The 139,363-nt window shown below is 37.7% G+C and overlaps 9 protein-coding genes across 41 annotated transcripts; 3 read left to right on the top strand and 6 right to left on the bottom strand.

Annotated features, from left to right (window-relative positions):
- Positions 1-1,075: 1,075 nt before the first annotated feature.
- LOC148381777 (uncharacterized) lies at positions 1,076-8,792 on the bottom strand. Of its 24 annotated transcripts, XM_088361751.1 has the most exons (34): positions 8,628-8,792; positions 7,417-7,469; positions 6,845-6,901; positions 6,688-6,759; positions 6,543-6,602; positions 6,386-6,445; positions 6,217-6,288; positions 6,072-6,131; positions 5,915-5,974; positions 5,783-5,839; positions 5,609-5,698; positions 5,431-5,520; positions 5,253-5,342; positions 5,075-5,164; positions 4,904-4,993; positions 4,662-4,709; positions 4,474-4,512; positions 4,198-4,287; positions 4,052-4,111; positions 3,867-3,953; positions 3,705-3,794; positions 3,557-3,613; positions 3,400-3,459; positions 3,231-3,302; positions 3,074-3,145; positions 2,929-2,988; positions 2,772-2,831; positions 2,587-2,676; positions 2,439-2,498; positions 2,305-2,346; positions 2,166-2,231; positions 2,001-2,080; positions 1,764-1,929; positions 1,076-1,702 (listed from the first exon to the last, which is right to left on the bottom strand). In XM_088361751.1, exons 1-34 carry the CDS (start codon positions 8,689-8,691, stop codon positions 1,550-1,552), a joined length of 2,517 nt encoding a protein of 838 aa, XP_088217877.1. In that variant the 5' UTR covers positions 8,692-8,792; the 3' UTR covers positions 1,076-1,549. The 24 variants fall into 24 exon arrangements, with proteins under 24 accessions (XP_088217877.1, XP_088217878.1, XP_088217879.1 ...); XM_088361752.1 differs by lacking the exon at positions 5,783-5,839 and having other exon boundaries at positions 2,917-2,988; XM_088361753.1 differs by lacking the exon at positions 5,783-5,839 and having other exon boundaries at positions 2,917-2,988; positions 6,229-6,288.
- Positions 8,793-10,629: 1,837 nt separating this feature from the next.
- opn5 (opsin 5) lies at positions 10,630-30,831 on the bottom strand. 6 transcript variants are annotated; one of them, XM_088361566.1, is made up of 9 exons: positions 30,527-30,831; positions 27,214-29,564; positions 26,995-27,098; positions 21,838-21,978; positions 20,452-20,571; positions 15,014-15,184; positions 14,608-14,942; positions 14,283-14,524; positions 10,630-13,400 (listed from the first exon to the last, which is right to left on the bottom strand). In XM_088361566.1, the coding sequence occupies exons 4-9, from the start codon at positions 21,962-21,964 to the stop codon at positions 13,334-13,336; spliced, it is 1,062 nt and encodes a 353-aa protein (XP_088217692.1). In that variant the 5' UTR covers positions 21,965-21,978; positions 26,995-27,098; positions 27,214-29,564; positions 30,527-30,831; the 3' UTR covers positions 10,630-13,333. The 6 variants fall into 6 exon arrangements, with proteins under 6 accessions (XP_088217692.1, XP_088217693.1, XP_088217695.1 ...); XM_088361567.1 differs by having other exon boundaries at positions 26,995-27,063; XM_088361569.1 differs by having other exon boundaries at positions 27,006-27,063.
- An 8,804-nt stretch (positions 30,832-39,635) lies between these two features.
- Positions 39,636-57,366, bottom strand: cd2ap (CD2-associated protein). Its single transcript, XM_088361562.1, has 19 exons — positions 57,069-57,366; positions 54,348-54,505; positions 52,265-52,433; positions 51,417-51,517; positions 50,879-51,005; positions 50,364-50,536; positions 49,471-49,558; positions 49,287-49,381; positions 48,123-48,221; positions 47,702-47,755; positions 47,117-47,153; positions 46,241-46,303; positions 45,601-45,748; positions 45,401-45,510; positions 43,951-44,066; positions 43,696-43,779; positions 42,900-43,093; positions 42,552-42,615; positions 39,636-42,266 (listed from the first exon to the last, which is right to left on the bottom strand). The coding sequence occupies exons 1-19, from the start codon at positions 57,070-57,072 to the stop codon at positions 42,225-42,227; spliced, it is 1,926 nt and encodes a 641-aa protein (XP_088217688.1). The 5' UTR covers positions 57,073-57,366; the 3' UTR covers positions 39,636-42,224.
- Positions 57,367-60,078: 2,712 nt separating this feature from the next.
- tnfrsf21 (tumor necrosis factor receptor superfamily, member 21) lies at positions 60,079-76,252 on the top strand. The gene is made up of 6 exons (XM_088362058.1): positions 60,079-60,443; positions 65,148-65,802; positions 66,672-67,217; positions 71,896-72,161; positions 73,959-74,199; positions 75,033-76,252. The coding sequence occupies exons 1-6, from the start codon at positions 60,417-60,419 to the stop codon at positions 75,260-75,262; spliced, it is 1,965 nt and encodes a 654-aa protein (XP_088218184.1). The 5' UTR covers positions 60,079-60,416; the 3' UTR covers positions 75,263-76,252.
- A 2,982-nt stretch (positions 76,253-79,234) lies between these two features.
- On the top strand, positions 79,235-94,196 carry LOC148381773 (uncharacterized). Of its 3 annotated transcripts, XM_088360983.1 has the most exons (28): positions 79,235-79,393; positions 80,863-80,966; positions 81,742-81,787; positions 81,883-81,921; positions 83,066-84,385; positions 84,584-84,619; positions 84,696-84,848; positions 85,151-85,321; positions 85,398-85,439; positions 85,521-85,673; positions 85,966-86,136; positions 86,225-86,266; positions 86,433-87,182; positions 87,313-87,342; positions 87,455-87,595; positions 88,025-88,131; positions 88,197-88,255; positions 88,320-88,456; positions 88,523-88,738; positions 89,430-89,633; positions 89,708-89,863; positions 89,948-90,126; positions 90,679-90,843; positions 90,908-92,308; positions 92,394-92,435; positions 93,266-93,331; positions 93,411-93,477; positions 93,544-94,196. In XM_088360983.1, the coding sequence occupies exons 2-28, from the start codon at positions 80,865-80,867 to the stop codon at positions 93,612-93,614; spliced, it is 6,066 nt and encodes a 2,021-aa protein (XP_088217109.1). In that variant the 5' UTR covers positions 79,235-79,393; positions 80,863-80,864; the 3' UTR covers positions 93,615-94,196. The 3 variants fall into 3 exon arrangements, with proteins under 3 accessions (XP_088217109.1, XP_088217108.1, XP_088217110.1); XM_088360982.1 differs by having other exon boundaries at positions 83,066-84,619; XM_088360984.1 differs by lacking the exons at positions 83,066-84,385; positions 84,584-84,619 and having other exon boundaries at positions 79,236-79,393.
- Positions 94,197-94,353: 157 nt separating this feature from the next.
- On the top strand, positions 94,354-124,914 carry disp1 (dispatched homolog 1 (Drosophila)). 2 transcript variants are annotated; one of them, XM_088360985.1, is made up of 11 exons: positions 94,354-94,603; positions 96,067-96,143; positions 113,593-114,284; positions 117,286-117,315; positions 117,567-117,690; positions 118,442-118,569; positions 119,412-119,506; positions 119,650-119,747; positions 120,232-121,821; positions 122,264-122,527; positions 123,008-124,914. In XM_088360985.1, exons 3-11 carry the CDS (start codon positions 113,623-113,625, stop codon positions 124,586-124,588), a joined length of 4,572 nt encoding a protein of 1,523 aa, XP_088217111.1. In that variant the 5' UTR covers positions 94,354-94,603; positions 96,067-96,143; positions 113,593-113,622; the 3' UTR covers positions 124,589-124,914. The 2 variants fall into 2 exon arrangements, with proteins under 2 accessions (XP_088217111.1, XP_088217112.1); XM_088360986.1 differs by lacking the exons at positions 94,354-94,603; positions 96,067-96,143 and adding an exon at positions 109,557-109,762.
- A 1,209-nt stretch (positions 124,915-126,123) lies between these two features.
- On the bottom strand, positions 126,124-130,754 carry tlr5b (toll-like receptor 5b). 2 transcript variants are annotated; one of them, XM_088360987.1, is made up of 4 exons: positions 130,599-130,754; positions 127,484-129,770; positions 127,046-127,134; positions 126,124-126,973 (listed from the first exon to the last, which is right to left on the bottom strand). In XM_088360987.1, exons 1-4 carry the CDS (start codon positions 130,665-130,667, stop codon positions 126,746-126,748), a joined length of 2,673 nt encoding a protein of 890 aa, XP_088217113.1. In that variant the 5' UTR covers positions 130,668-130,754; the 3' UTR covers positions 126,124-126,745. The 2 variants fall into 2 exon arrangements, with proteins under 2 accessions (XP_088217113.1, XP_088217114.1); XM_088360988.1 differs by lacking the exon at positions 130,599-130,754 and having other exon boundaries at positions 127,484-128,061; positions 129,644-129,764.
- A 2,088-nt stretch (positions 130,755-132,842) lies between these two features.
- On the bottom strand, positions 132,843-135,004 carry LOC148381770 (thrombomodulin-like). Its single transcript, XM_088360989.1, has one exon. The coding sequence runs from the start codon at positions 134,857-134,859 to the stop codon at positions 133,129-133,131; it is 1,731 nt and encodes a 576-aa protein (XP_088217115.1). The 5' UTR covers positions 134,860-135,004; the 3' UTR covers positions 132,843-133,128.
- Positions 135,005-135,342: 338 nt separating this feature from the next.
- Positions 135,343-139,122, bottom strand: LOC148381769 (thrombomodulin-like). The gene has a single exon (XM_088360992.1). The coding sequence runs from the start codon at positions 138,903-138,905 to the stop codon at positions 137,364-137,366; it is 1,542 nt and encodes a 513-aa protein (XP_088217118.1). The 5' UTR covers positions 138,906-139,122; the 3' UTR covers positions 135,343-137,363.
- Positions 139,123-139,363: the final 241 nt, after the last annotated feature.

Below are 139,363 nucleotides of genomic sequence, written 5' to 3'. Positions count from 1 at the left end.
AACAACCAATATCAACCAAAACCGTCAGTTTTATGAAATAAAATAAAGACGTAATATTTTGCCCACAACACTTAATGTAATTTTTTTTTTAATTCATGTACAGTGTTTAATTTTGCTAGTTTTACATTCATGACCAGTGCTCAGTTTTGCTATGCCAGGGTGCAATGATGACCGTTAAGACGGAAATTTCATTTTTGTTCCATTTATTGTAAATGAAGCAAAATACACATTATCGCCATTCTGAATTCAACTAGACAAAAGCAGCAGGAGTTGCTGTCATGTTGTGCTCTGTTGCAACGGTATTGCGCCAAGATGCCTTGGCCTGGGATATTTTTGTCTCCTGCCGCTTCTTAATCATGTCGCGTCACTGTAATGGATTATTCGTGCTTCCTCTGCTCAACCACTTCTGCCAGCTCACCTCTTCCTCCCCTTTCTCAGTGTTCCATCCTTTTTAACATGGTTTCCTTTGAATGCCGTCTATGCACAGTGGCAATGTGATTCCGGCAGTGTATGTATACGCCTAATCAGAGCTCTTTCTTTTTAATTAGCCAGCTATATAGAACATCTGCCCTGTTCCGACTTAATCACACAAGGATGTTTCCTCTCTTGACTTTCACCGTTGAGGCATTCATTTTTTCACTTTTTGACTCCCTGCTGAGGGCTGCTTCGATAATTACTTCAATTTTTGCTAGTCCAACATTGACGTGTTGTGTTTACCACTAGGTGTCCTACTTGCCAAATACACTTCGAAGTTACTTCACGTCAACCACATTCAATATTGCCGAGTTCTTGTTTATATTTTACTCTTTCCTTGTCTCAGCATTTCACATTGAGGTCAATGGTCATAAGAAAATTACTGTTAAATAGTCTGCCATTCAGTACGTTTCATTAAGATTAAACGTTCCGTCTCCAATGAGCAATAAAGGTCTATTGATCGGATATGCCCGGATCAATTACTCAGCCAGGCCATGCATTAGGAAGATTAGCATTAGCTGAGAGGCTTTTCAACCTTTACTATGGGGTCTCCCTTTTGTGCTGCGGCCTCACAAGAGAGACTGACGCCAAACCTCATAACTGATTTTTATGCATGCAAGTTTTTATTGGAGTTTCAGATAAAACATGCAAAAAAAAAATTATGATTTAAAGCAGGGGTGTCAAACTCGGGCCATTGTGTCAACCCGAATAAATGTATGAAGGCCTCATTTTAATCATTTGGTTTCAAATCAGACCAGTAACTACATTTTAAAAAGATTATTTCTTAAAGATAAAATATTAGTAATGACATGAATTTTGATGCCAGGCCAAATAAAATGATGTGACGGGCCGTATCTGGCCCCCCGGGCCTCGAGTTTGACACCTATGATTTAAAGGAACTGACCGTCAGCAATCTTAGTAAATAGTAAATCTGAACAGTCTAATAATAATAATCATGGTAGAACTAAAATAATCATGATTTAAATGAACTGATCATTAGCAATCTGTTAATAAGGAAAATAATCGGAAGTGACCATTAATTTATCTGGTCACTGACTTAAAGTAAAGCACTTTGTCAAACATCCCTGAAAACCTCCACTTTCTTGATGGTAACGATCCGGCCGGAAACCTCCACCTGGCTGATGACTTGTTTCTTCAGCGTGAAAACCAGCACGTGCCTGTTGTGGAAGTTCACAGTCCAGCAGTCGCCCTGTTTCTGGATAACAATCTGAAAAAAACCCGTTCATTTGAAAATTGACAATACATCCAAAATAAATTACAATTGTCACCTTGTAGTTGACTCCAAGACGATAAGGCCAGGTCATTTCGTTCTGGATCAGCGGGAGTGGCGAAACATGGGTGTCTGTGACAAGCTTGGCGGTTTGGTTTGTCATTGAAAACCGAAGAGTCAACAACTTTTTGCCACGCTGCTCCGACACCAGATTGACACTAAGACTGGAAAACACAAGGGGGGCTGTTATGATTATGCACACGTAAAAAGAAATCACGATTGAGTGGTGTATTACACTTCGAGATTCAGGTCTTGTGGGTTGATGATGATGGAAACGTTGGTGTTGGAGTAAATCCAAACGTAGTATTTAGCCAACTACATATAAGTGCACACACACAAGAGAGCATGAGATACTTCTGGGTACATCTTGAAATCAGACAAGAGTGTTTGGCCTTCGGACCTGCAGCTCTACAAACAATTTGGGCTTCACCACGCTCATCCTTAGTTTCTTAATGGTCGATGTTTGCTGCAACACAGGTGGAAATGTTTTTGGAATTATCCAATTGATCACATTTTTTTGCACGTGCCGCTGAGCTCACGTTCATTGGTTTCTTGGTGGGTTTTGTGGTGTTGAGAAGCTTCTGCAAAAGAACATGTCAACCACAGAGGCAATTTACATTTATTGGTACATCTTGAATCAGTCAAGAGGATTGTTTTGCGCCGTGGTCTTTACCGAGACTGAGGTCACGTTCAGCGCTGGTTTCTTAGTGGTCAGTGTGGTGTTGGGCAGCTTCTGCAAAACAAAAGAACGTGTCAACCACAGAGGCCATTTACATTTCTTGAGACATCTTGGATCAGTCAAGAGGGTTGGCCTTTCGCACCTGCTGCTGTCCGTTCACCGTGGGCTTCACCGAGACTGAGGTCACGTTCACCGCTGGTTTCTTAGTGGTCAGTGTGGTGTTGGGCAGCTTCTGCAATACAAAAGAACGTGTCAACCACAGAGGCCATTTACATTTCTTGATAAATCTTGGATCAGTCAAGAGGATTGGCCTTTCGTGGGCTTCACCGAGACTGAGGTCACGTTCATCGCTGGTTGCTTAGTGGTCAGTGTAGTGTTGGGCAGCTTCTGCAAAACAAAGAACATGTCAACCACAAACGCAATTTACATTTCTTGGTACATTTTGAATCAGTCAAGAGGATTGTCCTTGCACCGGGGTCTTTACCGAGACTAAGGTCACGTTCAGCGCTGGTTTCTTAGTGGTCAGTGTGGTGTTGGGCAGCTTCTGCAAAACAAAGAACATGTCAACCACAGATGCAACTTACATTTCTTGTTATATTTTGAATCAGTCAAGACGATTGTCCTTGCACCGTGATCTTTACCGAGACTGAGGTCACATTCAGCACTGGATCCTTAGTGGTCAGTGTGGTGTTGGGCAGCTTCTGCAAAACAAAGAACATGTCAACCACAGATGCAACTTACATTTCTTGGTATATTTTGAATCAGTCAAGAGGATTGTCCTTGCACCGTGATCTTTACCGAGACTGAGGTCACATTCAGCACTGGATCCTTAGTGGTCAGTGTGGTGTTGGGCAGCTTCTGCAAAACAAAGAACATGTCAACCACAGATGCAACTTACATTTCTTGTTATATTTTGAATCAGTCAAGAGGATTGTCCTTGCACCGTGATCTTTACCGAGACTGAGGTCACATTCAGCACTGGATCCTTAGTTGTCAGTGTGGTGTTGGGCAGCTTCTGCAAAACAAAGAACATGTCAACCACAGATGCAACTTACATTTCTTGTTATATTTTGAATCAGTAAAGAGGATTGTCCTTGCACCGTGGTCTTTACCGAGACTGAGGTCACGTTCATCGCTGGTTTCTTGGTGGTCATTGTAGTGTTGGACAGCTTATGGAAAACAAAAGAACATGTCAACCACAGAGGCAAATTACAATTCTTGATACATCTTGAATCAGTCAAGATAATTGGCATTTCGCACCTGCTGCTGTCCGTTCACTGTGGGCTTCACTGAGACTGAGGTCACGTTCATCTCTGGTTTCTTGGTGGTCAGTGTGGTGTTGGGCAGCTTCTGCAAAACAAAAGAACATGTCAACCACAGAGGCACTTATCTTGAATCGTCAATAGGAATAGACTTTCGCACCTGCTGCTCCCCTTGCACCGTGGGCTTCACCGAGACTGAGGTCACGTTCATCTCTGGTTTCTTGGTGGTCAGTGTGGTGTTGGGCAGCTCAAACAAAACAAAAGAACATGTCAACCACAGAGGCAATTTACATTTCCTGGTACAGTTTTGATCAGTCAAGATTGTCCTTGCACCGTGGTCTTTACCGAGACGGAGGTCACGTTCATTGCTGGTTTCTTGGTGGTCAGTGTGGTGTTGGGCAACTTCTACAAAACAAGAACATGTCAATCACAGAGACAATTTTCATTTCTTGGTACATCTTGAATCAGTCAATAGGATTAGACTTTCGCACCTGCTGCTGTCCTTGCGCCGTGATCTTCACCGAGACTGAGGTCACGTTCATCGCTGGTTTCTTAGTGGTCAGTGTAGCGTTGCGCAGCTTCTGCAAAACAAAAGAACATGTCAACCAGAGGCAATTTACATTGGCCGGTTACCCAGACCCATTCAACTAATTAGAAATATTTTGACTACATAATCAATCTACCAACCAGTTGATTCAACCCATGGAAAATGACAATTTAGCCGTTCAGACCTTCTGCTGTCCTTAATTCACAGAGACTGCACTCACCTTCTCCTTTGGTTCCTCATCGTTCAGGTTAAACAGGTCCTGCAAAACAAAACACACTTTGCATCTTGGTTTGGCATTGATGTTGGGACTCTTCCAATTGACCAATGACTTAACCTAGAAAACCCAACAAGCCAATCAATCCTACAAATGACATATTTTTACTTTTGAATAAATAAATAACTTCACACCTCCAGTATGTCCAAAAGGTTCTTTTTCTTCGTGGTCAATGAAGTGTTCTGAAAACAAGAACAATTTGCACTATTATTCAACTCACATTTTTCTTGGGACCCACTGACCAACCTAGCAAAAGTAATACCATATTTACCTCAAGTTTCAAATAATATTTAACTTTGAATAACCTAATAACCACTCTACCAACTTAACCACAAATTTCAATTTGCACTTCTTGGTACATCTTTAACTTTTGCACCTTCTCCTTTCCTTTGACCGTGGGCTTCGCCGAGACTGAGGTCACGTTCATCGCTGGTTTCTTAGTGGTCAGTGTGGTGTTGGGCAGCTTCTGCAAAAGAAAAAAACATGTCAACCACAGAGGCAATTTACATTTCTTGGTACATCTTGGATCAGTCAATAGGATTCGTACCTGCTGCTCTCCTTGCACCGTGGGCTTCGCCGAGACTGAGGTCACATTCATCGCTGGTTTCTTAGTGGTCAGTGTGGTGTTGAGCAGCTTCTGCAGAACAAAAGAACATGTCAACCACAGAGGCAATATACATTTCTTGGTACATCGTGAAGTCTATCATGAAAATTTGGCCTTGCACCTGCTGCTGTCCTTGCACCGTGGAATTCACTGAGACGGAGGTCAAATTCATCGCTGGTTTCTTAGTGGTCAGTGTGGTGTTGAGCAGCTTCTGCAGAACAAAAGAACATGTCAACCACAGAGGCAATATACATTTCTTGGTACATCGTGAAGTCTATCATGAAAATTTGGCCTTGCACCTGCTGCTGTCCTTGCACCGTGGAATTCACTGAGACGGAGGTCACGTTCATCTCTGGTTTCTTAGTGGTCAGTGTGGTGTTGAGCAGCTTCTGCAGAACAAAAGAACATGTCAACCACATAGGCAATATACATTTCTTAGTACATCGTGAAGTCCATCATGAAAATTTGGCCTTGCACCTGCTGCTGTCCTTGCACCGTGGAATTCACTGAGACGGAGGTCACATTCATCGCTGGTTTCTTAGTGGTCAGTGTGGTGTTGGGCAGCTTCTGCAAAACAAAGAACAAGTCAACCACAGAAGCAATTTACATTTCTTGGTACATTTTGAATCAGTAAGAGGATTGTCCTTGCACCGTGATCTTTACCGAGACTGAGGTCACGTTCAGCGTTGGTGTCTTAGTGGTCAGCTTCTGCAAAACAAAGAACATGTCAACCACAGACGCAACTTACATTTCTTGGTATATTTTGAATACCGTGATCTTTACCGAGACTGAGGTCACATTCAGCGCTGGATCCTTAGTGGTCAGTGTGGTGTTGGGCAGCTTCTGCAAAACAAAGAACATGTCAACCACAGACGCAACTTACATTTCTTGGTACATTTCGAATCAGTCAAGAGGATTGTCATTGCACCGTGATCTTTACCGAGACTGAGGTCACATTCAGCACTGGATCCTTAGTGGTCAGTGTGGTGTTGGGCAGCTTCTGCAAAACAAAGAACATGTCAACCACAGATGCAACTTACATTTCTTGGTATATTTTGAATCAGTCAAGAGGATTGTCCTTGCACCGTGATCTTTACCGAGACTGAGGTCACATTCAGCACTGGATCCTTAGTGGTCAGTGTGGTGTTGGGCAGCTTCTGCAAAACAAAGAACATGTCAACCACAGATGCAACTTACATTTCTTGGTATATTTTGAATCAGTCAAGAGGATTGTCCTTGCACCGTGATCTTTACCGAGACTGAGGTCACATTCAGCACTGGGTCCTTAGTGGTCAGTGTGGTGTTGGGCAGCTTCTGCAAAACAAAGAACATGTCAACCACAGATGCAACTTACATTTCTTGGTATATTTTGAATCAGTCAAGAGGATTGTCCTTGCACCGTGATCTTTACCGAGACTGAGGTCACATTCAGCACTGGATCCTTAGTGGTCAGTGTGGTGTTGGGCAGCTTCTGCAAAACAAAGAACATGTCAACCACAGACGCAACTTACATTTCTTGGTACATTTTGAATCAGTCAAGAGGATTGTCCTTGCACCGTGGTCTTTACCGAAACTGAGGTCTCCTTCAGCGGTGATTCCGTAGTGGTCAGTGTGGTGTTGGGCAGCGCCTACAAAACAAAGAACATGTCAACCACAGACGCAACTTACATTTCTTGGTATATTTTGAATCAGTCAAGAGGATTGTCCTTGCACCGTGGTCTTTACCGAGACTGAGGTCTCCTTCAGCGGTGATATCGTAGTGGTCAGCTCCTACAAAACATAGGAACATATCAACCACAGAGGCAATTTATATTTACTAGTACATCTTGCTTCAGCAAAACAAAAGAACATTTCACTTCTTGGTTTGGCATAGATGTTGGGACTCTTACCACTTAATCACTGACCAACCTAGCCCAAACCAACCATTCAACTAGTTAGAAATATCTTAATTGACAAATCTACCAACCAATTGAGTAATCAACTGCACATAGACACTTATTTTGAATTCTATTAAGACATTTTGGGTTCTGCAAAACAGATTGCATCTCACTTGAAATGTCCAACCTACAAAATGTCAGCCAATCAATCATTTAACTCACATTTTACTTGAATATTTTACTTAATAACGAACAAACCAACAAACAGACTCATCTTGGTAGATCTTAAAATCAAATAGTATTGGCCACATTTAATTACAAATTTGTGTACTTGACTAAATTAACACAACCCACAGTGAACACACACATCATGGTACATTTTGAAATCACACAAGAGGTCTTGCCCACCTGCTTCTGTTCAGATAATGTGAGCTTCGCCGAGACTGGAGTCGTTTTCATCTCTGGTTCCCGATAATAAGAGTGTTGGGAGAAAGGAAGTCAAGACAAAAATTTGATTAAATGTGAATACAAATGAAAGGTTAAATAGAATTGATGAAGAAAGGAGTCTGAGTCTTTAATTTTGTATTGTTTTATTTTTTATTATATTGATTTTATTATTTTTAATCATTTTGAAATATTTATTATTATTTTATTTTATTTTTTAATAAAAGGCCATCAGGCTTGCAAAACTGTAACATTTGCCCTCAAGGAGGCGCTACAGATTAACAAACCAAGCAATCCAAAGCAAAGCTCCTCAGCAAGAAATCCAAAGCAAAAACAAATCAATACCCGAACCTAAAACTAAATACAGAATGCAACAAGTTAATGCAATATATGGTTGACCAGATACCATGATTGCCTGTCAAATTTTAATGTCTTTGAAAGCAACAATAACATAAAATGCCATTTCCAGAACACACTTTGTTGTTAACTGATATCGTAACAAAATCTGAATCCAGATGGTTTATTTAACAATAAAGATAAAAGCATCCAATAAAAAAAAATGTGTGTTCTAAAAATTTCATGTTGCCCATTGCGTAAAATTGGTTTTATATAGCCCCCTATTGTTTCATTTCAGGATTGCATCAAGTAGCAGGGAGTGGATCGATCCATTTTAGACACCGCTTATCCTGTTCAGGTGCTTTTATTGAACAAAAATTGAGTTTGTTAAAGATGCACATGATGAAAATAAAACATGCTGACAATTAGTCGACTCATTAAGTCTTTCTAAACTAGCAATAAAAAATTTCCCAGTTCAAATATTCCCAAACGTTTTTAAAGAAACTGAATTCCGATGACATTGGTATTTCAAGACAACTTTAAAAAGTAAACTTTAGATCAGAGGTGTCAAACTCAAGATTGTGCATAAAATTCGTGTGTCATTACTAGAATTGCAAATTGTCTTCACTTTTAATATATATTTTTTTATGGGAAATATTTGACCAGTTTTTATTTTTATTTTGTCAGTTTTGTAGCTTTTATTGTATATAATATGAAGTGCTCATACATTTACTTGGGTTGACACTCATAATGGCCCTCGGAAAAAAAAAAGTGACACCCCGCTTTAGCAAATAAAAGCAAAGTTCAATTAAACATTTTGAGTAATCAGATTTGCTCACCATAAAGCACCCAGGCTGTAAACGATAGAACGACCGCGGCCGCGGCCAGTCCAATTGTCTTCATCTTCAACCTGAAAATTGAAAACAGTACCGTACTGAGTAAGATCCACACTCATGCAGCTATGCAGACAAGAGTGAGGAGTGGACGGCAGTGGACGCTTAAAAACCTGCACAAATGTGAGAAACTCGTCACATACTGTAAACGTCCATGCAAAGAACACCTGCTGATTCTTTTGCGCACTCATAAAGTCGCCTTTGCCAGCCAAGATGTCTCTTTACTGGCTCTCATCTCTATTTAGAACTTATATAACAAATGACATGGTATAGTATGTACGTGCAAACTTTAAAATCTTTGTTATTAATGTCAAAGTATGATTAATATTTTTAAATATTGGAAGGAAAGACTGTTGCCTTTCAAAGCAAATTCAGACATTATTTTGATTTGACAAACAAAAACCTACACTGATTTTAAGAAAATTATATAACTCATCGCCTAGTGTAGGGCAGCATTCCCGTTTTTATCTCTCTTTTTATTGTTATTATTTAATTTCCTCTTGTCTGTGTTGGTTATTTGAAAACAGTTGTACTGTTGGTTACACGTATATATATATTTGACACATGACTATTATTTTTTAATATTGGTGATGCATCCTGCAGTGAATGAACAGTTGGGTCAAAAATAATAGTCATGTATTATTATTATTATTTATTTATGTATTTTTTTCTGTTTGTTGGTTTATATTTTGTTTGTTTGTTGTATGGACTTATATGTGGCACTTTAGAGTGTGATTTGTTTTGTTTTTTCTTTTTTGTTTTGGATGTTCAAAATAAAGATATCAATCAATCAATCAATCAATCAATCAATCAATCAATCAATCAATCATGTGTCAAAAAAGGACTGAACATGGTGTGGGTTCAGTTTTAGTATATATATAAAAAAAACTCGCATATTAAATAAAAAAGAAATCACATTTCTATCTTTTGTGAAAATAAACAAGTTGGTTGAATTGACCCAAACATAGAGTGCCCTGAATTTGACCTTTTTTTTTTTTTTTTTTAGTGACCAGTCATTCATAATGCATGATGCATCGCAGCAAAGAAAAACAAGAAAGCAACCAAAGAGCACAAACAGTCCTCCACAACAGGTCACAAACACGTTTTGTAACAAGGAAATGTGTTGTTTCAAAGCTTGTAAGGGCATTTTGTCACGTCCTACCTCACATAGACAGGAACCAATAGGCCTGGAAGATTATGTAAAACAATTATTCTTTCACTATTATTTTGTTCAAAACTTAGTATTTAGTCAACCACTAAAACTCAACAACTTCAAAGTGTCATCACAGCCTCATGCCGATTCGAATATTTTATTGTTGAGCCCGCTCTTCTTTTTGTCAAGAACAAAATTGCCTTCTGATTTTAATGTGTAATTCAAACTTCGTCTATGAAATCCTGCAGAAATTAAAAGCATGACCATCATCTTATCTCACTCTCATATTCATTTACTCTTGTGGCATTGTTTATCTTTATTTTAGGACTTATTGCGTTAATAGGACATTATTATCATACTTTGTGACATATCGTGGAAATTTGTGATGGTTTGACATAAATAACTCATTTAATGTTTGTATGATTGCATCTTTGAAATTTGAGGAAATGAAAATTACTTGAATTCTCAAAGTCGACTTTGAATATAACTTGAAAGAATGAGAAAATAGTAGGAAGGTAAAATAAGAATAAACTAGAATAACATTAATTCAAATCAATTGAGGATAAGTAGTACGGATGATGAAAGAATTAATGAATACTAAATAAAAACCAATACCCACTAATGCTGCTGTATGTCTGTTGGCCACTAGGGGGAGTGTGGTGCCATGTTTACGTGTACATTTTTATTGTTTATTCGCACTTGTGATTGACGTCTGTTTGTTTTTATATTTCAATTCTCCCTTGGTGTATAGCACAATAACTGAGACAATTGGGAAAGAAAAAGCTGACGCTCATGTAGTAGTCAGTAAAGAATATCTTTCTTCAGTAAAAACATATAACATTTGTACAATATACTTTGAGATCAAAACTCTTAAAATATTAAACAAGCTGAAGGACACTGATGTCACTAAGTCAAATTAACTTTAGTTAATGCTGCTGTGATGTAAAAATAAAAAGCAGAATTTGCATATTTTCTGGAAAAAAAATCAGATGGCGTTACTGAAACTTGAATACAGGTCAGAGCACAAAAGAGCTAATGAGATTTTGGCTGCAAGTAAAGAATTATTTTGTAATTCATATTCATCCTGTCGAGATGTTACAGAAAAGTTCCTACACAGCTACCACAAAAAAACAACTAACATTTGTGTTCTGTGACATTTAACATGAAAGATGTGTATTAATGACACATCACCAATTATGTTTATGTTTTACAACAAGACAACAAAACATTACAACAAAAGGCTCAGTCAGGTGTTAAAGACAGTGGAAGATGGCCAAACACTTGAGATTGAAGAGTGTGCTTAGTGCTAGGTGTTGTCACGCGCAGGAAAACATTTCACACAGCACAAAAATCTTAGCCAAACGGTGATGTACAACTTTGAGCAGGAAACATCAGCTGTGTATAACTGTGATGTAGAAAAATAACATTGATTTCTACTTTCCTTTAATACACAGCAAAAAAAAAATGAAAATAGACCCCACAAAATAATAAAAACAATAACCAGCATTTAACTTCATATGGAGAACCTTATACAGTAGCTGTTATGTTGACAGTGAAAAGAAGTGGAATGAAAGTATTGTATAATTTCAAAATAGTTTATGAGAAGCATTTTGAATATTGCTGCTTACAAAGTGCATATGTGAAAATTATCAAAGAAATACTGAAAATGGTTGTTCACAACATATACATAAAAAAAAAAAAGAATCCTAAAAGAACTTGTTCATTTTGTTGTATATGCTTATTCACTTTCTTGATGAGTAGAAGCTTCATGTATTGAAGTGAACTGGAAGATAATTAATACCGAAGATAAATGTGAATTGTGTAAACATCACTTTTCAAATCCCGATCTATATTTATCAAATTCTTTTATCAACAAAACCTAATACAGATAATAAGCAGATTTAGTGACATTGATTGTCAGTGCCTTAATTACAACAAAGCAAATAAAAACGGTTCTAGAGGAACGTACAAAAGCCTTCTATTACCTCACTAAATTTTGTTTTGATTCTTTCTAAATGTTCCATACGCGCAGTTTAATTAATCCTCATATCACTTTTAGAAAAGTAGTACCGTATTTTCCGTACCATAAGGCGCATCGGGTTAAAAGGCGCAGACTCAATTGTGGGGGCTTTGATGAACTTAATTTACACATAGGCCGCAAATAAATTCGATTTTATTTATTTATTTGTTTATTTATTAGTATTTATTTGTCAATGACGGCGGAGGTACGTAATCTACGTATTGCGTACAGTCCTCTGATTGGTTTACCGCCCCGATTTATGTAAAGTGTAATCTCCTCTGATTGATTCATCGGGTCTACATATTACGCCTACATATTAAAACGTTTACAGATTTTGTAATACGGTCCACACAAAAGACGCACCTTATTAAAAGGCGCACTTTCGGTTTTTGAGAAAATTAAAGGCTTTTAAATTTGTTGTAAATTGCTGAACCAAATCCCAAATTTTGAGGGATTCCCATTTGTTTTGTACTGAGTCATCATTATCAAATTACAATGTTTGCATTATTATATATATATTTTTTTTTTGCTTAAATGTTAAACACAAGAAAGCAGATAAGCATATGGAATCATTAAAAAAACAACAACCCTCAAATCATGAAAGAGAACAGTTTCATATGAAAATTACCGGGACAATTTACAAAAGTATTTATGAAACTAAACCGTTTCTAATGCATACAAAATAATTTTTGCAAATAAAGTGCACTCATATGTTTTAGTGAGGCTTTTGGTGGGACTTAACTCTGAATTCTCACCAGTTCTGCATTGTGACAGTTTCCAACTCACCTCTCGGACGCAGATTCTCTTCAAATGCAAAAAACACAACCAGATGGAATAAAGTGCTAGTTGAAACATTATTTTGTACACAAGCCACATGTGTAGAAGTGCAGAAGACTGAACAAACCAGTTACACCCAAAATTTTGATCCAGTATAACAAATTGGATGTGGACTCAGACACCATGGACTGTATTTATTGTTTTACTTTTGTTGTTTTGTTATAATTCCAGCAATAATCATTAGTGTAACATTTTCTTAGTCCATACTTCTAACTTTCAACGAACCTTCCCAAAATATCTTCAATCCTGAGTCAATATTTGTTTGCTTAAAATACTGCAAAACTGAGTCAAGACATTTCACGATATCACCTCCTCGGAAAATATTTTTTGTGATGGAAGAGAAGCTGGAGGAAGGACACCAAGGTTGTGTTGCAGGTATAAACGAGCCAGATGTACTGTAATTTTCGGACTATAAGCCGCATCGGACTATAAGCCGCACTAGCTAAAACTTGTGATTCTGTGTTCAAAATTTGCGAAAAAAGTCACATCTTATTGTCCGAAATTTACGGTAATCATAATCTAGGGATAATGATAAGAGCTTGATGATGACATTGTTGACGATAGGCAGCGTGTGAATGGGCAAAGTGAAAAAGGACGGGGAGAAGACAAACTGTTGCAAGCAGCCCAAACGTTCTGTCTGTCTCACATTTCAACCTGAGTTTCTTTGGGTGCTCGTGTGTCCTTCATTGAGCCAGAAATTGTGTATAATCTGCAAGCACAAGATACAGACATTCAGTAACTCATTCACGGCCAACCCAGTTAATATATATGACGTCTATAACCGTCAATGGGACTGAACGAGTTAAAAAAGAAAATTTTATTTATTTTTTTTTTTAAATTGTGGCCCACCACATTGCTTTTCATGATTTATTCATATAGAAGAAAAATGGGGACGTAATCTGTGGATAGAATCTGTATTACGCCATATCTTATAGCTCATAAATCTGTTTGATGTCTATCTAACGTTGATTAAAAACCAGGGACCTCTTTTTCCCAGCCCACTTAAATACTCGTTTTGACTCCTTATCTGTTCTTCAATAGGCATTTAAGTATCAAATCAAACACGTGTTATTGTCATTCTACAAGACACAGCCAGGAAGAAATCTTGTTTCCATGGTGTCGGAAAATCCAAGGCCACACGTTTGTATCCATTATCACAGCAAATACAATTCCGTCATACTTCCAGGGAAAGAATGTGCATTGTAGACTGTAACTACCGTATTTTCCGCACTATAAGGCGCACCTTAAAACCTCCAATTTTCTCAAAAGCTGACAGTGTTCCTTATAATCAGGTGCGCCTTACATATGGACCAATATTGAGCCACGACAGCAGGCGTGTCCAAAGTCCGGCCCGCGGGCCAAATGTATATATCTTATATGTGGATAAAGTTTTAAAATGGGCCATTCATTGAAGGTGCGCCTTATAATCAGGTGCGCCTTATAGTAAGGACAATACGGTACTCAATTTTATAGGGCACAAGCAACTCATGCATTGAGTTCACCATACATTGAGAAAATTTAGAATCGCCAATTAACCGACGATGCCTTAAATGGGAGAAGCGAGATTTTGTGACCAAAGACATTCCCTTACCTGGGCTTTCGAAAAGGCCTGCGTTTCCCCAGGACCTTTAAGCAGAAAGGTGAACAGGAGTTTTTCAGGTCCACTAACTGGTAGATGATTGGATTGTACATTGCTGAGGACTTGGCAAGCAGTGTCGGAATGACAGACACGGGTATGGGCACCGAGTCCGGCTCCCCAAATGCCGACACCACTGACACAATCGCATATGGGATCCAGGCAATCAAAAATCCTGCACAGATCAACATGGCCACCTAGGTTTGAACACATACAAGTCATTTAGACGCACTGGAAATCATCCTTAGAATAATGTTACAAATGTGTGTCTTTCACATACCTTTGTAAGTTTTATCTCAAGGTTTTGATTGTTTTTGATTCGGGCATCAAAGTGTGAGATTTCTTTGGCGGAAGATTTGACTTTATAGATAATCCTCACATAGGAAAAGACCATAATTCCAGTTGGAAGGATAAGACAGAAGAAGAGAATAGACATTACAAAACTTTGGCCGGCCACAGAGGATTGCGCCAACCACCAATTCAAGGTGCAGGAGGTCCCGAATGGTTCTGGGGCATAGCTTCCCCAGCCTACCAGGGGCATGGTGGCCCAAAAGGCGGCATATATCCAGACAAAGATTAAGCAGAGAAAGGCGTGTTGCCTTTTCAACCAAGTCCCTGCACATTAAACGAGGTATAATTAGTTATAGGTTATCTCGGCAAGTGGAAAAAAAAAATCAATAGCCTACCGTATCTGAGATGGCAGATCTTGAGGTATCTATCCAGGCTGACCATCGTCATGGTGGTGAGGCTCCCACATCCGAAGAAAAAGCCTGCCCAGCCGTAGAACTGACAGCCGTCCCAACCGAACAACCAACGGTGGGAGAAACTAGAAACAACAAAAAAGGGCTTTCCTGTCACTAAAGGACAGGGGAAGTGGGATGTAAAGGGTGTAAAAGAAAAATAAAGGGTGAGACACAAACGATAAGGAATAATGAGGAAAAAAAATAATGTGTGATAGTTTTGTCAAGGGTAATGGTGGTATGCAAAAGAGAAAAAGAAGCAGAAGAAGGGTAAAGAGTAAAAGTATGGAAAATAAGATTAGTATTTTTTATGTTATTTCCTCATAGACTCATTCATGTTTAGATTTAGATTAATAATACTAATGAGATTTGACGAGAATGACAAGGTAATGATGGTTTCACATCAAGTAGCAGAATAAATAATATTTTCCTGCCCTCCCATGACTGCAAAATCTAAATTACTTTTACATTAAAAGATAAGGTAAACCATATATTTGACAAGTGATAGAGATAATGTTTACTCGACATTTGAATTTTACAGCTTTCATGTGGAAAAACACCCAAAAGATAAGACCAACCTTTAATTTGCATATCAACATTAAAATCTGCTAATTAATCGCACATTTATTTTCCCATCAAGCACTTAGCAGTCATATCTTTCACACCATGAAGGTTTTGTCTCTCAATTAACAGAATAAAATAAAAGGTATGTGGTTTGTTTTAAAATCATTAACAGGGGTAACACAAAGACTTATTATTCTGATTGAAATCATTCCAAATGAAAAATCTCCGGTCTCCTGTTTGCATGTGACATGATCTATTTCGATCTGCAATCTCCGCTACGGTAATCAGATAGCAGAATGTTGCAACCGTGTGACACGCAGAGACTTATGTTACCATCCCATGATGGAGATTATTCATCTATTTAGCACAATAAATCTACTCAATGTATAGCAGATAAACAAAAGTTGGGGATGTTAAAGAAACTACAAAATTGTGTACACAAGGGCGGGCCAAATGAGTTCCAAATGAGTGACAATAATTCTGCTCACACCCATTTATGATTGTAGCATATAATCATCAGTTTATTTATTTATTTTATTATTTTATTATTGTATTATTTTATTATTGTATTATTTTATTATTTCATTATTTATTTTATTTATTTATTCATTCGTTTTTTTGGTTGAAAAAAATCAAAATTCAGAATCTGAGTAGATTTGTAAATTGTTCAATTATTTATTTATTTATTTAATTATTTAATTATTTATTTATTCATTGGTTTTTTGTTGGATTATATATTTTTTTAATAAAAAAAATTCAAGATTCAGAATCTGAGTAGATTTGTAAATTGTTTGCCTCTGAAATTATTAAAACTGTGGAGGGTGCGATTTCATTTTAAATGATTTGGACAAAAGTGGGGATATTTCATATAGAGATAAAACGCTGACAGCTGTTTTAACAATGTCAAGGACGTGACACCAACTTTGCAAACTTATTAAAATGATCAAGGCTACTAGTAAACTCCTTTTGATATCTGGCCAAGTTTTATTTAACCTTGTGACTGGTTTGCAGTGAAAGGAGCTATTAAGCTACAAAAATGCTCGCAGGCAAGAAAGAGTCTATAAGTTGTTGACGGGATTCATTTTTATGGCTAATGACACTTTGAGTTGCAAGGCATATCTGTAGGCAACGGATGGGAATCATTTACTTCCATAACTAATTGTGAAGCAAGACAAATGTAGTAGCAGAACGACTTTCCTGTCTGAAGAAGGCATCTGCAATGTTGGCAGCACAAAGTTTGACTGGACTGCGGTCAATTCAAACTGTATTTTTTTATTATTATTATTAAATTATATGGAAACCTTTTTCCTTTGCCATCCACATGGAAACCAACGTGGTGTAAAATATATATAGTCAAATAATAATAGACATTAAAAACAATAAAATACAGATGGAGCCATTATATCAAGAATTATTATATTATCAAGAATTATGTTGTAAGATGTCTTTGAGAGCCGCGCTTTCAACAAAGCAATTCTGAGAAGACTCATACGTGCTTAGATAGTATTCATTGTTAAGAAAAAACTTGTTTCATAAAGCACATGTTGCAGGAACATTCTGATGTTTATCAGGATTTACGCTACGGTGAAAAACTAAAGAGAATTAATTCATTTAGATTGTTAATGTGACTGTATCAGTCACAAGGCGAAATATTGAAGACATTTTTTTGAGAGCAGGGACTACTTGGAATGTAGCTGTGAGGCAAACCCATGATCGCATTCTTTTATTTCAATCTGTAGAAGGCTGACCCTTGACCTTGACACTAAGCAGAAAGTAGAAGAAAACCTTTTCTTCCTGAAATTAAATTTTCTTTATTCTCCAAGAGAAACATTGCTACAATTTAAGATGTAAATTTGATTATGTCTTTGCATATCTAGAAAAAAACTCCAACACTTCAGGATTTTGCATACAAAACATCTGGCCTACCAACAGCTGAGGCAAACAAAGACCACGGAAAATTATAAAGCCGTGTACATTGCGAAACGTATTCTACGCATAACTCGTCGACAGAAATGCAAAATCCTTTTTCCTTGCTGAGATATCACGGCATCAATCAGTCACACTATTATTGAGTAGAAACCAAAGCCATGGCATCAAAGACAAGCGAGTGAAACACAACCCAATGAATCAATGTGCAAAATAACAATGACGTGCAAATTAAAGTAATAGCTGCGATTATCAGGTCTTGGTGCCATGCACTGCTTCTCGCTGAAAGTCAATTAGGCTCTTGTTGAGAATGATTTTTATTGTGTCTGCACAGCAGACAATTGCCTCAAGTTGTGTAGTTCACCCCAACAGCAGGAATGATTTCTCGTCATGCCGCGCAATGAACAACCCGTTTTACAAACCTATACACAAACTTTTTTATCCAGAAGTTGTCTTTGTGCATCATGCGATATGCAAACCGTCTGTGCATGGAAGAACGAATGTTGTACTTCTGAAACTATTTAATTTGCTCCATGCGTAACAATACAATAGCTTTACTTTTAATTAAAACTGACAATGCTTTAGAGGTTACTGTTCCTCCAAATTCCCCAACACCACACATAAAACATGACATCTCCTTTACAGCAGCAGAATAGAAAGCGGTTATGTGACAAAAATATAAAATGGAGGTAAGACTGTATCAGGGATCAGCTCTAAGCCCCTTCCCCTGTTGCGATAGCGATGGATAGCCTTACAAATGAGGTCAGACTGGAATCCCCATGGACTGAGATGTTTGTCGATGACATTGTGATCTGCGGTAAAAAGCAAATGGAGGAAGACTTAGAACGGTGGAGGCAAGTGCCGTAAAAAAGACCAACGAAGACTAGTAGACGAAAAACTGTGAATGAATGAAGAAAAACAACAAGATACACAACATATAATTTATTATTAGGTGTGGCCTTTTAAATGAGAAGCTACTCAACTAAGAGGATAGCAGAACAGCAGTAAACAACATTACGTTCACTCAGGAGGGTGTCAGCCTCAATAATCTGGCCTTGTTTTTCTGAAGACACCAGATCCAGTTTACTCCCTCTTAAAATCAATATCTAATATTCTTAAACCGCCAAGCCGGGCACAAGCTGAAGTTGATCAGAACCAACACAGAGAGTGCACATCTCCGTGTGCCACGAACAAAGCCAAGCAAACAACCTACGCTAAAAGACAAACTGTGACGATGTAAACAAACTGTACACAAGAACATCTGTGCTTGTAGATTCTTATCTTGCTGGCCATACTGCATTTATTTAAAACCCTGGAAAACTTGTGAGGGCCTGAAAAGTACAACAAGGCTCAAAATAAGACATTTTGCACCTTATATAAACACAAAGAATAGCTAATCGTATTTTTTTCTGATAATTGGATTAAGCACGATGAATGTATGGGGATTAAAAGAGGTCGAGGGACGCTCAGTGCTACTTATGCCAAACAAGCTAGCTAGCAATGAGCTTCAACTGGTTACTAGGGTTAAACATTTGTGTTAAATAAGATACGTTCCTGACAAGTATCGTTATGAATGGATGACGGGGAAAACCAGAAAAGCCATGCTAATTGCTAAGCTAACCCAAGAATCGACAACACCAGATGATTACGATTTTCTCAAAAGTCTCTTTGGATCCCGGATATACAACTTTGAATAGCAAAATAGCAGGCAATTCAGTAAAAGCTATATTCTATCGTAAATTTTTGAGTATGAGTATTTGCGTAGTGTTTTTTAATTCTATTTTATCAAGCAAACAAGCAGCATCTGAATACACCATCATGCCACATGATTCCCACCAGACCAGAATGACAAAGAACTTAAGCCAAGGCAACAAACGACAAAACATGACCTACATTCGGATGGTATTTTAACAACGGTAACATTTCAGTACCTGGAACAAAACACAAATGGAGCAGTTAGGAAAGCAGCCCAACAAATTCTCTTTGGTTTCTAATACACAATTGAGCTGTAGGAAATGCAGTAGTTCCAAGAACTTAAGAAATTAGAGCATGTGAAAGCCCAAATGTCAATCTCAAAGTTCGCATGCCAAATCAATCACGCTGTGTCATTTTATGTGTCTCGTAGAAGTCAACATGGTGACAGTTGTTGCTATAAAATCCAAAATGTTTACATGCTCATTATGTCATTTGATTGACTGATAGTATTGGTTCCATCTCCATTTGAGATCTCCTCGTCTTTCATCCTTGAAAGCTCCTCATGCTACAATGAAATTGTGTTTTACTTGTTTCCCTTTTATTAAGTTCTATTCCGATTAGCCTTTCATAGTTTATAAATGCAAAGGAGAAAATAATTTTCAAGACTAAATGCATAATGATTATATATATATATATATAAATATATATATATATTTTTTTGCAAAACTGTCTGGCCATCAGGAGACATATGCAGACATTCTATTTCAGAATGAAAAAATCGCCATGATGTTGGTAAGATGGAAAAACAAATAACAATTAGTTAAAAATTCATTCAATTAAATAATTGTCATGAACCTGTGAGCACGTCCAAAGAAAGCTTAAATTACATTTTCCCTTCGGGAGTCGGAATTTCATTAACAAGCAATCTGTGTTTGATGAACCGCATACACAGAAGTCTGCATGTGGTTCATCGGACACAAACACCATGAAAAAAAAAACAAAAAACCACATAACACATCCCAGCACGTTGAAAACATGATTAGATTTTTAATAAAATATATGTTTTTATTTAGCATGTTGTTGTATAATACTTTGAATAGGCTGTAATCCTGATTTACCCTAAATCAAAATCTAGGTTAAAATGATCTAGGAATGTTAATATTTGTGGATTGATTTTTAAAATGATTTAAAAAAAGTACCTGATATTCCAAAGTCGAAGATGGCTAAATTCACAGTCATAAGCTCTGGAGGCTTCAACTTAGTTTTGCGTTTGATCGTCATATACAAGACATATCCATTCCCTGTTGCGGACATAATACCTGAAAGAGAGAGCAAAGTGTTAAATACATAATTAACGATGATATTATGGTTTGAATCTGGGCTTGTGAAATCCTATGTGGTTTTCTTCTTCCCACATTCCAAGAATGTATCTCAGGTCAGCGGAACACTGTGAAATGTCCATTTAACTTGACATTCTTGTATTAGTCCCACATGGGGAAATTCCAGTATACAGTAGCAAAGAGGAGTTGGGAAAACAACGAAGCTGCTATAAGAGGCTGCTGCTCAGAAAAAAAAAAGTATTAAGAACAAATACAGTTCAGTACTAAATTGCTTTTTACTTTAGAAACAACTCACAAAAAGGAGTCCTCCAACTAAGAGGCTGATTTTTTTTTTTTTACTAGTTGTTTTTGTGAACTGATTGGCTGAGAACTGTCGTGCTAATTGGCTAGTCAAATTTCACTTTAGGCGAATCTGAGGCAGAGTTGGTGAAAAAGTTGACAACAAGTCAAAACAAGTATATTGTGAGGAGTGAAGAAAACAAGAGGAATAATGAGCCTAGTTGAATCTACAAATAAAGCAGCTTTCTTTAATTGGAAGTAAATATATTGGGGGGGAAAAAAGAAAGAATGAATATGATAAATTGTGCTATGGTTTGCTTTCCTGTTGGCACGCCACCAAAACCAATGAAGAACAATATGTCTACTATTTGTGGTTTAAATTCCAATACATATTCAATTTGAGTGTGCATCCATGCCTTTCTAACTCGGCGTAACTAGCCCTTGCAAAAATAAAACTAAATTCTTACACAGGTTGTGCAAAAAAAAAAAAAAATCTATAACTAAGAATCTAAAACTAGATTCTTGTTTCAAGTATTTGTACAACACACAGTACACACACGGGCCAGTTCCTCTAAACGTGCAGAATTACCACAGGAATTTGTCTCAGGTTTGATACTTGTGTCAAATTATGGATACATTGTGGGAGGGGTATATGCAAATGACATTTGTCAGAAGGAATCCTGGTTAAGCCTGATTTAGTAGATCAGCTTCCCCATCTGTGTGCATGCATATTAATGTATGCGTCCATTTTTGCACATGCAAACCTTTATAGTAAATCAGGCCAAGAATTCACATTCATTGCAAGCAATATCAAACGATGGTTATCTTTTCTTCCTGGAATTCATCAATAGCAAAGCTATCAAATGATGTTTTTGTGAGGCCACTTTCATACAAGCGCTATTATTTGTGCTTCGTGAGTGCAGATAGTAGTTTTGTTGTGAGTCATGAAGAACCTTTAAAACTGACCTATAATGCAGATATAAAAAGCTGCAACAATGTCTGCTTCTTTTGAGAGTCTGGAGGCAAAAGGATCACCACGGAGGAGGTAATGGGGCACGTATGATGGGTGTGTCTCATTCGTCATCACTGCCATCAGTGGGGGGATTTCTGTGAAGAGAAGGAAAATCCAAAATTGCTTATTTGCAAAAAAAAAAAAACCCTACACACACATATATGAATTCCACGTTTATATGATGTCTGATCACACCCGTTAGTCGTCCTCAAGGCTTTAGACAGGGACTTTTTCCTTACAATTCTCTCCCTCCATATGTGGCATCTGTCTCCCGGCAGAATACTCTTTATAAATAACTTTTATTTTCTCCGGAGCAGGGAAACTTTTTGTAATCAAACAGCTTGCGCCTCACTAACTTCAGAAGTTGGTCTTCACCAGTTGATTGATAGTGCACTTTTTGAACTCTCCCGCTGTGACAAGAATGACTTTTGAGATTGTGCACTCAGCTCTCTCCGTCTGAGATTTTATATCAGGAATCTCATCATCATGTCTTCTCAACAAACAACTGGTGAAATTGCCTAACCTCTGAAACCTATAGAAAGTGGCATGCACAACAATTTATTTGAATATCAGGATTGATTTTTTTTCTAAAACGTCACATGAATTTTTTTTTTTTTTTTGCAGTTCTCATTGCTTTTTTTAAATTACTTTATTTTTATGGCCTGATGTGTTTTTGATGCAATTAATTGTGTAATCGTGACTTTAGAACACCATTTGGAAATTAATATATTACAAAATATGCACAAATTCAGAGGAAAAACAATAAGCCAAGAAGCCCCTGGAGTCTTGATGTCATTGGAATTTATCCAATGACACTCATGACATTTATATGCAAATTCATTCAGTGTCTGAACCTGCAGCAAATGAAATTTGCCATTTTGAGTGGAAGACGTGCACTTTCGCAATTTTTGTTTTTGTAACCTAACCGAATCGAGGAGAAATTGACAAGCAATTTGTTGAACCATTTTCAATGTCACTAAGAAGCAGAAGAAGATAAATGCTTGACATGACTGCAAATCATGTTTGCACAAATTGGAGGGTTCTGGTAGCCTGCTTGAAAATTGATGTTTGGACACAGAGAAGAAAACTTAACTAACGGGAAAAACAAGGCACTGAGTACTGGATTGACCAAGTTTGTAAAAACACAATGAATTTGAACACTTAACGAATGTGTCTATTTATAAAGTTCCAATAAATAATAAATAAATAAAAGCCTGAGAAAGTTCAGGAATGCTCAAAAACAGAATTCCGTAGGTGAACAGGTTAATTAGAAATAGGTAAGTGTCAAGAATGGAAGACTCAGTTGTTGTTGTTTTTTTACTGGCCTAAAATTGAGGTCAAAGTTGAAATGAATTAGTCACTACTTGTTATGCTAACTCGGTCCACATATGTAATGATGCGCCGCTATTATCGTATTGCAAATTATTTTACGGACCTCCGGGAGCGAGGAGACACAACACTAGCATTTAGCCACATAATTGACTCCAAATCATTTACGTCTACATCGTGATGGATCTAAGCACCAATTATTTTCCCATCCTTAATGACCAACAGGCAAGGTTGCTTGTTATAGATTGTTTGTGTGAAAAATCAAATTGAATGAATTACAATGTAACAAAGTCTTGTGTTATTTCAAAACTATAATGCAATGTTGTTTATTACATTTTGATTGCCTTACTTTCATTAATCTCACCAGATAGAGTACAGGGGAAATTTGCATTACACTTTGAAAACTGATTATGACTTTTTTTTTTTTTCCATGAAGCAACGGTGAATAACAATGAAAAGCAAATATGTACTCTGCAACGGTAATTTCAGACAATGACAATTCTATTGACATAATGTTCTAGGAATCTATCGAATGCAAGTGAGGTTTGTCTCTTAATGCATTCGATACGCGCCGGATATTGTCGTATCAGAAACGACATCAACAAATGTGTTTACTTAATATCGTGCGAGGCGTGGGATTGCACGGTGTTGAAATAACAAATCAACTGCAATGACATCTGACTTAAAGTATTTATGGATTGTATATAGCAACTGGAATTTGATTTACTGACGGTGTGATTCGCTTGTACGACTTCTTGTCAAGCACCACGATTCAGTTCACACTCATCATGAATGTGAATGATTATCTTGCCCATAATTGACTGGTGGCCATATGCTTTTCAATTTATCCTCACGTCCTTAAAATAACCTAAAGTTTCATCAAGTGCAGTACTTCACAATCCTGTCAATAGAGTTGGAGAGTTTTATCAAATAGGTTCTGCTAATCTTTGTTAAATGAGGACGCTCGATAAGTGTGGATGCTGGATCGGGGGAAAAAAAAACGTGACAGTAGTTGCAAATACTGATCAGATTATCCAATCGTTTGTGCGTCAGATAGAAACTAAAGAGCTGCCACTATTGAATACTTTTATATTCAATAATATTATTGTATATATTCAATATTGTCATACTGCCCCCCCCCCCCCCCCCCCCACACCCACACACACAGAGTTCTTGTCCTTCAGTTTTGTTTCGATGAATACAATCTCAACTTCGACCAAGCATATTCTTATAATCCTCCGACAGTTTTACAGACTTCTCACTCACACATATTACCATGCAAAATTTATCGACGTTTACGGAATTTGATTCACGGAGAAGTTCTTTTCAGAGAGGTTACATTCTTTGCTGAAGCAAAACTTTCCATAGTTTTGCACAAGGTCAAAATGTGTTACTTGGTTCAGAGGGTTGACAGCAGAATATTTTTTTTCCATAATTTTACAAATACGTATCTTTTAAGTTGTTAAATGAATTCATTCTTTTTAATTCACACCCAGTTATTCTCACTTTAGATGTCAAATGGGTTTTGTGGTTCCTGTTTTTTTTTTCTATGCAATGTCTTTAAGGGTGCCGACCCCAGGCTTGGGAAATCATTTTTTTTTTCACCTACAACTGCAAGAAGCAATTCTACTTCAAACATCCTGCCAGCAGCTGGAATTAGAAGACAAGCCTTTGGAGTTTGTTGAAAGCACAACGCCTCCGCTATTACAGCAACTGCAATCATCCTAAAGGGCCGATTTAATAAGATTCTTTTTAAATTTACTTCTGTCATCATCATCAAATTGTGTCTAAAGTGACTCGCATGTTCCATGGTGCAAGGAAGGATGAGCAGTCTCAGCACAGTGAAGATTATTTGTACTAAACAAGACAGGATAATAATGTCTGTGCACAACATGCTCGCATGCCCCCCAACTGGTTTTCTTGCCGTTCACACACACACACAAACACACATGCACACACACACACCAACACACGCTTTGCCCCTCCTAGCATTGCATCATCATAGGCATGCAGCTCAGAACATACATGTCCTATTATTTATTGCTAATGGTTATCTTCAAAATACTACTTTATATATATAGCTGAAAACTCGGAAGAATTTTTTTTAAGTCTGAGTTGTGGGGAATTTTTTACCGTGACAGACGCACTGGTTGCCCATGTGTCCACGACAAAGGCTGCTTTGTCGGTTTTATTTGCCGTTAAAAGCAAACACGATGTTGTTTATAACCTGATCAATGCCTTTCATTCGTGAGTTCAACATGCGTTCATATTTATTCCCGACAGTAACCCTTCCCTGTGCTACTTCCTCACATAAACACATACTAGAAGTAAATCTAAACAAATGATTATCAACTCTAACTCATCATTGCAAACTTGAATCCTTCCAGACAAATATAAAAATAAAATAAAAAGCCTCTGGCACTGATTTTCATCAGCAGTAAATATCTCAACTAAAACACAACAATAACAAACCCAAAGCGCTTCTTTGATCAGCTCAATAAATTATTTATTACTTCGTCTTTCTACATCGATTCGAGATCTTTCTGAACATGTTTTGTGTGAGGTGGCATATACTTCAAGCACAATATGCGATTTCATCTTCCTCAGGGCACTGGACATACTATAGGCTCTGGAGAAATGAAGAAGCTGTGGTCTACTACCACATCAAGGAAAATTATGCATACAGAGCTGTGTCTCTGATCTCTAATAAAAGCCGTTGTTTACCGTTGAGGACAATTGAGCAGTTTTGGGGCGGTTACCCACCGCAATGCAGTATTTATTGCACATCAAATTAACTCTTTTGGTAATTTACTGAAACAGAATAAATAACAGTATTATAAATAATGTACAAAAGAGCTGACCTCAACGCTAGAACTATCAGGGCCATCGGTTTGACAGTTCTTGTTATTCCTTTTAATATGCTAATGATATTCATCACCTTTTGCCATTTCTTATCATTTCCATACTGTGATTACATTGTATCAAAACATGAAAATATTAATGAGTTATAAATTCTTAAATTATTGTAACCGTCAATTTAATGGGTCATTTAAATGATGCCGCCAGGATTCCATAGCAACCAGTGACAGAATTGATTTTTGAGAAAAACTGCAGATTACCATGGTCTATAAAAAATATTTGCGGTAGAGGCGGCTTCAAAATATTGATGAGGCTGAGGTTAAATGGCCACTGGAAAGTTGGGCTGGCAGTGACAGCGAGTCAATAGTGTTGAATTTTAGGAGTCTTGTTGGCAAGTAATAATAGGTATGCCGTTCTTGACCTTTTCCCATCAAAATAAAATAAACTATCATGAAATCAGGTTCCGTTACAATAGGTGTTGATGCAGGTCTAGAAGTATGTGAATGAGGAAAGTTTGATATAAGTTTTTATGCACTACCAAAAAAAAATTAGTGCAGTCAAGAGTTAAAAAATAATTATATATATAGCATATATATATAATTAATATATATATATATTACAAATATTATTTATTAATCTTCAGTGGCTCAAAAGCATTTGGGCACATCTCAGTGTTCAATAATCAATCCAATTTGAGGCATATTATTTTTGTACATTTATTACTTTTAGTTCATGGATCTAATTATATGCAAACAATTCTTGTGAAACGATATTTACTTGATCATTTTTACATCATAACTTTACCTGTTGGATTATAAAACGGTCCGTGTATACATACGTGACTAGAGGAGCTTCATCAACCAGTAAATACTCCAGATAAAATAAAAAAGACATTGAGTAATGAACATCTGAGTTATTATTACCTTGTTCTCACCTTTTGATGATCGGTCATTAGTCACTCCCGCTGAGATTTATTGGGTAGAAAAAAAAAGCTGGAAAAGAAATTGTTTCACGTTGGAAGCAAGTGCTTGAAGAAAAAAAGTGACAATGGGAAGATAATAAATGAAGAAAAGAAAAGAAAGAAAAGAAAAAGTCAAATAATCCCGTGATGCAGCATTTGCTCTTTGCTGAACTGTACTTACTGTCGTCTCTGACCCTGCCACAGCGTCAACTCTTCACAATCTCTGTGTGCGCTTTGACGTATCAGCTGCCAAGTTCCTGAGTGGAGACTAAGCTACTTCTGGTTGGTTCTTCCAAAGTAAAAGTAGATATCGGTCAATAGCATTTTTTTCATATGACTAATAATACATTGGCTTTAAATCTTATTAGGAAGTGCTTAGTCTTACATGCACTGATGATAAAGTCCCCCCTATGACATCTAATGATGTAAACACCTAATTTAAAAAAAAAAAAACTTGACTTACACAAGCTTCTGTCCGTCATTCGTTCATTCATATGTACACATATTATTAACATTTATCTGTCCATTCTCACACAAAAAAATACCGTAATGCAAATATTTATTTTTATGGAAAGGCAGCGTAATCAATGAATATTAAAAAAAGTAATTAGTTCAGTACAATCTCAAAATGCAATACATGAGATACAAAAGCCTGAGGCAACTTGGGCTGCATTATTATGTAGTTCAACTTTAGCCTCCACATCCTCATTTCACAGGTTAATATCTTATGAACTTGAATGTGTTATTCTTGCACCAAATTGAGTGCATTATAAAATATGTCATCTTTACATGGTGGGACCTGGGGAAAAAAATCAATGCCAGTTCAATCCTTTTAGTTGGATTATAAAAGAAGAGATAAAATCTCTAGTGTGGGGGTTCTTGGGGGCCTAGTTGTGTTACACAACTCCATTTTGACGTCATACGTCAACCTGCACAGCGGCAACTGAACAGTTTAGCTGTCAGTAAACAAGTTGGGTGCCCTCTTTATGATTCAGCCAAAATTAACACACCTCAAATTTGAAAGCAAAGTAAACTTTTGTACATCAGCTTTGTGATCCACAAAAATGATCTTTCGCCCTGTCATACAAAAGTATGAGTAAGACTAATTGTTTTTAAATTAATGTAATGGATGGATTGTCGTGTTTCCAGACTGCTGGCAAAGTATCGACCACAGAAAGGCAAATTCCTACGTAAAATAATGTTGAACTTTTCAAATAAAACTAATGAGTGTGTACGCTTTTGGTCAAGGATGAATACCCAATTCATTTTTGAAAAGATCTTTATCCAGTTTAAAGAGTGCCGTGAACTCTGATTGCTCTCTGCATTTTTTTTTTGCCTTTTGCTATTATTTCTGCTTCTTGAGTCTGGATCACTGAACATGACACCTAGAGCTAAATAAAAAATTAGCTTTGATGGGATATGCTTGGACAGTTTTACAAGCGGAATCGAGGACACATCCAGTGACATCTTACAGATGGACAGAAACTGAATTATTGAATTACAGAGGATGATTTGTCCGCCACAACTCCTCAACATCAATGGAGAACAGAAAAATATACATATAATTCAGTTTGTTGCAGTGTGTTATTATGCATATAATGTACTGGGTACTCAAAAAGCAGCTGTGATAAATGTCATAGGAAGTTTAAAGTTTTATGCGTAATACATGGCAGAAATGAAATGCTAGCTAATGTCAGGTTAACGTTCGCTTAGCTTATATCGTTTTGCTAATGTTATTTTGTTAACACGCAGGGCTGGTGAATGTCTAAAACATGGCGAAAAATGTGACTAAAATTAGACTAAAGGCTTAAATTTTCACTGACTAAAATTATTGCATATAAAAATGGATCAAATGTGACAAAGATTAAAAAGCATTTTCAACCAAAAGATTAAGACTAAATTGTCATCCAAAAACGAACCTATTTTCGAAGGGATTGCGTAATAATCCAAATGTCATGCTGTCATGAAACAAAAGGCACAATACATTGCTGTAATAATTTCTGGCTGAGACCTATGTACAATAAAATTACAAAATATTTTTTCATTCGTTTTCATTCAGTAACTTTTTTTGTCATTTCTTTTGTCACGATCCGTAAGAAACAGATGGTAATTTCCGATATATTTAAGCAATAGCCCAAATATAATTTGCAAAAAGGCCATTTAATTCAGCATTGCTGATCCAGTGAAAATGAATATTCTAATCCTTGTGACAGGATTAAAGGATTTACTTTGGGGGTGTTATGGACTACATCATACTGAAGAAGTGGTGTTAATGTTAAAGAGCAATCAATTGATGGCTCTCGAACTGGTAAGCGTTGGGGGCAGCTCATAGTGGTGCGAGATAAATCTCATGACAGCAAAGTGTTACATCACTGAAGCATTTTCTCAACATGATGTTTGGTATTACTTGCCGTCACTTTACCTCTGACGCATCATGCGTGTAGGTGTTTGACTGTGATGGTCTCAGCTGCCTTTCACATCTTAAATGGAGATCAGGTTCAGTCAAGGGTCACCTACGAACTTCTGTATCATCTGTAAAAGTTTGAAATACAGCCACAGAATTGGTCATTGAAAAAGCTATTATATAGTCGAAGGATGGCAAGACAACTATGAGAGACTATGACTCATTCTGTGGTGATATAAGGTTGTTGATCACAAGTGTTAGTGAGAAGAATGACAACATGGCAGCCGACTCATCCACACCTGGAATGACGAAGCTATTTTCACACGAGCCAAACGATCATCATATTGGTATCTCCAATCAAACGAATACTAATTGCCAATTTAATACCTGATAAGATCTCATCTGATTTATTTAGGAGAACAATTGATGAGACCAACTTTTACAGTTTTTCTTCTATGTGGAGTAATTGAGTGGTTTTTCCGTTTTATCCACAGTATTATAAAAAGCTGTTTCATAAGCATTGTGATTCCAAACACCTCTAATGGAATCACATCTGTTATTAATGCTGATTTCAGCTACTTTGTCTCTCATGTTTCCCTTTAAAACACAAACATATGGTTTGCCACAATAAAACCAAACTGTGCTTTGACATGTATGTAAAATATCACCATATGTTTCTGGAGGAGCTACAGAAATAAAGCTATAAAAATAAAATGAGACTTTCAGCTATTTAGTATAAGCATTCCCAGTTGACCTCACTTAAGATCTCTGACGTTCTATCGTTAAAAAAAAAAAGGATTGTAAAGTGCACTTTAGTTTTTGGGGACAGGCTGTGTCTCATGCAAATGTAACCATAACAACCATTCTAAGAGAAGAACATTGACCTAGGAATTAGCAAGTTATTTTGGTGTTATTGGAAACTTTGGATGTCTCTTGAGACTCCCTCCAGACCAGCAGCTGTTCGACCCTCCACACCAGGAATCCAAATGAAAAGTGCAATTGCTAATTTAACAACGCCTGCAGCCAGATATGTTAAATTCCATTTTGACTCGTGAAAATAGCACTTGGCAATTCTTTATGTTTAATTTACCTGTTTGGAATATTTCTCTGAGATGAGAGTGAGCATGCAACCAGTGCATCCACCGTGACCTTGTCGTTCACGTTTGCCTAAAATGAGGGGATAGCAGCCCATTGAGGCGAGAGATGACTCTTCCACTTCATCAATAAGGAACCTTTGATAAAGCTGGTACTTCACATCAATCCTGTCTGAGTTCTTGGAATTTTGCCCTCATTTTACAGCAATCAACCAGCTGAAGAAAGCAGAGGGAAAATCGTAGCGAGAATTGCACTTGAGTTTAAAGTAGTAAAAACATTGTAAATGATGAAGGGAAAATGGGAGCTCTGTTTTGAGGACTGATGTTTTCATTCACTGCAGTAGGATGCAGTTTGTTAATAGTTTAAAAGCCAATGTTTTATGATAGTGACCATTTAGGATTACAGTGATCCCTCGCTACTTCGCGTTTCGTTTATCGCGGCTTCACTACATCGCAGATGTTAAAAAATCATTTAAAAGTTCAAATAAAACTTCTAAATTGAGGAAACGTGTTTAACCTTTAGGACAATGTAGTATTGCTCCAAATATTCATTTACATTCCTTTAGAAGTCCGTTTTGGCGTGTTAGCACGATCGCGAATTATCATCTTTCCGCTAACTCCTTAGCCTTTCCAGTACTTCTTGTTGGTGACCGTACTTTGCGGATTTAACTTATCATAGGTGGTTTTTGGTTCCAATTATCCGCGCTAAACGAGGGATTACTGTATTTTCTATTTCCAATTTAAGAAGAATTTTCTCCTTGTTGTATTCAAAGTCTACCAAAATCCACAGGTATTGACTTTACAGCATGTTGAGTTACATGGAAGCCATCGGAATTTCTACCATATGGGCCTTACTCAATCGTTCAGCTTTCATTTCCGTTCAACCAATATTTGACATTTTTAGCCTTTGAAAAGTATGATAGAAAATCACCTTATTAGAGCAAGGTAATAAAAAAAAATCAATTTACACTTCTATTACTTCAATAGAATTTTTCTATCAAAGGTTTCTATGTATGGTAAATTTTGTAATGGGTTGTTTGCTGTTCTTTGTTTTGCTTTGACAAGTGTAGTTTTTAATCTTGAGGTGGAATGCATACTGACAGCAAAATGTCTCAAGAAAATAAATTAATCCAAACATGTATGTGGAGGAGGAGATTGATAAATACAATTGTTCACAGCCTTTTTTCATGTGTCTCATCTGGTATGCTATTTATTTTCCATCTTTCCAAGGTCTCGATCATACAATTTTTTTTTTTTCCCAAGTAATGTCAAACAGCATTTCATCACAACATTGAATTTTACTTACAGTGCTCCCATAACCTTTAAACATGAGAACTAAAGACATATTTTTCATTAAAAATGTATTTAAATGGTAATATTTATTATAAAAAAAAGACCCACATGCAATTTTCCTGACATATTTAGCCTCTGACACGCTAATGACAAATGTGAGATCAACATGTGGTTGCACTTCTTAAGTGTTGCTTGCAGCTGACTACCATAACACCTATGATTTTAAAAGTACAGAACTTGAAAACATGTGACGCACTATTTTTTTTTTTTTTTTCCGGAACTAGGTGCCTAGTTATAATACAATAAACTTGCCACAATCAAAGCTTTCTATGATCAAGAACTGCACAGCATGGCTTCATCTACAGAAGCATTATTTTTGTTGTTAACTTCTCAAACAATGTTCCCAATATAGTCTATTCATCTATTCATTTTTTATTCCACTTTGGTTTAAATAAGACTGCATGCAGTTCAAAATTCTATGGTTACATGTTGAAGTACAATGTTATGTTCTTTGTTCATTGAGTTCATACATCCAACAAACTGTGTGTCACTGAATAGGAATTCAAGGCTCTACTGAATTGAAATTTACAATAGCCTTAACATACATAAACGTAAATAGCACAAAGTAGCTCAATATACCGTATTGGCCCGAATATAAGACGGTGTTTTTTTTGCATTGAAATAAGACAGAAAAAGTGGGGGTCATCTTACATTCGGGGTATAGATATTATACCCATTCACAACGCTAGATGGCGCCAGATATCTTTAAAACAAATGCTGAACTTAACTCCCCAGGCCAAAGCGAACCCCTGTCACGAAGAATAAAAATAAAAATAACGGTAGCACGAAGAAGAAAACCAAAAAATAGCTGTAATGATTTGAATGAGGCAAAATAACATGCTTTTTCTCTCGAATATATTGTTATAATCATTTGTTTCAGATGTACTGTAATTATTTTCTGTAGAGAAATGAAATTTGGTGTTCAAAACGTCTTTTTTCAAACTTGAGTCTTGAAAAAGAGGGGGTCGTCTTATAATCAGGGTCGTCTTATATTCGGGCCAATACGGTACTTTGAGAGAAGGGAATCACGATGCAAGAACAAGATCATCCGAAACTAGAAAAGGGGGAAGGCTCACAGCATCAATTTTTTTGTAAAAAAAAATATTTGTCCTTGTTTTTTCCCCAATAGCCCAACCAACAAATCTGAGAAAGCAGTGGAAAAACAATTAATACTGTTGTTATCGTTATTTATTTTTTACTCAACACTTTATTTATTGCTAGTGCTATACGCTTTATTTATTGCTCTCTTCTTTATTTGTAACTCATGTGCAATGTTCTCTTTTGTACTATTTCTGTGTGAACTGCCGGATCCAGAATTTCCTCAGGGAGCAATCCCAAGGGATGAATAAAGTATAAGTCTAAAAGTATTTAAGGGAAAATTTTGTCAAGTAAACCAAGTAAAAGTAAAAACCCCTTATCATAGCATCATGTGGTACATCCTACACAGAAATTGACATTTTAATACAATAATAGCCTTTAAAAAGAAAAGTATATCAAAATCCATTAACCTTAAAAGAACATTGCATTTTTTTAATGAATGAAAACACACAGAGTTTGAACAAAGAAACTACTCAGTTGCTAAACACATTTGACATGCAGTCCACCTTGTATCCTTTACCAAAGCCGTCAGAAGATGCCGTAAATAATTGTTGCAGTAGGTAATGAATGAAAAACAACTAATAACAAAATAGAATCTCCACTGGCACAGACCATGCAAGAATAGCAAAATTCATATGTTGTATATTATGAAATCTAAAGTCAACCTGACCTCTGCCAAACACAGTAAACATATGCTGAAGCACGGAGTTTGCTGTCGCACATGTTGCTTTTGTTACACAACTATAGGGCAGATTGTGAATATAATAGTAGGTGCAAAAAATGCACAGAAAGCTTCAGAAATTATATACATATAAGCATATATATATATATATATTTTATAGAATTTTGCATTTGTACATGTCAATGGAAAATTTGCAAATTAACAGCACCTATATTAAATTACTGTCTATTGGTACAAGATAATCGAGAATGAGTCATGAGATTCTCTATAGACCCAAGTAACTAACGTGACCTAATTGTCTTAGGTATTGGAGATAAACAAGATAAGACATTTTAGATGAAAACAAGCCCCCCCCCCATCCAGTCCCTCACTAGCATAACTATTTATCTATTAATCGGCCATCGATTCTGTTGCCTGAGACAGACCAAATGTTTACATTTTCTTTTATTTAGAAAAAGATTTTTTTTAAAAAACTCTCAACAGTAACTTTGTCGAATAGCCCGCACTGACATACTGGTCTTGCCCATCAACACAACACGTTTGACCAACTTGATTCGAGAAGACAGCAATTGTCTTTGCTGAAAGGCAGGATAGAATCTTGGAAGAATTGATGAAATCATTCTTGTTGAATTTTACATGGTTTGACAGATGTCCTTGCCATGACATTGGCTGGAGGCAAATATCATGTCATTCAACTTAAAGAATCTAAAAGCTATTTACACTTCATCCCTTGAGTTTTGGCTAGTGTGGCCATAATGGATGTCATGATGAAAGTGTGACCAAGTCTGAGGGGTGTGAAAAAAAAAAGTGTCAGACAGTCCCATTTTAAAAATAAGTGAATCTTCTCTTACATCAGTGGAAAAGTTAAGAAAACCACAACTGGGTGAATGTTTCCAAATTTGTATCATTTATCCATGATGTTATTTGAATCATTTTATTTCTTCTTTTCAATGATGAAACTGACAAGCTGGAGTGTGAAATAAAGAAACTGAGATTGACATGAAGGTGGCTATTGAAGCTCAATCTCAGCAGTTGGAAAGATTTGAAAATCATGAAGGGCAAGTCAACCCCATAATTTTCTTTGTTGTGCAGCCCAACTCGTCAAAACACTTGTTTCGTTTGTGGAATATGAATTAAACAGACAAAATCCACCTGTTTTTATCAACCTCAGTCCCAGAAATGGGATGATACCCACAATCGTGGTGTGATGATAACTGGAAAAACAAAAACAACAATCAAATAGCACCCAACATCCTTCGAAATGTCAGTGGGGATGAAAATGAATGTACTGCGACCTGAAACATTCCTGAGGTTACACTAGCAACGGTTGCTAGGATTCTCATCTGTGAGGTCGTGATCTTTTCTCCTGACACCTGAGACTTATTGTCGCAGGTGCAGTCTGGTTTTGTCGCTGATGCGAAACACGAAAGAAGACGAACGAGCGCATCGTGCATTGACGTGGATGACAGGGTAACAACTGATGCCAACGTTTTATTCCTTCAAATCTCTACCAGAGTTCATATTTTCAAACTGACTTTATTTCTACAAAATCACAATGTCCCATTAGTGATGTGCATCATGTAGGTCACACCTGCCCTAAGGCATCATAAACAACAAGCAATAAAGTTGAGTTTCTGGAAAGTCTAGACTCAGCCTTTTGCCTGAAGCTCTTTTCAACAGAGAAAAGAGAAAATGTTAAAAAAAAAAAAATGGCTGTAAATAAAAATGATATTTGACTCATTATATCAGTGAGAAATAACAAAACAAAGTCGTAACATCCATTTCCATCTTCACTTGAAGGTATTATTCTTGTGACTGTGCTGATTAAAAGCAGTTACCGTATTTTCCAGACTATAAGGCGCACCTGAAAACCTAACATTTTCTCAAAAGCCGACAGTGCGCCATAGTTGGACCAAATTCCTAAATTTAAACTGGCCTGTAGCATTGTGTCATGAAATCAATCATAAGTGGCCCGCTGAAGACTATGAATCAAAAAGACTATGGATCTTTATTTTGTGATTATAAAGTAATTTGTTGCGTCTGAAGTTGAAATAAAAAAGATAAAATGGAGAATGATTTGATTTGGATGAAAAATCTGACATGATGATGCATTAATGGTGCGCCTTATAGTCCGGTGCGCCTTATATAAGGACAAAGTTTTCAAATGGGCCATTCATCCGCACCAGACTATAGTCCGGGAAATACGGTAATGTCTTGTGACATGTTGGTATTCATCATTAGTAAAATACTCTGTACTTTTATTTCATGCAAGCCTGTCTGAAGACTTCCCAGTGACGATACGAGCAAGTGAATGTACACACAATGTATACTAAAATATTGCTGCCATCGGTAGGTGTATACAATCTTCAATAATATATATAATTTTTAAAATGAAGATCTCTGAAGATGCAAAGATCGATTTGGTGGTATTGTTGGTTGCAGATTTTCATTCTTAGCTAATATATCATGACCAGATGAGTTTTCAAGTGGCCATTTCTGGAAAATACAAGTGATCCAACATTACTGCCGTTCTGCTGCTACAAAATGACCCTTCATGTCTAAGTGATTATTATTGTTGTTCTTAAGGTAAATTATTTTCCATTTCACTGTACTAAATGGTGAAAAGTCTTATTTTTTCGAAGTGTGAATTGTTTTAGAGTAAATAAAACAACAAAAAGAAACAGCTGTAATGCCCCTGTAGCAATAACAGCAGATGAAACTCGTCATTTGCTCACATGATTCTGATGGGAGCTTCTGGGTATAATGGGACTGAATACAAGATCATGAAAATTGTGATGCAAAACCAAATTGTTTTCCTAGAATCACCACAATGAAGGTCATTCATATCTTGGAATGCGGACGTAACTTGCAATTTTTTGGAGTGGGAATAAAGAACTTCAGAATTCAATATGCCGGCATTCTTCAGTGTACTCTTTCCCTATAAACTTTACAATTTCCCCATTATTTGACTAATAAATGTTTTGTTGTCTTGGCTTAACTTCAATCAACCAAACGTTCTTTTCATAGCATTTTTAATTCCCCTAAATACAAAGACCTATCTATAAATAAATAGATAAATAAATAAATCAAATTATTAGCATCAAATTTGGCCCCGAGGTCAACATCATCCCCTACTTGCTAGTAGCTGCTCCAAGCTAACGTGGATAGATTTAAAGCACTGACTCACAAAAAACAAATTCTACCTTCGGCAATGGTACAGTGATGGGGTCCTGTTGGGGGAAAAAAAAATACTAATTTATAATAAAAAAAATATGGGGTTGAAAACGGCAACAAAAAATCATCAGCGTGCTCTCTGAAGGATCCAAGGCAACTGAGATTTTGGTCATATGTAGGATGGTGCTTTTTCAATAATGCAAGAGCCATAGAAAAAGTGATCATGCTCTGAATTGAGAGCTTGTAAGGTACATATACTTGACATCCAATTAATAATGATCAAAATAATGCATTGGATTCATATCGTGCTTTTCTACAGCATACTCAAAGCGCTTACTGTGGATTAATTCTTCATACGCTTGCACATTTTACACTGGTGGGGGGGGTAAACTTCATGACATAGCCACAGCTGCCCTGAGGCAGGCTGATGGAAGCGTGGCAGCCAGAACGTGCCTAAGGACCTTCCGACCACCACTAATCACCCAGTCGTACACCAGTGTGAGTGACACTGGAGGCAAGGTGGGTGTCTTGCCCAAGGATACGACGACACATGACTAGGTCAGAATGAGAATCGAACGGCGGACCCTCCGGTTAATTGACAACTGCTTTCCCACAGTCTCCACAATTGACTATTGAATTATGCAAGTTAAGAGCAATTGTATTTACTGTGGGATCACTGTATTTACTTGAAGATGCTCTCAAACAATTTCCCTGACACCATATTCCAATAATTAAGCCTATTTATGCATTTTTATAGTGGTAAGTGTCGGAATATAGCCTTGCTTTATTAGTATACAGTAATCCCTCGTTTATCGCGGATAATTGGTTCCAAAAATCCGCGAAGTACAGTCATGGGCAGGCTAACAAATTAGCAGAAGGACGCTAATTCGCGATCGTGCTAACACGCGAAAATGGATTTCTAAAAGAATATAAACAAACATTTGGAGCAATACTACATTGTCCTAAAGGTTAGACACATGTTTCCTAAATTTAGAAGTTTTATTTTGACTTTTAAATGTTTTTTCAATTTGGAAAAAAAATCTCAGATGTAGTGAAGCTGCGATAAACAAAAGGTGAAGTAGCGAGGGATCACTGTACCAGCTTTATACAATTTGACAAGCTTTTATTTTAGATAGTATCTGTACAGAAAGAGGTTTCGCTGTATTCAAATCACAAAATGACCTGAAGTACTGAAGCGCTTTTAATCCCTAGCTGAAAAATAACAAAGGTCCTCAATAATTAATTTTCGATGTTGATGATTTTGTGGTATCAGTCGTCGGTGAGAAGGGAAGTAATGAAATCGGTTTTAATAAGCTTCATCAGGTCAACATATTTGCACGTTGTTGGAATTGTTATTCCAGAACAGGTTTGTGTTAATAATATATCAATCTTACATAAGCAATGTATGGATCAATAAATCTTAAGTCCCATATTGATCTGGTCATGTCTGTATTATGTATTTATATATAAATAAAATATTTCAAGTCTGACATAAACTAAGCTACATGTGGATGCGCAACGGAAGCCTCAGCTCGACCATTTAGATAAGTAGAAATAAAAAATCATTTGACAAAAGTAGTTGCTGTTGGATTTAATCTAAATAAGTCAGAGAGACAATTTCCGTTGTGAAAGACAACAACCTATGACGCACTGAGACTGGAATGCTGGTTATATTTATCACAGAGTAATGGAAGAATGTTGTTGCACTTACGACTTACCAATAAATTAATAAGAACAACTGAGATTTTACAACCTGTGTAATGGGGAGATATTAAAATATAAATTGGATGTGTTGCATTCGTTTATTTTTGATGATGTACTTAAAAGAACCTTTTGCATGAAATTATAATCAGGCTGAAACGAATTCACGGTCCTACAATTTATTTATTTTCATTTTTAAAAGATAGCAAGGCTATACTGGCCCTCTTCATTAGCGGGTGGTATATTATAATGGCTTGATTACGCATAAGTTGCAAATTCAAATATTGTACACAACAATAACAATCAAAATTGATAGATTTTTTTTAAGAGGAGTAGCTGAGCCTGTGTATATGACCAAACTCTGCCAACTGCCAATGGATTGTGCTAACCACCCATCCACAGTGCTGTCACATTGAGGAACCCATTTATTATAATTCAACTGTGACAGTGATTTCAAACACGTACGATACCATACAGATGCGAACATTTTTATCGGGTGTCATGCCAATTGAGATTTAATCATGTTACCACCCCACAAACACATACATACTATATACATATACAGTAATCCCTCGTTTATCACGGATAATTGGTTCCAAAACACACCCGCGATAAGTGAAATCCGCAAAGTACGGTCACCAACAAGAAGTACTGGGCAGGCTAACGAGTTAGCGGAAAGATGCTAATTCGCTTTCGTGCTAACACGCGAAAACGGACATCTGAAAGAATGTAAACGAACATTCAGAGCAATACTGCATAGTCCTAAAGGTTAGACACGTTTCCTCAATTTAGAAGTTTTATTTTGACTTTTAGTTTTTTTTTAATATGGAAAAAAAATCAGCGATGTCGTGAAGCCGCGATAAACGAAACGCGAAGTAGCGAGGGATCACTGTATACCTTTTTCTACCACACAAACACAAGGTTAAACAAAACTTTGGTCGTACTTATCTGTATTTCCTCAGAAACACTCTCTCTGCTCTGAAAATATCTTCCAGGAACAAGACGAGCATGAAACAAGTCTCACAGGGCCTTGCGTCTGCGAATGGAAATTTGGCAGGGAGGTTTTATGATGAGTATAAATACAGAAGCAATGTCACTTAGACAGTAAATAAAGATATTTATTTTTTTTGAAAGAATCTCAGCTCATGCAAGGATACAGCTCATGTATGTAAACAAAATTATTTCGAAATTAAACTTGTAAATGTGCAGATTTCATCATTTCTTGGTGTCAATCTCCGGAATGTACAGTATATAAAAGTAAAGCGCAGATCATATATTACATCAACAGCTATCCCTGATCCCTCTTTTCCCACAATGTGATTATCAAATAGAGCAGCCGCGTCCTCGAAAGGCTATAGGGAGAGATTGTATAACATGTCAGGCACATAGACAAAGGTCAAACACAGTGACAACTTTGTCAAAGCATTCACATGAAAACAGAAAACAAACTTGAATACCATTAAACGCCCTTTTAAGTGTGCAAGTTGATCAGCAACACAAACACAAAAGCTTGATTGGGAAGTAACTCCTTTAAGACACTGGTGGGATTTATAATAATAATAATAAAAAAATAGTAATCACAATAATGACAATAATCAGAACTTGCACGTGTTATACACATCAGCAGAAGGCCAAAGAAAGTTTTTTTGAGAGAGGTGTGGGGTGATTTCCTCTTAACTTGGTTCCCAGCATCATTAGCATGTAGCTTGATGCTAATATTGCTAACAGGCAGCTTGCTAACATGTTCAGCAACTGCTGTAGGCAAGGAAAATGTTCAATACTTATGAGGTCACGTTGACAACCACATCAATAACAACTCAAATGATTTTTGACATGCAGTGGTGGAAGAAGTTTGGGATTAAAACTTGGAGAATTGTACAAAGATTATTTTGTAGCATGGGGGGGGGGGGGGGGGGGGGGTATGCCAGTATGCTATGCATATGAACGAAATAATTCTTAGCCATTTAACCTGGTGGTGCCCAGAGCAAACTACCTGCTTAAAGTCTCGAGTTATGAACGATTGCCTTCAACAAAACAGTACAACAGTCATAAAATGTAGATTCAAGGGGGATTACAATTTCCGATAGCAAATGTAATACCATATTTATGTTTCTTGTTATTGCTAGTTTGCCACTTTTCCTAAACTACTTGGAACGAGACCTGACCCAAAATATGAATTAGTATTACGGCCACCCTGAAAACAATAATATATATATATACACTCAAGAAAAAAAAAAAAAATCTCACCTCATGAAGATAGTCACATTGGTGGGTTGGGAGGTAAGTCATAAATGGAATGCAATATTACGATCATGAAGGTATACCCTGTGTGGCTGTTATGGATATATTCAAATTCAACTTTAGTTCAATTTTAAATTGCTTTGTTACACCACAATTTAGAACTACAGACCAAAAAGCATCTAACCGCGAGGGTTTTGGAAAAATATTTCCTTTTAATACTTATTTCAGGCAAGGTCGAGATTGCCGTTTTCATTTTGGTCTTTTAAAATTCACTTATTGAAATTACTTCAATCTCATGAAAATTGGACTTTTTCTCCCCCTCATGTTTTTTACTGTGGCCCTAAATAGCTCCTGTATAAAAAGACAACAAGGACAATTGATGGGCAATGAAGAGGCTTTGCCATATAATCAAAAAACAAATTATTTTGTTCAGTTTGACACAAAGCTAGGATAGATAGGAGGAAGAGGTAGAATGGACCACCTGGAATATAGCGGCCTGAGTAGAACAAGTAAGCAAGCTGCAGAAATTATCAATTTTCGCATAAACATCCTTAGGCACTAACCAGAAAAACTTTTGGAATCGGAAGGAGACAATAAACTGTTCCTTACTTTCCTATTTAGTTTTTCATGCAGGCTGCTGCTAAATTTTAGACAACATTCCCAGTCTCATGTTAAAGATAACAACTATAGGAGAGGCCCTCAAAAGTATGTCAGTAGAGTTTAAAAAATATAGACACGCAATATCGAGATGCAATTTTTTTTCAGACACCGTTGTGGTAAATGTTAAGCTTCCATAACAACACTTATTACAACTATATTACAGGCACAGTAGTGTTTCCCTGGATAGGAATGCTGGAAAATGCATACAAAAAAAAAAAAGAGAACAAATAAAGAAGAGAGTGAGCTTCCTCTGGAACGCTGCAAGGAATGATTGGATTTCAGCTACAACCCCCTCAAGAGGAAAGGAAAGGGAAATGATTTGTTAGAAAGAGAAATTAAAAGGAAAAGTTTAAAAAATTGCGCTTAAAACATAAGCGTGTGGAAAATTAGGTGTAGAAACAAAGATCCCCTGCTTTGTATATAGTCAGTAGTACTGAGAGCGACCTTCTGTCAAGGGCAGGAAGGAACAGAAGACATGCGAGAAGAAGACATGCACAGTAGTTTGAAGTAAGGCCTCGTTGTTTTTTTTTCCGTGTTGGCAAAAAAATAGTTATATACACATCTGTAATTTAATTACATTTAGCTTGAAAACAAAACAATATATGTGCAAAAAAATTTAAATCTTACAAATATGGGGAGTTGAATTTGTAGATGTAATAGAAATAATTGCACCCTCTTTCTGCCCATTCAGCTGTCTGTTGTCTTCCGCCTCCTGCAGCCGTCCACCCCAAAACCATCTCTCTTTAGTTGGTCATTAGGCTAGCAACTGGACCTTCAGCTCAGCTTCACGTTGAGTGGATGGCCATCTTTAGCTTATTTAGCTCCATCTGACAGGACACAGAATGCAAAACACTCAGAGCCAAGGTTAATTTTCTCCAGCCCCCCCGCTGTGGCTTGGAGGAATCTTGCTGTGAAAAGTCTAAGGGAAGAAACGTGATATGCAAATTATAATGGTGCTGTATAATGTATCGCAAAGGACAGTAGTGATATACATGCTTAATCATGATCATCCAAGTTGATATATCTCATTTTTGCCCATTAGTGAATCCATCAATATTTGGCATTATAAATGCAGACAACCCAGCATGTGTTTTTATGGAGATCAATACTACCTGCAGGGCTACACGCTTTTTCCTTTCCTCATCCAGTTCTCCACGAAGCTCTGTTATTTCTTTCCTAGAAATATGCACAAGTGTTAATTAGCAATTGAGTCAAAACATGTTTGTGAATTTAATATGGACATTTTCAACTGCATTTTTTCACATACATGTAACTCGTGTAACAAATTGTGAATTTAGATTGACCATTCATTGGCAAGCAGGCAGAACTATATAGGCTGATAAATACAAAAAAAGTGTTTGCAGCTATGGTTTAAATAGCTATTTGTTTTTTCAACCGTTGGTAGTCTTTAATTTCCGCAAGATTAGGCGATATGTGTTCTTATTCGATGTAATAATTACATTTGCTGGGCCTTGAACAGCTCCACTGATAGCAGAAGATCCTTCATCTGACTTCTAAGCTCTTCCATCTGGGATTTGGGATCTTCTCTGCCCAGAAAACTGCTGTCTGAGCTTAGGTTTGTGGATGCTGGGTTGAGTTTGGCCTCCATACTGGGTTTATGGAATGGCGGCAACGGGGACGAGTTGTGTGTAGGCTGAATGGGAGGGGAGTTCAGGGAGAGAAGAAAATAGAGAGTGAGAGACAAAAAATATGTACTACTGTATAAAATCAATAATAGGAATATTTAGGAATACTACCAATTAACCAGAGTTTCAGCAAGGAAAATGAATGAAAAACAAATCTGATGAAATTATTACTTAATACAGCCAGACAACAACCCATTGTGAAAATCTTCGGAGTGAACAATAGCTTTCACTTGCTATTATTGGTAGCACAATAAAGCGAAATGCTAATGCAACATGTGATCGACTTCCTCGCATGTCTATGACCGGCAAGCTATTATCTTGTCACACAACCATACACGCTTCAACTACCTTGACATGTTTTTTTTTTTTTTTTTGTGGGTGTGATCCACAAACATGGAGCACAGCAACACTTTATGCTGTTTACCTAAGCATTGCTTGTAAAAAGGCACTGATTTATTTTGTTTTTATTGACAGTTCCAAAACCTGATTATATTTAACTGATTCAAGAGAGCATTGGGTTAGTTAATTCAAAAAACACTTAGTCAGGTCTCTGATGGTTATCAAAAGTTGACCATGATAAAAACTAGTTTCAAAAGTAATCAAAAATTACCTTTCTGGGTTCTAGAGGCTTTATTTTGGCACCATCCTCCTCATCTAACTTGAAAGCTTTGTCCAGGACAATTTCCTTGTTGGGCTGCAAGGAAGTTTTGTTTAATTATTTAATAATATCATTGTTTAATAATAATAATAATAACAGTACCAATATATTGCATGCATTTTAAAATGTGATATTTTTTCAAATATGATCAATTTTGCCAAATACGAATGCAAACTAAAATCAAAACAAGAATTAGTTGGTGCTCACCGAATGTCCTCCACCAAATTGGGCGGGCAACCTCCGGCCGATAATCTTTGGTCTGTTAGCAGTGGGATGAGACAGCTTTTCTGAGTTGGATGAAACCTCGTCAAAACTAATTAGCGCTGTTGAGAAAAGAAAGATTTGTCAATAAGATCAGATTTATTGTTGCATCCTTTTTTTCAAAGTTTTTTTTTAATGGTGCATTTAATCACCCGATCATCTGTATTCCATTTACCTTTAAGGGTAATATCAGACGAGTGTGTTTAATGATCATGAAATATTTCTTAGATTCATCAAAGTTTGTTGAAATTTTACAGTTAAAACTACTAATATGGGAAATCATTATTAAATTATTATATATTATGATAACAATTAGTAATTATAATTAACATGGGCCATTACTCAAGTTCTTTTTTCTAACACATTTAAACTATGCTGTACAGAATTAACACATTAATAAAAGCATGCTATTTTGTCCAGGTTGAGAAGTTATAAGTGCAAACAAAGAAGTGAAATTATGTGCGACTTGGGTGACTGTTGAACTTTGCACCTGCATCACTCCTCTAGTTAGTAAACAAGAAATGTGAAAAGATTGCATTTTCTTGTATCATGACAACTTGTCAGATGAGTTCTTGCTGAGCAGACGGGAGTTTTAGGACATCATTACCACCATCTGTCCCCGCCACTAAAATAACTTGCAAAAGAGGAAACGTAGGCCTGCTCACTGAATCCATCTCAGGCTCAACGCCATATCTCTACTTGCGGGTGCCAAAGCAGTAAAATATTTCAACAAAATTGAAAACTGAAAATGTAAACAAAATCTTATGCACACCACATAACAGACTTTTTTTTTAGCAAGGAATATAAACCCGCCCTATATGAATCTTTACACATTATGCACTTTGGGATTTTTCAAGCCTATCCTACCCCGTCCCTCACCATTTTTTCTTTTCATCGGTACAACAAAGTGAAATAAATTTTAATGACTGTTTCTTACTGGGATGTTTCTCTTCCGTGCTACTTGCTTTGGTCTTTAAACATACTTCGCAGCGAACTGTACAGTATGTCGGTCATTGTCTGACATTGCGCACACGAACCACTTCCAAATGAATCACAAAACCATCTCTGTCGTTAACTAGTTCCTGTCTCTTCCACACCATGCCTTTAGTGAAAAGATTGACAATCAGCAGGCTGCCGAAGCCACGAAGGGCGCAAAAATAAACAGTTTGTTTGTTATAAAGAAAAAATATTAAAAGGCCAAACAAGAAAAAAACACATTAAATTGTGCAAGCCTGCTGACAAGTATATGTAATTTGGTGAACAGACTCAGAAGCAGCAGTACATCTGTAAAGCCTTGAGCGTGGAGGCTGGAGGTTAGTGAGTTTAAGCCTCTCTGCAGGCAAAAATTTCAAAAAAGCAACCAGTTGTCGGCGAGGAAAAATTAAATCATTCATACGTGATTCGAAGTTTTTCTCCCCTGTGTCCGCTGAGGGCGTTTTGGGTTTTGGGGGAAGTAATAGATCCAAGTCAGGCTTTGGACGAGATGTAGGGATTTCCCCATTGTGCCTGGTAGGAAAAGAAATAATTATACAGAAGGGTAGAAGTGGCTCAAGACATCATAATATCACAGATCCTGCGAGAACAGAAGAAACATACTTCAAATTTGGTGATGGAGCCAGAGGCTTGTCTGAGCGCTTTGGTGGGAGGTGTCCTTGTCTGCCTTTGCCTGGAGGCGGGACAGGCTTTTTGGGTGGGAGTGGTGCGGCAGGCTTGGATGGTTTTGGCTCTGGGATCGGCCTGTCAACTGAAATGGATCCAAGAGATTTGCAGATGTACTTAATCATGGAGAAACTCACTGAAAGGATGTGAGCAAGTAAAATACCACAACAGTCTAATGAAATCTGAAACAACCACTAGAGATGGCATCATACGATAAACAGTAAAACCCATTACGGTTGATGAAATTATTTGATTGTAAATATAAACCGCGTCAATCAAGTATTTTGTGGCCCGACATGAATCCATTACCCTTACCGTAATAGCTTGTTGCACAAGTGTTTGAGGTAATCATTATTTTCAGCCACACCTAATTAAAAGAAGACTAACATCCAGCGTTCACCATTCAACAGCTCAAGATAGGCACACATGGGTAAGTCACCATTCATTATTTCAATAGCTACGGTCCATTATAGCAATTGGGTTTCCAGAAATGATTACAGCAAACTATCCCATTGATTGCCGGCCAACTCGCCACCCCTCGAGTTACTGCATAAAATGAGAATGAAGGAATTTGTACTTTTGTCCTCTGGCCTGATGGCATGCGGCTTCTTGTCAGCACTGGGAACCTCTGGTTTGAGAGCTGTTAAAGCATGAAAAAAGATTTTTTTTTAATAAAGTAAACAATAAATCACAAACGGAGACAAATCATGTTTTTGCTATACAGTGAACAAAAGAAAAAAAGAAAAACACTGTGTGAATAAATAGCTGCATGTGGTTGGGTACCCTATGTGGTACCTTCCAGATTAAAGAGAAGAAAACAACTCTGCCATATTTTTAGACTATGAAAATCGTTTGTGACATGTTGTTCTAGAGTGGACCTCCACATACTTGTTTGAAACTATAAGAACAAGAAAATGCATGGAAATACTTATAGAAATAGTGTTTGAGCCAGTTGAGGCTTGGCATACGTGCACATGAAATATCAGAATGGGCACCAATTCTGTCCCAATTTGAGCCAGGAAAAATACTGTAATTTATAAATGTATTTATATATTTTTTTAAATCAACTATTGCTAAGGAAGTGGAGGCAAGTAAATATTGAGGAAAACCTTGCTGGGAAAAAAAAAAAAAAAAGCAAAACGTTTTTAAATTGTCATTTTTTTGTTTCAACAAGTGAACGGAGAAAATGGAATCGAATTAGAAATTGGATTTTTATGGGAGGAAAAATAAATCTGATTGTTCCTCTACGCCTGATCAACAAATCTCTCAGTTTTGTACAGTGGGAGGAGATTGGAGACTGCTGACGTTTGAACAGTGCAACATATGGCTAATTAACACATTAGCCCTAACCCTGAAAACTGGAAACACATGTTGGCAACATGCAACAAATACCAACCTTAAGCTCTGTAAATAAACAAAAACCAATAACATTTAATGAGTCTGAGGTTCTTACCTATGTGTTTTGACGGTGGAGGTGGCTTCTTTGGTTTCTGAAATAATATTTAAAAAAAAACAGTGAAAAGTAGGCCAGAGCAAGTAGTTTACTCAATAAGAGACAGAGATTCTTATCCTAAATAGAGAAATACCATCACACAGTGACGTACAGTAAGCAGGAACATTAGATTCAATTTGGTTTAAATAAGGATATTCTGATAAGATCCTTTAATTGGAATGGGCTCCATGTGGCTTGGGTTTAACTGCTACAAACATTGTAACTATGAACACAAATGCTAGAGTCTTGTTTTCCATAACGGGACTAGCTGGGGATTTTACTGTATTACACACAACTCACAATCACAGTTTCATGATATCATCAAGCAAAACTAATTTAAATCAATAGCTAAACTATTATGATTACCGCTCTTACTGAAGATTTTTTTGTTGCAATATCATAATTATTTTACAAAATTATTAACAAGCAGAACTTTTCCTACAATCTGGACAATTTAATGTCACAATGTTGTTAACGCCACAATGTCTCCATTAACATTCTTTCATCAAGCAATTTTTGTGAAGGACATGGCTGATATCCTCCTACCTCTTCAGAATCTTGCTTGAGTGAGGACTTGCGCGACCCTCGAGATAGAAAAGCCTGGAAAAACAACAGCAGACATGTTTTCGCTGTGGTAGATTAAATCCTTCCATAAGTAATGGCTTGAACAATATACACAATAAAGTCTCGGATTCTATACTGTAAAAAGTTATAACACGCAAAAAATAATACAGATGTATACGTGGATACAGGAACCAATTTATGAATTGTCAAAAGCGATCAATATCATCTGTTTGAATTAGACATTATTAGATTGTGAGGATGTACCTATTTTTTTCAATTATTACATATATCGTAGTCCATTTCGTTTCCAGTTTAATGGAATCATGTCCTCTGTATTGCTAAAACTGTTAAAAAGGACTTTCAGATTTTTAGTGGGAAACTATTTTCATTAAACTAACCTTACCTCTTTTTCTGTGTCAGACAGCATGGCTACAAAGTTGTCAGGAAAGACACCTTCTTTGCCACCAACCTCCCCTCGCCACCACCCAGGCTCTCCTGTGTCCTGTCACAAACCACCAAGGAGGGGATGGAAATGTCAAAAACTCACATAGGACAGAAATCTGCAAGCGCTGGGAAACCAGATGTTTGCCTTTTCTGGTTCGTTTCTTCAATCTATGATTCATGTTTCCGAAATGCTTTTGTTGGCTGAATTGTTTGGTTGACCCCCGACAAGGCCAATTCCAATAACTTAAAAAGTCACCTGAACATTTTGTGACTATTGTCCCTTCAGATTATATAGTAAAATGGTTATTGAAATGATCTCATTCGCTGAAATGAACCCACGTAAAATATTTGGTTAAATTTGAATTTAAAAACATTGCTTGAGACTTTTTTTTATTTAATTTGCAATGCAATTATTACATTTCAAATTGAAGGATTCAAATCAATCAAATCTAATTAAAAATGTAGGTTTGAGTTAAGTCATTCCAATGTGATAATGAAAGCCTCCTAGTGTGCTCTAATTAAATAGATATCCCGATACCTGTCAAAAAAACAACAAAAAACCAAAGCCAATTAAAAATGAAAAATTAAACTTAGAAAAATCATTTCATATACATATGATACTTTATAAACTAATGGTGATAGGCTCCAGCGGGACTTATTTAAATTAATTTAATAACACTTGAAACAAAGCAGAACATAGTGTGCAAATAAACAGTAGTAATTCAGATTGCTGTCTCGATGTAATGACGTTATCATAACTTCTCCAAATTTTAGTCCCTACTCGCACCTCTTATCAAACTGAAAGCTCATTTTGTCATTAAGTCAGTCTTATGATTCATGCCAAAATGTTAATTATATGGTTCTAGTATGTGTGGCAACCGCAGGTATGGATTGTTTGCTTTAATTAATCTTTTTGGTTTTGTGAGCATGCAGAGACATCAGACCAAAGTAATATGAGAGGCAAAAATGCATTTTAGGTCACAAGTTCACCAAAAAAACCCTGCCAGATTGTTTGGAGGGACTGAAAACCACAGGTGACATATAAATGCCACACTCAATTTGAATTCTAACCGTACGAAGCTATTTGTATGCTTATGAAATCTGACATTTCGCTACATCTTACCTTGCTTATGATAGAGATGATGTCATCCTCGTGCAAAGTCAGTTCATCCTCATTTGTAGCCTCAAAAGCAAAGGTGACCTTACAGAACTCTTTTGCTTTGGACACAGAGATTGAAGGATATTCAGAAGAGGGTTTATAGGATACAAAAGAACAGATAACAAAAAAACTCGGGGATGTATTTTACCTTTAGAGTTGCTATCTCCTTCGCCCTTGTGCATTTCGATCACGTTGGGAAAGGCAGGCTTTGCGACTGATGGTAATGAAGGGATTGGCTGAAATGGAGCAAACAAAACATGAAAGATGGAAATGATTTATAGGACATCAATGGACAAGGAAGGAGTTAAAGAAATTTAAATAAAAAAAAAAGTTTTCATCGGAGTACAATACAGTCGTATTTTTTTAAAAGGATCATTTTAATTTCTTTGGGATGTTAAACGTTAAAGAAAATAGATGAATGAATTAATGCAAAAGGCAAAGCTGAGAACTGATTTGAAGTTTCCTTTTGTGCTCCACGAAAGGAAACCGTCAATTGCAACTGCCGATATTACTGACTACAGTGAGTGAAAAGCCAGATGAGAAGTATACAGTAATACTGTATGGGAATTATTAAATTAGTCAAATGGAAATATTAAACGATATGTGCTATTGGGGTTGGGAGCGTGTGTGAGTAGCACAGAACTATAGAAGCTGAGTTAGTGGTTGAAAGATACTGCAATGGCTGTTGAGAAGAGAAAAGAAGGGAGAGAGGAGAGATAGAGAAAGGGAGAATTTTAAAACCTTATTTTATCCCCAATATATATATATATTTTATTTATCATCCCATTAAATCAATAAACAATGTTCTATTTCTGCCTAATAGCAGAATCTGCATGTACCTGAAAAAAATCCATATCAATCACTAGTTACAATAATTATTTACGACTGTGCTTGTTTTCCAAGTTTTAGCAATTCACGGTACCATGGCGTCACTTTACAAAAAATGTGCCCTCATAGGATTGTTCTGCCTTTTTTTAACTTCATTGTGGAAGTCCCATACAAAAAAAAAAAAAAAACATTAAGGAATGTAATCAGACTCACATTTTCCTTTTTTTCTTCTGGCTCCAAATTAGGGATTCGGACCTTTGATTTCACTGACCCTTCTTTGAAAATATCGCCAAAACCGATACGTTGGATTTTTTTGGGCTGGACAATAGCTCCATTGCCTGAAGAAGGTGTTGGCGATGATGGTGTCACTGTGTTTTCTACACCATCTGTGGAGAAGATACAAAAAGTGAGTAGTCCAGATATAAATTTTGCCCTCATTATATTACAGGTTGGAGGCAAATATAGTGATGACTCCAAGTCACCTGACATGAGGCAGCAAAAAATAAATAAAAAAAATACATTTACAGCACCATCTAGTGTAGGTCTTACTCACATGCAGCCTCCATTCTTGCGTCCCAACTGACATCCCACTAAATAAACTCACTTTACATTTGTGTTCCCTGTGGCCACAGCAGTTCCATTTTTTTTTTTTAAAGACGTAGTGCACCATGACCTACATTTGCATTTGTCACCTACATTTGTCTTTTCATTTGCGCTCTGATTCTTACCAGCCTCTTCTGGTGTCGTATCATTTGATTCTCCGTCGTCTTTCGCAACATCCAACTCTTTGACAAAGTTGGAAGGGAAGAGTCCTGACTTGCCCTCGATGACGCCGCTCCACCAACCCTCTTCAACCTGTGCACACGAACAGCCAAATTAAAATTACTGTTAGCAACAGCTGGCTACCTTTCCCCGACTATAGAATTTGTTTCTTGCTTTGCATACATTTAAAGGTTAAAAAATCTTCCATATTAGTGCAATTGCAAAGTGTAACAAACCTGTTTTGCAGTAAGTGAAAACATGCCACACGAATTTTATGCCAACACCCCATTTCCTCTCTGACGTGCACTCTGCATTTTCGCATTTTAAGGTTATATAACCGGATACATGACAAACAGTTAAATCATTCAGCCGTAAATCAAACGAAACAAGAATTCACCTTTCTTTTTCTACCTTTCAGCCTTATCATACAAAGTGGACGAAAAAAAAAGTCAATTTGATATGCCACGCTTGCATCTTAGAAACTAGATAGAATGTTGAAAATACCTCTTCGGTGATGTCTAAAATCTCTCCAATTTTTAACTCCAGTTCATCTTCGTTCTGCGGCTGATAGTCAAACAAGACTTTGCACTGTCTCTTCTTCAGCTCTGTGAAAAGACGATAGGTAGGGAGGTAGTAAACAAACCGGCTGCGTAACTTCACCTGTTTGCTTTTTTACATGTTCATACGTGCAAAGGCCTCTAGGATTAAAAAAAAGCAGAGGCGGTATGAGAATGTAAGCAGTGTAAACATACGTAGGAAGTAAAAGCAAGATTAAGAAAATGGAGACGAGAACTGTTACATGTGGGATGTTTCAGCGGGAGAGCGCAGCAGCAACGACACTATTTATATATACTATTTATATTTATATTAAGTTGGTGCGGAGTTTAATCACTGCTAATCATAATTGGCATCTCTTGCTGTCAATTGCAGTGAATGTGTTAACTGCCACAGTTTTACAAGTGGTACAACATGGGCGTGTAAAACCTGCACCAACCTGATGTATTTTTTTTTTTTATTGTTAATCACAAATGATTTTTGGACTAAATGATTACGATTGTATTTTTGCTAACATATAATATGTTGAGAAACGTATAGTACTGTATTTTTCCCACCATAAAATGAAAGTACTGTTAAATAGTTAATCCCCTGCTTTTTAAATTTCCTTAACTTTTAAACCATAAGTTTTTTATGACTGTACAAATCCTGAACGAACCATCCAGGCTCACAGAAAGTAAAGTCAGTTGTGGATTTTTTTTTTATTATTATTCAACAGTACATCTGCAACAAAAATCTAATGTTTAAAAAAAAAAAAAAAAAAAAAAAAGATGAATCATTTTGCAGCTATTTCTTACTCTTTGTGGTAGATGATGGTCGTGGCTGGAAACCCCCAGTTGGAATCCCGATGGTACTCATCCTCTGAACCAAGTTGGCAACATTTCCTACAGACTTCTCTCTCTTCAGAGGCTGAGCGGCTTGCCCTTTGGATTCGGGTCTCACTTCCTTGGCCTCCTGTTTTATTTCCTTTGAAAACACAATGCACAGAACACGAATACGATAAGTATTGCATTTGGAATATAATGTCCTCTGTTTCGGCGAAAACTATAAATTATATTAATTCACGGATGTATTAACTTAAGTGTATTTCTGTTTCTCAAAGTACATGAGCCTTTTGCTTTAAGGTAAAACAAAACCAGTTTTGAAATCACTCTACCACAAAAACAATTTTCTTGTCTAAGTCTGAGACAATACTATATAACACAACACAACTTTATTAATATAGCACACAAAAAACGGATGAATGGATTTCACAAAAGCTACAACTCTAACAAAGCACTTAACAACAAAGACAATGAAAACTTCCAATTTGCCTTACGTCCAGCTTGTTGAACAGTCAGAACAGATATAAATAATCCTTGCTAAAATGCTTTTGTGATTGCAATCACTCTAAAGAATGTCTGTGACATCAGACATTGATTTCAAAGCTTTTCTCATGCCCAACTGTATTTCAAAATCTGTCAATTTAATAACCAATTCTATTCCTCATCCATTCTCTGAACTACTGAATCAAATGTCCATATATGCAGAATATTTAATATATATTAATATATTTGGGATATGAATGTGTAAAAAAAAAAAAAATCTGTTTGTCCCACATTATACAAGACATGCTTTAGGGAGGAAAAAAAAAAAGTTAAGTTAGCAGCAATGAAAAATGTGTACTGTAGACACACGTTACATTTCCGGACTGTTACTCCTTATGAACCGTACGGGTCGGATCAATTCCTTTTCAAATTAAAGCTGTGTCAACGGCAGTGTCAGTGCAGGAACATTCTATTTAGCCGAACAATGACTGGGCTTACCATCCGCTTCCTGGTTCATGCTGACTTTGCACTTCCATTAAATAGGAAGTTCAGTTTGCTTGTGCATGTGTGTGCTTTCCAACTGTGCAGCTGTACATATACACACAGTCAAAGTGTTGGTTGGACTTTACGTGTGTACGTAAATAATTACCACATCTGACTTAATCAGTTTATGGCCTCTTTAAATGTATTGTACTGTAGTACAACTGTTCTCACGGTGACATGGTAACTGTGTGACCATGAATCATGATCTCGGCCTGAGAACCATGGTCACGTTACCTGAGAATACTTTGAGAAGATGCATGTGAACTCAACCTGGTCATGGCAGAGGAAAATTGAATCTCTTACCATTTCATCTCACGTCCCCTTTGTGGTTCAGCAGTAACCAACCCAAAAAGGGGTAAGTAATGAAGAACAACCTCTCAGATGGTGGTAGCCTCACAAAAGTTCAAGAACCGGGCCGTACTGCTTCTTAGCGGATTATCTATCCAAACGTAGTGACAGATCCAGTCTTCTTAGCAGATTACCTGTTTCACTATCAAGGATTTACAGACTGAAGAAAAGTAGCAGACACACGGCTGGGAATGAACATTCACTGGACGGCGACAGACGTAGTCGTTGGGCACTGACGGGAAAATCTTGACGTCAGATGATCATAAAGTCATAAAACGTCTCTGCCTACATTAGAAATGTGCAGGGAAGGATTGCTGACAACTTGATCTTTGAACTAAATACACCCCGTCCGTCCACCAGATGGCAAAGCAACACTGAGGACAATATAGGGCAAAGCAAAGCAGACTTGGAGCAATTAGCTCAACTGAAATCAGTAAACAACTAAAACAAACCAGATCAATTTAGTGTTCGCAGGAAGCGTATCGAGTGCAGTTCAGTGGTTCATCTTTTTGGGGAGGCAATAGCCTGCAGCCATTTCATTTAGGGATATCGACTGTTCCATTTGAAATGTTTTTCCAGGCCTTTACTGCTTGCTGCTTTGATAGATGTTAAAACGTGATTCTTTGTCGCTCATCTGTATAGATTTTTTTTTGCAATATCCAATCTGGCATTTGTTTTTTACCTTCACAAAGTTGTCAGGAAAGAGTCCTCTTTTCCCATTGAGATCTCCCTCCATCCAGCCATCCTCTTCTATGCGGCATACGTTCTTGATCAAGTCCCCCTTTCGCAAGGTCAGCTCATCCTCATGGAGTGCTTCGTAGTCATACTCCACTACAACCTCTGCTCCGGACACCACGGTCGTAAAGAGGAAAACAAAAGAGGAGAGGTAAGAATGCTGGAAGGGGCGTTACACAATAATAAAACGCAGACAATATGAAATATAAAGTAAATAAATGAAAATAAACACTCGAAGCACTAAATGAGTCAAATCATTTGAATGAATCTATCATTTCATTCATTTATTTATTTCTGTTTGGTCTTTTCTATGTGAAAGCCGGAAGTCTGCACGGCGCCTCGCATTTTGGTTTTCATACATTATACAGTCTGTCAGGAAATGCACATTTCACAAACCCCATGGTGTAAATTTAGCAAGCCTTACAATGACATTTCTTTCCTTGAACCCACTCATTAAATACATCTGACATTGCACAGTCAATTGTTCAGGGAGCACAGCTACGCTTTTAAAACTATTTCATGTTCTGCCATGACCATAATTTCGTCTTAACCTTCTCAATAAAGGTTTACTGAAGAAATACTTCTAATTGATCTAGTTTTATATAACTGTACCACTATTGAAAATAGAATTAAATCCCAAAGTCATATTCAATGATCATATTTTCATTTTCTAACTTTATCTACTGTTTATCACAGGTATGCAGCCAGCACAGCTCAGAGAGAAGGCGAAAGAGAGACATGACTAGAGTTACACACAGACATGTTGAAACACAGCTCGAACGACCCTCAGCCATTTGCCAACTGAAGAAAAGCATACCTCAGTGAGAAGTACATTATCTACAATCTAGCTGGGGAAAAAAACTAGAATGAGCTACCAAATGATGTCCTTTGAAAAAAATCTTAACCTAAAATGCATTTTCAAATATATGTTGTTTGTTCAAAGTCGCAAAAGTTTTTATCTGTTGACAGGAAGTGAAGAATAATTGCAAAACCCTTCGATTACAAAACTGATCCCCCAAAATACAAAATCAGCGGTTACTTCAAACTAGTCTAAATTGGGTATGCAAGCGCCTCTTGCCACTTTTTATATTTGTTTATTTCTGTGATGCTGATGTCACTTTTGTTTCATACATGTGGGTTGTTTCGGTTGTAAATATAAGCTTGGTCATGCTTGAAAAGAAAAACAAATTGCCTACTGAAGACGTGGGTGACTTCAACAAAATGTCTCCCACGGATTTAAGAAGAAAATCTTTTTTTTTTTTAAATATGCGCTAATATTTTACTTTTAAACTAAACATTTCACAAGCATAGCGGTGATGATCTGTGAAACGTCTCCATTTTTTGAATTAATCCTCAACAAATGACTATAAATATTTTTAAAGAATGTCGAAAAAATAATTGTTAAAAATCACCTCATCAGGAAATCTTATTCTTTATTTATTCTGTGCACTTGTGTAGGACTGCACCTATTTTTCAAGTACTGCTATTTATAAACACAAGCCAAGCTACTTTATTTTTTATAGCATTTCATTAAAACACACGTGAATTGCAGTAATCTCTTAAAAATACCCTTTGTTGTCCATGACAGGTTTAAAACCTGTTTTGCAACATAGCAGAGTTACAGAACTGCACACAACCACATGCACATCTTCGTCACACAGCCGCCTCAAGAGATGCGGCAGGAAGGTTGCATAATTTTGTGCAGAAGGTTTTCAATGTTCAGTGGCCATGTTAAGTGTAACAGACAGAACATGAAAATGAATAAAATGTCAGAATAACAGTCTGAACTTAAAGCAAAAGTATTTTATAATTTAAACTATACAGATCAACCTCATTTCTTCAGTTTAATCTCCATTTTAAAAGCAATTAAACTATTGGTATATTTGGACCAATATAACAGTAAAATCAAAAACACCTAGTGAGAATTGATTTTATGAGCTGATGGAGACATTTTTCATTTTATAATGACCAAAAATCACTTCATATTTTTTTACAATAGCTTGGCATTGCCAAAAACGGTGCTTTAAGGCATTTTTTATTTCTTTCATAAGACATGTGAAATATAATTTCTAGTGGAATGCTACGCTAACGACTTAATAGATCACTTTGACAAGCAGAGTTGCTCACTGGTGTGTAAAATAAATAAATAAATAAATAAAAAGTGTGGACACAACAACTCAGCTACGTAAAACAAATATCAATTATATCTGAAACGAAAAAAAGAACATTCTATAACTGTCAATTTAAACCTGGGTCTTAACATCAACTAAATTAAGTTGCCTGATTGTTAAGTTAGTTCGACTCAGACAGCCAACATCACACAATTAAAGTTCATACATAAAAACCCGTTCTGTGAGTGCAGTGCGTGATTTAGACACACTTTTGGGATTGTTTACGTCAACATTGCGAGAAATGCAGACGAGGAGTAGGCGTTTTATTCGGTTGACTTTGCTAGCTTGCTATTCTCCTAGGCTAGGCTAACCTAAGTGGATTGCTTACTTTAACCACCGTTCGTCAAACGCTTACAGTGTGACTTAAGACCCCGGATATTAGACTTGAATGCTTTATGGGGCTTTATTTGTGTACAGTGTGGCCATAAGAAACGTTTAAAAACACACAGACGCGCGGATAGGCAAACAACACAAGCGCCACATCATGGAAAACTCACCCATTCCTGTCCTTCGCACCGCCTTTGCTATTAACAAACGTCTCCTTTTCAGCAGCCTCGCGGCTAACTAGCGAGCTACAAGTCAGGTAGATGGGCGTATAAATGGTTAACAACTACGATGTGGTAGTAATTAAGGGGGAAAAAGAAAGCCGTATATCCATTCGCCCTTGCCCAAGCAGAAGCCTCCCTTCTTCTCTCCTGGCGGTGCTTCAAGAGTATTGTGCAGGAAGTTGAGCAGGAGTCTCCACCTTTCTTGGACTTGGCTCCATCGGGTTGCTAGCACCCGGCTGCCTAAAAAAAAAAAAAAAAAAAAAAAAAAATACAAAACAAATCTTCGCGATGATTCAAAGCCGGAGGGGAAGTCCCGCGAGAGGAATGTTGGAATTTTGATCCTTGCTACGAATTCCTCCTCTCAGCAAATGAAGCGGTTATCACTCTGCGTGAGCTATTCCAGGTATCCCCCAAGATTAATTAATGACAGAACAAAAAAAAAAAAGATATTATAATAAATCAATACAGCCAAATATTCCTGTATACCATTAGGGGTGTAACAAAAACCGATTTGAATCAGAAAGTGCGTTGAATCATTCCAATCATTCAATCAATCATTCACACTTTAAAATATAGGTACATTATCAAGATTTTTATTATCTTTAAGAAATGACACTTTTCCAGTTCTCCAAGATCATTCACATCTATGTAAAATCACAACAACAAACTCAATGCCTCTTGAACTGAGCTGTACCTTTTTGAATCGAATCAGAATCCCACAGAAGTGAACCAAATCGCTCCACGTTAAAATCGATCATGAATCATCCCATCTATTGAGATGTGCATCGACTCACGTTTTATTAATTGGTAGTGATGGATAAATGAAGCTTCAGATTTGCCTCATGAACCACGTGAAAAAGTCATTAGGCAGTCAGGAATCACCATTGGCTAGAAAAAGTTGATGTCCACTAAAGGGCCGCGGACCACTGGTCGACAGTCCATATCTAGAAGAGTCAAAAAATACAGTAACTGGTTCATGAACCAAATTTGAAGCTCCATTTCTTCCCCATATTAATTGTAGAGATGCACTCTTGTGATCAAACAAATTAAACAGTTTTAGCTGAGTCTGGAATTTTGGAAATAAAGTCTGAAAATTGGGTCTTGTGTTCACAGTTGTTGGGGGTCGGGGGGGGGCAGCTTCCGGGAAATGTGTCTTCTCAAAAGCAAAATTTAAAAAAATGAAACCAGGGTCAGGCCAGGTAAGCAAGTCAGGCATTGTCGCCACCTGCTGCCCATTGTCTGCATGTGAAGAGTAAAAAAAGCAAAAAAAAACAGTCATTCCGTTTCACCCACAGTGTAAGTAAAGTGTAGTCATTCATTTACAACAGTAGGTGGCAGTGGCACCTCACTTTAAGAGTGTGCGCAGAATCTGAACATGTGAAGCCAAACAATTTGAATTCAACTTTTCCTCCAGAATGCTCTGCAAACTATATTTTAACATGATTATATTTGCACAATAATTGTTTCATAATGTAGAATGTAAATCGTTTATCGCATATCTACAAACGCATTATTATTATTATTATTATTATTATTATTATTATTATTATTATTATTATTATTATTATTATTATTATTATTATTATTATTATTATTATTATTCACAGCTCTATTGAGTGGAATGATAGATTCACAGGACAAGATCCTAAACTCTAAATAAATCCAATGTGTTTGATTTTTTATTTAACATAGGGAATGTAACAAATACACCATACCAAGATTGCATTCATTTGTGCTCTCTAAAACCACAACCTCCATCACTCACTAACTGCAGTGTGAGAATATGTGGTGCCCTGCAGCTACTGGAGTAGTTTGCCCATCTGAATGTCAATCTGTTCTGCAGGATGAGTAAGCAAAAGTGTTGGGCAGAGGATGTGCAATGACCCAATCCTATCACGCACTGTAATAACATTCAGTATTTCTCTTGGCATCGTAATACTTGGATGATGTTGCTTTAATTCCTTACTTCTGCTGAATTTGACCTACTTCTCATACGGATTTTCCCTCACGAGCAGAGGCAAAGAATTACTCTTCATCCCTTTATCTCCACCCACCCTCACCATCCTGTGCTTCATGTCTACTCCCATTCGTTCCACGTGCCGGGCAGATGGACTCGCTTATCAGCTGCTGCTATTTGCAGCAAGGCCTGCGGCTATCCAAAGGGCTGAAACACTGCACGCGTCATGTCTCGAAATCTGGGTGGAAGGATGCTAACTGGATAGTAGACTGCACGGAACAGATGACGGAACCACCATGTTTGCTCCACTGACACATATCAGATTAGTGAAGGTTAGGAGGTGGTTTCTGATAATATACACTGATGTACACTGCTTGTGCTTCTCTACTTGAATGCAATAATGTCAAACTAATTTTTTTCTCGGGCCGCATTGTAGTCAGTTTCTTTCGGAGGGCCATTATGACTGTCAACTCAAATAAATGTATGAGCACCTCATATTATATACAGTAAAAGCTACAAAAAAAAAGAAATAACTCGTTTTCAAATCAAACAAGTAAAAACTGGTCAAATATTTAAAAAATATATATAATTAAAAGTGAAGACAATTTACAATTCTAGTAATGACACGAATTTGATGCACAATTTGTCTTCCCGGTCCATATAAAATGATGTGGCGGGCCATATCTGGCCCCTGGGCCTTGAGTTTGGCACCTGTGCAGTAATGCAATCTTCACCCATTTATTTCTCTTTTTGTTTTGGTTGTGTGCAATGGTTATAAAAAGTGTACACACCCCGGTTCAAATGGCACATTTTTATGATATAAAAAAAAATGACACCAAGAATTTTTTTTGTTGGTCGGGGGGTTCTAAAGTGTACAACTTATTATTTTAATTGTGAATGTATTTGAATTGAAATGTGGTATTCTCCTAAATGCACAATCAAAGCTCAGAGAACTGGCTGCACGTGCTCTTAGCACCCTTAACCACGCCCCACCATTGACGTCACCGTGTCAGAGTGTCCGCTGTGCTCCGCAGCGAGAGGACGCGGCGCCGCACTGCTCACTCAACAAGCGTGCACGGGGCGAAACGGCGGTGCCCGTGAGGCCCTCATCCATCACCGCGATGGGAATTAGCACAGCATTCTTTGTGAGACAAGCCCTCATGCCTGACTACCTTAAACCGCTCCATCTGAGGACCCAGACTTTAAAACACTGCAGCTGAGCAAGCTCCTCCATAGTGCATTGAGGAGGATAGGATGAAGATGATGTTTGTCTTGTCAACTTGGACAAGGGCGTTTATTTGAACCTCATCTGAGTTCTGTACATCCTCAACAACAACACAATGTCTGCCATGTGTATTTCTGCAGTGGTGAGTGCATTCATTTGATTCATACACTCGGTTTTGTTCCTTATCCTAAGGATTCCTTCAACAGATTCTCAATTTAAAGGGACAGCGCCTATTTTTTGTCTCCCACATCCTTCCCCGACTGTTTCCAGTAGAGCTGAGATGTTGGTATCGACAGTTACCAAGTAAATACTTGAGCCAGTATCCACGATACTGATACCATGTAAAAAAAAATACTATTTTAAATTGCTGTTAACTTTAAGTTATTATCACATAAATGATATTAAACAGCTATCTGCTAGATAGATTTTTTTTTTGAAAATATCTGTTATCATAGGAATAAATGTAAAGGATCGATACTACTTGATTGGTATCGATATGATACCGATACTCACTATCGATACTTGCGTCAATATGCATATTGTTTCCAGACGAAGCTTCATGTTTACAGTTTTCCATTACAATGACCATTCATTCCCCCTATATTAACATCTCATCCGTATCCAGTTATTCAACTGTGGGCGAAGCAACAGAAAAATGGTAACAGTGGTGTGTTTGTTTGCTACACTGCACTTGTGTTGACGTAACTACTGGAAATACCAGTTACTGAGTCTTTATCGTTCAAAGTGATGGTCTGATTATTTTCTGTAGAGCCTAAGGATTGTTTGAACCGAAACATTTATGCAACACTGTTGGGTTTGAATGGAACTGCCTTCAATCTGTTCTTTTTTCATGATTTTAATTTCTAATTTCTGATTATATTTCTGGGTCTGTAGCCTTGAATAAACACTCATTTTAGGTCAGTGAGGTCTCGACAGTCTCACAAAGCTGCAAGGTTTACAGAACAGGAAACCTCATGTTTTTGTTGTTGATTCACTTCCTATCTGATGCAGACTGAGCCATAAAGTCAGGTTTCGGTTGTTTTAATATTTTGATGGATTGACTGAGAAGTAGAGTGTAGCGTTAGAAGTAAACACTGAATCTTCGCACATTGGAAGCGCCAAATTTTAGGACAAGTTTGCATGTAGTCACTTGTTATTGCCATCAGATGGCTGTTTATTCAACAGTCTGTGGTCAACACGTTTGTTTTTTTTTATTAAAAAATATTTTTCTGTACTTATTTCATTGTTTGTGACTTGAATAAATTATACATATTTATTAATAATAAATTATAATTAATTAATTAAATTCTAAAATAATCTAAACTAGATTTAATTGCTGATTTTAATTTGTTTTGTTTTTCTATATTTAGTTCATTGTTTGTGACTTGAATAAATTATACATATTTATTAATAATAAATTATAATTAATTAATTAAATTCTAAAATAATCTAAACTAGATTTAATTGCTGATTTTAATTTGTTTTGTTTGTTTGATTATTTCGAACATTAAAAGAAATACAAGAAAAAAGTAAAAAATACAGAAAATGATAACTCCATAGTACAATAGAACATAAAAAAATGATATTGCATTATAATTTTCCCTTTATAATTTTCAATATATAGTCTTTTTTATTATTCCAGTTTTTCACCTAAATTGTAGTCCACCAAAGCACAACTAAGGGGATGTGTTCAAACAACAAACCTTCCGTGAAGTTATTTGCACAATGGACGATCACTTATCAGCTGCAGTGTGACACATCCACACAAACAATCATCATTAGCTTTTGTCTGTGATAAATTCACACTGAGTGAATCCAAACAGTCTCTTTCCTGTCTGAGCCGAAATGTGCTGCGACTGCAGTGCAAGGATTGCACGGGGGCGACACAACAGGTGCTTCTTCGTGTGAACAAGTGCCTTAGGAGGGGGGACGGGTTCAGTCATTAAACAAACAAGGGAGGGAAGTCGGGGGCACGTGTCTCTACCCTGAACATGTGTGCATGTTACTAAGCGCCGCTTTAATTAGGTAGTTATTGCTGCCCAATGTTTTTCTGCCACCCACATCCAAAAATGTATGCAAACACCTCATTATGTAAACAGAAAACAGATTTTCACGCAACCCGAAACAACCACTTTTAAACATTTAAGAATGCTGTACTGGTTGAATACAAGAATTTTGAGGTAAATATTAGTCACACAGTTGGTATATTAGTGTCATTCAGATTTACAGCCTGACTGGACTGCTGACAGACTTATTGCATTGGTAGACGGTCAGTTCATGAGTTATTTTAGAATCATATTTTTTTTCTCTCTTGGCCTACAATGTGGATGCCATGATTTGTGTGTAGTTAAGAAGTGTGGCCGGCTATCATGAAATCTTTTATTAAATTATATTTAAACCAATTTTGAGTATTATGGTATTAAAATGGCTAGTTAGTTGGTGCCATGTGATTAGTACTGTCTAATTCTATTTTTTCTAACTTATTATATCATGAATATATTTCTTTTTAATAAATCGCAAGAGTATTATTAGTTGATGCAATGTGGCAAGTATTGTGTAATTATTTTTTTCTTACGTATTAAGTCTATGTATTTAAAATAAAATTACAAGATCACATTGTGGTTTTTTTTTCAATTAAAAACATTATAAATGATTTTTTTGTTTGTTTTTGTGGAGGCTGGAACGGATTAATGATTTCTCCATTCATTCCAGTGTGGAAAGATGTTTTGGTTCAAGGTACATGACAAAGCAGTCCTTGTTGAAAGTTTATTGATTCCTCAGTGTGTCTTGAGACTGGTTTAATAGCTTGCGCTCGAGGTAGTAGAATTACAAATTGCTGTCCTCAGTTGCCCTGGGAGTCCAAAATTTAGGAGTCTGAGGAGTATGTTTATTGTGCTGGGATGCTGCAGTGTTGCCCAAAGTGATGTAAACAAGTTGTTGCCTGACCAACAACCACACCCTCAGATGTTCTTCCTGGTAGTGAGTCACAGAATCAGCAGATTAAAAATGCGCTTTTTAATGTGGGTCGTGAAAGACACAAGCAAAACATAGATGGAGAGATAGGAACAAAGGCATGCAGAGACTTGATACCTGATTCTCCGTCTGCAGAGGCTCCAGACTGTTTGTCTACTGTACACAAGCAGGAAAAATACGAGGGGTGCTTTGATTGCATTTGTCGCATCTTCTCCTTTTTGTCTTGCCGCAGATTTTCGTGCATGGTTGTTTCATTTCTCTTTTGGTGTCTTATTTTCCACATACGTCGGCTCCTTTACCATGCTAGCAAAAGTAGCTATATTCTATTAGATTCATGGTATGCTGAACAACATATGTCACCTCACGTGCTTCTAACTGTAGTCGCAGACGGAATTAGATGTCAGTCTGCTACAGTTGAGCTTCATGGGTGACAGGTCAAAGGGATAGAGAGGCTGTCTAGCAATCGGAAGGTAGAAACCTCATGTTACTGACCACGTGGAAATAGTTGCAGTATGGTGTCAGGAAAAATACCGTAATTTTCGGACTATAAGCCGCACCAGACTATAAGCCGCACCAGCTAAAACTCGGGTTCAAAATTTGCGAGAAAAATCGCGACTTATAGTCGGAAATTTACGGTACTCGGGTTTTTAGACTGTGGGGAAAAGTACCTGAGAAAACCCAGACATTGAGAAGAGCATGAAAACACCAAATGGATCAGCTAGTGCTGATTTAAGGCAGGAACTGACAAAGTGTGACAAAGTGTTGATACTGGATCAAGGATGATTTTTTTTTTATAGTTTGGATTTGTCTGCTTGACTTCTATGTGTCTTTCTGGGTGGGCCTGGCTGGCGCGTGTGCCTTCTGGCTTGCGACCATGTTGGACTAGCCTGAGGCAGCATGCCCTGAGTGGATTAAAGCGCTCTACTCCATTCCTGTAAAACAACTGCTGTGTCAGCTCTGTCTGCAGTAGCTATGTGTGGAAAAAGATTTCCTGTTTGATACCAGCACATCTTCAGTTCTTGAAACTCATATGAACACTAATGGCAAGCCAGGATGTGCAATTTCAAAACCACAGTGGGACCATCCATTATGCCCTGACCAAATGATTTTGTGAGATACCACTACATAACTGTTGCTCTGAAGAGCCGACTGCTTCCGTAATTACCCATCTTATTTATATTTCAGTATAAAGATTTAAAGTATTCATATTAAAAGAATAATCTGCCAATCTTGTCCTCTAAGAGTGCATCCTGGAACCCCCACATAAAAGCTTTTACTAAGATGGCAATCTTTCACGTATCATCAGCAAAAAAATTCCAGCTAGCTCATCGTTTCAAACCAGACCGTCCTCTTCTTCATTTTTATACCAGTACACGCCGCTAATCTCCTTTGATATATATCTGAGAATTCACACGCTACTTGGAAGAACACATTTTTTTGCCCCCAACTATTCCTTGTCTGCTCATTCCATCTAGTACATTTGCAATTTAGATTTAATACGTTTGATTACTTTTAGCTCTGAATAACCTGGGGAATTGTAAAACTATGAAACTCCAGACATGACTTCCTTATTTGTCTCTAAACATACCGTATTTTCCGCACTATAAGGTGCACCGGATTATAAGGCGCACCTTCAATTTATGGCCCATTTTGAAACTTTGTCCATATATTAAATATCTACATTTGTCTCGCGGGCCGGACTTTGGACACGCCTGCTGTAGTGGCTCAATATTGGTCCATATATAAGGCGCACCTGATTATAAGACGCACTGTCGGCTTTTGAGTAAATTGGAGGTTTTTAGGTGCGCCTTATAGTGCGGAAAATACGGTAGTCCATTTTTACTAAACGTAAATACTTTCTTGTCTTCCTCAGGTACTGTGGACATTGGTGGTTGAACTCTCAGCTCGGGTTTTGACAACAACTCACCCAGTTGAACTCCACCTCCTATCCCCTCGCCATTATCAATACAAAGACCCAGACTCTGGCTCTCAGTTGGTCTGTGACAAGTGCCCGGCAGGTACCTATGTGTCTGCCCATTGTTCCCAAACTGCTGTTAGGGAGTGCAGTCCCTGCCCCAAAGGTACTTTCACACGAGGTGAAAACGGCATTACGCAATGCCATCATTGTCGAGCTCCGTGTCCTGCAGGCCTGATTGAGAAGGTACCCTGCACTACCTCTCAGGACCGTGTTTGTACCTGTCCTCCAAACACCTTCCAGATAGGAGAAGGTAGCACCGAGTGTAAGCCCCATTCGTTGTGCCCGCCTGGGACAAGGGTGAAAAAGAAAGGTACTGAAACAGAAGATGTTATATGTAAGCCGTGCACCAAAGGAACTTTCTCCGATGCCGAATCAAATTCAATCAAGTGCCGAGCCCATGCGGACTGCCAAGCTCAGGGGTTGACGCTACTCATCGTGGGAACAAGAGAGACTGATAATCTTTGTGGACCGATGTCTACAACCATCCCATCTGCACAAAGACAGGAATTAGTGACTCTGGATTCTTCCTCATCAACATTAGATCACAAAGGTGAGAGCTTGTCTAGTCATCATGAACCCTCATTCAACCAAGACCCCTTTTTTTGAAAGGAAGCACATTCTTTGGCATGGCAACAAAGCAGTGGCTTCTACTTACTTCAGGAATGCTACTATTTGTGGTCATGAGGAGGTCAACTTCTTCCTCATGCTTCCTTACCTCAATGAGGTGTCGGATCAGGGAACATGAGTAATTCACCCTTCTCTTCTGTTAAGTCATTTCTGAGAATCACACAGACATACTGCGTATGACTCCACCTTATACCTATAAACCTTGTGTGTTTCGGGACGGACTCAATGACTCTCAGTTACGTCACTAATGAATGGGAATCAGGAAGGACCAATTGATTGTGAACAGCCCGTCCCTAGCAAACAATAAATTAAACTGAAAGGTTTACTGGGCCATATGTACAGTAATCCCTCGTTTATCGCGGATAATTGGTTCCAAAAACCACCCGCGATAGGTGAAATCCGCAAAGTACGGTCACCAACAAAGAGTACTGGGCAGGCTAACGAGTTAGCGGAAAGATGCTAATTCGCAATCGTGCTAACACGCAAAAACAGACTTCCAAAGGAATGTAAACGAACATTTGGCGCAATACTACATTGTCCTAAAGGTTAGACACATGATTCCTCAATAAAGAAGTTTTATTTTGACTTTTAAATGTTTTTAATTTGGAAAAAACATCCGCAATGTAGTGAAGCCGCGATAAACGAAACGCGAAGTGGCGAGGGATCACTGTACTTATATATGCTGCAGTGCTAATCAGTTTATTGTGCAACATTTGTAACAAAGACACTTTGTACACTCTGTCAGGTCATCTGTACACTATTGTCCATTAATTTTCATCTCCCTCAACTCAGGCATCAACGGCCGTTCAGCTGCTATTCAACTGAGGGAAAACCAAGGTGGGGAAATTCGTACAAGCACCTTTCCAGCAATCCTTGACCCCGCTCAGGTTTCACCTCCCACAGCCCCAAAACAACTGGTGCATCGTAAGCAACCGTGGGACCAAATCAACTCAGACCCTTCGCTTGGTCCTATCAAGAGGACAATTGAAGAATTCGAGGGGTCAGAGGTCAGGGGAGGGACGGGGATCAATAAGATTCCTATACAACCAAACAAAGACAAAGTTTCCAATTATAACCGTCCCACTCGAAGAGGATCCCCACGGCCGAGCACTCACGATCACTTCGATATCAACGAGCACCTCCCCTGGATGATAGTCCTGCTGCTCCTGCTCGTCCTGGTTGTGATCGTGATGTGCAGTGTGAAACGGAGTTCCCATGTGCTTAAGAAAGGCCCCATGCAGGATCCCAGCAGTATCGTGGAAAGGGCAATTCAGAAGAAACCATCTCTGCCCCCCGCACAGGTTAAAGAGAAGTGGATCTATTATTCCAACGGACAAGGTTAGTCTGATGATATCATTTGTAATCAGAAGCGGTATTATCAACCGTTCCTGAAAGCACATATCTGACAAAGTTTCATGTCAGCCAACCTTAAAAACAATTTTTTTGACTGAACCCTACTTCTACTTTTAAAACACAATCTTATTTTTCCCACTGAACACCTAAAAGTCATCATTTTATGCGGCCCGCGAAGACAAATTGTGCATCAAATTCGTGTGTCATTACTAGAATTGCAAATTGTCTTCACTTTTGGTAATATATATATTTTTTGAAATATTTCACCGGTTTATACTCGTCTGATTTGAAAACGAGTTATTTGTCAGTTTGTTTTGTAGCTTTTACTGGATATAAAATGAGGTGCTCATACATTTATTTGGGTCTACAGTAATAATGGCCCTCCGAAAGAAGCTATGACTTCAATGCGGCCCGCAAAAAAAATAAGTTTGACACCCCTGCTCGAGATAATGTTTCCAGTTACATCACTAGCACTATACAACCACCCAGACTGGGTGAACTGATCAATGCTGCCATGGAGGGCACCGGGCTTGCACAACACTCAAATTTCACTGATTGCTTTCTTTCTCCTTTCATTCTCAGTTTAATCTCCTGTGTTGTTTATTTATTTATCAACCTGTTCTCTGGTTCCTTCTTGGCTCTCTATCTATCGTTTTTTTGCACTTGTTGCAATTCCCTCCTGTCTCGATGTCAACTTTTTTCTCCCTCCTGGCTTTCTGGTGCGTATCTGTAAACACAGCAGTGAGAAGTAACAGGTGGGGAGCTCAGTTTCACACTGAGAGAAGGATAGACACAGTGAACTTTACAACGAGACGTGTGTATGTGTGTGTGTGTCCTCTCGCTCTACGAATCACCCTCCTGCTTCTACTCAGTGGCTGACCACAGAGAACTGGAATAATCTGGTTTGAGAAACATTGGGTTTTGTTGTTTTTGTACATGCACAGGTCAAATAGGCACCCAACAAAGAAAGAGATGCATAGAATTGATAGAAGCAAGTGAAAAAGTGTCACAATCAAAATGTTACGCTAAGAAGTTATAAAATACGTTGTCATAGATTCTCTCAAGTTGATCTTGTCTACACATAATAAAAACTCAATTACCTGGATAGGCCATGAGAAATAAGTGTGAATGGTTGTCTGTCTCCATATGTGCCTTGTGATTGGTGGTCAATAGCCAAATTAGCCTTTCACCAAAATGAAGTCAAGGATAAGCAGTATTAAAAAAAAAAAAAATAGCATCCTTTATTGTCACACAACTGTGTACTAAATGAAAGTCTTGATACACCACGAAGAGTTTTGTTAACAACCGTGCCAAATTTGAATAACTTAAACTATTGCCAAATATATAAAAGTAGGTTGAGCTGTCACAAACGAATTTTTTCTGAATCGATTATCCTTGATCGATTAGTCGGGGAATCAAAAATCGAAAAACACATATGCCCCTATGGTCAAGCCACATAAGTTTACCCACTTAAAGCTTTCATTGGCTGGAATATACCCCATTAGGCTGTTGACAAAAGTCATTAGCCACCAACTAGCTCCTGAGCTAACCGCATGTAACAACCGTATTTTCCGCACTATAAGGCGCACCTAAAAACCTCCAATTTTCTCAAAAGCTGAGAGTGCGCCTTATAATCAGGTGCGCCTTATATATGGACCAATATTGAGCCACTACAGCAGGCGTGTCCAAAGTCCGGCCCGAGGGCTAAATGTATATATCTTATATATGGACAAAGTTTTAACATGGGCCATTCATTGAAGGTGCGCCTTATAATCCGGTGCACCTTATATATGGACAAAATTTTAAAATGGGCCATTCATTGAAGGTGCGCCTTATAATCGGCTGCACCTTATAGTGTGGAAAATACGGTATATGACAAACTATGTTTTCCGTTTTGAAATAATCACTATAAAGCACTTCGCTAACCTTCTCTGCAATGTTGTCATTCACTCCCGTCATCACAACCATCTTGATGACTCCTGGAATTTGTTTGACACAGCTAATACATCAAATCAAAGTGATTCCCTGCAGTGATGAATCTATAGAGAACTGTTGGAGCATTGTTCAACTCCTTTCCTAATTAAACCAAAAATATTTAAAGGGTGATTTTCAGTGTTTGGACTTTTGTTTTTCTGATGGAATGACTATTCTGGTGCCAATGTGTGTGTATTTAAATGCCAAAACGTACGCACTTGAATAACAACACAACAAACATTTTACACTGCCATTTACTCTTTGGAACAATAAATAAAACAGCTTTTTAATCCTTTCAAGGTGCATGGTTGGCTTCACTTGAAGTTTTTAATGCCCATTTACTAGAATAGTTAAAACACTTAACACATAAACAAAGAAGAAAAAGGATGAAACATCTCTCATGTACTGAGCTTAGCATTTATTGAGAGACGACAGGTAAGTAATGTTAGCTACCTCTCTAAAGTCACATTTTTAATATGATGACATTTTAAAATCCAATTATCTTTTTGTACACTTAAAAAAAACCAAATAAACACAAAAAGAATGAAGTAGTATACTTTGCAGTCTTTCTGTCATGCCCAGGAGGGTGCCAAAACCCTGACAGTTTTATTTTCACCGTTTTTTGTGTGTGTGTGCTTATCCATCCTATTTGGTGTATGTTATCCATCCTATTAGTAAATTCATGTCTGTGATGTAATGTAAAAGCATTTAGAAAACAAATGCCATGGAAAAACAACATCTACTAAAAAACAACCTCCCGGGTGGTTCGTCGAAGTAATTTATTTTGCAACTTGTATTTCCGAAGCAAGTTGGAAAATGCCCACCCTTCTCCCTTGTTAAATCTCCACACCGTTAATAACGCCAAGTTCCACATTCTAGCCCAGTGGGAAGCTGTGTTAGAATCTACTGTGTGTTGCAGTACCAGGGTGGGCCTGTTCTCAGATCAGCCTTTGTTTGATGGTTTTTAAAAGCATTATTTCAAGTGAAAGTTCACCCACTCACATATTTCATTAATTTAAAGTTAAAAAAAAAAACGATTACCGTATTTTCCGGACTATAAGGCACATCTAAAACCCCAAAATTTTCTCAAAATCCAACAGTGTGCCTTATAGTCCGGTACGCCTTATATATGGACCAAATTTCTAAATTTAAACTGGCCCGAAGCATTGTTTCATGAAATCAATCATAAGTGGCCCGCTGAAGACTATGAATCATGAATCAAAAAGACTATGGATCATTATTTTGTGATTATAAAGTCATTTGTTGCATCTGAAGTTGAAATAAAAAAGATAAATGGAGAATGATTTGATTTGGAGTAAAAATCTGACATGATGCATTAATGGTGCGCCTTATAGTCCGGTGCGCCTTATATAAGGACAAAGTTTTAAAATGGGCCATTCATTGAAGGTGCGCCTTATAGTCCGGTGGGCCTTATAGTCCGGAAAATACGGTATGTGACGTATTCAATATAAAGCAGGGGTGTCAAACAAATTTTTGTCATGGGCCGCATGATTGTCGTAGTTTCCTTCGAAGGCCCATTATGACCGATGAACTAGTTTTGAGACTAATAAAAACTGTTCAGATACCTAAAAAATTACTAGCCATATTTCTAATTTTTAAAAGTGAAGACAATTTGTAACTTTTGTTTTGACACATGAAGTCAATGCACAGTCTTTGCAGGCCACATAAAATGATGTGGCGGGCCGTAACTCATAATTCATTGTAATTCATGTTGCTTGTTATCACAACAAATGTCAAGAAAAACAATGGTCAGTATGTGTTGTTACTCACGCAAACATTTATTTTTGCATTTTTTGTACAAAAGAGGCATTAGCAGCACAGTGATAAAACATGACAGGGGTTGACGAAATATTAGTCGATGCAAATGCATAAACACGCACGCCTGCCACTTCCTCATGCAAAGACATAAACACATCTGCTGGCTGGCACCCTGAATCATCACGAGACTTATATAGGCCATCCGAGTGCGTCCAGCAAACACGGACAGTGAGGCATAAAGAGCGAGGGGATTTCTCCACTGTCACTGTCTGTTATTGCCAACGAGGCGGCAGGCATTTGACCTACAAGGCTGGCACGCGAGGTCCTGCGGGTCCACCATCCACTCATTAGCATGAGTGATGGATTTTAGATTTGTGTTAATGTGCAAAAAATACAAAAGGAGGTCAAAAGATTTGATAAAATGGTGAATTTTCGCATTGTGGGCATATCTCAATCTCTTTGGAATGACCTCTGGATTTTTATCAATTCACACTCGGTGATATTTTTTGTTTGCGTGTATGGGTGACATATCCCCCAGCAGTGGTTTATCCTTTTAATCTGCTCAAATAATCCTGGATTTGTGCATTTAGGATGTTTGCCACTGTGGACATCAATCAGGGATCAACCTGATGCTTATCAAAGTGGATGAATAAATTATTTTTTTGCTGTCAATACAGTATGATGCCACCAGTGAAAAGTACAAACCCAAAAATATAAGACATTATTGATCACAAAAGATTTCAAGAATTAAAACATTTATTCTGGGTATTCATTACTCTGTAGTGGTTCTGTATGTTTTATCCAGAAGCTATTTGTGATTCCTTTAAAATGTTAATTAAATTGTGATCGACATTATTGTTTAGCCAATTCCTTACTGATAGCATATTGTATGTGTTGACTTTTTTCTTAGGAGTGGACATTTTAAAACTGGTTGCAGCTCATGTGGGCTCCCAGTGGATTGACATTTATCAGTCACTGGCCAACGCCACCGAGCGGGAAGTGGCAGCCTTCTCCAGTGGCTACTCGGCAGATCACGAGCGGGCATACGCTGCGCTTCAACATTGGACCATTCGGGACAGTGACGCCAATCTAGCCAAGCTGATCAACGCCTTGCACAGACAACGCCGCATCGACGTGGTGGAGAAGATCAGGCTGGTCATGGAGGACAACCCGCAGGTAGGATTGAAAGATTGGAGAGTGAGTAGGGAGAATTCTTTAATGGGACAAATACATTTGATCTGTATTTCAAATACTTCTGAACAAATTGCAACAATTGGAGTTCTGTTTTCATTAGGGCTCAACTGCTAAGGACGATGCCATTTCCGATATTTAGCTGAGTAAAATTCCGATAACGATTATTTGTCTCACGAGTTAATAAATAAATAAATAAATAAATAAATAAATAAATAAATAAATATTTATCTATAAATAAATAAATTAATTAAACCAACATTTTTAGGGCTCGACTGCTAAGGACGATGCTATTTCCGATATTTAGCTGAGTAAAATTCCGATAACGATTAATTGTCTGATGAGTTAAATAAATAAAGAAATAAATACATATTTATCTATAAATAAATAAATAAAACCAAAAAAGATAAATATATATATATATATATATACATATACATATATAATAAGCACATAACATTTTTGTCTCAGACTGTTGCAATATTTACACGACAATCCAACCATGGCTACAAAAAAAAAACTTTATCCTTTACATAATTCAAGGTGAAAGCCTAACAGTTAACGGTATTGTTCATCGACTTTCTGTCTTTCAGTGCAGATAATTTCATCTTTCATTGCTGCTTGATAATCAGTGGATGATCATGCACCGCTACATTCTTTGAGTTTCTTTTATGATTTATTGTTGAGTTTTTATTACGCAAAGGGGTAATCAAGGAAGGTGTGTTGATGTGTGATATTTCTAATACTGGTTTTAGAAGACCCACAGAAATTCCCAGCTCAGCAAAAACATATTAATTGTGGTAGAACTACAATTTATAGTTCTTTACTATGAAAAAAAATCTAATTTAATTCACATATCAAAAACATCATAGTTCCCCCTTGCTGAAAATACCGTGACATTTTTTTTTTCAAGGTCAGAAAAAAAGCTGCCTTTACTCTCAGTTTACTGTAAATGGGGACCAAACAGAAAAATCTATTGATCTTTCAATGGAATTAATAATAATCCAATATGATCAATGGGGAACATGTTACATAAATCCTATTGACCTCCCAGCTTCAATGACATTCTCACTCGGACAACTGAGCGTCAGAATTAATCACAACCCAACAAGTTTGGGTTTTACTGTCGAAGTAGCAGGATTACAAATTTAAAGCATATAAAGGTTGAATCATTTTCCATTATGACTCTTTTACCTATCCTGCTGGAATTGTTTTACCTCGACCAAATTTTGTGTTTCCACATCTCAGTCATTGCCAATACGCTGATCTCATAATCACCGACAATTACAACTCAAACCCTCATTAGCCTACAATAAAGCCGAATTAGCATTTATGCTGTGGTAAAACAGCAGTGTGCCTGGTATAATGTGAAATAAACATAAAGCAAATAAATATAAAGTTCTTTCAGTTCTTTCCACAGCGATCACGACGAAATTACGAAACAAAATGACAGCCAGGACTTCCTTTAGAAAATGATGAAAATTCCTAGTGCTTTGCCAAGTTAATCATCCGAGTGATTCGTTGTGGTGACCTTTGTTGGAACAACTTGAATGTCACAGCATGAAGCTGATTATGAAATATCACATTAATATCATCATACTGTAAATTTGTTGTAGAAATGTAACAAAATTAATCAAAAATTGCCCATGTTTCATTCATTCATACGATATAACTAGAAACAATGGAATGGTGACATTTTCCAGATTGACAAAAATTCAACTACGATCAATTTACAATGCAAATTTGCACCATCAAAACATTATGTTGTCTGTCTTTGCCCAGTTTGATCTAAACCAGCTGATGACGTCTGTGAATGTAAGCCAAAGCCTCAGTCCTATTCACAAGCCTCCGGAGTCTCCTAGCAGCACCGGCACCGGCGGCGGCAACGCTCCAGGTGTGGAGCAGTCGCCGGTGGACCGTACCAAAGGGTTCTTCCATGACGAGTCAGAACCGCTGCTCCGTTGCGACTCTACTTCCAGCAAAGACTCTGCTCTTAGTCGGAATGGCTCGTTCATCACGAAAGGTTAGTGGGGAACAGTTAGAGTATGATATTATGTTATGTTACGTTACGTTACATTACCGTATTTTCCAGACTATAAGGCGTACCTTCAATGAATGGCCCATTTTAAAACTTTGTCTTTATATAAGGCGCACCGGACTATAAGGCGCACCATTCGTGCATCATTTCAGATTTTTAATCCAAATCAAATCATTCTCCATTTTTATTTCAACTTCAGACGCAACAAATGACTTTATAATCACAAAATAATGATCCATAGTCCTTTTGATTCATGATTCATAGTCTTCAGCGGGCTACTTATGATTGATTTCATGACATAATGCTTCGGGCCATTTTAAATTTAGGAATTTGGTCCATATATACTATAAGGTGCTATATACTATAAGGACTATAAGGTGCACTGTCGGCTTTTGAGAAAATGTTAGGTTATTAGGTGCGCCTTATAGTCCGGAAAATACGGTATATATATTATATTATATTATATTATATTATATTATATTATATTATATTATATTATATTATATTATATTATATTATATTAAGTACTAGAGATAAGACATTCCTCCAATGTATTCTGCAAATGTATGACGCACTTCTGGTGTGACTCACAATACCAGCTGTAGGATGGTGACAGTTTTGAAACAGCAGGGCGGCGACAGTGAGTTTAATTTCAGTGAGTGTGATACTTCACACCCTGGTCTACCAACTTCCACACACACACAGACGGCAGTACGATACTATCACAGAAATGTTGACCCAGTTATTAGTTTATTAATGGTACAATTTGTATCAGTGGGAAGTCAGTGTCATTTTCCACCCTTCCGTCATTCCCACAGAAAAAAAAGACACGGTGCTTCGCCAAGTCCGCCTTGACCCGTGCGACCTCCAACCCATCTTTGACGACATGCTGCACATCCTGAACCCCGAGGAGCTACACGTTATCGAGGAGATCCCCGCTGCCGAGGACAGGCTTGACCAGCTTTTTGAGATCGCGGGAGTCAAAAGTCAGGAGGCCAGCCAGACGCTGTTGGACTCGGTCTACAGCCACCTCCCTGACCTTTTGTAGACAGAGGAGAGGATGATGTCATAAAATATGTGCAATGAAAATCTGGTACCGTTCAAATCGAGCACAACATTAATCCAATGCAATGACCCATCATCTTAAATTTATGTACCAGAAGGTTGTAAATGAGTCCGTTATCTACTTTGAATGATTTTGACCTTTACGCTTCCTTCTCTGTTGTATTGTGCATTCTTTGTTATTCCTTCATCCACCACGGTCAAAGTCAATACTTGGTGACGCTCTTGCAAATGTATTATTTTGAGTTTTACAATGTAGCAAACATCGCATCATGAATCAAGAACTTGTTGAACATGCCTAACTATAAACAAGTCAGTACACTGCTATTGTTCTTGTTTTTAAAAAGGCTCTTAAAGATATATCACAAACATTTATTGACATATTATCTATCCAGCATATGTGCCTGATCTAGCACCGATATGCATTTTTTTCACGTGATGGGAAAATGAATGCTTCAAATTTGCCAGCTGTTGTATCTTTTTTACTCCACTAGATGGCACTCTCTGTTCAATATTGGGCTAAAGTCACACTAACTTGCCATTTCTTAACCATCTGTATTTAAACCAGCAGTGCTATCTAGAGCTGTTCTGCTACAAACTGGAATACAAAATATGCATACTCAATTCTACTTGAAATATGTCTATGTATGACTTTGGATTCAAAAGAAATACTTAAGGAATCGAAAATGAACTGTAAAGTACACCAAATAAAAAAATCTTTGCTGGTCACCATGACAGTAGAAGCAACATTGGAACTGAAAGACTCAAACATATGTTGCTTTGAAATTTGCAGAGAGACAAAGAGGATAACCAGGATGTCCTGATTTGGATAGGGCATGAGATTTTTTTTTTCGTTACTTATATTGACGTATGGAAAGAAGAAGTTGAGTGGATGATTTCACTATTCACAGTCATAGCCACTATGTTTACTTTGTAACTTTAAAATAGCTCAATAAAATCTCAATATTTGTTATAACATTGTGTATGGTGATTGCTTCAAGGAAATATTTATAGAATTGTATGTGATATAATGGTTTAAAGCGGTTTATCAGGACCCAAATTAGGAATGTAGCTCTTCCACACTGCCTGATTTAAAAAAAAAAAACTATTGAATGTATTTCATAACATAAAATAACAATACATAAAAATTTGTTCATTATTATGATTTTAAAAATATATTTAAAACATAACATTTTCAAATATCAAAGAAAAACAATGATAGGTTTCATTTCTTTTGCTTTAACTAGACTTAACTACTAATGCTACCGAGATCGAATCCACTGAGATGGTCCTTTTTAAATTTTCTTTCTCCACCTTGTGGTTTCTCAAGAAATATTCGAATCACAAGAAATATTTAAATCAAGATTTCCCCCCACAAAGTATTCATAGTCTTGTTTGAAATGTATGAAACACTTTTTTGGTTCAACGAACCAATTCATGCTTGACATACAATCTTTCATCTTGTTCTGTCTCCGTCTCGCATGATGTAAACGTCTTTTTGTTCTCATCTAAAAAGCCCCAGTGAGGAAACGGCTCCGGTTACACCAGTTAACAACACAACAATAAGGACAGACACACAATTGCGGCCACAAAACTACCTCTGCTGTCCACTAACACACAAAAGACATTTGTCAATTCTCGGAACAGACGTGTATTTAGAAAAGAGAGTAGAGGGAGTGTCTTTTAATAACTAGTTACCTATACGGCGGCCATGTTGTGAAAATAAAATACGCTTTGTCGTACTGTAATTCAAAAGATTTGTGTTGAACTCGCATCCGCTGGTTTATACTTTAAGTTATACAATAAATAGTTATTCATTTATTTTGGATTTCCAGCTTTCCTGCGTCCATTTTACTTGTTAGACTGCGTGCCTCTCCTGCTTTGATTTGAAAAAGAAGTCGAGCAGACGCTTCGATTGGCCTGTGTTCACTCCCACGACGGCACAAACGCCCCTATCTAACTACGCCCGTGTACGGAAATGCCAAAAGAAAGAAAACTCCAGGGTTTACTGTGTCTTTGTTGGCATTATCAGAGGTGTCAGGGCTGATGTTGTGCAATTTAAACAGAGGGAGGTTTGTTTTCACTTGACACAGGTGGAAATTCTTTTCATTCATGCTCAGTAAAACAAAGATAACTATAGATATATCAGATATATATCAGAGGATGGATATAAGAGTTTCACACGTGAAACAAATTTCATAGATTTTTGTTGCTACAACGATTTATAAACTTTACAACATTGTCCCGATGTAGCCGCTTAATAAATTCTGATAATGAGCCTATTTTAACTGTCATGTCCATTTAATTTCCCGCTCACCCTTTTATTTTGAAGATAGTAAATCTACAGGGAATTTTTTTGTGCCTCAGCTTTGCCACACCTTATTGGTGCCCTCATTGGTTTCACCTGATCCCTGCGGTATTTAACCTGACAGCTCTGGCTTTTGAAATGCAACTCACTTATTTAACCAGGTATTGGAGTTTAGTCAACTTACAACTGTGCTCTTTTGTGATTTCCATTTGTTTCTGTTTTGTCTCTTACCAAATCCGCTCTTAATTCTTACTCCCCACTACGATTGCAAGTATGATGCTGTGATTATCACACTGATTTTATTTTTTTTTAATTTACAAACATATTGTTGGTCTATGTTTAAGGCAAAATTAATGATTGTTACAGTAAAGCTTGCAGGAATGCTAAATAAGTTTTTCAAGTTTATTATTTAAAATGGTGTGGTGATGGGACTAAGTAGGTTATTTTCTTCCAACTCCTTTTCAGATTTTGGTTGTCTAGTTTATGTTGACCGCTGCCTGAAATAAATGAATTTTAAAAATAAAAGAAGAAAATATGTCCAGAAAAAAAAAAGAAAAAGCAAGGCAGCACCAGGAAGAATAGCGGAAAAATCTATAGAACAGCACTGACAACTTGATTGCATTTGCAGATGGCGCTAAACAGAAATTAAATGATCACATTACTGTATTTAATTGATTTACAGTACTTTAATTAATTAATTATGTTAAAATTATGATCCAAATAATTGGAGACAAGCTATTTGTGCTTCTCGTGCATATTATTAATTGAAATTATCATGTTACAATATTGCCAATGCATAAATATATATCGGTTTCATCAGATATTGCCAAAAATTGGTATCGGCCTCCCAAAAATTAATATCAGTTGTGCAATTATACCTATTTTTTAATGTTAAAAAAAACATGCAATTATAAAGATGCAGTCTGTTGTGATATTGAGCACCAAATAAATCTGACATGAAGTTCCACAGTTATTCAATTAGAAATGTTTTTTAATGCCTGCACTAGTTTTTTTGCACATATATTTATTTCATGACCCCGAGAAGACTGTTGCTTTGCAAGTCATTGCTCCAAAAATAATTAAGTTGCTCTCTGGGAGGTCTTTCATTCACAATGGACAGAAATTGTAAAGTGTGCATGAAAGTCAAAGTCTGCTTTATTGTCAATTTCTTCACATGTCAAGACATACAAAGAGATCGAAATTGCGTTTCCTACTATCCCAGGTGACAAGACATATTACACCCAATTGGTCCACAGACAAACAAAACATTCAAGTAAACAATACAAAAAGTAAAAATAAGAAGGCACATACAATGAATAAATAAGAGAAATGAATAAATAAGAGTAAAGTATAGTTTAGTATAAAGTATGTGTGATGCCTTGTTTTCTTTGTGCGTCAATTATTTTGCTGCAGGCTATTCATTCCAAAGATGTAATTATACCCGTTAGAGTATAATTATTTATATTTGATTACATCCTTTCTTTGTCATAATTATCGGCGCAACCTGATAATTGTACGAACATTTCTGTCATTCTTTTTCCAGAGAAAGGAAATCACCACACACATGCAAGAGAATATACACACAAGGAAGCAAAAGTGAAAATTGCTGTCACACACACGTGTGTGTGCGCGTGTGTGTGCAAATGTGGGTGTGTGATAAAACATTTCAGGAAGTATTTGAAGCAGCATGTTTCCCATAGCTCACTATACTGGTTGGGTTTTACAAGCTGTCAGCTTTTAGTATGAAATGTGTTGACCATATAAAAAAAGCACCAACATCAGCACAAGAGGAATGAAATGTGAATCAAGGTAAGAAAAGGGATTACTTATACCTCTAATGTCATTTTTTTTCTTTCTACTTATTTGTTTTGTCCTTTTTTTTTTTTTAAGTAACCGATTGAGTCGATTATACGGATGACCAATTTCATAACACATGGGAAATTATTGAGACCATAACCTTGTAGTTCCATCATGTATATCAAATTTGGGTAATGTGTTAGATTATTTATTTATGTACAGTAATTAGTTACATGATGTCATTTTTAGTATTTGGAATTAAAATAAGTGTTCAAATTACATTTTAGTAGAATTTGTTTGGGGGCTGTTTAAAACATCAACATCACGGCTCATGCATCTTAAAAAACAGATAAATAATAATAATAATAAGTTTTTTGTAGACTAAGCGAAATAAAACAAATCAGACAAATTTATTAAAGAAGCCTGATTCATTTATAGGGGAACAATGCTTCTCTTAAATTTATTTAGAAAGATTACTTACTGTAAGTGTGAGTTGTTGCGTATCTCTATTTCTACCCTGTGATGCATCAGAGACCATTATATGCTGTATACTGCGTTCCCTCCTTGAAATTTTGACCAGGATAAGCGTAATAGACTTTGAAATTCTTTTTTTTTTTTTTAAATGTAATGATTTGGTTTGATCACAGTGTGATTACAATTCAAGCCGATATTGTTTGTCATGTTTAATAATGTGCAATGATTTATCCAAAGTCTAAACTATCCAAGTTATTTAAATTCAAAGAAACAATAAATCAGCAACATCAGTCTGATTTATATCTGGTGTATATCTCTCATAAAAGCCAAACTGCGCCGCTATTTAAATACTTTGACGACACTTTTTTTTTGTATATTTGAACAATGATTTGCACTTGAGTCTCAGTATTCACAGAAAAAAAATTCCCCCAATGGACAGCTCTGCCCAAGTAGTAATCAGTGAGTCCTATTAAATGTATTTTTCTTTGTTCACTTGCAAACATGCCAATTCCATTACACTAATGATAAGTTACTGCATCCATTTAAAACCAATCCGTGTTTTATTCCAAAATCATTGAAGAAGAGAAAAGAAGTAAAAATTGGATCACTCATTCGTACATTCTTATACTGGCCAAAAAAAGTTCGTTCTGGTCCGTTGTGCACAAGCAATGAGGAAAGAGATTAAGGAAAAAAAGCTTGAGGTTAATTAATTATTTAGCGGGAGGGTTAGGGTTAGGGTTTGGGGAGTTTACTGCACAATGAAAAAAATGTTGGGTGGCCTAAAAATTTTAACGCAACAATTTTTGATAACATAGATTATCAAGGAAACTCAACTAAATTACTAAATTGGTGTTTGATATATTTGGTTGTTCTAGTTTACAGGAATTCCAGAGACCCAATGTGAAAATAGAGACTTGATTATATTAATTACATGATGCTTTAATTTTTATGTGTTTCCATTTTTAGTGTTTTGATTTTATTAATTTTTTGGGAATTCTCTCTCATAGGAATGGCAATACATAAGAATGGCTTGATGGTTGTTCTCCTCTTGGCAATGTTCTGCATTTTGGAAACAGGACACATCATCAAATTGTCAAGGGTGGTGTCATTGGTAGGTTGTCCATGTTAAGGCATTTACATTCTGCATTTGGTTTTCTTTATGTTCGCCTTGGATTATAGCTACCCCATATTTGCCTAGCTGTAACCATTAACCAGGAAGCTGTGCTTTCTGTTGTCACGACGACGATGCTCTTGAATTCAACATTTTGGGTAACGTGTTTTCTGGACGATAAGGCGCCTCTAAAAACCTAAAATTTTCTCAAAAGCCGACAGTGCGTCTTATAGTCTGGTGCGCCTTATATATGGACCAAATTCCTAAATTTAAACTGGCCCGAAGCATTGTGTTATGAAGTCAATCATATGCGGCCCGCTGAAGACTATGAATCATGAATCAAAAAGACTATGGATCATTATTTTGTGATTAAAAAGTCATTTGTTGCGTCTGAAGTTGAAATAAAAAAGATAAAATGGAAAATGATTTGATTTGGATTAAAAATCTGACAAGATGCATTAATGGTGCGCCTTATAGTCCGATGCGCCTTATATAAGGACAACGTTTTAAAATGGGCCATTCATTGAAGGTACGCCTTATAATCCGGTGCACTTTATAGTCCGGAAAATACGGTACCTATTTTCCTGTGGATGTAAAAAACTGCATAATGTGGCTGTGGCTTACAATACTATCAAGACACTTTTTAGGTATAAACTACATTATTGTTTTCAAGTAACACTACTGTATTTCAATTTTGGTCATGATGTTTTATAGGTGATGTGAAAATGTCAAACATGGATGAAATACAATTAAAATATTGTTTTTTACTTTTAAGCATCAGGTACACTCTGGAGAACAACACCTTATTAGGGAGAAAAGACGTGAGACATTATTTCTAAATATTTTGGAGAAATAGCATGCTACGGTTCAAATGATTGGATGTATATTTATAGAGCATTTGTCTTTTCCTCTATAGTGCTGCTCGGCGCCTCTACGAATGATGTGTTCACTGAAGGTAATCACACAAATTGAATCATGTCTTGGAATGTTTTTTTTTTTTTTTTTGTGAAAGAAACTAGGCCAGGCTATATTGTACCCATAGCAGGGTCATTCAGTTCATCTTCTGGCCATGGGTAAAAAAAATAAAATAATTCTTCACTAACAGGCTCTTGTGGAAAAGAAACAAAGAAAATAATGACTCAGCTGTTCCCTTTTTTTTTATTTGAAGAATGCCTGAGATAACAATGATAGATAAACAGATTATATCTGTTATACAAGTCACATTCTTGTCTTATTTCAAGTTTGTCTGGTTATATCAATCGTGCAAGGTGGCTGTTATCATTAGTAACTATGAATGTTTTTTTCAATACATATTTGGGTATTTGTCTGAAGCGCTTTCATTTTTATTCATTGGATGGTGATATAATAAACCTTGTCATAATTCATCTGGGATGAAGAGAGTCAAAACAAATACCTGAAAATGGTTGTCATGTTAAACACATTGATTTGAAGTTCTTTTAAATGCTTTATGTGACAAATTTCTGTCATTTCAAAAATGTTGATAATATTTTTATGCGCTCTCCCCATGGCCTCTCACTTTTTCCGAGGAGCTCCATCATGCCTATTTGCCTATCTCAGATGTGCCATGTGCAAACATCTGGTCATAAATTATTCCATACTGTTCTCTATTCTCACGACTTTTTTTTTCTAATTCCTCTTTTTCTTTACGAGGAGAACTATTTTTTAATTGACACCTGTAAGACATATGAAGCCTGTGATGAGTTTGTTAGTGATACCTGCACATGTATCAATGGTATCCCACCTGAAGAGCACTACTTTTAGCCAAAAACAGGTGAAACCTCAGTCTGGCTTGCTTATGTGATAGAAATTCATCAAATCACTCTTTTATAGCAATGTATAAAACTTCTAACATTTGACACACCTTGTCACTATCAACATCCTAAAGCGACCTTTATTTCCATCACAGCTTGTAAGAGTTCGTGTTGTTAAATATGTTCTCTTGTGCTTTTCCCATTTAAGATATTTTTTTCTTTTTTTCTTTATATTTTACTTAATTATTTTGATTATTTAACCTTGCTAATTCGAAAACCTCATAAAAAAATGTGTACATTATTAAAATAATCTTAATCTTTTCACAGGAACAATTAAAACAACTTTCCCATCAGAAACTCGTGTAAAAAAAGTTGCAAAAACAACCCAAGAAACAACAAACAATATTATGAAAAAGCAATCACCAACAGCTGAAACAAATACTCCAACTCCAGAAACGACAACTGTAACACATACTACAGCAGCCCAAGAAACAACACCTACAAAAAATACTATGACAACGCAACCACCAACAACTGTAATAAATACTCCAACTCCAGAAACGACATCTGTAACACATACTACAGCAGCCCAAGAAACAACTCCTACAAAAAATACTATGATAACGCTATCACCAACAACTGTAACAAATACTCCAATTCCAGAAACGACAACTGTAACACATACTACAGCAGCCCAAGAACTAACACCTACAAAAAATACTATGACAACGCAATCACCAACAACTGTAACAAATACTCCAACTCCAGAAATGACATCTGTAACACATACTACAGCAACCCAAGAACCAACAGCTACAAAAAATACTATGGCAACGCAATCACCAACAACTGTAACAAATACTCCAATTCCAGAAACGACAACTGTAACACAGACTACAGCAACCCAAGAACCAACAGCTGAAACAAATACTCCAATTCCAGAAACGACAACTGTAACACATACTACAGTAGCCCAAGAACTAACACCTACAAAAAATACTGTGACAACGCAATCACCAACAACTGTAACAAATACTCCAACTCCAGAAACGACAACTGTAACACATACTACAGCAACCCAAGAACCAACACCTACAAAAAATACTATGACAACGCAATCACCAACAACTGTAACAAATACTCCAACTCCAGAAACGACATCGGTAACACATACTACAGCAGCCCAAGAAACAACGCCTACAAAAAATACTATGATAACGCAATCACCAACAACTGTAACAAATACTCCAACTCCAGAAAGGACATCTGTAACACATACTACAGCAGCCCAAGAAACAACGCCTACAAAAAATACTATGATAACGCAATCACCAACAACTGTAACAAATACTCCAACTCCAGAAACAACAACTGTAACAAAATATACAACAACTGGATCACTGACAACTGTAGCAATTGCTACAACAACCCAAGCACCAACAACTGTAACAAATACTACGACAACTCAATCACTGACAACTGTAACAAATGCTACAACAACCCAAGCACCAACAACTGTAACAAGTACTACGACAATGCAATCACCGACAATTGTAACAAATACTACAACTCCAAAAACAACAACTGTAACAACTACTATGACAACTCAATCATCGACAACTGTAACAAATGCTACAACAACCCAAGAACCAACAACTGTAGCAATTGCTACAACAACACAATCACCAACAACTGTAACAAATACTACGACAACGCAATCACCGACAACTGTAACAAATACTACAACAACTCAATCACCGACAACTGTAACAAATACTACAACTCCAAAAACGACAACTGTAACAACTACTACGACAACTGTAACAAATGCTACAACAACCCAAGCACCAATAACTGTAACAAATACTACGAAAACAACTTGTAAGTGTAACTCGATAATATTTGTTAGGATGACAATTAACAACTGATGACAAAGATTGTTGTGTTCTCCCTACAGCTCCTCCATTTGAATATGAATACCTCATCTCTGTTGAGCTTAACGTTACAGAATTGAGCACGATAACCTCTCTCCGAAACATTCTGAAAAACACCAGTTATCCAATTGACATCAACAGCACCTTAAGAATCTCCGATATCAACATAACCACAGGTAAATCTAAACTTTTCGGGGAGATGAGAGCTGGGTTATTGGTATATAATATATTGGTATGGTATAAAATAAATTAGCTCAATTTTTTTACAGTAATTCACAGTATCACAGTAATTAAAGTGACAATATCACTCAATATAATTAAAGTGACATTATTAAACAACATGTCATAAGTGCCCGAGTAAATTATGCAAGGTCAATGATATTGGGTCCGGCCCCATGAAGATCATCGAAATTTATAAATATATGATTGGAACATAGAATATGATGGTGATCCTTAGCATTTGTGTTCTTATTTTTAGTTTGCAATCCAAGCAACGGCTATTTCCAGTGCAGATGTGAGGATCAGTATCGTTGGTCATGTGACCAGTGTCTCCTGCATGGATCATGTGACATCATCACAAATGACACATGTGGATGTATTAATGCCATTCCTCCTTTTGGACAATATTGCCAATCTATCGATCAATACAGTAAGATGTTTTGAACTATCCACAAACACAAATGGTTGACATTTGATCTGAAAATGTCGGAATACTTCTCTTACAGATTTTACAGCTTGTCCTCCAACAACGTCTCCCACAACAACTTGTAAGAGTGACTCGACAATATTTGCTAAGACGACAGTTTAAGAATTAATGACAAAGATTGTTGATTGTGCTCTCCCTACAGCTCCTCCATTTGATTATGAATATCTCATCTCTGTTGAGCTTAACGTCACTGATATGAGCGTGATAACCTCTCTACGAAACATTCTGAAAAACACCAGTTATCCCATAGACATCAACAGCTACTTAAAAATCTCAGATATCAACATGACAACAGGTAAATATAAACTTTTTGGAGAAGTCAGAGGGGGGTTAAAAGTAGTATGAAATAAATTACCGTATTTTCCAGACTATAAGGCGCACCAGACTATAAGGCGCACCTTCAATGAATGGCCCATTTGAAAACTTTGTCCTTCTGTAAGGTGATTGGTTGTTGAAAGTGCCCTTGCAAATTATGCAACGTCAACAATATTTGGTCTGGCCCCATGAAGATCATAGAAATTTGTAAATATATAATTGGAACAGAAATATGAAGGTGATCTGTAGCTTTATAGTGTTGTTATTTTTAGTTTGCAGTCCAAGCAATGGCGATTTCCAGTGCAGATGTGAGGATCAGTATCGCTGGCCATGTGACCAATGTCTCCTGCATGGATCATGTGACAGCATCACAAATAATACATGTGGATGCATCGAGGCCATTCCACTTGACGGACAATATTGCCAATCTGTTGATGAGCACAGTAAGCAATATGGAACACTTTAATAGATGTCAATATCATTTTGGTTTGGAGGGTTATATTTACTATGTTCTTTTTTTTTTCTTTGAAGACACTGTTTGTCCCAGCACAACAACCTTTCCTACAACATTGTGTAAGTGTGAAGGCTTTCAAATATTTTTTTACATAAAAAAATGCTCCATCAAGACAATAGTATGTTTATTTTACTTAATTATTTTGAATACATAACCTTGCTAATTAGAAAACTTTATCAATTTTTTTTTGTTTAAATTATTACAATAATATTAATCTTTTTACAGTTACAACTGTAACAACTTCCTCATCAACAACTCCTGTAACAAATGCTACAACAACCCAAGCACCAACAACTGTAACAAATACTACGACAACGCAATCACCGACAACTGTAACAAATACCACAACTCCAAAAACGACAACTGTAACAAATACTACAACAACCCAAGAACCAACAACTGTAACAAATGCTACGACAGCACTATCACCAACAACTGTAACAAATACTACGACTACGCAATCACTGACAACTGTAACAAATACTACAACAACCCAAGCACCAACAACTGTAACAAATACTACGACAACGCAATCACCGACAACTGTAACAAATACCACAACTCCAAAAACGACAACTGTAACAAATACTACAACAACCCAAGAACCAACAACTGTAACAAATGCTACGACAGCACTATCACCAACAACTGTAACAAATACTACGACTACGCAATCACTGACAACTGTAACAAATACTACAACAACCCAAGCACCAACAACTGTAACAAATACTACGACAACGCAATCACCGACAACTGTAACAAATGCTACAACAACCCAAGCACCAACAACTGTAACAAATACTACAACAACTCAATCACCGACAACTGTAACAAATACTACAACTCAAAGAACGACAACTGTAACAACTACTACGACAACTCAGTTACCGACAACTGTGACAAATACTACAACTCAAAAAACGACAACTGCAACAAATACTACAACTCAACCACCACCACCAAGAATAACAAGTAAGAACCCATTACACGTAAAGTATATCATGTTGATAATTGTTATTGATCACATGGAAATGAATGTCATAGAGAATCATTATGTACTTAGTTAATCATCTTAATCAACAATTTTCCTTTTCACCATCAGCTGCTTCTACACGAAAGCCATCAACACCGGGTAAATTCAAATTTCACAGTAACAATGTTTTTAACCCTGCAAAAACAAAAAAATTGAACCATTTCATTTGGTTTTATGTTTAAACTGAGACATTTCCATCAAATCACTGCAGTAAACACTACAGTATCAACAACAACTACAACTACCACGAAGACTACGACGACTACTAAGGCTACCACGACTAAACCCTCCAACACCACTTCTACCACCAGTACAACTCCTCCAGATCCATCCCAAACCACTCCTATAACAGGTATATTATTATTATTATTTAACCCTAGTCCTGAATTTATTATTATTATTATTATTATCCTTATCATTATCATTATTATTATTATATTTTGTACATGGAGGACATAAAATATTTACAATGGCGTTGTTTCTAGTTGTGTATTAAATTAATGCACCCTGGTGAGTACTTGACATCCTTAGTAAGAAAAATATTGAAGCCAGTGCTCCATATAAAATAATAGGCTATGTGTGTATGTTGATTTCACATTTGTATGAGAAGGCGATAATTGATTCAAGTATGCGGGGCAGAGGGAAGATAGTCGAAACAAGACAAAAAAAAACATAGCTTGGTTTTTATTTGTATCTTGTATTTATGACATATAAATATGCACCAATCTGTAAGTTCACTCATGTACATTTTTTATGTTTTATCTAACTTCTTTCTCAACAGTGATCCAGTTAGATTTCTCCATCCGGTTTGACAGAGTTTACACTTCAGATCTGAGCGATAAAAACAGTTCTGCTTATAAGGACCTGGCGTCACAAATCAGGGCCGTGGTAGGTCCTTTTTTAAAAACATGTATTTGTAGTTGTCCAATCTTAATTTTGACATTCATTCACAGCTACTTGACCAATATGGAGGACTAACAGGATTTGTGGATGCTTTTGTGACAGGTTTCAGGTAAACATGGCACAAAAGAGTCAAAAATTAAGTTCTCAATGGTTGCTGATGTTTGTTTGTACAGGCCAGGAAGCGTGATTGCAGATTTTATTGTTCAAACATCACAAGTTGTTCCAGAAGATCTTTCTGTGGTGAATCAAGGCCTCTCTGACGCAATGCGACCAATCGCGAAAGTCCTTGGCCTTGATGCATTTTACAGGAGTAAGTTGAACCATTGTTGTTGTAACTTTGTCCAACTTGTAACTGCCTCATGTATGTTTTCCTAAGGTCCAACTCAATTCATTACTCCTTCCGTGACATATACTGGAAGGTCAATAGAATTGACATGTGGCCCCACTCCTGCTAGTATTAATTTAGGAAACATCATTGGAACGAAATGGAAATTAAATGGACAAGAACTCAAACAGAATGGACGAATTGAAATTTCTACATCTGCTACAGTGTCTGTGCTCAAAGTTAGGAACGTGATTCTTGCTGATGCTGGTAAGCCAACAACATTTTTTTGTTGAATTACCGTATTTTCTGGACTACAAGGTGCACCTTCAATGAATGGCCCTTTTTAAAACTTGTCCATATAGAAGGCGCACCGGACTATAAGGCGCACCGTTAATGCAATCACAATATACTATTATACTACTATAATAAATAAAAGAGTCAGATAGATTAGTAAACTTTAAAAGTTAAAGATTAAAATAATAACAATTTAACAATTTTACTAAAGTTGAATGAATTTTATATTAGATGTATTAAGTTTGTTTTATTGTTGTTATTGTTGTATGAATAAGAAGGGTGATATTGGTGTTTGTGACAGGCCAGGTTGCATCATGTCAGATTTTTAATCCAAATCAAATCATTCGCCATTTTATCTTTTTCATTTCAACTTCAGACGCAACAAATTACTTTATAATCACAAAATAATGATCCATAGTCTTTTTGATTCATGATTCATAGTCTTCAGCGGGCCACTTATGATTGATTTTATGACACAATGGTTCGGGGCAGTTTAAATTTAGACGCGGGCTGCATTTGGTCCATATATAAGGCGCACTGGACTATAAGGAGCACTGTCGTCTTTGTTTGATTTGAGGTTTTTAGGTGCGCCTTATAGTCCGGAAAATACGGTACGTAAAATAAAGGCTGATTATTATTCTACATGTATATGTTTTTTTAACAGGTCGTTATGAATGCAATAGAATTGGCAGCGCTGTGACTTTTGTGCAAGACGGACGCGCAATAAATATCAGACAAGCTCCAAATGTGCGTGTACCAAGCAAAGTCAATGTTAGGTGTACAGAGGGGACAACACAGCCACTTAAGTGTTGTGTGCAGTCCAACTTTATTGTCAAATGGTTTCTGGGAAGCAGTGATTTAGAATCAGGTAAGCCAGCAATGAAAAGTTTACCATAATAATCCACTGCCGTTTTTCTAAGCAATATTTTAATATTTTCACAGATTTGACAGATGTAGATGAAGTGGAAAGCTACTGCATTTCACACAGCTATGTTCTGAGAGGCTGCGAAAATTTGCCATCCCAATTGCGCTTTACTTGTCGAGTAAACGATCCAGTCGGCTTTGAACAGTCAACAACAATGGTCATTTTTAATGAAGGTAAGATCGACCTTTCGATCAAGCCTTTTCTTTATCACTTTTTTTTTGTCATATACCTGTACATATTTTTTTTCTTCCTCTTAGTTGTTGTATGTAGTGATGAGTTGTATGGGGCTGGACGAACTGGTGACATATCAACCATAGCATGTGATTCTGGTCAAGAGGGGAGCAGATCTGCAACATGCAGGGATACAGGAGAATGGATTCTTTTAGAAGACACTTGCATTGTGTCTGAAATCAAGGACTTGCTCGTCGTTTCTGAGGTAGATGATCACATATTCCACTTTTCTTATCATTGTGTGGGGCAAGGGGTTAACAGTCTGAGTAGGAATCCAATTTCTCAGTAAACAGTATAGGCTACAAAACAAACTGATGAATAACTAGTTTTGAAATCAGAGACTGGTAAAACCTGTTCAAATATTTTAAAAATATGAATGGTAATTAAATAAAGACAATTTGTAATTTTAGTATTGACACAAGTTGATGCACAATTTGTCTTTGCGGGACACATAAAATGATGTGGCGGGCCGTATCTTGAGTACCTTGAGTTTGACGTCTGTGCTCTAAATGATAAAAACGAATGGTAATAAAAATTTGCAAGCAATATCTTAATATTTTTTTAAAGTTTGTAATTTTAGTAATGACACATCAATGCAAAATTTGTCTTCCTGGGACACATAAAATGATGTGGCGGGCAATGTGTACAAATTTTAGCCCAGTAATTCGCAAATCCTAAATTTGATGACTCAGCTGTGAGGGTTTACTTTTAGGAAATGTACTTCATTCCCAAAATATTTATAATCTTGCATTTCTAGGATTTGGAGGAAGAGGAAGTACCGCAACTTGCTGCAAATCTTAGTCAAATTGTCCAGGTCGAAAGAGAACAGATTGTGAATTCATCTGCAACTATATCAGCTGTTGTTGGCATCCTGAGCGCCATTGCCAATGTTTCTAATGAAGTGAATCGAACTGTCATGCAGGTATGACGACCATCCAATGAAACGTAATCACACAATGAACCTCATCACAAAATATATTTTACAGGATGTGCTGGAAACAGTAGATATCCTCATTGGTGACGACGCAAAAGAAACTTGGGAGTTCCTACGAGAAAATATCACTCGCAACGACAGCTCGCAATTGCTTAATTCAATGGAGATTCTAGCTGATGAATTAATTGGGGAGTTTACGATCAAAACTGGATTAATTCTGCTCAACACGACGACGTTCAATGACTCCTTTACGGCGGAATTCAATAATAGCGTTGTTATTGACATTCCAGGCAATGACAGAAACAATCTCACCATCACCACGATTGTTTTCTCCACCCTCGATAATGTCCTGCCACCTCGGAATTCCAGTTTTAACAACACGTCCACAAACACCACCAACACATCTGCTATTTTTGATACCACCATTAATGCTGCTGTGGCACTTGTCAGAGTAAACACAAATATCCAGAATATTACTCTGAGTTTCAAAAAGCAGAACGACTCGCTGACACAGAATCCACAGTGTGTTTTTTGGAACTTCACCCTTCTTGGCAATTTAGGAGCATGGGACGACGAGGGTTGCACGTTCGTTTCTGATATCAACAACACTGTGACCTGCAATTGCAACCATCTCACCTCTTTCTCAATTCTAATGGCAACGGATATCCCTGAATCAATACGAATCGCTTTGGATGTTATCACGTACGTCGGAGTTGGCATATCTATCGCAAGTCTCATCATATGTCTCACCATCGAAGCCTACGTTTGGAAAGCCTTGACGAAAAGCAGCACTGCATTCATGCGGCATGTGTGTATCGTAAACACGGCGCTGTCTTTGCTGATTGCGGATATTTGTTTCATAATTGCCGCTTTTTATGCCAAGAATCCCCTTGAAAACCCAGATGAGGACCACGAAGTTCCACTGGGACCATGTACGGCAGCAACATTTTTTATGCACTTTTTTTATCTGGCTCTCTTCTTTTGGATGCTTGCGTCTGGTCTCCTTCTTTTCTATCGAACCATTATGGTCTTCTCTCATATGTCCAAATCAGCCATGATGGCCATTGCTTTTCTTTTTGGATATGTGTGCCCTCTCATAATTGCTGTTGTTACTGTTGCTGCCACAGCCCCTGGAAATGGATATATCCGAGAAAACGATGCATGTTGGCTGAACTGGACAAAAACCAAAGCCCTGCTGGCTTTAGTGATACCGGCCTTGACGGTAGTTTTTATAAACTTTTTGATTGTAATCGTGATTACGTTTAAAATGCTGAGAAGAGGTACAGCACAGGTTACTCGGCCTGATGAAAAGCACTCGCTAGTCGTCATTGCCAGATGTGTGATCATTTTAACGCCTTTATTTGGATTAACGTGGGGTTTAGGAGTGGGAACCATGATATCGTCCACAAATGAGGGAATCCACATTGCGTTTGCCTTCTTCAATTCTCTACAGGTATTTTTGCCATTTTATTCCTCATTGTCTTGGGTATATTTTTGTGATGTGACGTTGATCTTGTTTTTAATTCCTATTTTTTTAGGGTTTCTTTATTTTAGTGTTTGGGACACTGCTGGATTCAAAGGTAATTTCAGTCACATCAAAAAGGTTAACTTGTATTACCGTATTTTCTGCACTATAAGGCGCACCGGATTATAAGGCGCACCTTCAATGAATGGCCGATTTTAAAACTTTGTCTATACATAAGGCGCATCGGATTATGAGGCGCATGGAATAAATAACTCAACGTTGCTCAAACATTAATGCAATCATAATATAGTAACACTCAAAATAGTGAAAACAATAACAATATATCAATAACGCAACGTTGGTCAAACGATAATATCATACAACACACAAACTAAACACATAAAGCTTACTTTAATAAATTAGTCCTCATCCACAAATCCATATTGGTCCATATATAAGGCGCACTGGATTATAAGGCGCACTGTCGACTTTTGAGAAAACTGGAAGTTTTAGGTGCGCCTTATAGTGCGGAAAATACGGTAGGTGTAGATGAAGTATTGGAAAGGTTGCAATATCACTATTTTAAGAGCTTTTTGGTATTCTAGTAGATTCAAAGATTGATTAGGACACTGTTAATGGTGAAGTAATGAAGGAAAAAAATGAAGCTTCAAATTTGCTTCATAAACCGATTGACTCCTCGAGATTGCACTTTGTGTTCAACATTGGGATTAAATCACAGTGATTTGCCATTTCGTAAACCTCTTTGAACCAACAGTGCCATCTAGAGGATTTAAAAAATACAAGTGGTTCACGAAGCATATTTGAAGCTTCATTCTCCCATTACTAATTAAAAGTAATGCTACAAATTAATGTTACTGAGTTGGTTAAGTAACTGACATAGTCAATGTGCTAAGTTATTGATTTTGAATTTGATTATAATTATAGATCCGAGCTGTTCTCTCCAAAAAGCTTCCAGCACTAAGCTCAGGCTCTGGCTCCAATCGAACTGCAGTAAGTGATTTGCCAATCATTAACAGATTTCAAAAGTACGTAATGATTTGTAATTTCTTTCCTTTGTTGCCTCTATTAGAGTACAAGTGCTGGTGTGTCGACGTCAAGTGCTCCAAATTGGTTCCAAAAACTTCGTGGGAAAAGATGTAAGTTATTGAATTTTTATTTTATTATTTAATTTACTAATCAACAATTTGTTGTTTGTCCTGCAGATGTATACCGTGTATCAGAGGCTGCAAACACAAGCAGCTCTAGTGGCACAGAGTCATATTCCAATATCTGAATCAGATGAATAATGACTCATAAAATGGTGTTAACTCTAGATTTAAAAAATCTATCTCACAGTATGATTTAGTGCAATGTTCTCTGAACAGATTTCGTTTTTGTGTAGTGCCTCTCTAACTTGCTTAATGTACAATTTGTTTATAGTGTTAAACTTAACCGAAGTTTGAGTGCAGAAATCAAAATCGTGTGTTTATTCTGTTATAAGAAAAATGAACTGAAATGATGAGTTGCCGGCCCATCCTTCGACCTTCGTCCGTCTGTCCTTAGTCATAAAGTGATATCTATGTGAAATCACAAAACATAATGCTGAAGTATCTTGAAGGACAATTTTTGAATTTACTGCATGACTGAAAAGCATGGACGCTGAATGCTTGCACGCAGAGTTGCATGTTTTGGAAAATTTGCCAAATTTTAAAGTTGACAAATAACCTTCAGGAATGTCAAAGGTGAGTTATTATTTCAAATATGTTATAATTTGAATTATACAATACATATATTCCTCTGTGATATTTATACAGATTATACAGATTATTTTCACCAGCTGGTATTTTATGAGTTTTATTAAATAATAATCACCTTATCTGTGCTATGCCTTCTTTATTTGAACTGTTTTTTTGTTTTGATTGACGAATTTGAATTAAAAATGTTAGAATAAAAAAAGTTAAGAAGTTTAAAACGCTAACAAAATACTACAGTATTATAAAAAAAATGGCCAGATATTGATGCATATCGACTGGTTCAATCATAATTTAATTACTATTTATCACAGGAAAATTAATTTCACTACCAGATAGATTGCTAGAAGATTGTCAAGCACTTTGACTTACCCAATATGGCGACTACCTAAACGTATAAATGAGTGATTATAGCGACATCTATGGTGCAACTAAAAATTCCGCAGCTGCCAGCCCACCCAGCGTGGTGTGATGACTGGAAAGTGGAATTCATCAATGGCTCCATCCGGCAACAACTTTCCTGGAGGACAAGGTAGAATTTCCTCTTCACTCTTATGACATCATTGTGATTTTACTTTATATATGTGAATTGGCTCTTAAAAAAAACATGATTGTTCAGACAGCTGTTTGGTCAGATGTCCATTTCACTAAGCTAACGGTGCACATTAAGCTAGCATAAAGAGCAAAACATTTCATGACTATTTCGGAAAATCTTATGAATGAAGTGGATCGCACGGTGGTACAAGTTTGCACGAAGTATTAGCATGCATTGCTGATTGAGTTGGATTTGCATTGTTTAACAGGTTACTAGAACATTATTTAACCTGGCAAAATATAGCAACATAACAAAAGCTTCAGTGCCAAGTAAGATGACTTTCCAGGAGTGCTGCAATTAAAATTGACATATTTCTCATGTGCAATGGAAAAACGTGTATATTGAGAACAGATTTAACTATGTGTTTAATTAGCAATTAATTGCAATTTGCAATTATGATAACCATGCAATTATGAGTGGAGATTTTCTAGTGAATGACAGCACGAGAAAGTTACAAGACTAGAAGGAAAATCAATCGATTAATTGACAACAAATCATTTCACAAATTTATTGCCTTGTTTTAAAAATCGAGTAATTATTTAGAGACATTTTTAATTCATGATTGTCCAAATCTCCTTATTTCAAGTTTTCAAAAGTAATTATCTGATTTCTATATTCATTCATGAAACCACACGGAATTATCTTTTGTGTTTAATCAAAATAAGACATTTGTAAGCACTTGCTTTTACTGTGGGAAAACAACCACCATCAATCTTTATGTGATATTGCTTATCTGTTCTACCAGATAAACAAAAATTATTGGCCAATAAATGAAATTGGTAATAAACAGTAATCGGGGAAAATATTTTTTAATCCACTTATAAAAATAAAATGATAACCAATTATCCGATTAATTAATGGCACAATCGATAGAAAAATCGATTAAAAATAGTGACAGCCCTAATTTACCAACTACAGCACTCAAGTCTGTGACATGTTGTTAAAAGTGTTTTTCCCACACGCATTAACACGCTAATCCTCTTTTTATAGCGTCTCAACATCATATGAACATTACCAATCACCTTCTGAACCTCTAATAATGGTTAAGAACCATTATTAGGAAATGCAAAGCTCAGTGTGACCGTGACGGATAATCTTGGGCTTTGAAAACTCCGTATTAATGTTGGCTTGCTTGTTAGTTTTCATTCAACTTTTCTTAAATTTAATATGACAGTCACTTTATCAATAACTTGCAATTAAGTAATTACAGTGATACTGATGATGTCAATACAATAAGTTGAAGGAGTCATTTTGAAAGTAATGGTAATAAAAATAAAGTGAGATGGCAAACTTTTTCCAAGATAAAATCTAACTTGATGAAAAACATTTGTCACCAAATCCTCAATAGTATGTAAGATAAATCACAAAACCTTAATTCATCTGTTCTTTTCTTTATTTAGCATATTTTAGAAGCTACCAGAGTGTCCATTGTGTTGCAGTCAATAAGATAAGACTGGGACAAAACTCACTGCTCACAGTAAGTATTTTGAAAATATTAATCTCTTAAACAGCCCAGGATGCATTATATATTGTTTTTTGGTGGATACATTGGGTCACATGCTGACATTTGACAAGACGGCCACTTGGGGGCAGTGTTGTAAATGCTATGCCACAATAGCAGTTTTGTTTAGTATATCACCTTCAAATTTGATTTTAAAACTTGGCTAAGTGCAAGCAAGCTTTTTATTTGATGCAGTTGAAAAGGTAAGGAAACATTTTGAGTAAATATAACTTTTTTTCTAGCTATAATAAGCATTTCCTGTCTGGTAATCAAAATGATCAATAATAATGGTTGTTTTGTATTTTATTGTGCCATTAGCAGTACTACTTTTGCCTTTTCCTGCTCATTGTGGTGCTAAGGCTAAACTGATCTATAATTCAAACTGCACTGCACTGCAATTATTTGAAGCAAATTGTCTAGCTGGTGCAATTTAGAAGAAAATATTGAAATTGATCTTTATGCTACCAGTGCTGTTAGACATGTCTGAGATCAACTTTTTACTTTCAGCAGCGATGAAATGATCCAGAATTCACATTTCAACATTTTAGTTTTGCCTAATAGCCTTGACTAATATCTTTGGAGATACAGAAGAACTATCCATTTTCAAATAACTTGTCCTGTGCCATCTTTGCATCAGCCAATCACCAACAGGAAAGAAAAAAAAAGCTATTTTATTCACTCATGTGTTTATAAATGCACCTAAAGTTGATATTAAGAGTTTGATTTGATTATTTGCGATTATTTGTCACTTTTTGAGGGAATGTTTAGTTCTAGTGTCTTGGTCCTTGGTATCGGTATCGGTCTGAAAAAAAGTGGTATCAAACATCTGTCGTACTTAATTTGGTATGGTATTTGGTATTCTCATTTTACAATATAGGGCATTGCTTTACATTTGATAAATATGTTTGTGATTACTTTCTTAATAGTACCATTTAGTTCAATATAATTATATTGAAAGAGAATTTTTTTCTTCAGATTTTGTGATGCAACCTGGCACGCATTTTCCCTGTATCACCGAATCGGCAAACCAGTTCTGATGACTGTTATCGTAAAGAGTCCACAGTTTAATTAAAAAAAAATACATAAACTGTTTTCCATGCATACTACACCAGTTCTTAACATTAGTGAAGATTTTTTTTTTTTTAATTAGTCGTGATCACTGTTAGGCTTTTACACTAAACATATCTTCTGTTGGAAATACAACTTCGCTTCATTTTTTCAACAAATACTTTTTGCCTTAGTGCAGAATGTCCGAGTTCGGTGGCAATTGAGCCAAATGCAGTTTGACAAGGTACAGAAGTCCGGGGTCAATCTGCAGCAAGAAACATGTGTCCCTCGGAGGAAAGACCCTTATTGCACCCTCAGCCAGTCTACATTCCTGTGTTTGTACAACACATCCTAATGAGGCTGCACTCTGTGGGGGGAACACGCCATGTCTTTGGGGATTTATCTGAAGAGCTTAACAAGCAAGGAAAGATCTAGTGAATCGACCCGCTCACTTACAATCTTGTTCTCTCGCACAAACATAAATCACAACTGATGAGCTGAGGCAAGTTAAGGTTTGGGAAGGGGCGGGGCTAATGTGTATCCTTAGCGCATACTGCACGGTGTGGCTGTTAGAGAATAGTGTAACTACTGTTAACATTGTTTTTATTCAACTTATTCTGTATTGTAACTAAACATTGCTGTGTTCAAAAAGAAACACGTTGCGTAACGGAGGCATTATTCAGTTCAAAGGCAAATTTATTGTTTGAAATCATATCTATCCCTGCCAAAAATAATAAAACCTAAATGTCAAAGCCAAATATGCAAGATTTTCCATCTGTGGTTAATATTTGAGCAACACAAAGCCAGAAGAGACAGTGGGGATGTAAAAGGTCAGTTTTCAAAGACATTCCATTGATTCTGATTTGTTTTAGGAGTTGGTCCACCTGAAGCGCATTCATTTGTTTTCTTCCACTGGTCCTCTTCCATTTCCTCAGGAAAGCTCCCTCCCTTCCTTGGGAAATTTAAAAGTCAGATTGCCATATTTTATAATGGTGCACTCTTGACAAGTCTATTGACTGCAGGGCGGTGGCAGTAATACGCAACACCTGTTCCTTTGTGGTATCGGTTCATGTATCGAGTTTACAAATGGTGACAGCTGCGGTGAGACAGCACGGCTTGACATTTTTTTTTGCAGCAACGATGTGTCAACTCTTTAGGTTTAGTTAAATACTTATTTTTTTAAGATTAATATTTGATTGAATATTTTAAATATATTAAATGTTTTCCAAAATTATGAAAGTCAAAAAGCCACAGTGGCCTTGGATGTGATCGATGCTTCTGTATGATACAAACTGAAGGAATAAACAAAACTACTAATACATCGTTAGCATTGTTTATCGCATTTTTGGGACGATAAACAAAATTTGAATCCTTTAATATGTTCTTCCCAATCCAAGGAAATGTATGGGTTTTTATTTTCAATTTAGACCCGATGATGTCTGCTTTGAGTGAGTGCAACAGGAGGTGGGAGCTAATGAGCTCGCTGTGATCTAAAAACTTTACCATCTACAGCAATGGTGTCAAACTCAAGGCCCGGGGGCCCAGATACGGCCCACCACATTGTTCTAAGTGGCCCGCGAAGACAAATTGTGCATCAACTTTGTGTCATTACTAAAATTGCAAATTGTCTTCACTTTTGGTTGATTTAGGTAAGAAACTGTAAATCTGACATGCAACAATGCACGTTCCTGATTAGAGTAAGTGAAAGTGAGAGTTCGAGCAAAAATCACACACCCCACCCCTCATGAGTCCTTCCTTTCTTCAAGTAACCTTTGACAGAAGAGGTCATGATTGTGTACAGCTAGATGACCTTTGGTAATGAGAAGGAAGGACTGCGGGTAACCTGGAAGTGCTTTGTCTCCACTCTCATGGGAACACAAATAGTAACTGAACTCAAGCACACAAGAATAGCCACAAGGTCACCGTTTTACTTGTCTTGTTTTGCTCTGCTGCACATTTTTCATTATAAATGGGCAAAATGACAATCCACTATTTAACGCTTTAAATTGGCTACACTAAAAATCACAGATGGGACAGACTAATATTGATTTGTGTAAAAAAATAAAATAATAATAATTAGACCATATTTGGACAGCAAATCTCACTATTTTATTTATTTTCAATTTTATTTCCCTTTTTCATTAACTTTTGGATTTTGGATAGCGCATAGATGGAAATATTTGACTGTTTTTCTGTAAAAAAAATAAAATAATAATTAGATCATATTTGGACAGCAAATCTCACTATTTTATGATTTATTTTCGATTTATTTTCCCTTTTTCATGAACTGGTTGAGTTTTTGGGTAGCACATAGATGGAAATATTTGACTGTTTTATTATTTTACCATATATCCGTAACCTCTATTTTTACATTGACCAACATGTTTTAATGTTGGTTGCAACCCACTGCAGTGTAATGATCTGTAATTGGAGCTTAAGGAGTCTTCATTGCCATCTTGTCTGTCTGAAGGAAATGAGTCTGCTCTCCACAGACATTTCTCAAATTCCTCTCCTTGTGTCATTACTGCTAAAGCAAATAACGGCTTACGAGACAGAATTCCACCACTGAATCAACAGATTGTTTGTGTCTTCAGAAGTGAATTGTGGAAACTTGTACTAAGTTCATTTTGTTTTTCCTTATTTAATCACTTCACTGGTTTCTTTTATATCAAACAAATTGTTTTAGGTTATTCACCTGACATGTTTCGGCGGTTTCTTCCGCCTTCATCAGAGACTCTGATGAAGGCGGAAGAAACCGCCGAAACATGTCAGGTGAATAACCTAAAACAATTTGTTTGATATAAAAGAAACCAGTGAAGTGAATTGTGGAAAGGTAGGAATTTGTCAAGTAGTTTCTTTTGAGCTTTGTATTGTTAAACGACTGACTGGAGTTGGTGATCATTTCTTTCACTGAAACAAAGTAGCGCTAAAGAATTGTAGCCGGACTTTCTCGAAGGTTTCCTTTGAAGGCTTCATGTTTTTTAGGCTTTTGTGAAGGATTGTGACGAAAATCAGGAAATATGGAATCGGAAAAATCGTACAACCTCAATCGATTAATGAATTAATAGTTATTTGCTAATTGATTACTTGTCGATTAATTTATGTATATTATTTGAATCTCTGATACATAATTGCAAATTAGGAATGTTTGGATTGTCCTTGTTCACGTTCGTATTTTCTGTGACTGATACAAACTGTTTTTGTTTCTCTATTACTATTTTTTCAGTTTCTAAATAGAGTTTGGACTTGTTAACACATGAACAGCCTTGAGATCAAATTTTTCATTTCTACAAATTTTACAAATTGATCAGTCTAAAGTTGTGAGAATAGATTCCTCTCCATGACCTGAGTCTTAATGGTTGAAATTTTTTTGGGGTCTTTTGAAAAGTGAATTTTAGAGGATTCTGCCAGCTGCCAGCTATTCAAATTTATTCTCAGTGAACTTAAAACTACTTCTCTGATTCACTCTGATCTGTTCAGAGTGGCACAGTGTCCTTTCCTTCCCATTAATTTCATTCTAAACCAATCAATAGTTTACTTAAACTGCTTCCATCTGGACTGCTTTGGCACACAGTGTTCCCAATTAGAGTGCCTAGATCGTTCTACGACAATTTTTTGTCGGTACACTTTGACCGAATGGCACATTTGAACAATGTTCAGAGTTTCCGATCGAACACAGTGAAGCAATACATGCTCGGAGCGCATTTCTGGACACGCCCTAAATCAAAACCTAGGCTATGAAGGACTTCACAAAAGATATAGATCTTATCTATCTTTTTGGGATAAAAAAGTCCCAGACAAAGTTACTTACTGATAGATGATTCTAAATTCGAAAAATTTGCGTGGTAGACAAACAAAAGCAGATTTTATTTCCATCTGTATGTCTTTAATCTTGTTGACTCAAGCAGCATGATTCAGTCTGTATTATCCAGTGACTGATCCCGGCAGCTTTCTGTTAAACAGCTGTGTTGACTGTCTCATGCATGGGAACCCTTGATCACACTGTACAACTATGGTGAGCCCATATCATCACACAAAACACTTTTTTTTTTTTAACTTTGATCAGGTGGACCTGTAAATGACTGTAGAACCGCCTCAGGTTCTCCGCGAAGCTTTATTTGCCTAATGAATGGTTTGGGATGTTTATACTAGGTCTGTCTGAAATCGCCTCCGGCTAAATAACAATCACAGTGTTTGCTTTATGAAACCTTTCAGCTTCTTTTAAGTTGATCTGTTGATGATGTGATGTTTCTTGATGAGATAAGGAGGTGGAAACACAAAACGGTGGAGCAGAAATGAATTCTCGGTAGCATAGGAAAGCAATGGAAGTGAAGAAGCTTTTATCGCTGGTGTAGATTCCTCGACAGGCTGTATCTTTTATTTTTTGCAAAAAAGGAAGCCCTGGCTTTTATCATTTTTAAGGAGAAGGAAGAGATGGATAGCTGGAATGGGGTCATCTTTTACTAATGGGAATTTTATCAAGGCGTCCAGCAGAACATTACTAGATTGCTTCGCTATCATTTCCTGTTGGTTGAACGTTTTGAAGTTATGATGTCGCCACTCTTGAATAGAATTTTTCATTCATTCATTCTACTGTATATCCCTGTATTGGTCCAGTTGTGAATTGGACTTTGAAATCCCAGTGGGGAAGGAAAGACCCTCAGCGTCTCTGACCCCTTTTGTCACAATAGGTCCCTTTCCCCTCCCACTCATTTCCCTGCCAAGCTGGGAAGAGTAAATATTTATCAGCCCCCTACAACAATGGCCATCTCAGAAGGAAAAGAGAGTTTGACCACAGCACATGCAAAGCTGGTGTAAAGATGGAGCATCTCCAAAAAAATCCCACCCTCAAAATTTTGGATTTTGGGATAATTGGAATATGAGGAGTTGGACGGATCAAGAGAAATATTTGCACCATCATAAAAGGAAAAAATCTTTCCCGAAGAGTAAGCATGAACTTTGTTTCCGTTTCAATTACAGACGATTTGTGCTATTCTTAATTTTTGGGCGTTTTTAAAATCTGTCAACATTAGCACAATGTGCAACACTTTTGAAATTTTGTTGCCTGCTTTTCGTATCACTCAAGAGTCATTGAACGCCTCAAGCTCCTGGGGTGGAGGGTGACGCATAGACAACAGTCCATTCATGAAAAGAACAGGGCAACATTTTTGGTAAAAAAAAAAAAAAAGAACAAAACAAAGAATTTCTTGTTTTACACTGACGACATTAGATATAATTCAGCACAGACTCAGTTTAATGCGATTTTCAAATGAGGAAATCAATCGTACACATTGCACACATGGTTACTTGTCAAGCTTAGAACAATTAATAGAATATCTTGACAATACGGTAGTTTGGTATAGTTGAGACTTTTTGTGGCAAAATAATCCAAACAATTCAAATATTGATGAGCATCTCTGAATGAGGCTGTTTTCCATCTCAAAACTTTTTATTGGCATGACATGTTTACTTTTTGGCGTAGAGATATACTGAGCACTAATTATTAATTAATCAATATCCGTCATGGCTTTTTTGATTGGCATACTCACCGTTCCTAATGTCACACAAAAATATTCAAATACAATATCCAAAGCTACTCTACTTTACTCGCAATGCTATTATTATTGCTAACGATCTGAAATTTAACATGGGCGTGCACTTAGTTTTTTTCTTCTTACTCCATGAAGCTGTACAATGTTGAAAACAGCTTGTTTGGCAGATGCTTGTGAAAATGCCATCAGATTCCTGGAAGTTATTTAATACAATGGCCATTTTCCCACTACGGAAATAACACAGCACAGGTACCCTTGAAATGTCCAGAAAATCCATGATCTAAAAACCACAAACTGATGTTTTTGTTTTTTTTCAAACCAGCTGAACACAATGCTGCATTGTATAACCACTTTTTTTTTTATTCTACCATCATGCATATTTGCAGTGGTTACAACCCAATGTGAAGATTTTTATATTTGGTCACAAAACGATTTTAATTCCACTTTTGCTATCCTGCCAGTTTTTCAATTCAAACATTGGAACGACACCAACCTCAAAACTACAGATGTCACTCACTGGTGTGCACCACTGCCCCAACTATTATTATTCGTTTCAGGGGAGGCTGTGAGGCCCAAAGCATGAGGTAATTCTTTAAGCTTGTCACTAATAATTTCCCTCTCCTTTTTAATGACTTCATAGATTAATGCCAGAGTATAACTGGGCCCCCCCATCTTTTTTAACCCCCTCCCCAACACCACCATCTTTTAAAGCCATTTTACACTATAGATAAATATTTATGTCCACATAGAGACCACTAACAAAGTCAACTTTGGCAAAACGGAATGAAACTATTTTCCACCATTTTATTTCTTAAGCATTATGGTTTGACTCGACGTTGCCAACAATTTTTCTCCAAGTAAAAATATATGTACCATGCATATGCGCACTTGTGTTTCCATGGCTCAGAGGACGAACTGGAAAACAGATAATATAATATAATATGATATAATATAATATAATATAATATAAGCCTAACTTTACATCAATTAGCACAAAAATAGCACTGGTAAGCATGTGTTTGCCTTTCATTAATTTACCGTATTTTCCGGACGATAAGGCGCACTGGACTGTAAGATGCACCTTCAATGAATTGCCCATTTTTAAATGCCATCCTTATATAAGGCGCACCATTAATGCATCATGTCAGTTTTTTAATCCAAATCAAATCATTCTCCATTTTATCTTTTTTATTTCAACTTCCGACGCAACAAATTACTGTATAATCACAAAATAATGATCCATAGTCTTTTTGGTTCATGATTCATAGTTTTCAGTGGGCCACTTATGATTGATTTCATGACACAATGCTTCGGGCCAGTTTAAATTTAGGAATTTGGTCAATATATAAGGCGCATCGGACTATAAGGCGCACTGTCGGCTTTTGAGAAAATTCTAGGTTTTTAGGTGCGCCTTATAGTCCAGAAAATACGATAAACTAGTGGCAAGTTTTGTTGCCTGGCTCTCCAGTGTGGACTTACATGAATCTTTAGCAGTTCAGAATTATTGATCTAAAAAAGCAGATAATTCAATATATGAATCTATTAATTGCAGATCCATGGAGACGTGTCTTGGTCCAACACATATACATCTGCAGAAACAGCAAATCAAAAAGTGACTGTGCATTTACATTCCTAGCAGCAACTCTGTGGAATTGTTTTCCATAATCTGTGTTTCATCAATATGATCATGATGAAGTCATATTTATTTGAAACACCGATGATGTGCCAAAGGCTATATTTACTCAACGTAAAATTGCGGTCAGTCTTTTGAATTGGACAAACATGCCTGCTTGCATTTTCAGATTTGCATTTCAGATTATTATTTTGTGCCTCTCTTATTAGGTCTGATGGGATCAGAGAAACAGCAATTTACTTTGATGAGTTGTGATTGACCTGCTGGTTTTACTCCACAGATTATCATACCGTTTTGCTAACGTGGACAGCCACTTGTATGTTTCTCAAGTTCCAAGTGGAGCTCTTGTGGCCTGAATTGCCGACATTTTAGCCAGACAGATGACGGGGCATGACATAGCTGTTCTTTTTTTTTTTTTTGTGGTCTATCCATCCAATTTCTATACACCGCTTATCCTTATTTGGGTTGTTTATGAGCTGGAGGCTTTTTTTTCCCTTTTGTATTGCAGCTGCAAATGTGGCAACACCTTGGCCACTATGTTTCTTGTGGAAAAACATTTTTACAGATCCACTACTCCCTTCTTGTCACCCTAATGACCTTTCCATCCTTAATACTCACATCTTGCTCATTCATTTCCCCCCTCCCCGTTTCGCCTTTTCCACCACTGTTTGAGTCTGTCAGACATCCAAAAGGTTTATGACAGCAGGATGTGATCTCATACCTCCTCCAACATTTTCAACCACACAAAAAATTGTCCTTCCCTACTTCATCCAGTCCCCCCCTCCCTCAGAGGCCTGCAGAGAAATTTGACACGCGGATGTGATCTCTCAGATTTTATCACCGTTTTCTTTCAAAGCGATGCTAGTCAAAGTCTAGTTTGAAATTCTTTTTTTTCTTCACTGACAGTTTTTTTGGTAGTTGTCATTTAATCCATCTGCACAGGTGCAGTTTACGCTATTGGTCGATACGAAATTGGTAATTAAGCAGTTGTGTTTACGTTAAACCTAAATTAGCCATCATCCTGGAAAATTAATCATAAAACATCTTAAAAGTAGCAGTAGAGTTAGAAAGTGTTTCTTAAATATTGATATCATCTTTGATCTTGGGCATCCAGACTTTTCCATCAGGTAGCCAAGTTTGGATGTGATGATCCAGTTTAACAGGACATCGGAAAATTTGGTGTGATTTCAGCATCTCTTATCATGTTTGTAGTTTGAGCAAACCCCAAGACTCAAACTCTCTGTTCAAGCAAAATAAGATCTCTTCTTCCCAAGCTTTGCATTTTGATTTGCGAGTACCCCTCATTTGCAATGCTTTCCGTCTGCTGCTTCTTTTCTTCTACTTGATAAGGACCTTCTGTTTGCATACCACCTCTCTTTCTCCATCTTCTTTCGGGTCAGTCCCTCCCACACTAGTCTCCTTGTGAAATACAACAGAAAGAGGATTTCTGATTGAATCATGTTCTTCTCCAGACAAGCAATTGGTTCAGGCTGCCGGTAAAAATGTTGGGGGGGAAAAAAAAAAAAACGGGGAGGTAAAAGACACAATTACACCTAAATCTGGATTTTACACGGACTTTGGGGTCGTGGATTTGGGAATCGCGTTGACCCCGAAAGCACGCTGTATAGAAAGTCTTGTTTTGATGATTATTAGAAAGACATGTTTTTAGGCAGCCAAAGGGGTCCTTTGTTACGTTAATTTAGGCCAGGCATGTTGTTGGGCAGCCGAAGAGGTCCATTTGCCCCACACACATCAAAGTCTGTTGACATTTTATTAAAAAAGAAGCAATACGCAAATGACAATAGATTTAGGTATATTTTGATTTAGGTGTATTTTGGTATATACTGAGCAAAAAAAACTTTCTTGAAGTCACATGTTCCTAATTTCTATGCATGTTGTTTTACTGCCAAATAATAGCAGCGCAACGTTAATTTTGCATGCCGCTCAAACACAAGCTCAGCTAATGAGCGTGGTGAGGTCTGTAACTTTCCCGGTTTTATGCCATGACTCGTAAAATGTTATGAGCCATGGTATAAGTTTTAATTCAGATTGATGTTAATGGAAGAAATTACTCAATCATTTGTTTTTTTTCACCCATTTTTTTCCATGTATTTTCATTTTACGTAATCAAAATATTGGAAAGTAAAGAGAGCAAGATTTTCAGTTTTTTTTAAATCACTCACAGAATATTCGTATTTGCAATTTTAAAACTGCTAATCGTTTGAGCTATCAATCTTTTACTCAATAAATACGAATCAAGTGCATCGATTCCTTGTTCAAGCTGTTTTTCATTGCCGAATGCACTCATCCAGTGGATATAAAAAGTCTACACACCCCTGCTGAAATGCCAATTTTTTGTGATATACAATTGATCCGTACATTTTATAGATCACAAATATTTTTTGCAAATGATAAATCCAGTTTTTAAACAATGTGTACTTTTCATACCATCTCTACAAATCATCCAAATGTTAAATTTTGATTTCAATAAGTTAGCAGTTGCTTTGCTGTACAGTTACTCTTGTAATAATAGCAAATTAGGTCCTTTATGTCTAAATCATAACATGGACCTGCCAACTTATGAGTTAACATATGCACACATGATGTCATTCTCACCTTTGAGGTGCCAGTCAACACATCAGAGAAGAATGTGGACTCAAAGTGCCGCTAAACTTCTCTGCCAGTCTCTTCAAGTCTACGCCAATTGCTTCACCCGTTTTTATTCTTGTCTGTCGCGTGCTTTTATCTGATGATAAGAACCAGACGGATGGGCCATCTGGAGAACGTATGTCTCTTTCCAACACAGTATCAGCACGATAAATGAAATGTCACGGCATTTTGAACCTGTCCAAATTTGAGGAGCACAACTTCTAATTTATGTTTGTTCCCTAAATGAATGAATTTTACAATTATTCTAAGCCCAACTCTAATTATTTTGATTAGGTGTGTATACATTATGTAACATGTTGAAATTCAAAACAAAATTATTTTGGCCTTTCATTTATCTAAAAAAGTCGGATTCTAAAAATATTAAAATTTGAAAATGACTCAGGGAGAACGTTCTTGGGTTATTTAATGATTTAATGATCGTCTGTAAAAACAGACAACCCGCATATATGTTAAGTGCCATATACGCATGCATGTACGTACGTCATAGTGAAAATAACGACCTACTGGCATTTATTTTAAAGTGCACATTTACGGCATCGTGTCCAGATGAGTTTCATTACTTGCATATTCAGAGTTTCATCCCAGGGAGGGAAAAAAACAGCTCGTGCCTTTGCCAAATATTGGTCGGCCAGCATATTACAGGCAGCCTGTTAAATGTATTCTGCTGGTGCAGAAATCTTTGTAACAACATTGTAACTTAAAAAAAACAAAAATGTTGTTTTTTTTGCTAATGTGTAAAACTCTAGGTTTTACTACTTCTACAAACTGTAGTTGTAACACACCCTTTAATTCTCCGACTACTTTCGTCATCCCCCTTGAGTCCTTGTTGGCAGATGTCAGGGGTGTTAGCGCTAATTGGGTGGGAGACGTCCGTTCTCCCTGCGAGGGTGTCAAGGGGATAGAATTTCCTCCGTTTTTCAATCTGAGCTTTCCAAAAACCAGGGAGCAATTTGAGCAGAGCTGCTTGGCGATCAACTGATCTTTTTGTTCTTGTTCCCTAATCCTTGATTTCTACCGTATTTTCCGCACTATAAGGCGCACCGGATTGTAAGGCGCACCTTCAATGAATGGCCCATTTTAAAACTTTGTCCATATATAAGATGTATACATTTGGCCTGCAAGCCGGACTTTGGACACACCTGCTGTAGTGGCTCAGTATTGGTCCATATATAAGGCGCACCTGATTATAAGGCGCACTGTCGGCTTTTGAGAAAATTTGAGGTTTTTAGGTGCGGCTTATAGTGCGGAAAATACGGTACTTAAGTTCATTTTTTAAATCTATGCTGTGATCAATATGATGAAACAAAGAAAACTCCCTGCCTTCTCAGTTTTACTGTTTTCTCTCTTATATTTGTGCTGTTGTCCGCCACACCAGTCACTTTGATTAGTTGTGTGCCGTTGTCTCAAGGGCCTCTGGGTTTTCCTGTTGGGCCTCTGTCCTTCCAGGCAGAGTTTGGTCTTTGATGTGGTTTTTGGTTTTTGGCTCCATGCAGGAAAACCCCTGTGTTGGCTTCACGCTGCCACATGCGATACTCACAGTAAAGGGGGAAAGGTAAAGCCCGTCACCATGCATCAATGCATTTGGTATCAGTGTTATTATTAGAGATGATCACAAAGCAGTAAATGACTTGTTGGGCTTTGACTGGCCTGGAGGCCAGATGCCTCACGACTGCAGATGATTACTGTTTGCGATATGAACTGTTCCTTAATCCTGCCAGACAGCTGGAATTAAAGCCAGGTACTGCCCTCTGCCTTCCGAGCATACTTGGTGATAAAACGTCTCCCCCCGCTGAGAAAATATTGTAGCCCAAAAATTTATTTGAATGGTCCATGAGGTTTCTTTTAGAAAAGTACACGGTTGCTAGAGATGAGATACTTTTTTTCTGGAAGGTGTGCATTAGAGTAGCCAGCATGAGTTAAGGATTTGAAGAATGCAAATTGTCCAAATCAAATTCCACCCTGTAATGCAGTTTGCAAGTGTTGGGAAATTAAAAGATGTTTTTATGCTTTATGATTCTTTTGTTTGGCTAACTAAGTAAACATGATTCGAACATTTATAGGCGCTAATGTGTGAAAAAGTTATTATAATTCCAAAAGTCTTATAACTTTGATCAGGAATGATTCTTTGGTGTTTAATTTGTAGTTGGGTGGTTATTTCATCTATCCTTTTTGGTCCCATTCATCATTTGCCAAGCTTGTGGCATCAAAAGGTCTTGAGGCTGTAATTATTACCAGAGAAGTATTGACAGTGAATACATGTTTGTTTGTTTTTTTTAAATTACAAAAATATCCCAAAAAACATTGTCACTGTGACTTGACTTGACTTGACTTGACTTGACTTGATTATAAAATGGATCATTTCTTGCAGCACCCCTAAATAATCCCTCAGTTTGCAATGCCTTGCGTGGCAGTGATCGGGTTAAAGCCGAGACTCCAGCGGTCCTATCAGTGAGTTGCGGTCCGGGCAGTCCCAGCCCACCGCCTCCTGCCAGCCTGCCTTACTCCTTCCCGAGGAAAAAGGTGGTGTGTGGACACACTGCTGGTCTAACATGCTTCTGTCTTTCCGGGCTGTAGTTGTTTATTCAGCCTGCGGATATTTGCGCTGCATGCAAAGACTTTTTTTTTCTTCTATTTTTTTGTTGTCGCCAATTAGTCGCCGCGTGTTGCGAGGAGCGTCCCGGACACCGCACACGGTAGGTCGGTAGTGAAGCAATAGTGGTAGTGGTGGTTTCATTTGCGTGGGGTTGATTTTTGCGTCTTGTGCCGCTGTCTAGTCGGGCAATCACCCAAACGTTACGTAAATATACACACGGGCTTTTGTAGACATTATGATGATGTGATTTCATTTTGGTGTATATGCCAGATTGTGGTATCTTTTCATAGTGATGTGACACAATCATTAAGTTTTATCAAAAAAAAAAAAAGCACGTACAGTATATTATCTGGCTTTCCAGTTCATTGTTTGGCTTTGTGGATCTGGAAACAGTCAACTTTCTTTACTGTGCACACGCACTTTTTCTATGGAATAGTTTTGTGGCCAAGCTTGTGTTGTTGTCTTGTTATACTAAAAGTTGTTTGTGTTAATGTGGCTGTTAGCAGGACTTCCCTGCACACTATTTTAGTTTGAGTGTAAGAACTATTCCTAAATGTCTGTTCTCCTCAATTAAATTAGTGATGTAGAAATGTAGATTTTTTTGGGGGGGGGCTTCCAATATAATTTTTAAGGCGTACTCTTTCCGGTACTGAACCCCCCCCCCCCCCCCCTTTTTTTTTTTTTTTCTTTGATTTTTATTTCAACTCTAAGGTGCGGAAGGAATCATACGGATTATAAGGATTATGTGTTTTGCTGCACCTTATAACACATTGTGTTTAGCTGTTTTTAACAAACTTAAACTGTCGGGTCATAAGAAAGAACAAAATATCTTTCAATCTTTTGCTTCTTAAGCCTTAGCAAAACTCAATTTAGACTTTACATTGATATGATTTACGCCAGATGAAAAGTGCAAAAACACAGGAACAGGATCGGCCCGATCTTGTGCCTGAATCCGACTCTATCCGATACTCACTTAAAAGTCGGATCGGGAGCCGATACCGACACGGAATATCAGATGAGGACATCCCTAAATTAAATTTAACAAAAATATTGTCAAAAAAAGAACATTTTGTGTGTTTACCTCTGATGGGACAAACCAAAAGTTGCAACAACATCTTAAAAGTGTCAGTGTCGTTGCCCAGATTGGTATGTTAAATAGCCCAGCTGTAAAAGGCGACCCTTTGGGGGTCAACTGCAGGGGTCAAATATGTCCATAGTCTCTCCTGACAACTAGAGACATGTCAGAGTACGTCGAGCTGTATGTACGTATCTAGTGGGGAGTTAACCATGAAGCGTGGTAATTACTGCATATCAGCCTAAATTAAAAGGACATCAGGTACGATATCGATATTATTGTGATAACGTTCCTAAAATAATTTTTATTACTTAATGAAATCATTGAAATTTGTCATGTGGCAAAATAAGCAATATTAATGTATTCTTGGCTAATTAATTTAAAGAAATATTAAACCTGTATGGTGATGTACGTTTAAGTTTGCATCTGACTGGTAAAATTTCGATAAAAGCATAAAATTTCATAAGAATCTTACTGCAGGTTTTCTCGATATGCATATTACAAGGGCCAATATTGCAATATTGATCATTTTTTTGATATATTTTGCAGCCCTAATGCCAGGTACCTTAACTTCTGTTACTGTAGCTCGCCATTAAGGTGTCTCAATCGCTTGGACTACCAACTAATCAAAAACCTGACATGAGATATTGTCGAAAACCAGATTCCTTGTCATCAGCTACGTCATTCTTAACTACTTACTTTTGGGAATCACTCCAAATGTCTTGGCTTGGCTTTCTGTTGCGTCAGAGGAAAAGAAAACACAAATCACTGCCTCATCCTTGTTGGAGCAGGTCAGTTTTTTTGTCAACTAAGGACAGACTTTATAATCAGATAATTGATCATTTAAAATCATGATAATTCTATGAAATTGAATTTTAATCGCACTGCAACCAGAGTTTGTGCTTTAAAGGAGAATAACATGAGACATTGAGATACATCCACAAAGTTATGCACTATGGCAAACTCCTCCAAGCAGCATTCCTCTCTGCTCAAAATGACAAGTCTATATTTCAAAATAATTTATGATCATTCCTTTTCCTCAGTGCTAATAAAAAACATGCTAGTCCTTATTGTCAATGCTGGCAATTGGTACACTTGCAAACTGAATTCTTTCAATCCAGAGCATTTATCGCCTGAACTGTGTCTAAGCCCTTATTTAAAGTCATTACAGGCGCTTGACAGCTGTAGCCAGACAAATGACTTCATCTGGGTTTCCCTCAGCTCTTCTAGCCTCAGGCACAGAAGTTTGAAATTCTCCGCTTCTTTAACCTGACCTGATCAACTGTCACACTCATATTTCACCCCATACTCACTCACTGTCGAGGTGTCATGTAGTGCATTTGTCATATCGACCATAACTAGTCAATTTAGAGACTGGCATGAAAGTCAGGGTAACATGATGTATCGCTCGGCGGTCAGACACCAATATATTTATTTAGCATTAATTTCCAGGGTGGATGTGATAAGGTGATTGGTTGTCAAACTTAATACTGAACAGCCTGATATGTTATGGTGTGTTATCTAATCATAAAAAAAAAAAAATTAAAAAAATCATTTCAGATATCTGTGTTTTCTCAGAAAAGAAAAAGTCAGGTTGTTTTTATACAAAATCTTTCCCTCTCAAACTAATTTCATTATTTATTTATTTATTTATTTATTTTTGTTTGTTTGTTTGTTTATTTTTATTTGATCTGGGCCATATGGGTCTTTGGTCTTTTTTTGCATCTGAAATAATCACAATGAAGCTTTTTTTTTTCTTTTTTTTTATTATAGATGTTTCAAAATGTAGCCTGTAGCAAAAGGGAAAATCACCATGACAAGAACAAGAGATACCAAGATATTTCTCTCAACATGTGTTAGTGGCATGGGAGTGGCCTTGCAAGCCTTTAACCTTCTGAGCAAGTGTAAGCCACAGCTCGTTCCTGTTTTTTTTGGTCATGCCAGGTTAAAAAAAAATAATAATTGTGCCTTTCTTTGACACGCAAAGATTTATTTAAGATGTTACATCCAGCAGTGACATGCCCTGTTTAAAGCACCACAGTTATAATTAGGGTCTGAATCATCTAAGATTTTCCACGCCATCCACCTTCAGTTCCAAACTTTTAATATCACTATGTATTGGAAGGTGGCGGTTTTGTTGCAAATACAAAAAAATACATTTTGTATTATGTACTATTAGTAATTATTATAACATGCAGCTAAAGCTCTTCGTAATGTCGACATACAACGCAAAAATTAGCTCCTCCCCAAAAGATCTTAATCTGAGGCGAGATGTCACTTCACAGCATATCATAGTTCAGCTAATTTTCAATTTACGAACATCCGACTTCCGCATCGTAGTCATATAGTTTCCTTTGGAGGGCCATTATGACTGTCAACGTCTTTTATCCAGTTTAGTCTACACAACAAACTGATCAATAACTAGTTTTGAAATCAAACTAGTAAAAAATGTTCCAATATTTTTAAAAGACGAATGCTAATAAAAATCGCTAGCAATATCTGTAGTTTTGAAAAGTGAAGACAATTTGTAATTGTCGTTTTGACACCTGAAGTCGGTGCACAATTTGTCTTTGCCGGCCAAATAAAATGATGTGGCGGGCCGTATCTGACCCCCGGGCCTTGAGTTTGACACCAATGGAGTAACCAAAGCTCTGGCGGAGCATCACCTGAAATATGCTCCCAGAAAAATGACTGATTTTAACTGACAGTCAATCCACAAATCAGTCATGCTTTTATGTATTCCCACATTTCATTTTATGGTTCAGGGAAAGCATTTTGAAAGAAGGGGCGCAACTGCCCAAATACTTGGGAATCTGAACGGCTTATGTCTTTCCCTTCTGTTTTTTTTCCGACAGTAATCGAGCCAGGCCCATTGGGAGAGGACAATGGCCCTGAGCGACACGATTGATGACCCTCTGGCCCCCAGCTGTGAAGGACATCCTCTCTGTATGGGTGAAAATGTACCTTCAGACACGAGTATACCAGATAGCAATGTGCAAGAGCCTGTCACAGCTGCCTCAAATGGTGATGACCTTTCAGCAGAAGGAGATGAAGAAACCTCAGTTGGGAATGCGGCATGTAGACAGCTGCAAAAGAAGCCAAGATCACACGTCCAGAGAACAAACAGACCAACCCAAAACGGTGGAGTTGTCAAACAGAACGGAACCCTCAGGACGCTCCCCCACCCGACCGCCTCTGCAACTTCCCCCGCTGTCATAGATTCTCAAACCAAATCCGCTCGATCCCCGTCCTCCCCTTGTCTCCAGTCCTCGCCGTTCTGCTGCCAGCAGTGTCGCTTGCACTCCTTTTGCTGCCCCTGTGGTCAGCAGGAGTGCCCACTCTGCAAGATTCCAAGCCCGGGCCATGGGCTTGGCTTGGTTCCTCACGCCAGGAGCCCTCTGACCTGCTCTGGTTGTCCACCTGCTTGCACTTACTCACACCCCCGGCCTCATCTTACGCACCCTACCACTCCACTTTGTCTACACCATCACAGTCACCAGCCATGGCAGGAGCATCTCCAGAATTCAACACATTCTACTGGAATTAGGTAAGTGTTATATCATTTTTTTTTTTTTTTTGTACTCATGATATCTGTAAAGACGTGACCGTTGAATATTTTTAGAATTGATAATTCAATCGATTAATATATTTATATACTGTATATTTAATAAATGTATATACTGTAAATTTCCGACTATAAGCCGTGACTTTTTTCGCAAATTTTGAACCCTAAATCACAAGTTTTAGCTGGTGCGGCTTATAGTCAGGTGCGGCTTATCGTCCGAAAATTACGGTATGTATTTTAAAAAATATATATTTTTAGAATCGATTATTCAAGCAACTAATATATATAAATATATATATATATATTTAATAAATATATATATATATATATATATATATATATATATATATATATATATATATATACACACACACACACCATGTTAATGTATAATTTTTTGTTTGTTTAGGGGATTATATTATGTCCCATTTATGTTCAACAATATTTTGGTTTAATTTGTTCATTAAAAGTGTATCCTGCTAGACCCGCAACCTAAAATACCCTCCTGTGCAATTAAGTTTGGCATCCCTGCTTTTAAGTACAGGCAGTTTCAACACTCATCAGATAGGCCTCAATGAAAAGGCACTGTACATCCACACATGCTCACACGGCAACCATGCATTTCCCTGTCAAAGTTGTATGCTCGTATTAAAGCCATTTGTTGGCAAACCTTTCCGTTTTTTTCCAAGTGTTCCATATTTAGTGAGGAGGGAGTTGACTTTTCCTCAAACCACATCCCATCACCGCATCTGAAACTGGGACTATTTAATGGCGTGCATCATCATTTGCATAATCCTATATTTACCAGTTTTTTTAGCCTTGATTTCACAATTCTCAACAAGGAATATTCTTTATTTGGGTTCAATAGGAGCAGCACCCTAATCTGTAACTCTGGAAGTAGTTTATTTTTTTTGTCGTCAACCCTAAGAGGGCAACTTTCAAGCATCTGTGGTTCATTCCATCATACATTTATTCCATGTTCAGTTTTTCTTTTCCTTTCATGTACTTCTTTAACCCCCTTAAATGCACCCCTACCCTCACCCCTATTTTTCATTCCGCTGGTGAATGGGGAGCAGATGTGGCAGGCTCTTTTAATGTTGAACCGATTTTCTTACTCACCAAAACTTTTTAGCAACTAAATTTTCGAATTACAGAAGCTTGATTGGATCGGGGTAATCTAATACATCCCTGGGTTGAATTTAAAAATGACAACAAATAACATCTCCACTGAAATCTTAAAATCGATGTTGATTTAAAAGCTGCGAGTGCATCGGGCTGAATTTTTTTAAAATAATTTATTTTAAATCATTTTTTTTATTTATGATTTTTTTTAAATAATTTTTTTAATGGTAATTTTTTTAAATCTAATTTTAAGTTCGATAAAAAGCAAAACAGAGCTAGTCGCCTGATGATGGTGAGTCTTGTCGAAAAACGTGTTGAGGCAAAAATATTCAAATTTTGCTGGTGAGTAATGACTTTCTTTCTTGACTGGCTTTCAAACTGTTGGCAATGAAGAATTACTTGTCTGGCACGGGGCCATGTTTTTCTGCCTGCTCTTGTAATGACGTATTAAATGGGTGCACGTCGCCGATTTCATGGCTTGCTCAAAAACTAATCATGTGCAACGTTCCAGAAAAGCACACATCAGGTCTGTGGAGGCCTTATTTCTGACACTAATTGCTCCAAACTTGAAGGCCTGTTTCATGGAATATTTGTCCACCTGTCTGAAAGCGAATGGAGTTACCTTCAGGCCCCAAAACACACAGACTTGTGTTCATGGACATATTATATAAGGTTACAAATATGTGCTTTTGAAATCATCCAACAAAATAATTGATACACTTAGTTTTCACTTGTTCATTGCCTTTTTTGTTCATTGTCTTTATCATTGTCAATCCATATTTAGAAAGGAAAGTTGTGACTACCTTGTGGGTTTTTTTTCCCACCATGATTGAAGATTCTTTGGTACAAACGAAATAAGAATCTTATTTAAGCTTCAAAAAACTATTTTTTTTTTGTTTTGAGATCTAGAATCCTTGCTTTGATTCAATACCAAAGTCTTTAACCACATAACGCGCATTTGAATAAAGCCAAATTGTCAAACTGTGGCCCGCGGGCCAAATTTGGCCCACAGTGTAATTATATTTGGCCCGCCAAAACAAATTCGGCATCGACTTCGTGCCAATACTAAAATTACAAATTGTCTTCTCTAATAGAGATGTTGCTAGCAAGTTTTATTATCATCATCTTTTTAAAAAAATTGAACAGTGTTTACCAGTCTCTGATTTCAAAATTAGTTATTCAACTAGTTTGTTGTGTTGACTAATATTAGACGTTTATACATTTATTTGGGTTGATAGTCCTAATGGTCCTCCGAAGGAAACTATACAAAAATGATCACATCACACACATCGCCATACTCGCACACGCTCCCCGACCCCCCCCCCCCCCAAACTTTTTGTGTTTCTCTGCTCTGTCAGCACAGCGTTGAGTGAGTGGCCAGAGGCCTGTGTTTACCTTATTAATTAGCCCAGTGATCCAAAAAGACTCCCACAGGTAAATAGAAAAACAGTGAAAGTTACACAGAGAAAAGAAAACAAGACAGAAGCCAGGAAAAGGAAGAGACGATGAAGTTGTTAGTCGGTCATTGTATTTTCTTATTTTTTTTTGCCTAAAAACATAGACAAGCAGGAACTTATATATGTTGCAGATGTGGGAGACAGTTAAAATTAGACGTGTCTTTGAAAAAAAATGAAAAATTTACTTAAGGGATTTTGTTCAATATTATCAGAACAAATAGTTTCATGGTTTTCATTGCACACTTTGTTCTGCTGCTTCTGCCGAGAGCCAAAGGTCACATGGCATCATAAATAAATACTTCTCGCCTCCTCCAAACGCTCCTAAAATATTTTTGGGGGGATTGGCCGCCGCTTTGACATCAAAATGTAAACGGTATTTATCTGTCTCATTTTCTTTTTTTCAGCCCTGCTTGGCCCTTTCGATTCCCCAAAAGGTAAGGCCTGCCAAAAACAAAGTCTCCTGTTGATGGTCTGGATTGCAAAAATGTCTCTCCTCCACCCCCCCCCCCTTTTTTCTTCCCGTCCATCCATCACTGCTGTCATTCCTCTATACTGAGTCATGAGTTATCTCGTGGGAGTTGTGTCTTTCTGTACCTGGCTTTAGCTGACTGCATCTCATCATTTCTCAGTCACACAGCTACAAAAATTGAATATCAATTTAGACTGTCCTTCTTGCGTTTTTTAGTTATTCAGAGCTGATAGCTGATTGGCCGGTGGTGGTTCTCGGCGTGTGCACAGTACTAATTGTCGTGTGCGCCCTGGTGGGTGTCCTTGTTCCTGACCTCCCTGATTTCTCTGACCCGCTTTTGGTGAGTATCATCCAAATGAAGAGGTCATTTTAAGGTCAGATTACAACCTGTTGTTTACTGAACCTCTGTCTGTTCATCGTCTTGATCACTTTGTTCTGCTTTGTTTTACATATTGAGCCTTAGCCAGGAAACTCGTGTCAATTTTACTGAAATTACTGCGCACAACATTGTACTGCTGCCTTATATGATGGCAAATTACACAGTGACTTTTTTTCCACTAATACTCATGTGGAGTTGTCTAAATTGATTAATGGACAATTAATCGATTATCAAAATAATCAACAACTATTTTAATAATTGAGTAATTGTTTGGAATCATTTTTTTACCTTAGAATGGTCCAAATTCTCTTATGTTAGTCTCTCAACAGCAGTTGTGGATTAATATTGAATTTAATTTATTAAAAACATATTATCTTTTGTGTGAAATCAAACATTTGTAAACGTCTACTTTTATTATGGACAACAATAACCGCACCAGTAACTGAATCAGTTTCACAGAGTTTGGTGAGTACATTAATCCCTCTTGTGTGATTTTTGTTTACTTATTTACTTGTTTTTAATCACTAAACAATAGCAAATAAACAATGGTAAATGAGAAAAATTTGTTTTGTAATTCACTTCCATGCAAGATATTTCCCCCAAATAATTGATAGAATAATTTATTCTAAAAAATTAACATTTTGGGAGCCCCAATTAGCTGTTACCTCTTGTTAATTAACAATGATTGCTTTATTTTTATTTTATTTCAAAGGGTTTTGAGCCTCGAGGAACTGCCATCGGTCAACGATTGGTCACATGGAACAACATGGTGAAGAACACTGGCTACAAAGCGACACTGGCCAACTATCCCTTCAAATATGCTGATGAGCAGGCTAAAAAGTAACTGAACTAAACACAAGACATCATTGTCAAACTTTTTCATTTCGGGGACAGATTTTCAATGTGACTAGCATCTTAAGTCTGCAACTGATTGATTCAAAATGTGTCTGTCACATCAGAGTTTGAATGTGTACTCACCTATTTGCATGCAGGACTTTTCGCAGAGGACACAAACACACTTAATAGCAACTCAAGACTTGCACTGAATAGAAATCAGGTTTTGTTTGGCTTTGCACTTTGGGTAGGAGCCTCTGTATGAAGCCAGATGGTTCATTGTGAATCCCCCCGCAGACAAAAAAAGGAATTTGTGATCAAACCCTTCCCATCTTTCAATGTTTCTGTCTTTAGACATAATTGTGTGCTTATGTCTGTCAGTAAGCTTCCCCACTTCATCCCATATCTGTCAACCCTGTCCCCTTGCCCCCACCCCCAGAGGTGGGTAGGAACTAACTTCATTTAGTGTGTTACATTTACTCTTCGACTTGGAAAAATTTCACAAGTTAATTTTAATGCAATGCATTTTTTTACTTTTTAATTTTTGTTGAAAAACACTTTTACTCTGTTACATTGAACTATATAGTATATATTCCGTCACAATTTTTATTTTTACAAATAATTATTTATATATTTTTTCAATTATAATTTTCATATTTTTTTCAATTAATAATTTTCAAGAACTTATTTTAAAGTGGTATTTCTGTGCAACATTTTAATTTTCACGTTCTGATTTTTTAAATTCTTATATATTGAATCCCTTCTCCAAAGTCTCCCTTTGAGCCTTGAAGGGAATAATTGTATTAAATAATATTGTCATCATCCGATTATTTTTGGTTGTTTTCTAGTCACCAAGAACCCAAGTGGCCCGAAGACCACTTTGATCGAGAAAAACGGCATGCAGAGTGGGACTTCAGTAAGGAGTTTTTCTGTGATGTGCCAGGTAAGGTTGGTTTTGATTTATCCAATTGGTTTACAATGTAACACATTGATTGTATAATGTCTCTATTGGAAAAAAATGCTGTTTTATTTTGCTTAATTATTATTTGTCTCATATCATTCTCTCTTATACTGTACCTCATGTAGGCTCCAGCTATTCCAGACTGGTTTTCTCATCTGCTGAGGGGAAGAACTTGTGGAATATCCAAGCCATCAAATCCATGTGTAATCTGGACAACACAAGGGTATGAATGCAGAACATGCATATTGTATATTTTATTCAAGAAGAAAATAATTACCGTATTTTCAGGACTATAAGGCGCACCAGATTATTAGGCGCACCTTCAATGAATGGCCCATTTTAAAATTTAGAATAAGGCGCACCATTAATGCATCATGTCAGATTTTTAATCCAAATTAAATCATTCTCCATTTTACCTTTTTTATTTCAACTTCAGACGCAAATTACTTTATAATCACAAAATAATGATCCATCGTCTTTTTGATTCATAGTCTTCAGCAGGCCACTTATGATTGATTTCATGACACAATGCTTCGAGCCAGTTTAAATTTAGGAATTTGGTCCATATATAAAGCGCACTGGACTATAAGGCGCACGGTCAGCTTTTGAGAAAATTTTAGGTTTTTAGGTGTGCTTTATAGTCCGGAAAATATGGTAAACCTGTTGGCCATGTATTCTGTTACTATACTGATTGCTTTTGTCCATAGGTGCGCTCTCATCGTGACTACTGGAGTCTCTGCCAGCGCACCAACGATGCTTCATGTTGCCCCAGCTGGACTATTGGGAACTACATAGCAGCCCTTACAAATAGATCATCCTGTCAAATGATTACCGAGCGTGACGTATCGCACACGTTGAAGATTCTGCGCTCTTGCGCCAAGTACTACCACAATGGCACGTTGGGACCCGATTGCTGGGACATGGCCCTCAAACGCAAAGATCAGCTGAAGTGCGGCAATGTGCCTCGGAAGTGCACCAAGTATAACGCCGTCTACCAAATCATGCACTTCCTGGTTGATAAGGACTTCCTCAGTCCGAAGAGCCTGGAATTTCCCCCGCCCGTGCTCATGTATAGCATGCTCTTCTCGCCAACAGAGAAAGGAGAGTCTATGATGAATATTTACCTCGATAATTTTGAGAACTGGAACTCCTCGGACGGCATCACCACAGTCACCGGGATCGAGTTTGGAATTAAACACGACCTTTTTCAGGACTACCTACTTACGGACACGGTGTACCCAGCTATAGCTATCGTTATAGTCCTACTGGTCATGTGTGTGTACACACGGTCCGTTTTCATCACGCTAATGACAATAATAGCCATTATTAGCTCCCTCATTGTCTCTTATTTCCTTTACCGCATGGTTTTCAACTTTGAGTTTTTTCCCTTCATGAATCTCACGGCTCTGATCATCCTGGTGGGAATCGGAGCGGACGACGCTTTTGTGCTTTGCGATGTATGGAATTACACCAAAATTGATAAGCCTAATGCCGAGCTCGCGGAAACTGTCAGTGTGACTTTGCAGCACGCCGCTTTGTCTATGTTCGTCACCAGCTTTACCACCGCTGCTGCTTTTTATGCTAACTATGTCAGTAACATCACCGCTATCCGTTGCTTCGGCATCTACGCCGGAACGGCCATCTTGGTTAATTATATCCTCATGGTGACGTGGCTTCCAGCTGTGGTGGTGTTACATGAACGCTACCTACCAAACGTGTTACCATGTTCTAAGCCTCAACACCAGCAAACCGGGTACTGCATCCAAATGATTGTGGCAGGTTTTTGCCAAAAGGCTAGCAGATGCTTGTTTAGTGTCTCTGAAGCTTCTCGAATCTTCTTTGAGAAAGTCCTTCCCTGCATTGTCATCAAGCTTCGTTACCTCTGGCTCTTCTGGTTTCTTGCACTTACAGTGGGCGGGGCATATGTTGTTTGCGTCAACCCAAAGATGAAGCTTCCCTCACTAGAGCTGGCTGAGTTTCAGGTGTTCCGTTCCTCTCACCCTTTCGAGCGCTACGACGCAGAGTACAAGAAACTTTTCATGTTTGAGAGAGTGCATCATGGAGAGGACCTCCACATGCCTATCACCATCATCTGGGGTGTCACACCTGTGGATAATGGCGACCCCCTGAATCCCAAAAATAAGGGAAAGTTGATGCTGGACAGCAGCTTTAACATCGCCAGTCCAGCGTCGCAGCTTTGGATCCTCAATTTCTGCCAGAAGCTTCGAAACCAGAGTTTTGTCTTTCAGTCAGACGAGCAGGACTTCACCAGCTGCTTTATTGAGACGTTCAAGCAGGTCAGTTCTCCTTGCGCCAGTTTATTAGGTACATGTGTAATACCACTGACTAATTGTTCATTCTATTCTATTAAGAGAATTTTTAAATTCAGTAAAATAACTACTTACACTTTATTATTTACAGGCATGACAATTTAAGATATAAAATGAGAGGTTTCATTCCTAAAAAAAAAAACATTTAATACCGTAAATTTCGGACTGTAAGCCACGACTTTTTTCGCAAATTTTGAACCCGGAATCACGAGTTTTATCTGGTGCGGTTTATAGTCCAGTGCGGCTTATAGTCCGAAAATTACGGTATTAATGTGAGCACTTCAATGTAACAATACACACAATGTGAACATCAACATTGCAAGTTCAATCAAAATTGTAATTAAAAAAAAATAAAAATTAAATACAACTGGACTGGACAAAAATGTTTTGTATTTTTTTTTTTTAACAGTGGATGGAGAACCAAGACTGCGAAGAGGCATCCGTCTACCCCTGTTGCAGTCAATCCACTTTCCCCTACAAGCAGGAAGTGTTTGAGCTGTGCATCAAGCGGGCCATTATGGAGCTTGATCGCAGTACCAACTACCACCTGGACAGCAAGACCCCTGGACCTCGATTTGACATCAACGACACCATCAAGGCCATTGTTTTGGAGTTCAAGAGTACCTTCCTCTTCACGCTAGCCTATGAGAAGATGCATCAGTTCTACTGTGAGGTCAGTGAATATTTTTATTTTATTACTGTTATATTTCCTCAAATGATGGCCTCTGCTCTTTTTGACACAATTGTCATTGTAAAACAATGTTAAATGCCCAAAGACATAATTCAAGGGAATTTAAATTACCGTATTTTCTGCACTATAAGGCGCACCTAAAAACCTCAAAAGCCGACAGTGCGCCTTATATATGGACCAACATTGAGCCACTACAGCAGGCATGTCCAAAGTCTGGCCTGCGGGCCAAATGTATATATCTTATATATGGACAAAGTTTTAAAATGGGCCATTCATTGAAGGTGCGCCTTATAATCCGGTGTGCCTTATATATGGACAAAGTTTTAAAATGGGCCATTCATTGAAGGTGCGCCTTATAATCCGGTGCGCCTTATAGTGCGGAAAATACGGTATTACTTGCTGTAGTCATTTGTGGAATTTTCCCATGACACCAAATGTAATAGTTATCTTTTGGTTATCCAGGTGGACGCCTGGATAACGGAAGAGCTGCGCCACGCCCCAGCAGGCCTCAACCATGGCTGGTTTGTCAGCAACCTGGAATTCTTCGATCTTCAGGACAGTCTGTCCGATGGCACTCTAGTTGCCATGGCGCTGTCTGTAGCTGTAGCCTTCAGCGTCATGCTACTCACCACATGGAACATCATCATCAGCTTATACGCCATCCTATCCATTGCCGGGACTATTTTTGTCACGGTGGGCTCTCTGGTGCTTCTCGGTTGGGAGCTAAACGTCTTGGAGTCGGTCACCATTTCAGTGGCTGTTGGACTGTCGGTGGACTTCGCCGTCCATTACGGTGTAGCCTACAGGTTGGCTCCGGAACCGGACCGCGAAGGCAAGGTGATTTTCTCCCTCAGCCGCATGGGTTCCGCTATTGCTATGGCTGCCTTGACCACCTTCGTCGCAGGGGCCATGATGATGCCCTCGACCGTGTTAGCCTACACCCAGCTGGGCACATTCATGATGCTAATCATGTGCATTAGCTGGGCCTTCGCCACCTTCTTTTTTCAGTGCATGTGCCGCTGTTTGGGACCTCAGGGCACCTGTGGCCAGATCCCACTGCCCAAAAAGCTGCAGTGTCAGGCTTTCTCTGAGGACCTCACCGAAGGCTCTCCATCCGGTTTGGCGAAATACCAGCTAGACAGCGGAGATGGCGAGACGGAACATTACGAATTAGAACCGCTCGCTTCAAGTCATAAAGCTGAAGACAAACCTCAAGAGGATCGGGATGTTTGTACTCAACGTCATAATGGCGTCCACCATACTTCCCAGTATTCCCACACCCAGTATAACAATAAAATGGAGGCTGGCAGATGTAATCCTGAAAACGGGCTTGTAGCCACTCACAACAGTCAGTCTCAGTGCCAGTACTCTCAAAACACAGACTGCTCATGTGGGGAGCCACCTCCACAGTGGACCCCCCACTCCTGTCCCCAGCCTCTCCAAGACTCACATCCCCTCCTATCCCCCTGTCCGAGCCAACTGGACCAAGTCTGCACACACGTGGATTGCTGCAAGCACTACGTCCCCTGTCCGCCTCCCCACTTGCACCGCTGCGGTCCAGGAAGGCTGGTATACCCCAGACAAGCACCCGCACCCTGCTGCCATCTTAAGTATTGCGTTCCGAGCCCAGAGGCTCCTTCTGAACATAGATCCCAGCACACCATCCAAAAACCTAGCTCTTTTACCGGCTCTGAGTGTCACGCACAAGAGCCCAATCATCGGCCAGAAGTGCCAAACCCAATTATCAGCTCAACTCACACAGAGAGACATCTGAAAACGCGAGAAGCCACAGAAACCACAACACAAGAGGATGTTTGGTGTAAGATCCCGAGTCAGCAGGAGGAAAAAGCAAGTGTGAAAAAGTGCAAGCAGAACTCCAAACGAGAGCGGGCGTCTTCTGGCTCGCCAAAGAAAGTTTACTGTTTTAACAGGGCGTTGAAGGTCAAGTGCAACTCGGCTTCAGAGTTCAATGTGCCAAAAAGTGAAACAAGTGTGCCTCCTATTATAATAAGCAGCAGTCGCTCTTCTGAAAGCTTATGTTAGGATAAAAATATACAACATCAAATTTTTATACAATAGCATTGACTCGTTAAATATTTCTTTATTTGCCCACATGGGAAAAAGTTTTCTTCCTACAGCCAATTTTTTTTTTCAAACAATCTTAACACTTGATTTTTTTTTTAAACAATGTGTTAATATATTGCAGACATTTGCACAGTCAGAAAAAAAAACCGCACATATTTGCTATTAAATGCGACATAGGTTTCACATTTCACACTATTTAATATAATATTGCTTGTCAGCTTGTTTTGTGTGCATTGAAAGTCTCCAATGGATTTTGTTCTGTACGATTAAAATGTCCCACTTAATCGTATTTGTCCTGTTTATCAACAGATGCCACAAAATATGAGTATTTTATAAGCAAATATTCATAATTGACTCAGAAATAGCAGCGCCTTTCCTGCTGTGTGTCTGACCTCAAGTAATTGGCAGGATTCAAAGTCAGGCTTCAGTTTACTTTTATTTTGATTTACACAAGATCAGATTTCTTCACAGATAGCCCAACATTGTTATGATGGGTCATAAAGTGATTTTAATAGCGCAAATAAGTTTTCGTTGTCATTTACTACATGAGAAATATGTAGGGAGCTTGAGTCCCCTTCAAAAAAATTGGAACGGCAATTGTTGTATTCTGAAGACATTTGGGTTTCACATCAATATTAGATTTAAAAGTCAAGCTAACTTTTTGGTGTTTACATTTCTCCTTTTAATTTCCTCTTTAGGAAGTGAAATGGATTCTCTATTTGAATAAGGTTTGATGATTTACTTGGGCCATAAAATGTTTTTTATGTGAAACCTGAATATCGTGTGTGTACAACAAAAAAAAGAAAACTCATGGATTGTAAATTTATCTACAAGTCTGAGGTAGCTGAGTTGGCTATGATCATTTTATTTTTTTTAATACTTGGGAGATACATCAGAGCTCCCTCCGTGTATTTATTGCCTTTCTTGTGATGTGGTACTTCAAGCAGCGGTGTGTTTTCAAAGCCTACTTTGAAATGGCAAATTTAGCAGTTTATTTTAACTTCTTGACACTTTTTGCTCTTAAAGCTTCAATGTAAAATTCATAAGTAAATCTCAGAGGAGTCACCCAATAACCACTCGCTATGGAAATTTGTTTTTTTCCTCGCATATGTACAATTAGACACATTCTAGGTTTTGACCTCCCACGTTGGAGGATCACATGTATACTTATTTCGACCACGTCATTTGCCTCCATTTCATCCGTGACTACTTTTCTTCTTCTCTTGCGCAAAACTCACCATAAGACAACAAGCACCTCTGTGATGATATTGATTTAAACAGAGGTCAAATATTAGCTATGGCCTGGAAAGGGGCGTGGCTTATTTAATTTTTCAAGGGGGCAGTAGAACTCATGTTGTATATTCCAGCAAGCTTTAAATAACCGTGAAGAGGTCACAGTGATTCAGAGTTTAACACGGTAAACATTTGCTTCACCTTTTCAAATTAGATCTCGCCGGAGACAGTGGAAGGAACCAGATTTATGGAGATAAAATAGTGCTCTTATGTTTAATCAGTCGAGACCAGATGTCTTTTTTTAACCAAAATCTTTTTGCCTAGGTGATGGTTATTACAAATATATTTCAAAATGAAAGAAATTATGAAAACGGAATATCTCTGGGTGTTGCTGAATGAATTTGATTGGTAGGAAAGTAAGTCTCCTTTAAAAACAAATGCAAAAAAAAAAATACAATTTGTGAATTTCAAGTTAGATCCTTTTTCAATAACTTCAGCATTTGTCTTCAACAATCAGCTAAAGCTAGCGCTGTGTTTTTTTTCTTTCCTAAAGTGGAAACAGGATGGAAGTGTTCCTCTTCCCAGTAGCTTCCTGTTTTCAGTAACTTGGTCGTTAAAAGAAGCCTGGTGACCCGAGCTGTACGCTCTCAAACCAAAATGTCCCTGGGGGGGGGGGGATGCACCGCTCTCATTTAGTGGTGAAAATTGAAAGTTGTTTCTCCTTACTATATAACAATACGGTCAAAATGGAATTGCTATAAAATCAATGATTGATTCCTGCTTCTTTGTAACACCTGTTTTCTTACTATTGGGGATAACAAAGGCTGTCACCACATCCCTACAGCAGGAGTGCTTTTTCATTCCGATGTTCTTGTTGACAGGTCACAGCCGTGCTTCAATGATCTCAAGCTGAATGTCGTTTCCAGGTGGAATGTCAGGCTTTGGCGCTTCCCCGTCAAATTTCTTCACCTCAGTCTCTTTGAGGATGTTGGAAACCAGGCGCTCATAAAACCACTCTAGGTCCTGAGGGTCGTCTGGCCAGATCAGGTACTCTCTCCTCTGGACGAACGCTCGGACTGCATTGCACTTCAACAGCTGGTAGTGAGCCACCTTTTGTTGGATTACATCAGAATATGGCATCTATATATATATATCGGAGAATATTCATGGAGAAGCACTGACCTTCCCGACCACCAGCATAATCAGAACATTTTTTAGCTCAGTCAGCATGCGGCCCTGAGCCAAGGTAAACGCCTCCAAGCACCAGCCATCTAAAGGGAGGGGGGGGATAGTAAAATTAGATATGGAAATGTTTAGAAATGAAAGAAAAACATGTCATTACACATGCTAATCTACCAGGTTAATATTTTCAGATGCATCTGATAATCTGGATTATTCTGATTGACTGAAATCAGGATCACATTCGGTCACTGGTACATGTGCCCCCTCGGGAACAAAAATGATGATGATTCCAAAGATCCATAACTAGGAGGGGCTGGAATAGGCTCCAATGGCTGGATTAAAAAAAAATCTCAGTCGGGTTGAATTGAGTAATATAGAAAATGTAACAATTACTCAATGTATCTTTCCTGTGATCAAGAAAATACACGTTGTCCTTACCTTTAAGGAACTCTTTGGAGACGATACACAAAGTCTTTCTACTGCCCCAGATGGCATCTCTAATGTTGGAGAGGTGATCTTCACCAGGCAGGAAGTCTCTGGCCTCGAAACAACAGTGGAGGATATTCTCTTCAGAGAATTTACTGTCCAGTTTTTTCAGTAAAGCAGCTTCTACCCACATGAAGTCTGTGTTGCTGAAGCAAAGATAGACATCATACTGAGCGTCCTGCAGAGGAGGCGGAGCTTTGGGCCCCTCGAGAACTCGACTGACAATTTTTTTGTAAGTGATATAAATATATCCACGAAGACGTGCGTAAGCAATCCCACAAAGTATGGTGGTGAGAATGAGAAGAGTAGAGAAGACGAATAGTGCAAATTTAAGTTTTTGGACCGCTAGATCGTCATCGACCTCACATGGTTCCACCATCCGGGAGTAGTTGAGCAGTGGAAGGTCATAGTTAACAGCCGGAAACTCGCATCGGTATTTCTCCAGACTGAGGAAGGTTACGTTGGTGTCATTCATCCACTTCAGGAAGGTTTCGAGTTGACAGTCGCAGTAAAACCGATTTCCCGAAAGGCTGAGGAAGAGGAGGGAATCAAAAGTCATTGGATCTGGGTAGGCCAAGAAGTTGTTGGACAGATCGAGGTTTGTAAGGCTGTTGGGTAAAACATCTGGCTGCAGATAGGTCAAGGCGTTAGAAGACAGGTCAAGCTCAATGATTGAGTTGAGACCATGAAAAATGCCCTTTGGGAGACTCTTGAGGGAGTTGAAGCTTAAATTTAGACCGAGCAGATTTTCAAGATGATCAAAAACATCAAGGCATCTCCCGTCAGCCCAAACCAACTGCAGAGAGCTATCATGAAGATCTAGCACTTGTAAGCTATGATTAAAAGGAATCGAAATGTTCTGACCAAGCACGCACCACTTAATGAAATTACCACCAAAGAAGAAATTCTGCAGATTTTTAAAATGACTTAAAATGAGATAAACGTCCTCAAGGTTTGTTAATCGATTATTGGTCACGTCCACGTGAATCGGATTAATGCTTAGTTCATCTATCGTGTATATATTAACCAACCGATTGTCACCCAGAAGAAGATATTCGAGATTTGGCAATGATGCAGGGGAACCTAAAGTCCGCAGGGAGTTTCCTGTCATATATAATGCTCGTAATTTGGGAAGACCTTCAAAAGCGTGATATCCCAGCGTTCCAATGTGATTAAAAGACAAATCCAAAACCCTAAGCTCTCTCAGACTGCTAAACGTGTGTGAAACTACTTCTCCTAGGAGATTGAACGACAAGTTGAGCAATCTTAAATTTCCCTCAACACCACTGAAAGCTTGGTTGGTAATTTGATTGATTCTGTTTTCCGACACATCAATTATTATCGCATCGGTAAGAGAACTGAAGACGGCTCTCTGTAAGGCAAATATTCGGTTTTTAGATAAATCAAAAGTATTTATTGCGCTGTTTGCAAGACCTTCAAATGTGTACCTGTCTGGATCTGGGATATTATCGTGTGAAAAACCTTTCCCTAATTGGCCGGAGAATATGAGATGAGCGATGGGAGTACCCTGAATCGCTTTAAAAAATTGTTGGGTTGCGGTCACGTTAAACCCGGTGGTTGATAAATCAAGAATATTGAAAGCCATTCCTCGAAACGGGTTTCCGCATCTTCCCCAGTCGAAATCCATAGCGGCCATTTTGTATAAGTGATTAGAGTCTAAATTGAAATGTGTGAAGTACTTCCCTCTGAAACCAATGAGATCTTCTTCACAGAGTTGTTCAATCTTATTCAACATGAGGTTAATCTCTACCAAATTAGAGAGATTTTGAAAGAAAAGTCCAGGAGTGACTTTTCGGAGTAAGTTCCCGAAAAGATTAAGTACTTGTAAGGACAAGAGCGGCTCAAAGTAGTTTTGCGCCAATATGGAGTCTGTCAAATCGCAGTGGTCCAATAAGAGGTATCTCAAACTGATCATCCCCGCAAATGCTCGTGGCTCCAATTGAAGGCCAACATTATCACCCAGAACTAAGCGAACCAACTGTGTCTGTCTGAGGAATGCGTTATTCCTTAGTACGAGCGTCGCATTCTGCTTCCCAAGATCCACTTCTAGCAGTTGCTCCAGATTTTGGAGTGACGTGCTATTGATCTCACTGATTCTGTTCATCTCCAAGTAGAGGTGGGTGATGTTTGAAGGCAGATCAGGCACCCATTGGTGATTCTGTCTGTGACAAGCGGCTACAGGGCCGTATATTTTACAAGATGGGTAACACTTGGCAACCTGTAGAAAAAAACAAAACGGGGAATCAGAAATTGACAGAGTTGTGATTAACTGTTTAAGTTATTGCTCTCACGACCCGACCCCAAATCAATGGAAGAAAATTGATGTATATAAAAAAAAATATATATACGTAAATTTGGGACTATAAGCCGCGGCTTTTTCGTAAATTTTGAACCCGGAATCACGGGTTTTAGCAGGTGCGGCTTATAGTCCGAAAATTACGGTATATAAAATCAATAGATAATGATAAATAATATAAAATAAATATGTAAATATATAATTATATATAATCAATAAATAATAATAAATAATATATATAATATATAAATAAAATACATGTAGTTTTGCAAAAAAATAGCAAGTTAAGACAGTCTGACACTACCTACATTACCAAAACAACAAGTAGTTAATTCGACTATCCACCTTTAGTAAGGTTGCTTTATAAGTTCCTAACCTTCCTAAGTGACAAGCAACATGTTTCTTGCACAGATAAAATCAGGTTTCCAGAAAAGAAAGGAATGACTATATAAAAAAAGGTACAAGTAGGCAGCCAAATGCCTAAATGATTTGGTAACATTAACCTCTGTTGTTGTTTGCTGTAACTTCTCTGGGCACACTCTTCTTTTGTCTCAAAATGTAGAAATAATACTCTTGGGTCTCTTTATCATAGACATATTTAGTCTTCAACAAAAATCAAATCAGAGAAAATGTTGTCCACCCAGGACCAAGTTAACATGCATTCATAAAAAATGCTTCAAAATACAACAACTATAGTAAACAAATTTAAAAATAAATGCAATTGGCATTGGACAAAGTGTGCAAACCTACCTGAACAATCACACAGACGAAGACCAGTTGAAGAACCAGGGTCCACAAATTGTACTTCCCGCAGTTCATTATCCTGGTGGGGCACACATTAAAAGTGAGCCAAAGCAGTTACTGTCAACCAAAGCACAATGAGCGGGGTACATAACCGAGAAGGAAGTTGCGTAAGACTGTTTGCCTTACATTGGTTAATAGTTCACTGGTGCAGCATGCTCCACTCATAAAAGGCGTTTACTGACATTATTTTTGCAAATATAATTTCCGCAAATAAAACTTAATCAGCTGATGAGTTTCTCTGATAACGGACAAAAGTCCTCCCTGTTATTACTCCTGTTCCAGCCGCTCTACCAGCATGCTTTATTGCAACATTGAGTTTGACCTCATAAAACAAGCAAATCTAATTGCTATTTGTCAACATAGTTGTGCCTTTAATTTAATTTGAGCTATTATACATATATGTCCTCCTAAAATAGAGTTAAATGATTATTTGTGACAATTAAAATTGTAACAACTACTACTGTACTAATACTTCTATAGTATTATCATCCTTATACATGTAATGAAAAAGATTTTACGATGCTTGCATACACATAAATACTTAAAATAAGTGGAATATAAGTGTTTTTGTGTAGTACATGCATGAAATCTCTCGGAAATGAAAATGTCACAAGTGAAAGATGAATTCCACCATTGAAATCACATTTCAGTAGGACTAAAGGGATTTCTGTAGTGTGTAGAAGAGTGTTTCACTAAATATGTGAATGGAAAATGTGTCACCATCACTAGTGTAGTAAAATTGTGTGGAAAAAACGGAAGGCCTTTTGTCATTGCGTCACTCTGTCAGAAGAGCATTTTGCAATTTAACAAAAGACACTCGTGGACCCCAACATAGTACAGAGACAAACAATCACAACCACATACACACCATCACTGAGCAACTTTCACAACCATTTATTATCCTTAACACGGCTCTGTTGGAAGTGGGACCGATCCGCTAAGTTGGGTCAATTTGACCCACTGCAGTCAAATGTTATGGGTTATTTTGTTCAAGCAGGTTCCAGTCTACAGTTAAAAATGTAAGTCAATTCAAAATGTCTGTTATTTATCATTCCAGGCAGAGGTGGTAAATCCAGGTCGAGAAAGTGTAAAGGCTGCCACAGTTTGGCTTTTGGGTGCGTCTTGGGTCCACGGCCTCCTTGCTGGCCTTAATGAGGAGTTCCTGCAGAAGTGCACGGTAAAATGTAACCGCAATCACGATTGGGAGTAAAATGACATCGGTGTGCCTACTCACATATTACTTGTCATGCAGACAGGAGCGACTGCAGCGCAACGGCATGACTGCAAGTGAGATTCCGCCCTCTGCTGGTCAGAGAAAGAAGGCACATTTCATTTCAGATAGCATGTTCAAAGTTGATTATTTTTGTGCCCAGTGTGGAGCATATCAATTACCTGCTCACGGCAGAGTACATCGACCAGCGCATTCCAGCAACATTTTTTTTCTTTCTTCCTGAAGGTGTGGAAGCTACATTTTTTGAGGAAGCCTGAGAAGTAATAATGACCAAAAAAGACATGGACGGATGTGCAACTAAACATGGAGCTTTTTGTGAGTAGTCTCTAACATCATCTTCATGCTTGAAAAGATTATTTTTTTTCTCTCAAAATGTTTGACTATTTACATAAGAATATGTGAATTTTTATCTGATATTTTGTATCTTAAAATACAAGTTTTCCAATTACATATCAGTTGTACATAATTTAAACTCACGTTATTTTGGTTGGGGGAGAAAAGGGAAAAAAAGTATCCAGAAATCACATTATCACACTTAATCATGTGCAACCTTTGTACAAGTTAATTTAAGGACTTTTTCAAGGGTAAAAAATTAACCTCAGCCACATTTTGTAATTTACCGTACAGCATAATAGCCAGTTTCTTGAGAGTATGTCAACTTTGGATACGATTTAACAGGCTCAGGTTTCACAAAATATATTAATTCTGAAGAGATTATAGTTGTTTGATTCGCAGTAACGATTTATTTATTTATTTATTTATTTATTTATTTATTTATTTATTTATTTATTTATTTGTTTATTTATTTATTTATTTATTTATTTATTTATTTATTTATTTATTTATTTATTTATTGCGTTCAATTTGATTTTTTTAACTCGTTATTTGTCTCTCGGTTATAGTACACTCATTTTGCCAGTAGGGGACAGAATCAGACAGTTTCGAGACGGACAACAAACTTGATCGAGGGTGTGCAATTTATTAGCGTTTCAGTACAAAATCAATTCACGTTTACATTTTGGCGTTTGTTGCAGAAGCCAAACTCCATGTTGAAAAATGCTTTTATGTAAGTCTTGTGGGGTTACTGTTGCCCTTTATTCTGTTTTGTCTGCTGTGATATTTTGCGCCCATCAGTGCTTGTAGCCCAAATGAAAATGAATTCCAATGTGAATTGACTTTAAGGGCAAAGGGAAGGCGGGGGAGATCTTCAGCTCTACATTCACATGTCATGTACCTTCTTATTTATTACGCGTCACTCCCCATCCCGTGTAAACTGTGGGCCTCCCCTCCATCAGGGTCTTTATATGCAGCCTCGCTTTCCATTTTCCCTCTTTTACTTAATATATGCTGACACAAAAAGACCACCAACACAACAAAAAGGACACAGCACACTATTATAGCCACCAGCCCGCCTACTGTCACCGCCGAGGGCTGCTGTGTTGGAGCGACCTCGTGTGGCGTCACTGTAGGATTCATAGTTGTTGTAAACTCCCCCGAGCCTTCCCCTTCTTCATCTTCATCCTCATTTCTTTCACAAAACACCTCATTTACTAAAATGAACCCTTTACGACAAGAGCAAACATAGCTTCCATAAGTGTTTTTACAGCCATGATCGCAGTAACTATCCCCGCATTCGTCCATGTCAATGCATACGGTGTGGTCCACCCTCTCCTCCGCTATGTAACCATCTGGACAGTAACACTGGTACTTGTCATTTGGGTCGCACTCCGCGATGCACTCCTCCTTGCCACAGTGCAGCTCACACTTGCTCGTGTCCAGCGGGTCCACTTTATATCCATCGTAGCAGGAACATTTATAACTCCCGGGGTTGTTGTCACACATATGCTCGCAGGGTGCAGACGCGCATTCATTCTGATCCACGCACAATCCCATCGTCATCTTGAATCCGACCTCACATTCGCATTTGAAGCCGCCCACGGTGTTGACGCATCGGAAGTTCTCCCCAGGACATTGGCGTTCATCGGAGCACTCGTTAATGTCCATGCAAGACCTTCCATCGGCTGCCAGTTTGAAGCCGTGGTCACACGCACAGGAAGGCGCACCGTCGTTTCCATTCAAACAGGCGTACTCGCACCCTAAACGCGCGCACGCGTCCCCCGCGTCCTCGTCGCATGAGATTTCATTCAGGGGGTTGATGGAGAAACCGGGCGGGCATGAGCAAGAAGGTTCATAAGCATCATCCACGGCGCATTTGTGCTCGCAACCTCCTTCGAGGATCTCGCAGCTCCACGGAGCCTGAAGCCAAGTTTCGTAGCACACGAACTTGCGCTTGGTCGGTTCCAGCGTGACGGTGCTTCCGGGCGGCACGGAGAGCAGATCATCTCCCCCGAAACCCAAAGGGGTGCTGTACACCGGGGTTTCCCCCTGGAAAACCATATCTTTAGTCGAGCACGAGGATTCGAAGTGGTACTCGCACAGGAAGCCGGTGACTCGTGAGTCACACGGCTCCTGAACCCACTGGAGCTCGTCCACATCGGAAACTGTGACGCAGCGTGGAGATGTGCAGTCGCTGTCGAAAGAAGGAGCCCAGTTTTCAAAATCACTTCCAGTGTCTTTTGTCATCCACTCATATCCTTCAAGACGAGATGTTGCATTCGGGCAAGCGGTTACACGATGCAAACCGATCCAGAATCGACCCGAAAAGTTCATCAATAGTTTAGGCAGTACATCACGTGATGCAGACGGAGTAACAGTCATTAAAAGCCCGTTTCTTTCTTTGCAATGATTCTGTGCGCTTGGAAAGTCACAAGAGTTGTGGAACACGGCGAAACAACGGCTCTCAACACAGAGCCCACCGTCCGGGTCCAGCCCATCGAGCCTCCCCACCAGCACAGCCAGCACAGCAACGAACAATCCCGTGGCATCCTTCATATTTGAACACAAGCGTGCGTTCAAGTGGTCATGCGTCCCTGCAGCCAAGACGCTTGTTTGTTGGAAAAAATGTTTGTCTCGCATTTATAATCTCCCCTTTCCATGTTGGCGACCGAGCAGAGGAAGGAAGTGGCTCTTAAGCAGCCTTCTACGGCGCTCAGTGGCTCTCTAAGGAAACCTTCTCCTCTCAAACGCCCTCAAAGAAGACCACGGCCGCAAATTACGCACCGGGGCTTTACGCACGCCATCACTTACGCTAACCCCCTCCCCTTTGTCCCCGTTGCCCCTCCTAGTGAGCGGACTCGCACAGTCTGCAGTGTATGGAAAATCGTTTGAACTTTCATTTTACATCCTCGATATTCAGATTATATGGCCCAACATATTCGTATGCTAATTGTACTCACTTCTAAAACTCAAACTAAAACAGAAGGCTGCGAAAGTATTTTAGACTCCAGGGGGGCGAGGTGAAGGTAAACATATTTGAAATACTTGAAATCTTTTATGACGCCAGGACTGTTTTTTTTCCCTTTTTTTTCCCCCAAAAACAATAATCCACAGTCTGGCCACTGTCATAGAATTATCAATTTAATTGCATTACTATTGTTGTACAGTGAAGTGGATAGAACTGTATTGCATCACAATGGTAGAGAAAAAAATACTGTCAGGATGTTATAACTATGTAATAAGCAGTTCTGTATTAGTACAAAGTACAACCACAATAAACATATCAATATGTTGACATCCATGTAACATCTTCTATGGAAACTCAAATGCATTTCAATCAAATGAGATGTTCCTTAACAGTCAGTCAGTAATGGTACATAAATTCAACATTTAATGTCGAAAAAAGGCACACAAGAAAAGGCACATGTGTTATACAGTTGAATTATAATGACTTTGGGCACATAATGATGAGGTGGCATTATTCTTATTCTTTCACGTTAGCAATTATGTTATGTAGCTCATATAGCAGCAGTTTTACATTCAAGGTCTTTTTGACAGTAATGTTCTGAATACATGCATATTTTCATCTAAAATATTGTCATGGAATATCTATCAAGTTATAATATAATTATGCACTCAGCTTCTACAGTAATTACACTTTGATAATCAAATGACACCCAAGCTAACCGCAAACACATATTTACATTTTCAGAGAGGTATCAATTAAGTTAACACTTAGTTTATTATTGCAATTGCAGTTTTCAGTGTTGCAAATTATTTTACACAAACGTCAACACATCCACTTGAGTTTGCAGAAATCAAATGTTGACCACAGGTGTACTTACAGTAAATGTTTAGCTTTGTGTTTTTAAAGACAGTGTTATGATATTGTTGTTGAGAGAAGTCATGATAGAAAACAGGTTCAGGTTAAAGCATCAGCCAGTGTTCAGCTTCAAAACCACACTTCATCATACAAGGACAAAAAAAAAAAAAAACCCACTTAATTCATGCATACAACAAATATTTTGAATTAGGCTGATTGTAATGGCACTTTTTTTTCTTGATAAAGTGGAAGTAGTGTCATTTGTTTGTTTGAATAAAATCAACAATGAATTTCTTAGAATTGTGATACATAGCTTAAATCTGGGATTTGTGTGATTTCTTAATGCAGACCAAATATTGTTCAATGAAAAGCACATTTCACCAAAGTTTGAGTTGGACGACAGCAGTTTTGTGCCAATTCGGAAGCTTTGGTAGAGAACTGAATGAAGTACCTCATTATTAAATATATTATATAAGTACTAAGAATTAGGGCTGCATTATTTAATCAATTAATGTGTCGATTTCTATTCCTTTATACAAAACAGGACTTTTTTTCAATTTGACAATTAGGAGACTTTATCACTGAGAAATGTAATCATTCAAATAAAAATGAACCTACCCAACACCATTCACAATCAAGAATATTAACTTTTAAAAGAACAAAAAACAGTGTTTTGGTTTTATACGCATCAATGGCTGCTAATCTAAGTTCCAGCATATGTAGCTTTGGTAACATCTTAATTGCAGACACGTGCAGAGAAAAAAAAATAAAAAAAAGGAAGCAAAAAAATGGCACCCATTGCTAAAATTGGCCACATAATTTAAAAACAAAAAAAACAAAAACAGTAGCATTTGTATTTAACTTGGGGCATAACTTATGTTAATGCAACCAACATAGTCAATAATTTTATCGGTACTAAGGAAGTAAATGGAAGCTTCAGTGTGTATGAAAAGTCGACACAACACCGTTCAAACAGCGAGGGCTTCATCATATCAAAACTCTTAAAGGGTTAAATGATGACAAAGAATTATTATTGCTTTTTTAAAAAAATATTGATGAATAAAGCTGAGACGTTGAGATATGAATGTTTGCAAACATAACGAATGTTGAGTTTTTATCCGTTTTGGTGTAACAATTGCAGTTTTTTCATCACCAAGAAATTCAAAATTTCATACCACAACAAAAATTCAAACTTTTTAGGTGACAAGGAAAACTAAAATTCAAAAATTGCAAAATTCTTTTCAACATTTAATGAACCCTGATTAAAACCTCGCCATTTATCCACGCACATGCCTGTTCTTAAGGGTTAACAGTATTGTGGTTAAAGTCTTTGTGAGTCATATTTTGACTCCTTATCAAAAGATAACCGCTTGTATGTCTCTGTGGTGACTTGCTGCAGGTAGAAAATATCCATATCGGACCCTTTGAGGGAAGAAAGATCAAGACTACCGCAACGTTTGGCCAAGTTCCTAACCAGCAAGTAGAGCAAAACCAGGCAAAGCAACAGGAACACAGTAATGCCAAGTATGCTACCTGTTTTGACGTAAGACGGCACGATGGCTGGACGGGGCTCAGCCTGCGTGGGGTACACTGGGGTCCATCCATCCTCGCTCGGGTGCACGCACATATATTCATCAAACAACTCAAAGCCCTCCTTACAAGTACACACAAAACTCCCAAATAAGTTTTCACAATTGTGTTCACACTGCAAATCAATCTCACACTCATCGATGTCGGTGCAGTATGCAGTGCCGTTGCGGATGTCTTGGATATAACCTTCAGGGCAGAAACATTGATGCATATCCTTCTTCTCCAAAGTAGGATTTGGGATGCAGTTAGCTCGGCAGTCCGGCTGGTCGCAGTACATCTGACACTTTGTGGGGTCATCTGGGGACACTTTGAACCCCTCACGACACACGCACGCATATGCGCCGTTAGATTTAACGCAATTCATGTGCTCACATTTGTCACAGATCCTCACATCCACGCACACGCCCTCCTCTTCCTCGAAACCATCCATGCACCTGCACTCGAATCCACCATGTGAATTCACGCACTCCTCACCCTCTAACTCGCAAGCATCCAATTGCTGGCACTCGTCCACGTCCACGCAGCTTTTCCCGTCCGGGGCCAGCGTGAAGCCTCCACGGCATATGCACGCTTGGGTGGCGTTGTCACACTGGTGCGCGCAACGATCACATGGATCATGGCCGCAGGTGATGAGGTTGGCGTGGAGATGTGCTCCCTCCCCACACACGCAGGAGCCGGATGTGGTGTTGCAACCGTATTCGCAGCCGCCTCCCATCACCTCGCAGTTCCACGGGGCTCGCAGCCAACGTGATTGAAAACACAAATACTTGGCGTCCAGATGTAAGGTGCCCATCTTCTCCACTTCGGCAGTCGTTCCGCCAGGGAAATAAAGTGAAGTGGCGTTTACAGCAAAGTTCATTGGCGCTAAATATTTCACCTGAGCGTCTCCCGCTACGGAGATTGCGCCACAAGGCTTCTCGAGGAATTGGCAAAAGTACCCTGTGAGTTTGTTTCCGCACGGGGTCGTATGGATTATCAGGTTGCCTCCCATCGACACCGAGCAAGAAGTGCAGTTATGGGCGCCTGTGACCATCCCAGAACGATCGAACCAAAAACTGCCGCTCATGCCTTCTAGTAATTGTCCTTGCTCTTCCGCGTCGAAGTTTAACAACAAATCTCCACCGGAATCTCGGCAACTTTTCTGGGCTCCCTCAAAGTCTTTTAGTCCCACAAAAAGAGCGTAACAATAATCATTTGTGCAATATCCGCGCAAAGACAGCACCGTTTTCTGCAGCCCGCAAAGTAGGAGCGCACGTATGAGGAAAGCAATCATGGTGTCGATGCTTGAAGAGATTATTGGTCAAAAGAAAGATGGCTGGCTGTGTTCGACGATGCAAACTTGCCGAGGATACTGGAAGCTCCACATTATACCGTCCATTTATAAAACCATGTCCTTCTCTAGTTCGAGCAGCACAGGAAGGAAGTTCAGTTCTGGTGGGTCCGCTTGCACAACCCTCCCCCTGCAGCGCTTAAACCTTATCACAAACATACTGGCTCATTAACACGCACGCACGCGCACGCACGCAGTCACACGCACACATACCTTCCCCATGACTGATCTTCTCATGAGAGGACAGTAGCTTGTCTTGTCACATCCCCTATTCACCCAGAAGTGGCAAAGGTACACACTGTAAAAAAAAAAAAAAAAAAAGACAGGTAACAGAGGTTCAGCTGATTTAAGTCCTGTATTTGTGTAAAAGTACAACAACAACAAAAAGACTGTACATACTA

Source organism: Syngnathus floridae, chromosome 19 (assembly GCF_059516105.1).
Source record: "Syngnathus floridae isolate MCC-2025c chromosome 19, RoL_Sflo_1.0, whole genome shotgun sequence".
NCBI classification, from domain to species: domain Eukaryota; kingdom Metazoa; phylum Chordata; class Actinopteri; order Syngnathiformes; family Syngnathidae; genus Syngnathus; species Syngnathus floridae.
Note: the sequence above shows the minus strand (reverse complement) of the source record. Positions and strands in the feature narration are given on the sequence as shown.

Coding starts and splice junctions, on each gene's coding strand:
- LOC148381777 (XM_088361751.1), bottom strand. CDS start 8,691: ATGAAGACAATTGGACTGGCCGCGGCCGCGGTCGTTCTATCGTTTACA. Junction 6,902..7,416: donor CATTATCTGAACAGAAGCAG/GTGGGCAAGACC, acceptor TATGTTTTGTAG/GAGCTGACCACTACGATATC. Junction 2,081..2,165: donor AATTGTTTGTAGAGCTGCAG/GTCCGAAGGCCA, acceptor ACTTATATGTAG/TTGGCTAAATACTACGTTTG.
- cd2ap (XM_088361562.1), bottom strand. Junction 48,222..49,286: donor TCATCTCTATCATAAGCAAG/GTAAGATGTAGC, acceptor GGTTTGTGACAG/GACACAGGAGAGCCTGGGTG. Junction 43,780..43,950: donor AATTTGGTGGAGGACATTCG/GTGAGCACCAAC, acceptor ACTTCCTTGCAG/CCCAACAAGGAAATTGTCCT.
- opn5 (XM_088361563.1), bottom strand. CDS start 21,964: ATGGCAGTGATGACGAATGAGACACACCCATCATACGTGCCCCATTAC. Junction 14,525..14,607: donor TTGAGATAAAACTTACAAAG/GTATGTGAAAGA, acceptor GTTCAAACCTAG/GTGGCCATGTTGATCTGTGC. Junction 13,401..14,282: donor AGGCCTTTTCGAAAGCCCAG/GTAAGGGAATGT, acceptor TTGTGCTTGCAG/ATTATACACAATTTCTGGCT.
- disp1 (XM_088360985.1), top strand. CDS start 113,623: ATGGCCCTGAGCGACACGATTGATGACCCTCTGGCCCCCAGCTGTGAA. Junction 117,691..118,441: donor ATTTCTCTGACCCGCTTTTG/GTGAGTATCATC, acceptor TTTATTTCAAAG/GGTTTTGAGCCTCGAGGAAC. Junction 121,822..122,263: donor TTATTGAGACGTTCAAGCAG/GTCAGTTCTCCT, acceptor TTTTTTTAACAG/TGGATGGAGAACCAAGACTG.
- LOC148381770 (XM_088360989.1), bottom strand. CDS start 134,859: ATGCGAGACAAACATTTTTTCCAACAAACAAGCGTCTTGGCTGCAGGG.
- LOC148381773 (XM_088360982.1), top strand. CDS start 80,865: ATGGCAATACATAAGAATGGCTTGATGGTTGTTCTCCTCTTGGCAATG. Junction 86,267..86,432: donor AACCTTTCCTACAACATTGT/GTAAGTGTGAAG, acceptor ATCTTTTTACAG/TTACAACTGTAACAACTTCC. Junction 87,343..87,454: donor ACGAAAGCCATCAACACCGG/GTAAATTCAAAT, acceptor AAATCACTGCAG/TAAACACTACAGTATCAACA.
- tlr5b (XM_088360987.1), bottom strand. CDS start 130,667: ATGAACTGCGGGAAGTACAATTTGTGGACCCTGGTTCTTCAACTGGTC. Junction 129,771..130,598: donor TCGTCTGTGTGATTGTTCAG/GTAGGTTTGCAC, acceptor TTTTTTCTACAG/GTTGCCAAGTGTTACCCATC. Junction 126,974..127,045: donor TTATGCTGGTGGTCGGGAAG/GTCAGTGCTTCT, acceptor ATCCAACAAAAG/GTGGCTCACTACCAGCTGTT.
- LOC148381769 (XM_088360992.1), bottom strand. CDS start 138,905: ATGATTGCTTTCCTCATACGTGCGCTCCTACTTTGCGGGCTGCAGAAA.
- tnfrsf21 (XM_088362058.1), top strand. CDS start 60,417: ATGTCTGCCATGTGTATTTCTGCAGTG. Junction 67,218..71,895: donor CTATTATTCCAACGGACAAG/GTTAGTCTGATG, acceptor CTTTTTTCTTAG/GAGTGGACATTTTAAAACTG. Junction 72,162..73,958: donor TCATGGAGGACAACCCGCAG/GTAGGATTGAAA, acceptor GTCTTTGCCCAG/TTTGATCTAAACCAGCTGAT.